Source organism: Pelophylax lessonae (assembly GCF_965119305.1).
Source record: "Pelophylax lessonae genome assembly, chromosome: 4".
NCBI lineage: Eukaryota > Metazoa > Chordata > Amphibia > Anura > Ranidae > Pelophylax > Pelophylax lessonae.
The window spans coordinates 668,322,212-668,466,390 of NC_138771.1; the positions used below are offsets into that span (position 1 = coordinate 668,322,212).

General features: G+C 45.4%; 2 protein-coding genes across 2 annotated transcripts in view; both read left to right on the forward strand.

The window, feature by feature from the left end:
* LOC309554234 (phospholipid scramblase 1-like) overlaps positions 1–8,784 on the forward strand; it is a 241,264-nt gene extending 232,480 nt beyond the window's left edge. Inside the window, exon 7 of the mRNA XM_082255871.1 lies at positions 8,673–8,784. Within this exon, the coding sequence (XP_082111997.1) occupies positions 8,673–8,729 (57 nt within the window). The 3' untranslated portion in view covers positions 8,730–8,784. The remainder of the gene's footprint in view (positions 1–8,672) is intronic.
* A 46,263-nt stretch (positions 8,785–55,047) lies between these two features.
* On the forward strand, positions 55,048–110,022 carry LOC309554235 (phospholipid scramblase 1-like). The gene is made up of 6 exons (XM_082255872.1): positions 55,048–55,199; positions 59,005–59,032; positions 93,121–93,302; positions 97,363–97,524; positions 99,454–99,582; positions 109,815–110,022. Exons 1-6 carry the CDS (start codon positions 55,053–55,055, stop codon positions 109,869–109,871), a joined length of 705 nt encoding a protein of 234 aa, XP_082111998.1. The 5' UTR covers positions 55,048–55,052; the 3' UTR covers positions 109,872–110,022.
* Positions 110,023–144,179: the final 34,157 nt, after the last annotated feature.

Below are 144,179 nucleotides of genomic sequence, written 5' to 3' on the forward strand. Positions count from 1 at the left end.
CTCTCACACACTCCAGTCCAAGATGGAACCAAAGCCTCCTACAGTCTTCCTTCTGGAAAAAAGGTCCCGTTCTCTCTATCTTTTACTTACAGAACACAGGCCTCCTACCCATATTTACTCCCTTCCAGATAATGGGTTTCCCTACTACTGATGGACGAACATCGGCCGGGGCGGTTCGCGAACATCAGCCGCAAATTTTCTCAAATGTACGCGAACCACAAGTTCGCAGCGGGCTCCATTGACTTTAATGGGAGGCGAACTTTAAAAACCTTTAGCTCATATTTGCAGCCACAAAAGACTTACTAGCTGTACACAAATAGTCCCAGCACATGGACAATGTCATAACAGAAGAATTGCAATTGGAAAAGTTGTCCTAAAATGTTTTTTTTTTTTTTTTTACAGCAAAAAAAATTATTTTTTCTTCCCTAAATCAGCCAGAACTGTCAGCAGCCGGTAAATACATGTCAAATATATATAGGGTTCATTCACACATCTGTAAAATAGGTCCGCATCCATTCCACAATTTGGCGGAATGTTTATAGACCCATTGATTTTCAATTCCAGTCTGAAAAATTAGGCATTCACAGGACAAAGAAGTAAGTGTCGGCCATTCCAGGCCCCAAAATGCCTTTACCTGACAGCTAAGAACGTTGTATTCTGTGGCTGAAGGTACATTAGGCATTCACAGGATACAGAAGTAAGTGTCGGCCAGTATTGGCCCCAAAAATTAGCCCACATGGGTTTACCTGACAGCTAAGAATGTTGTATTCTGTGGCTGAAGGTACATTAGGCATTCACAGGATACAGAAGTAAGTGTCGGCCAGTATTGGCCGCAAAAATGAGCCCACATGGGTTTACCTGACAGCTAAGAATGTTGTATTCTGTGGCTGAAGGTACATTAGGCATTCACAGGATACAGAAGTAAGTGTCGGCCAGTATTGGCCCCAAAAATTAGCCCACATGGGTTTACCTGACAGCTAAGGACGTTGTATTCTGTGACTGAAGGTACATTAGGCATTCACAGGATAAATAAGTAAGTGTCGGCCATTAAGGGCCCCAAACATTAGCCCACATGGGTTTACCTGACAGCTAAGAACGTTGTATTCTGTGGCTGAAGGTACATTAGGCATTCACAGGATAAATAAGTAAGTGTCGGCCATGAAAGGCCCCAAAAAATAGCCCACATGGGTTTACATGACAGCTAAGAATGTTGTATTTTGTGGCTGAAGGTACATTAGGCATTCACAGGATACAGAAGTAAGTGTCGGCCAGTATTGGCCCCAAAAATTAGCCCACATGGGTTTACCTGACAGCTAAGAATGTTGTATTCTGTGGCTGAAGGTACATTAGGCATTCACAGGATAAATAAGTAAGTGTCTGCCATTAAGGGCCCCAAACATTAGCCCACATGGGTTTACCTGACAGCTAAGAATGTTGTATTCTGTGGCTGAAGGTACATTAGGCATTCACAGGATACAGAAGTAAGTGTCGGCCATGAAAGGCCCCAAAAATTAGCCCACATGGGTTTACCTGTTGGCTAAGAACGTTGTATTCTGTGGCTGAAGGTACATTAGGCATTCACAGGATAAATAAGTAAGTGTCGGCCATGAAAGGCCCCAAAAAATTAGCCCACATGGGTTTACCTGACAGCTAAGAACATTGTATTGTGTGGCTGAAGGTACATTAGGCATTCACAGGATAAATAAGTAAGTGTCGGCCATGAAAGGCCCCAAAAATTAGCCCACATGGGTTTACCTGACAGCTAAGAACGTTGTATTCTGTGGCTGAAGGTACATTAGGCATTCACAGGATACAGAAGTAAGTGCCGGCCAAAGTATTGGCCCCAAAAATTAGCCCACATGGGTTTGTTTACCTGACAATTCAGAACGTTGTATTCTGTGGCTGAAGGTACATTGGGCATTCACAGGATAAAATAGTGTCGGCCATGAAAGGCCCCAAAAATTAGCCCACATGGGTTTACCTGACAGCTAAGAATGTTGTATTCTGTGGCTGGAGTTACATTAGGCATTGACAGAAAAAATAATTGTCGGCCATGAAAGGCCCAAAAAATTAGGCATTCAATGGACATGAAATGCCTTTTATGCTGCTGTATAATTGTTGTGGGTGGATGGTGGTCTGGCGAATATTTGTGGCCTGTCATGAATAATTGTAATCAAACATGGTCTACTGGTCACATGTGTTGAATTCCTCAGAGATCCATGCCGCCATTCATTTTTATATATGTGAGGTAGTCAACACTGTCATGAGCTAGGCAAGTGCGCTTATCAGTCACGATCTCCCCTGCTGCACTGAACGTCCTTTCGGACAGGACACTGGATGGGGGGCAAGCCAACAGTTCCATTGCAAACTGTGCAAGCTCTGGTCAGTGGTCAAGCCTGCCCACCCTGTAGTCCAGGGGTTCATCACTCCTCAGAGCGTCCACATCGGTCCTTAACCCGATGTAGTCGGACACCTGTCGGTCTAGGCGTTCCCTGATGCTGGATCCGGAGTACAGCTGTCGATGGGTCGGCTGAAAGAAGGATCTCATATCTGAAGTGACCAACACATCTTCAAACCGCCCTTTTCTTGCAGGCGCTGTTGGATTGCTACCTGCAACTGTTGCAACTGTTTCTCTGTGACTGAGCATTCCTCTGCCAGGGCATTCAAAAGCAGAATTCAGTATTTCTCGCAGCAAGGCCTAGAAGTGCTGCATTCTGGCCGCCCTCTGTGATGGTGGTAACATTTTCGCCATTTTTTGTTTGTAACGAGGGTCTAAGTACGTTGCCACCCAGTACTGGTCCTTGCCCTTTATGCTTTTTATACGGGGGTCCCCCTTAAAACACTGGAGCATGAAGGCCCCCATTTGCACTAAACTGGACACGGTGTAGTGGCCTAGCTCCAGCTCATCATCCAGGATAATGTTGTCCTCGTTCTCTTCCCCCCATCCACGGACAACACCAGGGATTTCAGACAGGTTTAAAGTATGCTCTTCTTGCTCCTCCTCATCCGCCCTGGCACCATCTCCTCTTCAGACTCCTGTTGTTGACTTGTCTCAGATGGAGTAGCCCCCCTTGGGAATTCATCCAGCATTGCAACTTCCTCATCTTCCTGCTCCTGCTCCTCGATGGCTTTATCAATGACACGATACAATGGACGCTCCAGAAAGAAGGCATAAGGTACGATGTCACTGATGGCGCCCTGGCCGTTTGGTGATCTCATCAAATGGCCGCGCATGAGCAGCCACTGGCGAGGTGAAAAAAACTCAAGCTCCCCAGAACCTGTCCTGCCACAGAGTTCGTACAGGTAGTCGTTAACTGCATGTTTCTGCTGGAGCAGCCTATCAAGCATATGCAACATTGAGTTCCATCGCGTCGGGCAGCCACAAATAAGACGCCTGATGGGCAGCTTGTGTCGCCGCTGAATGTCAGCAAGGCGAGCCATGGCTGTGTAAGATCTTCTGAAATGGCCCGAGATTTTACTGGCCTGCCGCAAGACGTCCTGGACCCCAGGGTATTTGACAACGAATCGCTGCACGACCAAGTTCAGGACGTGTGCCATGCATGGCACGTGTGTAATTTTGCCCTGTTTCAGCGCGCTCAGCAGATTGGCACCGTTGTCGCACACCACTTTACTAACTGTCAAATTGAGCGGTGTCAGCCACTGATCTCCCTGTGAACGCAAAGCTGAAAGGAGTGAAGGACCAGTGTGGCTCTTGGCTTCCAGGCACAACAGACGCAGCACAGCATGGCAACGTCTCACCTGGCATGTGGAATAGGTTCTGGGGATCTTGGGCGGCGCAGCGGAAGAGATGGTAGCAGCGGAAAAGGAGGATTCAGCCAAGGAGGAGAGGGAGGATGGAGTAGGAGGAGGAGAAGAAGAGGCAGGCCTGCATGCAATGAAGTGCAAGCGTAAACAATAATATGAAGTATATCTCCTGTGCGTTTTTAAAGTGCTAAATATAAAAGAGGGGTCACCCTCTTATACAAATCATATACTATACTCAAACTCAGATATAATACTGTGCAATCCTATAATACTTATAATATCTTAGTGACATAATAAATCCATACAAATATATATAAATAATTAGTTATATGTGCAATATATATATAAATCAATAAGGTGCAATAATTATAAATCAATAAAGTGCAGCTGTGTTCTGTGCAAGTATCCACTCAGGTTATCCGCTCAAAGTCCAACCATAGTGAATGTGCAGCCTAAAATGTCCCAGTGAAATAATCACAACCATGCAGGGGAGCAGTGATGGTGGATATCTCCTAGGCACTCATGCAGGGATGGCAGGAGTCAAGGCTTACCAGATGCAGTTGATCCCTGTTACTGTATGGCAACCTGGATCATATAACGCTTGTTTCAGTGCTCCAGTTCTAGGGTACATTCTTGACCACTCTCCTCGGTATCAGGTATCAGGGTATCAGGGTATCCTGTATATCTCAGGGTGGGTGTTAAAACAGAAACAAGGGACTCCTCATGGTGCAGTATTTTCATAAATCAAATCCATTTATTAAAATTACGATTAAAACATATATCCAACAATATATCGGTGCCCTATCAGCATCATGAAGCTAAACAGCCGAATGCACTAATTACCGGATGGATGATGTGTGCCGAGCACTTCAGGGTGAAAAAAATGTGTTTTCTTCCTGGAGGACGGTCCGGCATCTGGCGTGCGTTCCACGGCTACAATTCACAGTGAGGCAGCGTGCGTGTCAGCTTGACATGTTTCGTCATTACGTTGATGTCTTCGGAAGATCTCGGAGTAGGCAGCAACAGTGGGGACCAACCTCCTTGGCTAATCTGGGTGCTGTCGTCAGACTGCTGAGTGGTGGCTGTTTTGCTACCTCCTCTTCCTGATCCAATGGCAACAATGGCTGCGCATCGCAAATGTCTTGTGATGGATGGGAAAATAATTCCAGTGACTCAAGCGGAGGGTAAATAGTGGTGGTGTCTTTGGGGGTGCACACAGCAGAGAGCTAAGAGGGTGCAGATAGAGAGGATGAGGAGGGTGCAGAAGAGAAAGGCTGAGTGAGCCACTCAACCAAGTCCGGTGCGTCCTTTGACGTAATAGAACGCACCTTCTGAAACTTCACACTTTGGCTCCGGCCTACTGCTCCTGCCCTACCCCTACCACCCCTGCGTAAGTGCCTGCCTTTTCCTCTGTCTGTCATTTTTTTAAATTACCCTGTGACAAAAGTCTCTAGAGAAGCGCAGTATATGTGGAACAAGGTATATAACACCCCGCTTCAATCTGTGGTACTGGGGGGCCACTGGTTTATCACACCAGTTCTACAAAAAATTGGCCAGTAACTGTTGTCACTGTGAGTAGCACAATTAACGCAGCAAAAGAGGCCAAATTTTTGCAGGACTAAAATACACTGTTATAAATGTATACTGTTTAATAACACCCCACTTCAATATGTGGTATTGGGGGGGCCACTGGTCTATCACACCAGTTGTACAAAAAATTGGCCAGTGAGTTTGGCACTGTGTGTAGCAGAGTTAACACAGCAAAAGAGGCAATATTGTTGCAGGACACAAATACACTTATAAAAGTATACTCAGATAAAACCCCACTTCAATATGTGGTATTGGAGGGCCACTGATTTATCACACCAGTTGTACAAAAAATTGACAAGGGAGTTTGACACTGTGTGTAGCAGAGTTAACGCAGCAAAAGAGGCAATATTGTTGCAGGACACAAATACACTTCTAAAAGTATACTCAGATAACACCCCACTTCAATATGTGGTATTGGTGGGCCACTGGTCTTATCACACCAGTTGTACAAAAAGTTGGCCAGTGAGTTTGGCACTGTGTGTAGCAGAGTTAACGCAGCAAAAGAGGCAATATTGTTGCAGGACACAAATACACTTATAAAAGTATACTCAGATAACACCCCATTTCAATCTGTGGTATTTGGGCGCCACTGGTTTATCACACCAGTTATAATACTTTTTTTTAAAAGTGCTTTTGTCACTGTTTGTAGTATTGCTGGAGAAACGTTTAGTCACCACACCAGTCACAATGTTGCACAGTGCACAATACAAATCCACTATAATATGCTTTCCATATTTGAAAGTATATTATAAGTGTATTACACCCCTATATAGTGCACTGCACACCAAAGAATAGTACACTTATACCAAATACCAGCCCTTAAAATGACTTTTGTGGACCTTAACAGAGCGATTTGTATCACAGACGATCTGTCCCTGGTGCACACAGCAAACCTCTCCCTACACTGACAAAAGAGACAGTACACCTATACCAAATACCAGCCCTTAAAAGGACTTTTGTGGACCTTAACAGAGCCCACCTCACAGCCAACCTCTCCCTACACTGACAAAAAGCAGAATGTGAAATGGCCACCAGGTCAGGTCTATTTATAAGGTAGGGGGAATGTCCATGTGCTGAAATGTCTTAATTGGCTGTCCCATTCCACCTGATGGCTGTGTCATGGGTCAAAGTTCTCCCCAATGTAAACTAATATGGCCGCCGCGAACAACGCCATATGTTTGCAAAATCGGCAGGCTGAGAACAAGCAAAGTTTGCCGTGAACCGACCTCCGAGCGAACCACAAGGCCATTTCTATTCCCTACTGACCCTTATTGACTGGAGGTCACAAAGTGAATGGCCAACAGACAGTTGCCAAATCTAAAACTGATGTGTGTTTTTGCCATTAAAATATCTTACATTTATAATATGTCACACGCTCTAAGTCTATTATTATATAATAGACAAGTGCCTACTAGCCCAGGCTGGATCGGAACTCCATGAGTAGGGACCTACATTTTAAAATAAAGTATCACGTACCTGGTAGAGGTACCTGATGTGAGGAGGAAGGTCTTTCTTACACCTCTGGCTCAGGGCCCCGATGGACAGGCGCAAGTGGACAGGTGGCATAAGAGTGCAGAGGGCCATGAGTGCTTGTTGATCTTACTAGCAGCAATGCTGAGCAGAGTAGTCAAGCTGGGACAGAAGGAAGCTAACAGTATACCACAGCAGAATGGCTTGTAGTAGGCAGGTGATGAGCTCGTACTGGCTGGCCAGAAAACAGACCTGCCTGGTAGCATTTAGGTGCTTAAAGCTGATTGCTAGGCAGCGGGTAGAGGCACAGCGAAGTTGGTCAAGCCAGGTCCGAGACTGGTAATCTGATTAGATACAAGTACATAGACAGCAGTGTGGTCAGGATGCAGGCCGAGGTCGTATCAGATCAGCAGTACAGTGGCAACAGGAGCAGAGGTCAGAAAGCAAGCCAAAGTCAGTGCTGCCAAAGTTCAAAGGATGGTCTGGACAAGCCGAGTTAGGAACTGGTATCAGATGCAAGTAATGGGTCACAGATCACTCAGGAAAAACTGTAGAAGAGACACCACTGAACCTGAGCACTGGCTCCATTTAAATAGTCTACCTGGCTCCAACATTAGTGACAAATGTGCGTGTAGAAGCTCGTGATTGCACACGCGGATAAGCGCGAGTGGTGATGTGTAAGCGCCACCTCCTGTGTCTACGCCTACTCTTGTCTCCAACACTAGGTGGAGCATGCGGGCGCGAAGCGCCCGCCAGCACCACCAGCTGTGTCCAACACTAGGCAGAGCTGTGACCTTTGACCTCTGAGACCACACCTCCTGACCTTTGACCTTTTGGGTGGGTCCATGACCCTTTTCCTGGGTCCAAACCCTCATCTGTGTCTGTACTGGCAATAAGGCAACCCTAACCCCTAACCCCAATCCTAACCCTAGCTCTAACTATAACCCTAAACTCTAACCACAACCCTAGCTCTAACCCTAGCTCTAACACTAACCCTAAGCTCTAACCATAACCCTAGCTCTAACACTAACCCTAAGCTCTAACCATAACCCTAGCTCTAACACTAACCCTAGTGACAGATGTGTATGTACAACCAGGTGATCGCGCATGCGGGTGAGCGTGAGTGGATGTGTAAGACTGCTAGTCTGCGACTGAGCACACAAATCCATCTTGTGTGCCGGCATGCCCTTCCGGGCATAAAGACAAGATATTCAAGTGGATTATTAGAAGTTCCCCTTAGCTGGCAATCTGTGGCAGAATCTCCACCCTTTAAATGAGACCCCAGGACTAAATTTGCCAGACGGTAGCAGATTAAATCATCAAATCTTCTTGAATTCAGTCAATTCTAGTTCTAGCCAGAATATATTACCAATTGGTTACAGCACGCCAGAAAAATCAGTAAATGGGGCAATTTTGGCATCTTCTGCAAATCTGCATCCAATGCAGCCCGGGAACCTTCTTGACCCCCAGTGAAATCAGCGACTTTGTGAAGGTCAGAGTCTAGCCATAGCTTCTCCATAGTTCCCACAATGGGGTGCTGAGCTGGGACCCCTATTATCTAGTTGAGAGTGTCAGGAAGTGGTGCAAGATCTTGGATCTTGCACGGGGGGGGGGGGGGGGCTATGCTCCATCTTTGAAAAAGTCATAATTTTTTTCTGTACTTCCTAAGTGTACTGCCTTCAACATTAGCACGCATCTGCTGTAAAGTTTAGTAAGGGAATTCATCACACACACAGATACTAACACAGTGTTCATAGCTAGTTCATTCTCTATTATTATATTTGATGAGCCTCTAATGATACAAATATACAATATAATGAATGGAATTGTGCTTCTCTCTGCTGCAGGATTCAATGATTTATTCCAAAAGGAGAGCTGTGGCAACTCGACCAAGAAATAAATAAGCAGATGTTGAAGTCTCATAATGGGAATTTGTCATGACTACAGATGCATATACTGATTATCTGGAAAATAAGAAACCCTAATCAATATCATGTTGGAAAATCTTTATCTCCGGTAACAGCTTCAATCTTTTAAAATACTCTATGATGGTCCTATAGCGCACTCTATCTTCAAATACTATAATGTTTGGGTCAAAATATACATTTGCTAACCATGTGATAACCACAGATGTAAGACACTAAGACTCCCATTTTGATTCTGTCTGTTGAGGATTCTTTATCACAAACAGAATCTCATTTCTGATAGAGATACCGGCCCATCAGAGCCAAATTTGGAGGACTTCTCGTCACAAGCGGATTTTTTACTCTTAAGAGAAATACCAGCCTAAAAGATGGAATCCTCATCACCAGTGAACAATCCATTCCTAATAATATCAGCCCACCAAAGCCAGTTTTGAAAGAATCCTCATCACAAGTGGACATCTCATACGTATTTTTCAGCTTCAGCAGCTTAAGGCCAGGGCGCCAAGATGGGCACGCTAAGTCATTTTCAGTTGCACCCAGAAGATCAATATACACATCATTTGTTATTTCTCATTACAACCCAATTGTAATAAAGTTTGTTAAATATTATTTAGCCTGTAGTATAATTCTTATGTTTGAAAAAGGTGGTCTTTGCAATAATTTCTGCTTTTGGGCCCACACATTTGTTCAAACTGATTTTTCCACACCTGAAGACAGTGGTAAGTCCATCATGAAGCCGACCTATAACAGAAAATTAAGAAAAGTGTGTGCTGCGGAAATTAACATTCCACAGGCCAGGGGCATTGCTAGGATTGCAAAATACTTGGGGAACCTTTGAGCATTCCAAGGACAGTAATACTGTGGTGCTCACTAGGAATGATCGAACTTTTGAAAAGTTCGGTTCGACCAGAACACCCGAACTTCCCAAAAGTTTGCCCCGGATTTCAGAACCCCATTGAAATCAATGGGACCCGAACTTCAGTAATCAAAAAACACCATTTTGAAGCCCTAAAACCAAACAAATGCCCCTAAAAAGTGCCTAGGGTTCTGGGTCATGCCCCATGGACTATTAATCACACAAAAAAAGTTCTTAAAAATTGTCATTTTTGATAGAGAGCCAATTATTGAAAAAAAAATGAGATTTTTTGATTTTGACTTTGGATTCTAAAAAGTGTACCTGTGAAGTTTCAGCTCTGTAGCATGTCCAGAACCAGAAAAAAAAGGTCGTTTGTATTAAAATTAATATAGAACAGGGATATGGCTCCGCTATTTTCACACCTTGCCGGTTTTGTAGCAAGCGTTTTTTTGGGCATTTTTTGGGGGTTATTGGAGGCAGGCATAACATCATAACTTCTGTGTAGGGGTATATATACACACACACATATATGTATATATACACATATATAGGTGTGAAAGTATGTAACAGCAAAAAATTCCCCTAGGGGTGGGACTTTATAGGCACAAGTTTAGAAAAAACAATCATGAGTATGCAAAAGAGTTTTTTAAGTACAAAAAATAAAATAAAGTACAACAATGGTTGTTAATGCATTAAAAACAAACAATGCAAGCAATATTGTGTGTGTAATGGAAAAACCTCAGCCAACAGGACCAGGTTATCCGACACGTTTCAAGGTTTTTATGACCTCTTCGTCAGGGATGATACTGGCATCCTATCTGTAAGTGTTGAGAGAAGCATATATAATATATACCATTTTGAAAAACAACATTTACATACGAAATGGCATTATAAGGAATACAAGAATGGTTTTTCACTTACATGGTTGGTTTCCACATGTACAAACATAAAGCTTGCTGGTTATTAAAAACAGGAAAGAGACTACGACCCAGACACTGCTGTGTGTTCACAAGGTAAGATTTTTCTCCTTTTATTGCACATATCATACACAAGATGTGGATAGGACTGCCTGCCTCCAAAAAAATGCCCAAAAAAACGCCTGCGCCAAAAAAAAACGCCCAGGTGTGTTTTTGCAGCAGACGTTTTTTTGGGCATTTTTTTGGGGTCTTTGGAGGCAGGCATGATATCTGAACTTCTGTATAGGGGTATATATACACACACACTTATATGTATTTATACACCTACACATATATAGGTGTGAAAGTAGCAGAACACTATACTTGCGCTAATGAAATAATTAACACCCATATGTCTCCGCTCCTATCACACCTATATATGTGTATGTGTACAAATACATATAAGTGTGTGTGTATATATACCCCTATACAGAAGTTCAGATGTTTTGCATGCCTCCAAAGACCCCAAAAAAATGCCCAAAAAAGACCCTGCAATAACACACCTGGGCGTTTTTTTTGGCGTGGGTGTTTTTTTTTTCCTCACACTAATAAATGCTAAATGACACTTTGAAGCAAAAGTAACAGAACTGCTTCCACTCTCTTCCATGTCCCTGTATTACAATGCTAGGAATTTGGCGGGGCTATCTTATATACTGGGGGGCGTATTCACTAATGATTGGCCTATGGACCCCCTAGTCACTCCAATCACATTCCTAGCATTCTCCTGCCCCCTCAATTGGCTTTTACTAATGGTTCTGGTCCAATCACGGGCTTTTAAAGCCCATTTCCTGAACCATTGCATTTTGGTCGGTTCTGGTTGCCGAATTCCGAACTTTTTCAGCAAAAAGTTCGGAATTCGGCCGAACCTCGAACAGTCAATTCGGCCGAACCGTTCGATCATCCCTAGTGCTCACCACTGCAATCAGTATGACCAAATTGTGTTAACAGCAGGAGGGACATGATTAAATAAAACCCAAGCTTCCTCTTGGACATAAAATATATTTTAACTGCTCTGCCACCAGTGAAAATCTCACAGACACACAAAAACCTCAATACAATCATTAAACAAAAAAAAAAAAAATGCTTCTGTTACATAGGATTTTGTGCACACTGAAAATTGTCTTAGAGCTAACACTTTGTCTGAGCCTACCTTAAAGCGGAATTTTACTCAGAAGGGCCAGTTCTGCTTTCCCTCCTCCTACACCCCCCTCTCATCAAATTTGAATGTTTATTTTTGGGCAGGGGAGTGGGTACCAACTTGAGACACTTAACAGTTCCTAGGGGGCTGGGGGACCATTCAGATAGTGAAGCACAGCTCGCGCATGCTCAGTAGGGAGCCAAGTGTGAAGCTGAAAGAAATCACAGCTGGTTATCCCACAGTAAACATGCTGCCCCTGGGCATCCGAAGACTGGCGATGAGCTGACCTACGTGAGGATGGCACTCGATTCCTGGACAGGTAAGTGTCCTTTTATTAAACATTAGCAACTACAGTGGTTTGTGCCAGGTAGAGATGACCTTGCATATTCTCCCTCCTGGTTCTTAACCCCGGATGGACCAAGCATGTCTAGAGTAGGTTTGGCCTTGCGGTTCGCGGCAAAATTTGCTCGTTCGCGATTCGCCGAACTTGTGAACATATGGCGTTGTTTGCGGCCGCCATATTAGTTCACATTGTGGAGAACTTTGACCCATGACACATCCATCAGGTGGTACAGGAGAGCCAATTGAGACATTTCACCACATGGACATACCCCCTACCTTATAAATAGACCTGAGCTGGCTGCCATTTTACACTCTGTATTTTGTCAGTGTAGGGAGAGGTTGCTGGGAGGAGCAGGGACAGATTTTTAGTGACAGAAATTGCTAGGTAATAGGTCCACAAAAGTCCTTTTAAGGACTGGTATTGGTGTACTATTATTTGGTGTGCACTATATATGGGTGTAATACACTTATACTTTACTTTCTAATATAGAAAGCATATTATAGTGGATTTGTATTGTGCAGCATTGTGACTGGTGTGCTGAGTGCTTCTGCAGCGATACTACAACTACAAAGAGTGACAAACTCAATTTTAAAAGAGTATTATAATTGGTGTGATATACCAGTCGCCCCCCAAAAACAACAGATTGAAGTGGGGTGTTATATATACTTTCATAATAGTGTATTTGGGTACTGCAGATTTTTTTATTTTTTTTCTGTTTTGCTGCGATCCCTCTGCTACACACAGTGACAAACGTTACTGGCCATTTTATTTTATCACTGGTGTATTAGACCAGTGGCCCCCCAAAACCACAGATGGAAGCGGGGTATTATATACCTTCTTCCACATATACTGCGCTTCTCTAGAGACTTTTGTCACAGGGTAATTTAAAAAAATGACAGGCGGAGGAAGAGGCAGGCCCTTACACAGGGGTGGTAGGGGTAGGGCAGGAGCAGTAGGCCGGAGCCAAAGTGGGAAGTTTCAGAAGGTGCGTTCGATTATGTCAAAGGACGCACCAGACTTGGTTGAGTGGCTCACTCAGCCTTCCTCTTCTGCACCCTCCTCATCCTCTCTATCTGCACCCTCTTCACTCTCTGCTGTGTGCACCCCCAAAGACACCACCACCAACACCAACACCACCACCACCACCATATACCCTCCGCTTGAATCACTGGAATAATTTTCCGATGCATCACAAGACATTTGCGATGCGCAGCCATTCTTGGCATCGGATCAGGCAGAGGAGGTAGCAACAGCTGCCACTCAGCAGTCTGACGACAGCACCCAGATCAGCTCAAGGAGGTTGGACCCCGCTGTTGCTGCCTACTCCGAGATCTTTTTTTTTTTTTTTTGAAAATCTTTTTATTGTTTCAACAGAAAAACATAACAACACAAAAACAATAGGTGCAAAAAGGTTCACATAACAGTCTTGCAGCGCATTGTCAACGTCAAGGCAATCAAACATGAAAAAAATAATAAAAAGAAAGGGGGAAAAGTGGGCCCACGCAGGGGCATAATTACACTGGCAGCAAGAATACAACGTTAATCAGTGTACAGCATAGGATAAGTAGTATAGTCCGGGCCGCCTCTCGGCCGGCCCCGGATAGCGGTCTACGGAGCCCCCAAGCCGCCCCCGCCCAGACAGGCGGCAAGCAGCGGCACGGAGGAGTCCGCCAGCCACTTGGCCCAAACCCTGTCATGCTTTTTGGGGCATCCCCTGTGAGAATACGTGTCCTTGTACAACGGTATCACCGAATCCACCAGCGCCCTCCACCGCCGGAGCGGGGGAGGGGACCGCTGCCTCCAATGAAGTACTATGTTCTTCCTGGCGAAAAACAGGAGGAGACCCATGAGGGTGCGATCCGCCACCCTAGGGAACAGATCGTCTAGTAGGCCCAACAGGGCCGTCTTGGGCGAGGGGTCTATCGAAACCTGCAACACTCCGTTTGCAGCCGCGTAGACCCGAGACCAGTAATCAGACAGATCTGGGCAGGTCCAGAAAATGTGGATAAAGTCCCCGGGCGCGTGGCCGCACCGCCAGCACTCCGGGGAGTGGGACTCATGCATTTTATGTAGGCGATGGGGAGTGAAGTACGCCCGGTGGGCGATCTTATACTGCACCATGCGGTCCCTCAGGGAGACCAGGATCTTAAAGGGGGAGTCCCACACCTGTTGCCAGTCCTCGGCGTCCATGTCCGGGACATCCCGAGTCCACCGATCTCGGAGACCCGAGAGCTCCGGAGAGAACACCCGAAGGAGATGGGCGTGCAGGACCGAGGCGGCGCGGGCGGAGCAGTCAAACCGAAGAACCCGCTCCAGATCCGACTGCACCACCCCCGCCCCCCCCCCGCGGGAACTGAGCCCCGAAGGCATGGGACAACTGGAGATAACGGAAGAGGTGAGACGGGGGCACCCCGTGAGACTCACAAAGTTGGTCAAATGAAGGGAGGGAGAAGTCCGAGGACAGATCTGAAATCACCTTAATGCCCTATCTGGTCCAGGCCGCCGGGTCGGGGAGGGAGTACAAGTGGGGCAGAGTAGGGTTGATCCACAGCGGCGCCCTAGGGGAGACCGCGGTGCTCGGGTAAGCCTCCAGCGCCAGGCCCTGACGCCAGGCTCTGAGCGTCGTTAGCATGGATGAGGTCAAAGGATACGGAGCCTTGGGGCCCCGGAACAACAGATGCGACAGCGCCTCCATTGACCCCAGCACCGCCGCCTCCAGCACCACCGCGGAGTTGGAGGCATCAGGAGACAGCCACCACACCGCGGAAACCAACTGGGAGGCCAAAAAATATTTATGACAGTCTGGGAAGGCTAGACCCCCCTGTGACTGGGGTCTCATCAGCGTTGAAAACTTGTAGCGGGGGGGGCGAGGGCCCCACAAAAAGGAGGAGAAGAGCCTATTCAAATTGGTGAAGAAGGTTTTGGGGATCCATTGGGGTGAGTGGCGAAAGAGGTAGGTCAATTTAGGGAGGATCTTCATTTTTATCAGATTCACCCTGCCCAACAGGGAGAGGGGAAGGTTCTCCCATGCCTTCAGCCTGGCCCGAACATCCCGCACCACCGGGTCTAGATTAAGGGAAATAAATTTCGAGGGGTCCTTAGACACCCTCACCCCCAGATACATGAAACTGTCGACCCACTGTAGCGAGAGATCCGGCGGGGCAGCACTCCTGGCCGCCTCGTCGATCGCAAGCAGCTGGGACTTTGACCAATTCACCTTTAGGCCCGTCACCCTGGAGAAGCCGTCCAGGATGTCCAGAGCCCCCCGAAGGGAGGGACCCGCATCCTGCAAAAACAACAGGAGGTCGTCCGCATACAGCGCCACCCTCTCCTCCAGCCACGCCACCCGAAGCCCCCGAACCTCCGGCGAGGTTCGGAGCGCCTCAGCCAAGGGTTCCATGGCGATGGCGAAAAGGGCCGGAGAAAGAGGACAGCCCTGCCGCGTACCTCTGGACAACAGGAACGAAGGGGACAGCCTTCCTCCCAACCGAATGGCCGCCCTTGGAGATCTATAGATTGTCTGCAACCATCGTATAAACAACAGGGGGAACCCCATTCTCCTGAGGACCTCCCACAGGAACAGCCACTCCACTGAATCAAAAGCCTTCTCTATATCCAAGGAGGCGACCACCCTTGCACCGGAGTTCAAATGTTGAGTTTGCAAATTAGTATAAAGCCTACGCAGATTGACATCTGTAGATCTGTTGGCCATAAACCCCGTTTGATCCTGGTCAATCACGGAGGGGAGGATGGGGCGAAGTCTGGAGGCAAGAATTTTAGTGAGAACCTTGAGGTCATTATTAAGTAGGGCAATTGGGCGGTAGGAAGCGCACAGCTTTGGGTCCTTCGGGGGCTTAGGGATCAGGATAATGTGTGCCTCTGCCATAGAGGGCGGCAAGGAGCCCATCTCCAGGCAGTCGTTGTACAATGCCGCCAGCAGGGGGGCCAGCACTCCTGCATGAGTTTTGTAGAATTCAATGGGCAGCCCATCGGGGCCAGGGGCCTTGCCTCCAGGGATAGAACGTATCACTATCTCCACCTCCTCTGCCGTGACCGGCCGAACCAAATCGGAGCGCTCAGCGTCCGACAACCAACCCAGGGCAACCGGATCCAGGAGCTGTTGCAGATCCTCCGGCCGGAGGTCCGCGGGCAAGGTAGTAGCATATAATCGGGAGTAGAAGTCCCCAAAAAGCCCCAAAATTCCCTCCGGTGAGGTGACCGCCTCCCCAGAAGGAGAAGTGAGCTCCGGAACCAGGGTGAGGGGGGCATCATGATGAGACATAACAGCCAGCAGTTTCCCGTTCCGATCCCCGTATTCAAAAAACCTCTGTTTAGAGTGGTACATAGACAACCGGGTGACCTCAGTCAGGTGTAGATGCAAGTCTCTCTTACTCGCCTGCAGCTCCTCAAAGTTGGCGGCCGAGGGGTCCCGGACATAGCGGCCAGAAGCCGCCTCGGCCGCCGCCTCCAAGTCGGACACCGCAGCCAGCTGCTGAACTCGAACGGCTTTGATTGCTGAAATATAGTGGCCCCTAGTAACCGCCTTAAAGGCGTCCCATACCAGTCCGGGAGAGGACGTACCTGCATTAGTCTGCCAATAGTCGTTTATCATAGACGGGGTCTGGGCTACAATCTCGGGCTGGTCCACCCACTGGGCACCGAGGCGCCACAGAGCACTACTGCGGTCACAGCCCGAGCGAATAACAACCTGCAAGGGACTATGGTCCGACAAGCCGCTGGGGAGATAAGAGACCTCCTCCACATCAGACAACATGTGCGGGTTGGCGAAGCCATAGTCTATCCTGGAGGATGTTTTGTGGGTAGCAGAGAAGCAGGAGTAAACCTTCTCCTGGGGGTGTTTCCAGCGCCAAACCTCCTGTAACCCGGCGGCCGAAGACCAATGGAGAAGGTCCCCGGAAAAGGCCTTGGGAGGCAAGGGCCTGTCAAGGTCCGGGGAGAGGATGGCGTTGAAGTCCCCCAGGAGAAGCAGTTTGGCTGGACAGTAGCCGGAGACCCTCTCCAGGACGGCATATAGGACCTCAGCTTTGAACGGTGGGGGCACATAAATGCCCGCCACCACATACCTCTGCTGCCACATAGTGAGCACCAGCACCACATATCGTCCGGAGGGGTCGGTGTGCACCGCCTCCACCACACAGGGCAAAGATTTATGAATCAGCACAGAAACACCCCTTGCATAAGTAGAGTAGGAGGCATGGAACGACCTCTGTACCCACGGTTTTTTAAGAGACAGGAGCTTGCTGCCCACCAGGTGGGTTTCTTGCAAAACCAGTATGGAGGGGTTGTAACGCTGCACATACTGAAAGAGCAATGCCCGCTTAAACTTGGAATTGAGACCCCGTACGTTCCAGGATAGCACAGAGAAGGTAGATGGTTTACGTGATGCCATCCTGGAAGGTTACATAAATGAACACCCCAGAAGTATCACCCATAGGTACTTCCTCCTGGGGAGCAGCAAGATCGAGTAAACCCATGCACCAAACAAAAACACGAACAAACAAAGTAAGCCCCCCTGGAGGGAGAGCACAACACCCCAAACACATAACGTTTACCCTACTGTACCCCGTTACCCCAAAAACCAAGGGGGAGAGCCCAGGGACAGTTTGAACCCAAAACTGAGAAAAAAAAAACGGTTAGGCACCGGCCAACAGACCGCCTGGGCCTACCGCCACAGTCTGTCCAAAAATAGTCCGCCCACCGCCAACAGGGCCAGCGGAAAGCACAGTTCAGGGAGCATCCCGGCCACGCCCCCCCTACTCCGAGATCTTTAATGTTAGTGATGGGGAAGGTGACGTCGATGATGACATGTCAATGGACGTCACGTGTGCGCCCACAAGAGAGGAAGAGGAGGGGAATTCAGAGGGAGAGATGGACCAGAAGATAGGGAGGAGAAGCAGGCGGAAGTTACATTGCACAGGAAGGACAAAGCAAACTGCTAATTTATCAGGAGCGAGCCATCAACTATGTACGGTCATATCTTGCGTTCCCAGGACGCCGGCACATGGCTCCGCAGTGTGGGCTTTTTTTAACGTGTCCGCTGCTGACAATAGTGTTGCCATCTGCAGCCTTTGCAGTCAACGCATAAGTCGTGGTAAGCCCAACACCTAGGGATGACCGCCTTAAGAAGGCCCCTGGACTCCCATCACTGAGCCCAGTGGGAGCAACACCATCAGAATCCACAAAGCCACCCAGCCTCTTATCCTTCTACTCTCTCCTCACAATTGTCCTCCACTCCACCTTCAATCATGCTGTCTTCACGTTTTTCGGGAAAAAGGCAGGCTTCCGTGGCCCAAATGTTTGAGCGTAAAAAAATGATGTCGCCGGATAACCCTCTTGCCCAACGGTTGACCGCTGGCTTGTCGGAACTGATGGCCCGCCAACTACTGCCATATCAACTGGTGGACTCAGAGGCCTTTCGGAAATTTGTGGCCATTGGAACACCACAATGGAAGGTCCCAGGAAGGAAATATTTCTTGCAGAATGGAATCCCAGAGCTATATGGCCATGTTCAGTGGCAAGTAAATGTATCTCTGGCACACAGTGTCGGTGCCAAGATACATTTGACCACAGACACGTGGTCTAGCAAACACGGGCAGGGAAGGTATATAACTTTTACTGCCCACTGTTCTGACGGCCGTCAAGCATGTAACCCGTGGCACCCATGTAGATTTGGTTTTACCACCACTGATTGCATGCAGGCCTGCCTCTTCTCCTCCTCCTCGGCTGACTCCTCCTTTTTCACTGCTACCGTCTCTTCCGCTGCGCCGCACAAGATCCCCAGAACCTATTCCACATGCCAGGTGAGACGTTGCCATGTTGTGCTGCGTCTATTGTGCCTTGAAGCCAAGAGCTACACTGGTCCTGCACTCCTTTCAGCTTTGCGTTCATGGGCAGATCAGTGGCTGACACCGCTCAATTTGACAGTTGGTAAAGTGGTGTGCGACAACGGTGCCAATCTGCTGAGCGCGCTGAAACAGGGAAAAATTACACACATGCCATGCATGGCACATGTCCTGAACTTGGTCGTGAAGCGATTTGTTGTCAAATACCCTGGGGTCCAGGACGTCTTGCGGCAGGCCAGGAAAATCTTGGGCCATTTCAGTAGATCTTACACAGCCATTGCTCGCCTTGCTGACATTCAGCGGCGACACAACCTGCCTGTCAGGTGTCTTATTTGTGACTGCTGTGACAGGAAGTCAGGTAAATCTGTGGATGTAGTCACAGACAGGAGATACATTTCCACCTGGTTTAGAAAATTCACCAATTACTATAGGGTGTCGGCTGCAAAGGTAGCCAGAACTGTCTAAGGACGGTGAACAGACTTCAGCTGTTCAGAATGAGGAACTTAAGGCCTCTATAATTTGTCCAAAGGAAGTCTGGGAGAAGGATTGCTGCCTCCTGACGCTGTGTGAGCTGGGGAGAGGAGGACAGTCAGATGTGTGCCTCCCGACGCTGTGTGAAGTCTGGGAGAAGGATTGCTGCCTCCTGACGCTGTGTGAGCTGGGGAGAGGAGGACAGTCAGATGTGTGCCTCCCGATGCTGTGTGAAGTCTGTGAGAAGGATTGCTGCCTCCTGACGCTGTGTGAAGCTGAGGAGAGGAGGACAGTCAGATGTGTGCCTCCCGACACTGTGTGAGCATGGGAGAAGACCTCCTGGAGCGATGTGCGCTGAGGAGGGTAAAAAGTGTGAAGACTACTCAAGGTAGTCTGGACTATTTCTATGTGAAAATAAATAAATGAACTGTTTTCTATGTGAAGAGACAAGCAAAGGAATGGTTGCTATGTGAAGAGACAAACAGGAATGTGTTCTATGTGAAGAGTAAAGGGACATGTTCAATGGACATTTGTTGTGTGAAGAAAAACATGGACTATTGAGTGTTTGCTGTAGGATCAGCAAAGTTTGCCCAACAGTAGGTTGGAGACAGACTCCGTAGGTAGGTTCCTGTATGTGAGAAGGTAGCCGCCCACAGTGGCAAGGATTTATTTTGTGTTTTATTTTATTTTGGATGTTTTTGAGGCTTGCACTTGTGTGAAGTAAATTGCAAGAATAAACCAAATTGTTGTTTGCAACCACTTCTCGGCTATCTCCCTGTGTAAACGCACCCCCCCAAGGGGTCATCCATACCCGCCACAGAGCTAATTTCCCACATTGCCCGACACAATGGAACTCAACCTTGTAGCAGCAGGACAGGTTCTGGGGAGCCTTGTTTTTTTCACCGCGCCAGTGGCTGCTCATGTGCGACGCATGCAGGCTTCTGCGGCCATTTGATGAGATACCAAACTGGTCAGTCACGGCCAGGGCGCCATCAGTGACATCGCATCTTACGCCTTCTTTCTGGAGCGTGCATTGCGTCATGTCATTGATCAAGCCATCGAGGAGCAGGAGCAGGAAGATGAGGAAGTCGCTATACTGGATGAATTCCCAGGGGGGGCTTCTCCACCTGAGACAAGTTAACAACAGGAGTCTGAAGAGGAGTCAGAGGAGGATGGTGCTGGGGCGGATGAGGAGGAGCAAGAAGAGCATGCTTGAAACCTTTCTGGGATCCCTGGTGTTGTCCGTGGATGGGGGAGGAGAACGAGGACAACATTATCCTGGATGATGAGCAGGAGCCAGACCACTTCCAGTTTAGTGCAAATGGGGGCCTTCATGCTCCAGTGTTTTAAGAGGGACCCCTGTATAAAAAGCATAAAGGGCAAGCACCAGTACTGGGTGGCAATGTACTTAGACCCCCAGTACAAACAAAAAATAGCAGAAATGTTACCACAATCACAGAGGGCGGTCAGAATGCAGCACTTCCAGGCCTTGCTTCGGGAAATGCTGCATTCTGCTTTTGCGTGCGCTGGCAGAGGAATTTCCACTCACAGAGAAACAGTTGTGGGTACCAATCCAACAGCGCCTGCAAGAAGAGGGCGTTTTGAAGATGTGTTGGTCACTTCTAATATGAGATCATTCTTTCAGCCGACCCATCAACAGCTGTCCTCCGGATCCAGCATCAGGGAACGCCTAGACCGACAGGTGTCCGACTACATCGGGTTAACGGCTGATGTGGACGTTCTGAGACTTGATGAACCCCTGGACTACTGGGTGGGCAGGCTTGACCTCTGGCCAGAGCTTGCACAATTTGCAATGGAACTGTTGGCTTGCCCCTTGTCCAGTGTCCTGCCTGAAAGGACTTTGAGCACAGCAGGGGGGATCGTGACCGATAAGCACACTCGCCTAGCTCACGACATTGTTGAATACCTCACATTTCTAAAAATGAATGAGGCATGGATCTCGGAGGAATTCAACACATATGACCAGTAGACCATGTTTGATTAAAATTCCTCATGACAGGCCACAAATACCCGCCCCCACCCAGAACAATTCATGGTCCCTGTCTTCGGTAAACAGAGTGGCATAAAAGGCCTTTTATGTCCGTTGAATGCCTAATTTTTGGGGCCTTTAATGGCCGACACTTATTTATCCTGTGAATGCCTAATGCACCTCCAGTCACAGAATGCAGCGTTCATTGCTGTCAGGTGAACGCATGTGGGCTAATTTTTGGGGCCTGTAATGGGCGACACTTACTTCTGTATCCTGTGAATACCTAATGTACCTCCAGCCACAGAATACAACATTCTTTGCTGTCAGGTGGACGCATGTGGACTAATTTTTGGGGCCTGTAATGGCCGGGCGACACTTACTTCTGTATCCTGTGAATACCTAATGTACCTCCAGTCACAGAATACAACGTTCTTTGCTGTCAGGTGGACGCATGTGGGCTAATTTTTGGGGCCTGTAATGGGTGACACTTAATTCTGTATCCTGTGAATACCTAATGTACCTCCAGCCACAGAATACAATGTTCTTTGCTGTCAGGTGGACGCATGTGGGCTAATTTTTGGGGCCTGTAATGGGCGACACTTACTTCTGTATCCTGTGAATACCTAATGTACCTCCAGCCACAGAATACAACGTTCTTTGCTGTCAGTTGAACGCATGTGGGCTAATTTTTGGGGCCTGTAATCGCCGACACTTACTTATTTATCCTGTGAATGCCTAATTTTTCATACTGGAATTGAAAATCAATGGGTCTGTAAAGTTCCACTAAATTGATGAATGGATGCGGACCCATTTTACAGATGTGTGAATGGACCCTATATGTATTTGACATGTATTTACCGGCTGCTGTCAGTTCTGGCTGATTGCTAGGCAGAGCTATTACATTATTAGTGGGTCGCAGACTCGCTAAATAAATACTTCTGTTATGACATTGTCCATGTTGTGGGACTATTTGTGCATTTGTGTAAGTATTTTGTGGCTGCAAATATGACCTGAAGGTTTTTAATGTTCGCCTGCCATTAAAGTCAATGGGGCCCGCTGTGAACTTGTGGTTCACGAACATTTGAGCAAGCTTGCGGATAACGTTCGCGAATCGCCCCGGCCGATGTTCGTCCAAAACTAGTGCCAGGTATAGGAGTGCATAATGCACATAGTGCAGGTGTCACGAATATGTAACACACAGTGTGCAGGAGTCAGGACTATATAACAGAGGGGTTGGGCATGCACAGAGGACTTTGGTCAGTAGTACTTAAGGGACAGAGGACTGGGGTCAAGAGTGCTTAAGGCACAGAGGACTGGGGTCAGGAGTACTTAAGGCACAGAGGAAAGGGGTCAGGAGTACCTAATGCTTAGAGGACTGGGGTCAGGAGTACTTAAGGCACAGAAGACAGTTGTCAGGAGTACCTAAGGCACAGATGACAGGGGTCAGAAGTACTTAAGGTACAGAGGACTGGGGCCAGGAGTACTTAAGGCACAATGGACTGGGATCAGGAGTACTTATGGCACAAAGGAAAGGGGTCAGGAGTACCTAAGGCACAGAGGACAGGGATCAGGAGTTCTCAAGGCACAGAGGACTGAGGTTACGAGTACTTAAGGCACAGAGAACTAGGGTCAGGAGTACTTAAGGCACAGAGGACAGGGGTCAGGAGTATCTAAGGCACAGAGCACTGGGGTCAGGAGTACTTAAGGAACAGAGGACAGGGGTCAGGAGTACCTAAAGCAGAGGACAGGGGTCAAAAGTGTGTAACACACAGGTCAATGTACAGAGTAAAACCAAAAATGACACCATACTCCCAGTACAATCTTCATTTCAAAAATCACCCCAACCCTGCAGTGGGAGTGGGAGTCCTGCAGTGAGGAGCTTTTAGACAGGACCCCATTTGTGTAATGGATACTCAAAGTTCTTTTGTTGCCTTACCCACTCAATCAGGAAGCTGGAGGACAGATATCCCTAGAAATAGGGTAGAGGGTTGATACTAGGAACAGAACTCAGTGCAAGGAGAGGTTCTCTTTGATGGGATTTATTGCCGTGCTGACTTAATAACACCTGTGAGTAGTAAAAGTTGGTGTGCAAGGCTTGAAAGTAATTTCTATTGCTCTGTAGGAATTGAAGAACTCTTTACAGAACATGTTGGACTGCTACTGTTCAGGCCACCTTACTGCCCCCAAAGACTGTATAACTCTATTTCATAGCGACTCTCCACCTGTTCTTCACGGGACACCCCTTTTCTGCAGTTAGCACCCATCACAATGGTGCCTGAGGAAAAAAAAATAATTTTTTTACTTTACTAATCAGCAATGTTTAGTCCTGAACCTTCACCCCCATTGATCACATGATTCTACTAGGTATTCTGGTAGGACGAGAAGGTGAAAAGCCCATCAGTGAAATTATAAGGAGAGGAACCCAGTGTAGTGTGTCTAAGGCTAGGACGGAGTTATCATGTTGGATGAACCTCAGAGAGCTTTATTTTACCAAAACACGCTTTCTGTGGCTTTAACTCACCACCTTCGCAGTTTATGGTGACACACAAATGTTTGACATTTCTTGGTTTTCTCTTCTATCCAAGTGTGTCACAGGTGGAAGAGTGGAAGAGAAATGACAAACATTTGTATATCATTGTTAACTGAGCAAGTGGCGAGTTATAGCCATGGAAAGCATGTTTTGGTAAAATAAAGCTCTCTGAGGTTCATATAACTTGATGACTCCAATCCATCCTTAGGCACACCACACTGGGTGCCTCTGCCCTTTGTTTCACCAACAGGTTTTTTTACCTCCTCTTATCCTACTAGTTCAATACCCATCTGAGAACCCATAGAGTATTCAGTATTGGAATCTCCATAGCACCAAGAGTGACCAGTGCATGGAGACAGGGAATTTTCTCCACTTGCGTTCATGGAATGTTCCATGGTTCTACCCGCCTGGTCATCACAACCTCCCCAGATGTAAGTTTTTTTCTTCTCTTCTTTTTGTTTCTCTTAATTGATGAGATAACTACATTTAGATACTTGTACATACATAGGGCTCTCCTGCCTCTCCCCTCTCCTTTTCCAATATATACTTTGATGCTTTTTATGGGTCTCCAATATGATTTTCAAGTTTGAACACTTGGACCTTTGAGGACCACCACCACCTGAATTTCATCCTCACAACCTGTTCAGTCCCGAACCTTGGCACCATGATCACATGATTTTATTCACAGCCTGTTTTGTACCAAACCTTGGCACCATCGATCACATGATCTTCACATCCTGTTCTGTGTTGAACCATGGCATCATCAAGTATTTGGTCTTTATTATCTGCCCTCATTACAGTCTCTGAGTTGTCATTAGCTATGTAAAGTAAGGGGCTGGGATGATGGTGACATCATTGACCAAATATGGTCATTGGTTATATTTGGGCAGTGACGTCACTGCTATCCCCTCTCCATTGCTTAAGTGGCTGGGATTCCCCCTGACGTCAGTGGTTCCTAGAGAATCAGTAGGTGCATGCACCATGCAGCTTCCTTAGGAGCCAGTAAGAAGGGAAGAGGGAAGCTATCATATATAGAAGTCATAGAAATATACCTTCATTATAGCCTGCTCATCCCTAAAACTTCTCACCATGATCATATGATCTTCATTACAGCCCTGAACCTTGGCATCATCAATCACATGATCTTTATTACAGTCCCTGAGCTGTCATCAGCTATGTAATGTAAGGGGCTGGGTCAGTGGTGACATCATTGACCAAATATCCCTATTGCCATATGTCATTGCTCACATTTTGCCAGTGGCTATATTTGGGCAGCAATGTCACTTACTTAGGACGCCAATGGTTCCTAGGGCCTCAGAACCCATGACATTCACCCTAATGCCTAAACAGTAATAGTTCAGTTCAAACCTAGTTTCAGACTAAGTCATCATCTCATCCATATTTGGCATCTTCAGTCATATCTTCTACTTAGCAGCCTGCACAGTCCTGAATCTTGGCACCATTAATCGCATGATCTTCATTGCAGCCTGTTTAGTCCTGAATCCACTCACTATTGATCACGTGATCTTCTTCACACTCTGTTTTGTCCCAAACCTTCTTACCAATGGTCACATGATCTTATTCACCGCCTATTGAGTCCCAAACCTTCTCCCCATTGGGCACATAATCTTCTTCACAGCCTGTTCAGTCCTGAAACCTTTGCACTATCAATTACATGATCTTCTTCACAGCCTGTTAACTCCCAAACCTTGGCATCGTCGATCACAGGGCCGGCCCTACAATGGGTCCCAGTGGGTCCATTGGACCCAAGCGGCAGATGAGCAGGGGCGGCCGTATCGCGCCCGCCACATGACCACATCCCACTGTCACAGCCAGAGCCAGTGTAAGAAAAAAAAAATTCATTGCCACTAACCATTAAAGTAAGTGTTGCGGCCGGCGGCCTTGGCTGGGACTCGAGTATTCAAATTACACTGGCCGCCGTCTCTGTCTCGGCTCCAGAGTGTGACAGTGTCATAGTGTCACCTCCCTATGCTGCTGACTGGCCAAGACGAGCAGGCGGCAATGCCGGTTGGCTTAAAGCAGTGTGGGTGGGCGAGCTGTGGGCGGGCTTGTGGGGCGGAGGCGGAGCCAGAGAAAGAGAGCGGAGCAGCATAGAAACATAGAAACATAGAATGTGTCGGCAGATAAGAACCATTTGACCCATCTAGTCTGCCCAATATATCTGAATCCTATGAATAGTCCCTGGACCTATCTTATATGAAGGATAGCCTTATGCCTATCCCATGCATGCTTAAACTCCTTCACTGTATTTCCAGCTACCACTTCTGCAGGAAGGTTATTCCATGCATCCACTACTCTCTCAGTAAAGTAATACTTCCTCATATTACTTTTAAACCTTTGACCCTCTAATTTAAAACTGTGTCCTCTTGTGGTAGTTTTTCTTCTTTTAAATATGCTCTCCTCCTTTACCGAGTTGATTCCCTTTATGTATTTAAAAGTTTCTATCATATCCCCTCTGTCTCTTCTTTCTTCCAAGCTATACATGTTAAGGTCCTTTAACCTTTCCTGGTAAGTTTTTTCCTGCAATCCATGTACTAGTTTAGTAGCTCTTCTCTGAACTCTCTCTAGAGTATCTATATCCTTCTGGAGATATGGCCTCCAGTACTGCGCACAATACTCCAAGTGAGGTCTCACCAGTGTTCTGTACAGCGGCATAAGCACTTCTCTCTTTCTACTGCTTATACCTCTCCCTATACATCCAAGCATTCTGCTGGCAGGCACGCAGGAGGCAGGCAGCAGCACAGCAGCACAAGAACCCGCTTACCAGAAGGATAGACAGTGGTGAGTTCTTATTGTAAAATAGTAGAGATAATTGGTAGAAAGGAGTTACTTTCTATACACAGTAATCTTCTGCATTAATCTGTGGTAACTCATCAGAAATACACTTTCACCAACCGAGAAGATGGAAACAGCTGATTGGTGAAATCCTGTTTCTGATTGGTTGATGTGGAGTGCCGCACATGAAGACTCTCAAGTTTGTTTTATTATTTAAAGCGGAACTAAAGCCATCAATTTAATGGTTTCAAAAAACAGTTATAATGCCGGCATGCTGGGAACAGGGCCGCCATTGGGGGGGGGGGGGGCAGCCCATACACATGTAAGGGGCCCAGGCATACCGAGGAGCAGGGCTATGGTGTTCCACCACTGTGGGGGGTGCCACCCGCTGCCCGACTGTAGTATGGTAAGCAACGGGTTAAGTTGCTGTCTGCAAAATGTTACAATTATGTATATGTCTGGGAGCTGGGTGTGGCTGAGGTTAGTTGCATGCTGATGTGCAGTGAATAAAGAAGCAACCTGTACAGCCTGTCTGTGTTAATACATTACATTTTGGCGACGAGGATGGCTAGCTTTCTGGATTTACCGGCTATCGGACCGTTTGATGTGTCTGGAGACCACACTAGTCTCTCACAGCGCTGGGACAAGTGGAAGAAGGGATTTCAGCTCTATGTTATAGCCACAGGAGTGACTGCACCTGCTCAGAAGAGAGCCATGCTGCTGCATCTAGCTGGACCTCAAGTTCAGGACATTTTTGAAACCCTGGGAGCAACAGGGGAAGATTCAGACTATGAGACAGCCATGAATAGACTGAGTGAGTACTTTGAGCCAAAGAAAAATATTCCCTATGAAAGATATAAGTTTAGACAGGCTGTGCAAGAACTGGGAGAAACCACAGACAGTTATGTGACTAGGCTGAAATATCTGGCAAAGTCTTGTGATTTTGGGACTGTAACTGAGGAGATAATCAGAGATCATGTCATAGAGAAATGCACATCTGTGCACCTCAGGAGGAGATTATTGAGAGAACCTAGTCTCACACTTACTAGTCTGCAGGAGATTGCAAGAGCCATTGAACTGTCTGAGCTCCAGGCTCTGCATATTGAAACTAAGAACACTGCATCTGTCAATACAGTCTCCAAACCTACCTATAATAATAGGAATATCTGGAGTAGGAAAGAGAGTTTTCCAAAGAGGACTTTACATATCACCTGCAATAAATGTGGCAGGGCGGGACACACAAGTCAGGACTGCACTGTGGTACAGAATAAAATGTGCTTTGCTTGTGGAAAGACAGGTCATTTTGCAGCTGTGTGTAGAAGTACAACCAGAGATAACAAAACCAAAGGACAATCTGCACAAGTAAATGTTATAGCTGAGGATAAAGAGAGTGCTCCTGACTGTGAATTTATATTCTCCCTGTGTTCTCTGCAAGCCGGGACATTAACCATTAAGATTGGAAATACAGATGTGTCAGTGTTGATTGACTCTGGAGCTACATGCAATGTTATGGACTTGGCTTCTTGGCACAGTCTTAATGGAAGAGAAAATCACCTTAAATTGTGTAACACCACTAAACAGATTTATACTTATGGCTCCAGTACACCACTGCAACTTAAAGGCAAATTTTATACCTCTGTTCAAACACATGAGACTGGTCCTCCATTGCAGACCGAATTCTATGTTGTAGATGGCACAGGGTCGCCTCTGCTTGGTCGTCAAACCGCAATGGCACTAGGGGTGTTACAGATTGGCCGTGATGTAGGCAGCGCAAGAGTGAATATGGTGTCTCCTGCTATTTCTGCATTGAAAGAGGAATTTAAAGATTGCTTCTCTGGGTTTGGAAAATTAAAGGATTTTCAGTTGGAGCTTCACATTGATCCACATGTAAAGCCTATTGCACAGCCAGTACGCAGACTTCCTTATAGCCTGAGATCACCCGTTGAGCACAAACTGGCAGAGCTGCTAGACCTTGACATTATTGAACCTGTGGAAGGGCCCACTCCGTGGGTATCGCCGTTAGTTGTTGTACCAAAGGGCACAGATATTCGGTTTTGTGTGGACATGAGATGTGCTAACCAAGCTGTGCAGAGAGAGAGACATCCAATTCCCACTATTGAAGATGTTCTACATGCAATGAATGGGGCAAGTGTCTTCAGTAAACTGGATTTGAAATGGGGTTATCATCAGATTGAATTGACCCCAGCATCTAGAGTCATCACTACATTTGCAAGCCATAAAGATCTTTTTAGATACAAGAGGTTGATGTTTGGCGTATCGTCCGCACCGGAGGCCTATCAACATGTGATTCAGCAAGTGCTACATGGTTGTGAAGGCACGCATAACATTTCTGATGATATAATTGTGTGGGGAACAAACACACAGGAGCACGATGAACGTCTCCGTGCAGTGCTAAATCGCTTGAAGGAGAAAGGGTTAACATTAAATGAGAAGAAGTGCACATTTCAAATGAATAAAATGACTTATATGGGCCATGTGCTGTCTGACAGGGGCATTGGTCTGGAGGACTGTAAAATTAAAGCTGTGTCTGATGCCAGAAATCCTGAAAACCCTGCAGAAGTACGCAGTTTTCTTGGGCTAGTGAATTACTGTGCCAAGTTTATTCCAGATATGGCGACTGTCAGTGAACCTTTGAGAGTATTGACTCGCAAAGCAGTCCCTTGGAAGTGGGGCTTTTTGGAACAAGGTGCATTTGATGAACTTAAGAGATGGCTGACTTGCGCCACAACTTTGGCTTATTTCAATCCTACTGCACACACCCAAGTTATTGTCGATGCTAGCCCTGTGGGGTTAGGCGCCATCTTGGTTCAGAGACAATGCACAGGCGATTACAGGCCTATTCAGTATGCAAGCAGATCCCTCACTGATGTAGAGAGACGTTATTCTCAGACCGAGAAAGAAGCTTTGGCTGTTGTTTGGGGATGTGAAAGGTTTCACACCTATCTCTACGGCCTTGATTTTGAAATCATCACAGACCACAAGCCTCTGGAAGTGATATATTCGCCACGCTCAAAACCATCCGCCAGAATTGAGAGATGGGTTCTCAGATTGTTACCATATCGCTTTACAGTGCGGTACAGACCTGGACCGACTAATGCGGCAGATGCACTTTCCAGATTGCCTCAGTCTTCTGCACCTGTTCATAACCTGGCAGAAGAGTACATTCGTTTTGTGGCTACTAACGCCATGCCTCAGGCATTGACACCGCGGGAGGTTGAAGAATTGTCATCTGTGGATCCGGAAATTGCTCGGTTGAGAAAATGTGTAAGACAAGGGGTTTGGGTGGATTGTGACCCAAGCTATCACAGAATCAAACAAGAGCTGAGTATTGCAGGACAACTAGTTCTACGTGGCAATCGTATTGTGATGCCTAAAGATTTACGGAAACGTACATTACATTTAGCCCATGAGGGCCATCAAGGCATTGTACGCACCAAACAAAGATTACGTGAGAAAGTCTGGTGGCCAGGAATTGACAAGGATGTGGAACATTTGGTTTCTTCGTGTCGAGCATGTCAGTTGGTGGGCAGCAAACCTAAACCAGAACCAGTAACTCACACTGTTCTACCTGAGGGACCATGGGAAGATTTAGCCATTGATCTGTGCGACATTCCATCTGGACACCATCTTTTAGTTGTTGTGGACTATTATTCAAGGTGGCAAGAGGTGGTAGTTCTCACTAAAGCTACATCATCAACTGTAATTGAGGGGTTGGAGAGCATTTTTGCATCTCATGGGTTGCCTAAACGGATTGTGAGTGATAATGGTGCCCAATTTACTTCTCAGGAATTTCAGGATTATCTGAAATCAAATGCTATTGATCATCATCGTACAACTCCATACTGGCCACAGGCTAACGGGGAAGTGGAACGCCAGAATCGAACCTTGCTGAAAGCTTTGCGGATTGCTCATTTAGAGAGAAGAGACTGGAAAAAGGAACTGTGGCGTTTTCTTTTGGCTTATCGCACAACTCTGCATACTGTCACTGGCGTTAGTCCTGCGGAACTTCTTTGTGGTCGCAAATTCAGGACAAAATTGCCAGACATTGGGGGTCCTCCTACAAGTCAGAAACCTTTTCGGCACATTGATGAGGAAAGGAAGATCCGGGCTGAACAGTATGCAAACCACCGCCGCCATTGTCAACCTAGTGGCCTTCAACAGGGTGATAAGGTGTTGCTTCAAAGTGATCGGTTTAACAAACTGGCTCCGTCCTTTGAACCTGAGCCTTATGTTGTAAAGGAGAAAAGAGGTACTCAAGTGGTTTTAGAGGATTTAGATGGTCACACAAAAGTGCGTAATTCCTCATTTGTGAAGAAATTTATTGAGTCAGAAGGTCAAGTATCGGAAGATGGCGAACAGGCAAAGAGTAGTGATGATACTGCCAGTGATACAGACTTCAATCCACAACCATCCACATCGGAATGGCCAAGAGAAAAACGAGCAACAAATCCACCGGCCTACCTTAAGGACTATGTGTATAGTCAGGAGTTTATAGTTTAAATTTTTAGTTGTTCATCCATGCATTTTGTTAATCTTATTAATACGTTGTGCATGTTATGTTTTATTCAAAGAGAGGAGGGAATGTAGTATGGTAAGCAACGGGTTAAGTTGCTGTCTGCAAAATGTTACAATTATGTATATGTCTGGGAGCTGGGTGTGGCTGAAGTTAGTTGCATGCTGATGTGCAGTGAATAAAGAAGCAACCTGTAAAGCCTGTCTGTGTTAATACACTACACCAACGCTTCTTTTAGTTTTGATGTATGGCCACTCCGTTTGGGTTCTTCCCATATCAGTGGCAGCTTCTTGTTTAGGCAATGTCCTTGCATGCACAGTTGAGAGTGGGGCCTGGTGCCATCACTGGCCGTCATCATCCCCACCACCACCACCGCTGCCACTGATCCCATCCAGGCCCAAAGCTGTGTAAGGGGCCCCAACCTTTCTGATGGCTGCCCTGGCTGGGAATAATAACTGTCACGTTAGCTTGTGCTCTCAAACCAATAAATGGCTGGAGTCATAACTGATCACATGTGCAGCACCATTGTAGTGGGACCATGGGACCCAGGTGGCACTTAGAGAGGGGCCGCCCCCGGCTGCCTCTTCTCTTCTTCGGCTATTGCTCGGGAAAGCCCGTTAACGTTCGGCTATTTCCGGGAATAGCCGAACATGTACGGGCTTTCCCGAGGGCAGGCGGAAGCACATGCGCGGTGACGTGTTGGCGCCAGGCGGCGCCATTTTTAAATCCCAAGGCTCCTTTAGAAACAGGTAAGTGAGACTGCTCCACAGCCATACTACCTGCCATTATGCGGGGCTGCAGGCATACTACAGAAGATGCAGTGCTGCGGGCATACCATCTACCATGCCCGCAGCCCTGCATTCTCCTGTACCATGCCCGCAGCCCTGAATTCTCCTGTACCATGCCTACAGCCCCACATTCTTCTGTACCATGCCTGCAGCCCCGCATTCTCCTGTACCATGCCTACAGCCCCGCATTCTCCTGTACCATGCCTACAGCCCCACATTCTTCTGTACCATGCCTACAGCCAGTGCTGTATCCTGGCCTAGGCCAACAAGGCCCGGGCCTAGGGCGGCACTTTGCAGGGGGGGGCAGCAAAAAAAAATATTTCATTATTTGTAAAATGACAATGGACTTCCTATTTATTATACAAGTAAGTGAAATAATCCCATAATTACAATCAGTGGCAGCAAACACAAGTCCAAATATCTTAAAAGAGTAATCTTACTAATCCCGTGACATAAGGCTGTACTAATGGGGACTGATAAGGCTGCACTGGTGGCCACTGATGGGGCTGCACTGGTGACCACTGATGAGGCCACACTGATATGCTGCACTGATGGGTGGTAAAGAGGCGGCACTGATGAGGCTGAACTTATGGGAACTGATGAAGCTATGCTGAAGGGCACTGATAGACTGTGGTTATGGTTTGTGGTTTACAGATGACAGAGTGGGTCATAAACCGGAAGGGGTGTGGCCTTTACAGGAAGGGGTGGGTCATATTTAAATTAGGGGGTGCACAAATTTAGTCAGGCCTAGGGCAGCACAAAACCTAAATACACCACTGCCTACAGCCCCACATTCTTCTGTACCATGCCTACAGCCCCACATTCTTCTGTACCATGCCTGCAGCCCTGCATTCTCCTGTACCATGCCTACAGCCCCGCATTCTCCTGTACAATGCCCACAGCCCTGCATTCTCCTGTACCATGCCCACAGCCCTGCATTCTCCTGTACCATGCCCACAGCCCCGCATTCTTCTGTACCATGCCTGCAGCCCTGCATTCTCCTGTACAATGCCCACAGCCCTGCATTCTCCTGTACCATGCCCGCACCCCTGAATTCTCCTGTACCATGGCCAGAGCCCTGCATTCTCCTGTACCTTGCCTACAGCCCTGCATTCTTCTGTATTATGCCCGCAGCACTGCATTCTCCTGTACCATGCCCGCAGCCTTGCAGGGCACTGTGGCACTATAGACAGTAGAAAACCTGGTGCGCTCATCTGCCCAGTGTCTACTGCTCCGTCCTGCTCCTGCTGTCACTCCATACACACTCACACCTTTCTGACTGCTTTCATAGTCCTATAGAATGTGGGGGCCTCTTGAAAGGCGTAATTTTTTTTTTTTTGGGGGGGGGGGGGGCAGCATTTCATTCTCAGACCCAGGCAGCACCATGTCTTCATGTCTTGGGCCTGATCGATCACATGATCTTCTTCACATCCTGTTCAGATCTGAAGCTTGGCACCATCAATCGAAATGATCTTCTTATATCCTGTTAAGTTCTGAACCTTGGCATCATTGATCACATGAGCTTCGTCACATCCTGTTCACTCCCAAACCTTAGCACCATCCATCACGTGATGTTAGGAAGGCAATTACATCACACCGATAGTCTGTAGAACTACAGGGGTTGCTTCAGCTCAACAGACGAACGAACAGGAAAAGGCCGTGTGATGCAGGACGTCACTTGGCTGGAAGTTTACATAAGTCCATAGAAAGAAGAAATGTTTTGCTGCATGCAGGAAAAGGAACGGTCCTGGATATAGAGCACAGGACTGCATTTATGTTGTATTGTGCTAAAGTAGATCAGTATTTTTTATTGGAAATTGTAGTTCCACTTTAAAACCACCAAAAACACCTTAAAGTCAAAGTAAACCTGATTTTTATACTTTTTCAGATGTGGATGGCAGGACTTACATTGTCCAATGCTGCTTCATATGTTTCTCCTTGTCTATATTCCCTTGTCACCCAGTGCCCAGATTGCTGGTCCCCGCTTTCTTGTTTAAAAATGGCCCTTAGGCTTGCAGGGTCCTCTAGAGCTGTGCCATAGCCACCCATTTGTGTGTGCTTCCATGGGCGACTGCTTAGAAAAGTATACAATCTCTTTAATGCAAACAAATGTCACTGGAAATAGAAAATAATGTAATGTGTCTAATCCTACAGTATAAATACAGGATCTCACAAAAGTAAGTACACCCCATCACATTTTTGTAAATATTTTATTCTATCTTTTCATGTGACAACACTGAAGAAATGACACTTTGCTACAATGTAAAGTAGTGAGTGTACAGCTTGTATAACAGTGTAAATTTGCTGTTCCCTCAAAATAACTCAACACACAGCCGTTACTGTCTAAACCACTGGCAACAAAAGTGAGTACACCCTAAGTTAAAATGTGCAAATTGGGCCCAAAGTGTCAATATTTTGTGTGACCATCGTTATTTTCCAGCACTGCCTTAACCCTCTTGGGCATGGAGTTCACCAGAGCTTCACAGGTTGCCACTGGATTCCTCTTCCACTCCTCCATGGTGACCTCACGGAGCTGGTGGATGTTAGAGACCTTGCGCTCCTCCACCTTTTGTTTGAGGATGCCCCACAGATGCTCAATAGGGTTTAGGTCTGGAGACATGCTTGGCCAGTCCATCACATTTACCCTCAGCATCTTAAGCAAGGCAGTGGTCATCTTGGAGCTGTGTTTGGGGTCGTTATCATGTTGGAATACTGCCCTGCGGCCCAGACTCCGAAGGGAGGGGATCATGCTCTGCTTCAGTATGTCACAGTACATGTTGGCATTCATGGTTCCCTCAATGAACTGTAGCTCTCCAGTGTCGGCAGCTCTCATGCAGCCCCAGACCATGACACTCCCACCCACCAGGCTTGACTGTAGGCAAGACACACTTGTCTTTGTACTCCTCACCTAGTTGCCACCACACACGCTTGACACCATCTGACCAAAATAGGTTTATCTTGGTCTCATCAGACCACAGGACATGGTTCCAGTAATCCATGTCCTTCGTCTGCTTGTCTTCAGCAAACTGTTTGCAGGCTTTCTTGTGCACCATCTTTAGATGAGGCTTTCTTCTGGGATGACAGCCATACAGACCAATTCAATGCAATGTGCGGCGTATGGTCTGAGCACTGACAGGCTGACCCCCCACCCCTTCAACCTCTGCAGCAATGCTGGCAGCACTCACTCATCTATTTCCCAAAGACAACCTCTGGATATGACGCTGAGCACGTGCACTAAACTTCTTTGGTCAACCATGGTGAGGCCTGTTCTGAGTGGAACCTGTCTTGTTAAACCACTGTATGGTCTTGGCCACCGTGCTGCAGCTCAGTTTCAGGATCTTGGCAATCTTCTTATAGCCTAGGCCATCTTTATGTAGAGCAACAATTCTTTTTTTCAGATCCCCAGAGAGTTCTTTGCCATGAGGTGCCATGTTAAACTTCCAGTGACCACTATGAGAGAGTGAGAGCGATAACACCAAATTTAACACACCTGATCCCCATTCACACCTTGTATGGGAGGCCTTGTAACACTAACAAGTCACATGACACCGGGGAGGGAAAATGGCTAATTCGGCCCAATTTGTACATATTTCCCTTAGGGGTGTACTCACTTTTGTTTCCAGCGGTTTAGACATTAATGGCTGTGTGTTGAGTTATTTTGAGTGGACAGCAAATTTACACTGTTATACAAGCTGTACACTCACTACCAGGGCCGGACTGACCATCGGGCGGACCGGGCATAATCCCGGTGGGCCGCGGCGCCCGCTCTCACTTAGTCCGACTCCTCACAGACAGTAGAATGTAAAGAAGCCAGACTGTCATTTTCCCTCACTGCGGCGGCCGCGGCCGGTGTTCTTGCCAGCTACACCGGCTCCGCGGCCAATCAGCCTTCTGCTGTGAGTCACACCCCCCTGAGCAGGAGGCTGATTGGCTAGGGAGCCGGAAGTGAAGAGAAGTTCGTATGTGTGTTCCTTCCCGCCGCAGCCGGTGTCCTGCCCGGCGCGGCCAGCAGCACAGCCCGCACTCGCAGGATCGGCCATGGAAGCAATCAGCTGCAGATGGCAGCTCCTTCACTCTGACTCCGGGCTGCTTGCGGGGGCGGCGACAGGCCGGAGAGAGAAGGTAAGCGCGGCTCCTCGCGACGCCAGTGTCTTCAGTGCTGTGCAGCCCTGGTGTCACCGGCCGTGTGTACTGTCTGCTACTGAATAGGAGGGGGATGGGGCGGCTTCATATAGAGGATTTGATGTTTCCCTCTTCCTCCTCCTGCTGCCGCTGGATGGATGCCTGACTCTCCTCCTCCCTTCTGCAGGCATTCTGCGGCTGCAGGAGAAATATCAATTTCTCTATATGCAGCTGAGCTGTCCCATCCCCCTCCTATTCAACTTATTTTACTGCCCCCCCCAGTGATCTTAACCCTCCCCCCCTGCTCTTAGCCCCCCCTTGTGCTCTTCAGCCCCCCCCTGCTCTTCAGACCCCCCCCCTGCTCTTCAGACCCCCCCCCTGCTCTTCAGACCCCCCCCCCTGCTCTTCAGACCCCCCCCTGCTTTTCAGACCCCCCCCTGCTCTTCAGCCCCCCCTGCTCTTCAGCCCCCCCCCTGCTCTTCAAGTCCCCCCCCCTGCTCTTCAAGTCCCCCCCCTGCTCTTCAAGTCCCCACAGTGCTTTTGATCTCCCCCTATGCTTTCTGGCTCCCCTAATGCTCTCCACCCCCCTGTGCTCCCTGGCCAAGTGATTTCCAGTTCCCCCCCCAGTGCTCTCCAGTCCCCCTACCCTGTGCTCCCTAACCCCCTGGTTTTCCCTGCCCCCCCCCCCCAGTGCTATCCACACCCTGCGCCTTCCTTACTTCTCTCCAGTCCCCCCCCCCCCCCTTGCCCTTCAGCTCCTCCAGTGCTATCTGCTTTCCCTGTGCTCTCCGGCCCCCCTAGTGTCCTATCTTCTGTCATGTCTGCAGTTTCTGACCTTCTCTTGTATCACATCTGCAGTCTCTCAGGTATCATGTCCGCAGTCTCTGACCATCTCCTCTATCATGTCCACAGTCTCTGACCATCTCCTGTATCATGTCCTCAGTCTCTGGCCATCTCCTGTATCACGTCCGCAGTCTCTGACCATCTCCTGTATCATGTCGGCAGTCTCTGGCCATCTCCTGTATCATGTCAGCAGTCTCTGGCCATCTCCTGTATCATGTCCTCAGTCTCTGGCCATCTCCTGTATCATGTCCTCAGTCTCTGGCCATCTCCTGTATCACGTCCTCAGTCTCTGGCCATCTCCTGTATCATGTCGGCAGTCTCTGGCCATCTCCTGTATCGTGTCGGCAGTCTCTGACCATCTCCTGTATCGTGTCGGCAGTCTCTGACCATCTCCTGTATCATGTCGGCAGTCTCTGACCATCTCCTGTATCGTGTCGGCAGTCTCTGACCATCTCCTGTATCGTGTCGGCAGTCTCTGACCATCTCCTGTATCGTGTCGGCAGTCTCTGACCATCTCCTGTATCGTGTCGGCAGTCTCTGACCATCTCCTGTATCGTGTCGGCAGTCTCTGACCATCTCCTGTATCGTGTCGGCAGTCTCTGACCATCTCCTGTATCGTGTCGGCAGTCTCTGGCCATCTCCTGTATCGTGTCGGCAGTCTCTGGCCATCTCCTGTATCATGTCGGCAGTCTCTGGCCATCTCCTGTATCATGTCGGCAGTCTCTGACCATCTCCTGTATCATGTCGGCAGTCTCTGGCCATCTCCTGTATCATGTCGGCAGTCTCTGACCATTTCCTCTATCATGTCCTCAGTCTCTGACCATCTCCTCTATCATGTCCTCAGTCTCTGACCATCTCATGTATCATGTCCTCAGTCTCTGACCATCTCATGTATCATGTCCTCAGTCTCTGACCATCTCATGTATCATGTCCTCAGTCTCTGACCATCTCATGTATCATGTCCTCAGTCTCTGACCATCTCATGTATCATGTCCTCAGTCTCTGACCATCTCATGTATCATGTCCTCAGTCTCTGACCATCTCATGTATCATGTCCTCAGTCTCTGACCATCTCATGTATCATGTCCTCAGTCTCTGACCATCTCATGTATCATGTCCTCAGTCTCTGACCATCTCATGTATCATGTCCTCAGTCTCTGACCATCTCATGTATCATGTCCTCAGTCTCTGACCATCTCATGTATCATGTCCTCAGTCTCTGACCATCTCATGTATCATGTCCTCAGTCTCTGACCATCTCATGTATCATGTCCTCAGTCTCTGACCATCTCATGTATCATGTCCTCAGTCTCTGACCATCTCATGTATCATGTCCTCAGTCTCTGACCATCTCCTGTATCATGTCCTCAGTCTCTGACCATCTCTTGTATCATGTTTGCAGTCTCTGACCATCTCCTGTACTATGTCCAGCGGGAACACTCTGCAGCCACACCGCACAGCACACCTAAGGTAAGTGGAGGACTGGAGAGAGGAGTGACTTCTACTTAGGGATTTCTTTTGCAGATAGGCTGGACTGGCACTGGCAGCAACAATTTTATTCAAATAAATCAGGATTTCTTCTGCAATTGTCTGGCACTGGCAGCCAGGCATAGTACTATGCCTGCCAGTGCCAGGTCAGCCTATTTGCAGAATAAATCCAGATTTGAATAAAATTGTTGCTGCCAGTGCCAGCCTACCAGGGGCTGATCTGAGGTGTGAAGGTGCAGGAATTGGGGTGATCTAAGGTATGATAGTGCAGGAATTGGGGTGATTTGATGTGTGAAGGTGCAGGAATTGGGACTGATCTGCTTCATACTATTTTTAGGACTCAACCATCAAAAGAGGATTTAAAGTAAGACAAAATAAACAGCATCATATGGCAGCTCTGATCTAAATTGAAGATTAAACTAAAAAAGGTACCGTAATCAAATCCACACATCCTGGAACATTAAATCCTGTCATCAACCATCCCGACGAACGCCACGCCACGCCCCGCCACGCCCCCCCCCCCCCCCCCCTCGCGGGCTGCTCAGTCCAAAATGCCCGGGCCTATTTTTTGTCCCAGTCCGGGCCTGCTCACTACTTTACATTGTAGCAAAGTGTCATTTCTTCAGTGTTGTCACATGAAAAGATAGAATAAAATAATAACAAAAATGTGAGGGGTGTACTTACTTTTGTGAGATACTGTGCATGGGATTTTTTTTGTTTTTTATTTTGAATACATTTGCAAAGATTTCAAATAAACGTCTTTCATGTTGCCGTTGTGGGGGGATTGTTTTTAGATTTTTGAGGCAAAATATTGAATTCAAGCTATTTTTAAATAAGACTGTAACATAAGAAAATGTGTAAAAAAAGAAAGCGATGTGAAAACTTTCCGGATGAACTGCTTAAAGAGAGGTGTCCCAATACTTTTGGTTATATAGTGTATGGCGCAGTTTTCATACATTGGAGGAATGCAGACCCCTCCATCCAACCACATGAGGGAGCCACGAGCCTAGATCTGATGGCCATACCAACTGCTACCACAAAAAATATATAATAATGATGATTATCTATATTAATAAAAGCCCTGTGTCTCTGCGTCTGCTTTCCCTGTGTCCGTGGAAATGCGCTACTGCGCATGTGCCACAGGATAGCCGTTGGGACGCAGAGAGACTTCAGGAGAGGCCTTTAGGAGAGGCCGGGGATCGGGCCTGCACGAGGCGCCCAGGATGACGGACACCCTACGGAGTTCCACCCTCTGCGGTGGAGGCGCCGGGAGGACTGAGGAGACGCCGGAAGCCGGGGACAGAACTGAAGAGAAGCTGCCGTGACCGTGAGGTAAGTGCACGGGGGGGGGGACGCTGGCATCTCTGCATTGATTGGGGGCATTGCTGTGGGCCCTTTGCAATTGGGGGCATTGCTGTGGGCCCTCTGCAATTGGGGGCATCGCTGTGGGCACTCTGCGATTGAGGGCATCACTGTGGTCACTCTGCGATTGGGGGCATCGTTGTGGGCACTCTGCGATTGGAGGCATCGCTGTGGGCACTCTGCGTTTGGGGGCATCGCTGTGGGCACTCTGCGATTGGGGGCATCGTTGTGTGCACTCTGCGATTGGGGGCATCGCTGTGGGCACTCTGCGATTGGGGGCATCGCTGTGCGCACTCTGCGATTGGAGGCATTGCTGTGGGCACTCTGCGATTGGGGGCATCGTTGTGTGCACTCTGCGATTGGGGGCATCGCTGTGTGCACTCTGCGATTGGGGGCATCGCTGTGGGCACTCTGCGATTGGGGGCATCGCTGTGGGCACTCTGCGATTGGGGGCATCGCTGTGGGCACTCTGCAATTGGGGGCATCGCTGTGGGCACTCTGCATTGATGTCCCCCCCAATTGCTCAGTCTATTGGCAGAATAGGTAGGGAATTTTGATAACATCGTAAGGGCTGAGGCACAAGTCCTACTGCGCATGAGCGGGTGCATGCGCACCAACGGATCGGGCAGCACCATCTCTTATAACAAACAAACATCCCATCTCCATGGCACACACTGCGCCGATCGGACAATCCTATTCCCTACCCACACGCTCATGCCCACCGTCTCATTGTCGGGTCGGCGCAGTGTGGGGCATGGGGATCGGATTGTCGGGTCGGTGCAGTGTCGGGTCAGCGCAGTGTGTGCCATGGAGATTGGATGGATGTTTGTTATAAGAGATCCCGCTGCCCGACCCGTTGGAGCGCATGCACACTAGGACTTTTGTCTGACCCCTTACCATGCTATCATAATTCCCTACCTATTCTGCGCATGCCCAATAGGACGTGTGACGCAGGTACAAGCTGCTGTATGACGAATCCACAACTGATCTCAATCAGAAATGACGTAGATAGGGAAATCTGATGGGGTAGGGAAATCTGATAGAACACCGGGCGAAACTGTTGAAGCGGCGGGTGTGGGGTAGGGAAATCTGATAGAACACCGGGCGAAACTGTTGAAGCGCGTGGGTGTGGGGTAGGGAAATCTGATAGAACACCGGGCGAAACTGTTGAAGCGGCAGGTGTGCGTGGGCACGCGGCGGATGTGCGCTCGCGCGGACTTACTGCTAAGCGCCAGCGGGTGTTACAAGTGGCGGCGGGCGAGCAATGTCACGCGAGCACCGCTCGGTCAGCTCTGCGCGTGTCCCCGATGTTGCTAGGGGACGCTATGCGAGGAGCTGGCTATGTCATGCGGCTCTCGCGTTGTTAGAAAAAAAAAAAAACAAGATAAGCGAAAGCCGCTCAGTCAGCTCTGAGCATGTCCTCGACGTTGCTAGGGCAACAGGGACGCGGAGCTAACAGAGGCTCTCGCTTAACTGGAACAAGTCTGTTTTTACAAATGTTTGACCACATATGTTCTAGCGCCCGTTACTTTAACGGGCTTAATGTCTAGTAAATAATAATAATGATAATATGTACTATTACTCTGTTTTACTATTTGAAAGTAAAAAAATATATATATATAACAGCTCACTCTTGGGCCTCAATTTCTTTCATCTGCTTCTCTCTACCTTCCTTTCAACTCCCTCTTCTCCCTCTTTTACTGTCTTCTCCTCTTCTCTCTCCTCTCCTCCATCCTTCTCTTTCTCCTTTCTCTCCTCTCCCCTTTCCCTTCTCTTTTTCTTTTTTTTTTTTACCTGCACCCTGTACATGATACTCTGCTCAGCCCTGTGCCCTGTGCATGATACCCTCCTGAACCCTGCACCCTGTGCATGCTACACTCCTGAGCCCTGTGCATGCTACACTTCTGACCCCTGCACCCTGTGTATGCTACACTCCTGAGCCCTGTGCATGCTACACTTCTGAGCCCTGTGCATTATGCACTTCTGACCCCTGCACCCTGTGTATGATGCACTCCTGAGCCCTGTGCATGCTACACTCCTGAGCCCTGTGCATTTTGCACTCTTGAGCCCTGCACCCTGTTCATTATTCACTCCTGAGCCCTGCATACTGTGCATTATGCAGTCCTGAACCCTGTAATTTATACACTCCTAAACCCTGCACCCTCTATATTATACGCTCCTAAACCCTGTACCCTCTGCATTACACACTCTTGAGCCCTGTGCATTATGCACTCCTGAGCCCTGCATAATGTGCATTGTGCCGTTCTAAGACCTGTGTATTATACACTCTGAGCCCTGTGCCCTGTGCCCTGTGCCCTGTGCATTTTGCACTCCTGAGCCCTGAGCCGTGTACCCTGTGCATTATGCACTCCTAAACTCTGCGTCCTGCACATTATGCACTCATAAGCCCTGTGCCCTGTGCATTATGCACTCCTAAACCCTGCGTCCTGTGCATTATGCACTCCTAAACCCTGCGTCCTGTGCATTATGCACTCCTGAGCCCTGCACCTTGTGTAATATGCACTCCAGAGCTCTGCATCCTGTACATTATGCACTCCTAAACCCTGTGCATTATGCACTCCAGAGCCCTGCGTCATGTACATTATGCACTCTTGAGCCCTGCACCCTGTGCATTATTCACTCCTGAGCCCTGCATACTGTGCATTATTCAGTCCTGAGCCCTGTGATTTATACACTCCTAAACCCTGCACCCTCTACATTTTACACTCCTAAACCCTGCACCCTCTGCATTACACACTCCTGAGCCCTGCGCCCTGTGCATTTTGCACTCCTGAGCCCTGTGTCATATGCATTATACACTCTTGAGCCCTGCACCCTGTGCATTATTCACTCCTGAGCTCTGCATACTGTGCATTATGCAGTCCTGAGCCCTGTGGTTTATACCCTCCTACACCCTGCGCCCTCTACATTATACACTCCTAAACCCTGCATCTGCTGCATTACACACTCCTGAGCCCTGCGCCCTGTGCATTTTGCACTCCTGAGCCCTGCGTCATGTGCATTAAATACTCTTGAGCCCAGCACCCTGTGCATTATTCACTCCTGAGCTCTGCATACTGTGCATTATGCAGTCCTGAGCCCTGTGGTTTATACACTCCTACACCCTGAGCCCTCTCCATTATACACTCCTAAACCCTGTACCCTCTGCATTACACACTCCTGATCCCTGAGCGTTTTGCACTCCTGAGCTCTGCATAATGTGCATTATATACATTTCTAAGCCCTGTGTATTATACACTCCTGAGCCCTGTGCCCTGTGCATCATACACTCCTGAGCCCTGCGCCCTGTGCATTATGCACTCCTAAACCCTGCGTCCTGTACATTATGCACTCCTAAGCCCTGTGCCCTGTGCATTATGCGCTCCTAAACCCTGCATCCTGTGCATTATGCACTCCAGAGCCCTGCACCTTGTGCATTATGCACTCCAGAGCCCTGCACCCTATGCAATATGCCCTCCTGAGCCCTGCGCAATAATCACTCCGGAGCCCTGCGCCCTGTGCAATATGCCCTCCTGAGCCCTGTGCAATAATCACTCCGGATTCCTGCGCCCTGTGCATTATGCACTCCTGAGCCCTGCGCGATAATCACTCCTGAGCCCTGCGCAATAATCACTCCGGAGCCCTGTGCATTATGCACTCCTGAGCCCGGCGCAATAATCACTCCGGAGCCCTGCACCCTGTGCATTATGCACTCCTGAACCCTGCACTGTGTGTTCTGCACTGCTAGGCTTTGTTGTACATTTCATACTTCTCACCACAGTGCTATTAATACTCTATAATATATGACACACTTCTACCAAAGCTTTATGGTATAGACATTTGCAGGTTGATAAGAAGTCACTGACTATATGCTGGAATTCTTCTTTGAGGTGTGCAGTATGTAATGGGAGAGTTTTATTGTATTATGAGTGTTGTGTGTGAGTCAGAGTCTCCCATGTGACTCATTAAATCTCATTGTTTGAGTAAGAGGTTTGCAGCACATGTGCTGTGTATCCAGTCCGAGGAGTCCCACCTATTGTAAGATTCTCACCTTTACCTGTGACTCCTCCCCCTCTGAACTCCTCCTCCTCTGATCTCCTCCTCCCCATCCTCTGTTCTCCTTCTCCTCTGATCTCTTCCGTGTTGGAATCAACTTCCACCTTCTCCAGGCATTGATCAATTCATCCAAGACTTATACTCAGTTCCTCTACTGTGTAAGTCCCTTTATTCTTATTACTTATTGGTTATTGTATTGATCAGAACATTGATGACCTCTCCATCCATATTCACTGAGAATTTATTCTATTCTTATTATGTTCTTAATTAATTCATTTTCATATTATTTATTAATAATTGTATTGATCAGGATACTGATCACTTCTTCGTCCACAGTTACTGAGAGCTTATTTTATTCCTAATACTTATTGATTGCTGTATTGATCAGGACATTGATCCCAACACCATCCCCATTCACAAGTAGTTTATTTTTTTTATTGATTATTAGAGAACGTTTATTTTATTTTATTCTTATTGCCTAATATTTTATTGATCAGGCTACTGATCACATCTCCATCCACATTCACTAAGAGCTTATATTATTCTTAATACTTATTGATTGCTGTATTGATCAGGACATTGATCACATCACCATCCCCAATCACAAATAGTTTATTTAATTTATTATTATTTATTGATTATTAGTGAACATTTATTTTATTCTTATTGCCTAATATTGTATTGATCAGGATACTGATCACTTCTTCGTCCACAGTCACTGAGAGCTTATTTTATTCCTAATACTTATTGATTGCTGTATTGATCAGGACATTGATCACAACACCATCCCCATTCACAAGTAGTTTATTTATTTTTTATTTATTGATTATTAGTGAAAGTTTATTTTTTTCTTATTACCTAATATTTTATTGATCAGGATACTGATCACATCTTCATTCACATTCGCTGAGAGCTTATTTTATTCCTAATACTTATTGATTGCTGCATTGATCAGGACATTGATCACAAAACTATCCCTATTCACAAATAGTTTATTTTATTTTTATTTACTTGTTGGATATTGTATCACTCAGGACATTGATCACATCACCATCCCCATTCAAAAATAGTTTATTTATTTGTATTTATTTATTGATTATTAGTGAAAGTTTATTTTATTCTTATATTCTAATATTTTATTGATCAGGATACTGATCACATCTTCATTCACAGTCACTGAGAGCTTATTTTAATTACTAATACTTATTGATTGTTGCATTGATCAGTACATTGATCACAACACCATCCCCATTCACAAATAGTTTATTTTTTTATTTTATTTATTTATTATTAGTGAAAGTTTATTTTATTCATATTGCCTAATATTTTATTGATCAGGATACTGATCACATCTTCATTCACATTCACTGAGAGCTTATTTATTCTTAATACTTATTGATTGCTGTATTGATCACGACATTGATCACATCACCACCCTCATTCACAAATAGTTTATTTTTTTATTATTATTTATTGATTATTAGTGAAAGTTTATTTTATTCTTATTGCCTAATATTTTATTGATCAGGATACAGATCACATCTTCATCAACATTCACTGAGAGCTTATTTTATTCCTAATACTTAATGATTGCTGCATTGATCAGGACATTGATCACATCACCGTCTTCATCACTAAAAGTTTATTTTTCCTATTATTTATTGATTATTAGTGAAAGTTTATTTTATTCTTATTGCTTAATATTTTATTAATCAGGAAATTTATCGCATCACCATCTCCGATCACTGACAGGTTATTTTATTTTATTTACTTGTTGGATATTGTATCAATCAGGACATTGATCACATCTCCGTCCACATTTACTGATAGTTTTTTTTGTATTACTTATTTATTATTACTGAGATTTTTTTTTCTCATTACTTATTAAATATTGTATTGATCAGGACAATGATCACATCTCCATCCACATTCACCGAGAACTTATTTTATTCTTATTACTTATTGATTATTGTACCAGTCAGGACATTGATTACACAACAATCCATATTCACTGAGAGTTTATTTTATTCCTATTATGTATTTATTGATGTATTGATCAAGACATTGATCACATCACCATCCAAATTCAATGATAATTTATTTTATTTTTATTACTTATTAATTGTATTGATCAGGACATTGATCACATCTCTATCTACATGCTTTAGGAGTTTATTTTATTATTATTATTATTATTATTATTATTATTATTATTATTATTATTATTACTTATTAATTATTGCATCAGTCAGGAAACTGATCACATCACCATTACTGAGAGTTTATTTTTTTCTTATCACTTTTTGATAATTGTATTGATCAGGACACTGATGACATCTCCATCCACATTCACTGAGAGCTTTTTTTTTTTTATTTCCTATTGATTATTGTATCTGTCAGGACATTGATTACATCACCATCCATATTCACTGAGAGTTTTGATTTATTCCTATTACGTATTTATTGCTGTATTGATCAAGACATTGATCACACCACAATCCAAATTTAATGATAATTTAATTTATCCTTATTACATAATAATTGAGAGTTTATTTTATTATTATTACTTATTGATTATTGTATCAGTCAGGAAACTGATCACATCTCCATCCACATTTACTGAGAGTTTCTTTTTTTTCTTAATACTTATTGATACTTGTATTGATCAGGACACTGATGACATCTCTATCCACATTCACAGACAGTTTATTTATTCCTATTATTTATTGATAATTAAATCAGATTAGGACTCCAATCACACTTATTTTATTATTAATATTATTATTTATTAATTATTGTATCAATCAGGGCACTGATCACATCTCCATCTACATTCACTGAGAGTTTATTTATTCCTATTACTTATTGATAATTAAATCAGATTAGGACACTGATCACACCTATTTTATTATTATTATTTATTGATTAGTGTATCAATCAGGGCACTAATCACATCTTCATCCACATTCAGTGAGAGCTTCAACCCCCGTCTTTGTTGGTCGGCAGACCTTTTATACAACAATACGATCCATAAAGATCCTTGATGGAGTGGGAAGGGGTGAGAACCTCTGTCAGGGTATTATAGCTCTTTTTTGGGAGATGTCCCCTTCTTCCTTTATACATAAAAGGTTGCAACTCAGGAAGTGAGGGAGATTCTTTCTACATCTCGCCTATTCAGTGGGTGTCAAGGAAAACAGAAAGGGAGAGAAATATCTTTATTGGGGACACAAAGAATGGTTTTGACCAGGGGCGGACTAGGAATAAAATTCAGCCCTGGAAATAATTTCATACCAGCCCCATAGCATTATTATACCGACCCAACAGCATAACGTCATTATTTTCTTGTTCATAAAAGGGAAAACCATGCATTTTAAAGCACATTTGAAGAGTGTATTATAGATAAGACAGATATGAAAGCATATAGGGACTTTATATATATATATAAGAGCAAATTCCATTTAAAAGTGGTTAAAGTGCGGACATGGTACAGGAGGTGTTCATAGGCTGTGTGGGCATGGTACAGGAGATGCAGGGGCTGCGGGCATGGTATAGGAGATGTCAGAGGCTGCGGGCATGGTGCAGAAGATGCAGGGGCTGCGGGCATGGTACAGGAGATGTAGCAGCTGCGGGCATGGTACAAGAGAGGAAGAGGCTGCGGGCATATTAAAAGAGATGCAGAGGCTACGGGCATGGTGCAGGAGATGCAGGGGCTGCAGGCATGGTGCAGGAGATGCAGGGGCTGCAGGCATGGTGCAGGAGTTGCAGAGGCTGCGGGCATGGTGCAGGAGATGCAGGGGTTGCGGGCATGGTACAGGAGATGCAGGGGCTGCGGGCATGGTGCAGGAGATGCAGGGGTTGTGAAAATGGTACAGGAGAGGCAGTGCTGTGGACATGGTACAGGAGATGCAGGGCTGCAGGCATGGTGCAAGAGTTGCAGAGGCTGCAGGCATGGTGCATGGGGATGCAGGGGCTGCAGACATGGTGCAGGAGATGCAGGGGCTGCGGGCATGGTACAGGAGATGCAGCAGCTGTGGTCATGGTACAAGAGAGGGAGAGGCTGCAGGCATAGTACAAGAGATGCAGAGGCTGCGGGCATGGTGCTGGAGATGCAGGGGCTGCGGGCATGTTGAAGGAGATGCAGGCATGGGGCAGGAGATGCAGGGACTGCGGGCATGGTGCAGGAGTTGCAGAGGCTGTGGGCATGATGCAGGAGATGCAAAGGCTTCAGGCATGGTGCAGGGACTGCAGGCATGGTGCAGGAGATGCAGGGGCTGTGGGCACGTTGCAGGAGATGCAGGGTCTGCGGTCATGGTGCAGGAGATGCAGAGGCTGCAGGCATGATGCAGGGGCTGCGGGCATGGTGCTGGAGCTGCAGGGTCTGATGGCATGGTGCAGGAGATGCAGAAACTGTGGGCATGATTCAGGGGCTGCGAGCATGGTGCAGGAGATGCAGGGGTTGCGGGCATGGTACAGGATAGGCAGGGGCTGCGGGCATGGTACAGGAGATGCAGGGGCTGCGGGCATAGTGCAGGAGATGCAGGGGTTGCGGGCATGGTACAGGAGAGGCAGTCCTGTGGGCATGGTACAGGAGATGCAGGGCTGCAGGCATGGTGCAGTAGTTGCAGAGGCTGCGGGCATGGTGCAGGAGATGCAGGGGCTGCGGACATGGTGCAGGAAATGCAGGGGCTGCGGGCATGGTGGTGCAGGGGCAGCGGGCATGGTGCAGGGGATGCAGGGGCTGCGGGCATGCTGCAGGAGATGCAGTAGATGCAGGGGCTGCAGGCATGGTGCAGGAGATGCAGGGACTGTGGGCATTGTGCAGGAGTTGCAGAGGCTGTGGGCTTGATGCAGGGGCTGCGGGCATGGTGCAGGAGATGCAGGGTCTGTGGACATGGTGCCGGAGATGCAGGGGCTGTGGAGGGGTCTCACTTACCCTTTGGTGAGGCGCCTTACATTTAAAAATGGTGCCGCCCGGCGTCATCACATCACCGCACATGCGCCGTTTGCCCGAGAATAGCCGAGCATATACGGGCTTTCCCCGAGCGGAAGCGCATGCGAAGTGCACATGTCGGACCTGCTACAGCCATTTTTTTTTTTACAGGTCCCATTGACTTTCAGCCAGCTCCAGGGCAGGGGGACTTGCCGGCCTACCTGGAAATTTCCTGATATCCTGGTAGGTCAGTCCAGCCCTGGTTTTGACCCTTTCCTACTACATCCCAAACTGTCCAAAAATAGCTCTCTTAGGTAGGTGCTAAAAGAGAGAATATAGATTTTGTATCTTTTCTGCTTACCAGAGAGATTGCCAAGTAAATCTATATTGCTCTCTGCCAACCAGAGCAGAAGGATTTGCTAGTGAGGTCTGCTCATTGTGATCAGGTGCAGCTCAGTTTGTCTGAAGTGGTCCAATAGGGAGTCACATTGGACAGTGGGAGGAAACCTGACAAATGAGTGCCAAGGCAATTGGTACAGCCCTAGTGATTGGCAGAGGAAAGTTCATTGGTGCATGCTGGGATACTGTATAAATGCAAATGGCACATGTGCTTGGGGTCTTTCAGCTGGAGAGCAGGGTCCTGGGGGGAGGGGCGGCTGCCCCTCCTTTGTAGAAATTGCCATGCGGCCTCAGGTGGTTGACCTGAGGGCCAGAGAGTCAGAGAGGAGCTGAACCCGGAGGTCATGCAGAGCTGACTGGAAGAGAGACACTGGAAAGGATTCTGCCTACAGTGAGTACAGATCTGTGTCATGGGGCCTGTCCTGAGAGGACCATCCCTTCAGCCAGAAGAGTCAGTGGATGGGTGTCAGTCAAGGGGATGCTAGAGAGTGTCCTGAAGATAATGTAGTTGCATCAATTCTGCTGCTAGAGAGAATAAGAAGACTTAATTCTTCCATATAAGTGGCAGTATGGTTAAAGCATTGTGACTGCTTCCACAAAAAACCTGGTGAGGCCAAGCGAGAGTTGTCCTTATCTACTGTAAATAGTTTTAAGTTGGAGTATCCCACTATTCCCTTCTCCAATCCAAGTTTCACTATAAATATGAAACCAAATCCCCTGCACATTGCACATGTGCTTTGGGTCATTCAGCTGGATAGCAAAGTCCCAGAGGGAGGGGGTGGCTGCCTCCTCCTCTTTAGAGGTGCCATAGTAGTAGTCAACCTGAGGGCCTAAAGAGAGCTTGAGGGGAACTGAACCCAGAGGTCCTGTAAAAGCTGACTGAAAGAGGAGACACTGGAGGATCTGATTCTGCATACAGTGAGTACAGTGTTGTGTCAAGGGGCCTGACCTGAGGGGGGCCACCCCTGCACCTAGAAGAGTCAGTGGATGAGTGTCAGTAAAGGGGATGCTAGTGAGTGTCCCGAAGATAATGTAGATTCACCAAGTCTATCGCTGGAGAGAAAAGAGCAAGGAGAATTAACCTTTTCCATACATGTGGCAGTATGGATTAAGCAGGGCAGCTGCTTCCACAGGCAACCTGGTGAGATCAAGTGACATCTGTCCTTATCCATTGTGAATAGTTACAGTTGGTGTTCTGTTCTCGCTACACTTTTGCCCCTGGCATGTATGTAGCTCATCATACAGTTTAAACCCTGAATCCTAAAATAACCAGACGGTCTGTAACTTCGGGTCTTTATTACAATGAACAGATGGTGGTCATATAAGAATAGGATGTACACAGCGATATCGATATGCGATATAAAATGGTGAAACTAGAAATAAACAGATAAATGAACATATAATAAGAACATGAACATAAACAAATGTCCACTGGATATACAGTTAGCAGTCTTTAGGCATTCCAGCGACGCTGCCTCAGAAGGATAAGGATTTCCTTGGGAACATGTGGTGCAGGTTTAGCGGACTCCCATGCGGTGTGTTCTAATAGAGAATGAAAAAGAACTTGAAGTAGGAGGTGGAGCTAGTTACCAGTAATATAACAGGAAATGTGTAATAAAATAGATTACTGTCCATCAGTAGTCTTTGTTAGAGTGGCATCTTGTGGACAATGTTGGTATTGCAAGTCCAAAGGATATTAATTTTTTCCTTATAGGCTGAAGGCACGACAGTTGGAGTGTTCCACTATTCCCTTCTCCCATCCAAGTACCAAAATAAATACTAAAAACCAACACCCCTGGTTTGATTATTGTGTGATGAGCCATGGGGAGTAAGGATGGATGAGTGAACTGTTCCCTAAGTGACTGTGTGCTGGTAATCAGAGGCGGCTCAAGAAGTCATAACACAGCAAGCCCTACAGGGACTGTGCTACATATGTAAAGGGTTTACTCACACTCACTGCACCCCCAATCCCTAAAGTAAAAAAATAAATTTAGGCCTATTCTCCCTAATGTTAAAGAGAAGAGACAACGACCTCTTCCCCTCAACTTTGGCCCTGTGGTTGTGGGGGGTCTGCAGGCAGGGGAGGTTTATCGGAATCTTGAAGCTTCTTTTAACCACTTACCGACCGTTCGCTGTCGATTTACGTCGGTACTTTGACGCTAAATACCGGGGTTATGGCAGCAGATAGCTGCCATATCCCCGATATTTTTCGAAACGGCGGGCGGTCCGCTTTCACATAAGGGTGGTCCCAGTGGCGGATTTGCCGCAAGATCCCCCTTTCGGTGCGGCGGAAGAGGTGCCCCCTCCGGCCGGGTCCCACTCGTTTTCTCCGCTTACCAGACCCGTCGGCATCGGCTGAAAACGATCCGGTCCATGCTCCTCACAGACAGGAAGCCGAATGAGGGCAAGATGACCCCCCCACTCGACTCTAAGGTCTTGGAAGACCGGAGCAACGTCAAACGTTGTCTCCTAGCAATGGCTTTAAAGCGGAGTTCCGGCCACAAAATCGTCATAATCGATTGTGGGGCCATCCGCTTGCTTTTCGTCACCTGAAAAGGAAATGGATAGTTACAATATTTTTTTTTTTACCTTGTTATTGTAGAAAAATATACTCACCTTTCTTCCACTTCCTCCCTCGGCGGTCGCGGCCCGCGCCATCACTTCCGGTTTGCAATGATTCCTGGGAACTGAACGTCATCGCTCCCAGGAATTAATGCGATGGCACCGACCCCGCTCGTCACTTCCGGTGCGATGCCGCATTCCCTGCTAAACAGCTTCTGGGCGCCGCACCGGAAGTGACGAGCGGGGTCGGTGCAGGCGCATTCTGGGAGAAGAGGACATGAAAGAGGACGCAGAAGAGGATCGCGCTGGCTTCAGCTGCCCACATCCCAGATGGCAATGGTAAGTATTTCTTCTTGCAGGTAAGTGCGACCCGGGACAGTATCCATTGACCATCTTTTTGACCCCAGATCTCACAATAAAGAGATTCTGTCATGCCTATTTCTATTACAAGGGATGTTTACATTTCTTGTATTAGGAATAAAAATGATCATAATTTTTTTAAAAAAAAAACTGTGAAAAAATAGAAAATTATAAATAAAATAAATAGGAAAAAAAAAATTAAAGCGCCCCATCCCCGTTAGCTCGCGTGCAGAAGCAAATGCATTTCCCAAGCCCCGCCCACATATGTAAATGATGTTCCAACCCCACATGTGAGGTATCACCGCAATCGTTAGAGAGAGAGCAATAATTCTGTCCCCAGACCTCCTCTGTAACTCTAAGCTGGTAACCTGTAGAATTTTTTAAAGTATTACCTATGGGAATTTTTAAGTACCAATGTTTGTCGCCATTCCATGAGTGTGCGCAATTTTAAAGCATGTTGGATATCTATTTACTCAGCGTAACATCATCTTTCACATTGGGCTAACTTTATGGTTTTCTTATTTTTTGATTAAAAAAAGTGAATTATTTCCAAAAAAATTGCGTTTGGGAGACCGCTGCGCAAATATGGTGTGATAAAAAAATATTGCAATGATCTCCATTTTATTCTCTAGGGTCTCTGCTAAAAAAAAATGTATAATGTTTGGGGTTTCTAAGTAGTTTTCTAGCAAAAAAAACCTGATTTTAGTTTGTAAACTAGTGTCAGAAATAGGCGGGGTCCTTAAGTGGTTAATATAGGAGGGGGGGGTCTCAGATATTACCCCCTACCATTGTGTGAATAAGTAAGAGTAAGAAGTCCTTTAAAAAAAAAAAAAAATCTCACAATATGAGTCAATTGTTGATGCAGATCTCTGTCAACCATGATGAACAAGGTCCACTGACTCACCAAAAGAAAAACATAGTTGTAGAACTATCCCTGCAAAGGCCTCCGGACGTTGCTTGTCTTCCCGGTGGCTGCCCTCACCTTGCAAACCCATACCCCGCCCCCCCCCCCCCCCCCGAGACACCTCTGACATACTTGAGGACTGAATGATTACTGTTTACATCAAGTTATTTCTGGTTTATAATTAATTTTTGCGACCCCCATTTAGATTGTCTGTTATCGAACAGGGGAAATGAGTGTAAACTCAACCCTCTCTACTCCTTTATTTTTATTGAACCAGCTGATGTCATCCAACATTCGGCCAATGTGGACTAGACTTTAATGTTAAGCCCCGTACGAAGGGGCAGAATGTCCGGAGACATTTGCTGGTTCAAAAAAAAAAAAAACGTCCGACGCTCTGCCCGTGTGTATGACGGTCTGTCCGAAGAAAACCAGCAGCGGATCAACTCCCGATCAGTGCTCTCAGTCAATGGCAGAGAACACTGATCAGAGGGTTCTGGGGAGGGGGGCGTCCCCCTGTCAGAACACAACAGATCAGTGGGGGGAGATCACTGTACTAACCTCGCATGGTTAGTACAGTGTCTCCAACCAGAGCTGACAGGTTGAACAGAAAAAAAATATTAGTGTGTACCCATCTCTAGGCTGCAATTCAACTGTTCTTATCTCAATGTTTATAAACAATGTTACTTTGTATCTCTCCATCTCCCGTCTGATCAATGTTTATAAACAATGTTACTTTGTATCTCTCTATCTCCTATCTGATCATTGTTTATAAACAATGTTACTTTGTATCTCTCCATCTCCCGTCTGATCAATGTTTATAAACAATGTTACTTTGTATCTCTCTATCTCCTATCTGATCAATGTTTATAAACAATGTTACTTTGTATCTCTCTATCTTCTGTCTGATCAATGTTTATAAACAATGTTACTTTGTATCTCTCTATCTCCTGCCTGATCAATGTTTATAAACAATGTTACTTTGTATCTCTCTATCTCTCGTCTGATCAATGTTTTTTAAACAATGTTACTTTGTATCTCTCTCTCTCCAGTCTGATCAATGTTTATAAACAATGTTACTTTGTATCTCTCTATCTCCCGTCTGATCAATGTTTATAAACAATGTTACTTTGTATCTCTCTATCTCCCGTCTGATCAATGTTTATAAACAATGTTACTTTGTATCTCTCTATCTCCCGTCTGATCAATGTTTATAAACAATGTTACTTTGTATCCCTCTATCTCCCGTCTGATCAATGTTTATAAACAATGGGGTAAATTCTCTAAGACCCCGTTCACACTGGGGTGACCTGTCAGGTGACCTGGTCGCCTGACAGGTCGCTGTAGGTCGCCTGCCATAGAGAAGCTGTGGACCCGTTTTAATAGGAGCGACACAAGTCGCTCCGACTTAGAAAAAGGGTCCGGAGCTTCTTTGGGGCGACCTGGAGCGACCTGCATTGACTTCAATGATATGAAGTCCGTGCCGGCCGCTCCGAGGTCACGGTGCGAGCTGCGCACCGCGACCTGTGAGGTCGCCCCGGCAAGTAGCGTCGCCCCAGTGTGAACGGGGTCTAAGAGTTAAATAATGGCAAATAAAATGCAGTTAAATAGCGCATGCGCTAACAATTGTGCAAGTGTTCAATTCATTTGGAATTTTGCTTTAAATACTGAATTCTGTATTTGTTTGATTTAGCGGTAATTATTCTATTTTAATTATTTAATGCGGTAATTGACCGCATTAAGCTGGTTAATAACAAAGTGCCCAGTCAATGAGCCTCCATTATCAATGTTGGCCAGTTCTTCCTGCTTTAACATTTGTGTGTTGCCCAGTCTCTGGGTGGTAAGGGTCATAGACATTGCCAAATCTCCGGTGTCCAAAGACATGTGTATTGGTCAGTCCCTTTTTCCACCACTTCTGTGGGCTGTGAGGGAGATAGTCTGCTTGGTTTTTTCATCATTTATGGTTACAATGTCACTATAATGTTTTTTCTTTTTTTCCTCAGAAACGATTACAATGCAGAAACAAGGATATCAAGACCCTCCCCCTAATTATGCAGCCATCACAACCACCGCCCCTCCCGAGAGTTACCCGATGTCCTCATACACCGGAGAAAGTGCACTGGTAAAAGGGGTCCCTCCAGGGCTCCAAAGGCTGTTACAGGTGAGATCATTCCTTGTAATGTGTATGATCATCCATTATTCGGTGTCTGCTCCTTCCATGCTACCTGCTCATTCTCTAACTCCCCTCCCCCCCCCCGCGCGCGCTATAGCCGAAAGATGGCTACAGTGTGGACCTTAATTGCTGGAAGGGGGGTCCATGTACGTCCTCCCATGCATGAGCTGCCTTCGTGCTTCCTGCGGAGCGTGCGCGGCTTGCTCTGTGATCAGCAAGTCCATGAGACTTGGCTGATCACAGATCAGAGTAAGGGGCCGGCCCTGGCCCCTACCATGTGATCAGCTGTCAGCCAATGACAGCTGATCATGTGATGTATACAGCAGCTGGCGATCAACTTTTTTTTTCTCCCCACACTGAGAAAAAAAAAAAAGCCGATCGGACATCGGTCCCGAAGAGGAAGAGCAACTGTGCCACCTACTATTGCCCACCTGGGCCACCTACTAGTGCCGGTCAGTGCCACCTACCAGTGCCACCTATCAGTCATTGCCCACCAGTGCCACCTATCAATGCCCACTAGTGTCATCTATCAGTGTCAATCAGTGCCCTATCATCAGTGCTGCCTATCAGTGTCACTTACCAGTGCCTATCATTGCCCAGCAGTGCCACCTATCAATGCCCACTAGTGCCACCTAGTGCCACCTATCAGTGCTAATCAGTGCCCTATCATCAGTGCTGCCTATCAGTTTCACTTACCAGTGCCTATCATTGTCCACTAGTGCCACCCATCAGTGCCACCTATCAGTGCCCACCAGTGCCACCTATCAATGCCCACAAGTGCCACCTATCAGTGTCAATCAGTGCCCTATCATCAGTGCTGCCTATCAGTGTCACTTACTAGTGCCTATCATTGCCCAGCAGTGCCACCTATCAATGCCCACTAGTGCCACCTAGTGCCACCTATCAGTGCTAATCAGTGCCCTATCATCAGTGCTGCCTATCAGTTTCACTTACCAGTGCCTATCATTGTCCACTAGTGCCACCCATCAGTGCCACCTATCAGTGCCCACCAGTGCCACCTATCAATGCCCACTAGTGCCACCTATCAGTGTCAATCAGTGCCCTATCATCAGTGCTGCCTATCAGTGTCACTTACCAGTGCCTATCATTGCCTACCAGTGCCACCTATCAATGCCCACTAGTGCCACCTATCAGTGCTAATCAGTGTCCTATCATCATTGCTGCCTATCAGTTTCACTTACCAGTGCCTATCATTGTCCACCAGTGCCACCCATCAGTGCCCCCTATCAGTACCCATCAGTGCCACCTATTAGTGCCCATCAGTGCCCATGAGTGCCACATATCAGTGCCACCAATTACTGCCCTTCAGTGCCGCCTACCAGTGCCCTTAAGTGCCACCCATCAATGCCACCAATCAGTGCCACCTATCAGTGCCCACCAGTGCCGCCTTATCAGTGCCCATCAGTGCAGCCTGTCAGTGCCTATCAGGGCCCATCAGTGCCGCCTCATCAGCGCACATTAATAAAGGAGAAAACTCACTTCTGTTCTTCATTTTCTGAATCACTATGACCCCGATCATTTCAGCCTGAGATTCACAATTCTCTTATTTTATTTCCAGACCGGTGGATGGAGGGGGTTGAATTTCAGTGATGCAAAAGACACTTAGGCGCTGCCACTCAAATCCCATATATGACAAACTCACCCTTGTCTTTAATCTTGTGTAAATGTGTCATTTATATTATCATATGCTCCTTGAGATATAAACTTTTGTAATCCAATAAAGTTTACAATATATATATTATACTATATATATGGCCTTATCTTGGAGTTAGCTGATGTTGGTGGGAGTGGTAGCTGTTCATTCCTATGTGCTGCCGAGGAAGAGAACAAGGAGCGAGCAGATCAGTACCTTTCAGTATGCCCAGCACTGAATTAATACAGAAGAAGGGGACAGGCTGGAGAGACACGGGCAGGGTAAGGATTCTGGTCTACACAGGGGAAGGTGCGTTTTGCCGCCACCCCCCCCCCCTTATCCTGGCTCCCTATGGTGGTCACCTAAGTGGCCTTATGCTGGTGCCGGCCTTTGGTGCATAGCTCCCAAGTACCCATCTTTGGAACCAAACTCATCACTCCTCTGTCCCTATTTGTTCCTCAGTTGTCCCTCTTTATTTCTCAGTTGTTTCTCCATGTTCCTCAGTTGTCCGTCTTTGTTCTTCAGTAGTACCTCTTTATTCTTTAGTTTTGCTTCTTTGTTCTTCCATTTTCCCTTTTTGTTCCTCAGTTGTCCCTCTTTGTTAAGTTTTCCCTCGGTTGTACTTCGTTCCTCTTTTTTGTTCCTCAGGTTTTCATCTTTGTTTCTCTGTTTCCCTTCTATGTTCCTCAGTTGTCGCTCTTTGTTTTCCAGTTTTTCCTTTTTTCTCCTCAGTTTTCCCTCTTTGGTCCTTATTTGTTCCTTAGCTGCCCTTCTTTGTTCCTCAGTTGTCATAACTTGTTCCTTACTTGTCCCTCAGTTGACTTTCTTTGTTCCTTAATTATCCCTCTTTGTTCCTTTTTGTCCCTCTTTATTCCTCGGCTGTCCCTCTTTGTTCCTCAGTTGTCCTTCTTTGTTCCTCAGTTGTCCCTCTTTGTTCTTTAGTTGTCCCTCTTTGTTCTTTAGTTGTCTCTCTTTGTTCTTTAGTTGTCTCTCTTTGTTCTTTAGTTGTCTCTCTTTGTTCCTCAGTTGTTCCTCTTTGTTCTTTAGTTGTCTCTCTTTGTTCCTCAGTTGTCCCTCTTTGTTCCTCAGTTGTCCTTCTTTGTTCCTTAGTTGTCCCTGTTTGTATCTCAGTTGTCCCTCTTTGTTCCTTCGTTGCCCATCTTTGTCACTTAGCTGTCCTTCTTTGTTCCTTAGTTGTCCCTCTTTGTTCTTTAGCTGTCCTTCTTTGTTCCTCAGTTGTCCTTCTCTGTTCCTTAGTTGTCTCTTTTTGTTCCTTAGTTGTCCCTCTTTGTACCTCAGTTGTCCTTCTTCATTCCTTAGTTGTCCCTTTTAGTTCCTTAGTTGTTCATCTTTGTCACTTAGCTGTCCCTCTTTGTTCTTCTGTTGTCTCTCTTTGTTAGTTGTCCCTCTTTGTTCCTTAGCTGTCCCTCTTTGTTCCTTAGCTGTCCCTCTTTGTTCCTTAGCTGTCCCTCTTTGTTCCTTAGCTGTCCCTCTTTGTTCCTTAGCTGTCCCTCTTTGTTCCTTAGCTGTCCCTCTTTGTTCCTTAGTTGTCCTTCTTTGTTCTTCAGTTTTCCCCTTCTGTTCCTCACTTCTGTCTTTTCATTGCACAGTTGTCTCTCTTTGTTCCTCAGTTGCCCCTCCTTTGTTGTCTAGTATTTCTAGTATAAATAGGCCCACCTCTGTCTAGAAAGAAAGGCTTGATAAAGAGCTGCCATGGGTGTTCCTGCACACCTTGATGAGACCACCTGGGATGGAACCAACTAGCGAGAGGAACATTCTACACCCAGACTACAGACTCCAATCCTAGGTGATGCTAGTCTGCCTGGAATAAACTTTTCTTTGTGTGGAATGTCATGATGTGTATGACAGCATTCTTGTATAAAATACCTTCCCTCATCCTCCAGTCTTGTCACCATCTTCCAGGAGACACTTCCACGTCATCCAGGGCTTGATCTGTTTTCTCCAGTATGTTCTATTCACACATCTTCTATTTATCATTCCCCAGTTACTATCTTTCCATCCAATGTAATCTCTACGTTCTCTCAGTACTTTCTTCCTTTCATCATGCTCCGTTCCTGTGTCCTGTCATTGGTTGTCCTCTAGAAGAATGGAATGGTAACTCTTCTCTTGTCTTTTCAGATGAACCAGATCTCCATGCAAGAGAAATGTAAGAATCCCACCAATTTCTATTTTCCATGAGCAATTACAGTAAAACCTTGGATTGCGAGCATAATTTGTTCTGGAAACATGCTTGTAATCCAAAGCACTCTTATATCAAAGCGAATTTCCCCATAAGAAATAATGGAAACTCAGATGATTCGTTCCACAAATCCTTCAGTTTATAGTCTATATACAAAGATTATAGCAATGTGATAGGTTGTGTAACCATAAAATGTCCATCCACAATATGCAGCCTTCCCAAGGGGATTAGAAGCAAAATCTAGCAGAGCTACAGAATATAAAAGAGATGAGAGAAGCCTCTAAGTGTAGCAATATGGTTACATTTAATGAAGGTTCAACATTTAGCAACTCACGTGGTTAATGATTAAAATAGGCACATCTAAGTATGCAGGCATCCGGGGTAAAGCTGTCCACATAGACCATCTTCTGAACCACTGGCTCTCACCACTGTCAGTCTGCAATCGTGACCGGGAAGAATAGCCTGCAGTAGAGTGATCTGAAAGTGAGGCTTTGAATCACTCGTGGAGTGCAGCGGGGAAGGGATGATGAAGATACCCCGGATGCCGGCATACTTAGATCTGCCTCTTTTAATCATCAACCATGTGAGTTGCTAAATATTGAACCTTAAATGTAACCATATTGCTACACTTAAGAGGCTCCTCTCTTCATTTTTATACATGACACTACTTGTATATCAAGACATCGCTTGTATATCAAGTCAAAATTTATTTAAAAAATTTGCTTGTCTTGCAAAGCGCTCTCAAACCAAGTTACTCTCAAACCAAGGTTTTACTGTATAATGGACAAAAAGCAAAGATAATAATGTAGAACGGCCGTTAAATTTTTCCAAACTTTCCTACTTTTCTGAAAACCAACTTCCTCCTCTTTCCATGAGGACCATTGTGGAGATTATCTTCAGGCAAAAATTGTTTTTTTTATCAGGAGAGTATGTGTAGTAAAGATCTGCTTTTAAAAATCTTCTTCTTATCTTCTTCACCTTATAGAAAGTCTGTCTTCAGACACTCTCAGCCGCGCATTTCCCAACCAGGGGACTGGAGACTTGCACTTGCTTTTTCTGTAGCAGGGCAGTGCTGTATTTAGGCCTAGGCCAACAAGGGCTGCACTTTGCAAGGGGGGCCGCAAAAATGCCGCCCCTCCTCCACCTGAGACTCTATTGGCCACTGGTTTCTAGAGCCGCCTCTCTCACTCCCCTCTTTCTCTCACCCCTTCTCTCTCTCTCACCCCCATTTCTCTCACCCCCTTCTCTCTCTCTCTCTCTCACCCCCTTCTCTCTCTCTCACCCCCATTTCTCTCACCCCCTTCTCTCTCTCTCTCTCTCACCCCCTTCTCTCTCTCTCTCACCCCCTTCTCTCTCTCTCTCACCCCCCCCTGTCTCTCTCACCCCCGTTTCTCTCACCCTCTCTCTCTGTCTCTGTCTCATCTCTCTCTCTCATCCTCCTCTCTCTCTCTCATCCCCCCCTCTCTCTCTCTCTCTCATCCCCCTCCCTCTCTCGCTCTCTCTCTCATCCCCCTTTCTCTCTCACCCCCCGTCTCTCTAACCCCTCTCTCTCTCTCTCTCTGTCTCTCTTTCTCTCTCTCTCTCTCTCTCTGTCTCTTTCTCTGTCTCTGTCTCTCTTTCTGTCTCTCTGTCTCTCTTTCTCTCTCTCTCATCCCCCTCTCTCTCTCTCTCATCCACTCTCTCTCTCTCATCCGCTCTCTCTCTCTCTCTCTCATCTCCTCTCTCTCTCTCTCTCTCATCCCCCTCCCTCTCTCGCTCTCTCTCTCATCCCCCTTTCTCTCTCACCCCCCCGTCTCTCTCACCCCTCTCTCTCTCTCTGTCTCTCTTTCTCTCTCTCTCTCTGTCTCTCTTTCTCTGTCTCTGTCTCTCTTTCTCTCTCTCTCATCCCCCCCCTCTCTCTCATCCGCTCTCTCTCTCTCATCCCCCCTCTCTCTCTCTCATCCCCTCTCTCTCTCTCTCTCTCTCATCTCCCCTCTCTCCCTCACGCTCTCTCTCATCCCCCTCTCTTTCTCATGCTCTCTCTCATCCCCCCTCTCATCCCCCTCTCTCTCATCCCCCTTATTTCTCATCCCCCTCTTTCTCTCTCTATCTCGCTCTGTCTCATCCCCCCCCTCTCTCTCTCCCTCTCTCTCTCATCTTCCCTCTCTCTCTCAACCCCCCCTCTCTCCCTCCCTCCCTCACCCACCCCCTCTCTCTCCCCCACCCCCTTTCATGAGATTTTAGGGGTTCATGCTGGGACTTGTAGTGCTTTAATTTTGGAGGGAGTCACATCCGTTTAAAAAGAGGTGTGGAGCAAATTTCCATAGGAGGGGGGGGCGCCCAATTTTAGTTTTGCCTAGGGCAGCACAAAACCAAAATACACCACTGCAGCAGAGTGACTAGTCGTATAAACACCCCCCCTGTAGGTTTAGCCCTATTATCTATGTTGTAATCAGTCAGAGCTTCCCCAATAAGTAGAAGGACTTATTAAAGTTAAGTGATCTTTTGCCTTCCAGTCACGGTTCCACCCACCGCTTGTCTTCCATGCCTTCCTTCTTAGCGCAGCATCCAGTCACAGTGGAACCATAGAAAGCTTGGAGGTCACGACTCTGGGCACCACCCACCAACCCAACATGTCTGCCCATAGCCTACCCACACATGCCATGTGTGGCCTAAGAGGTCTTGAGAAATGTATTTCTGCAGAACACCCTAAGTACACAATCAGTTATTGTAGAGAGAGTGACAGAACCATCCTCTAGGTGGCTCGATCGTAGAGAGTTTTTGGCCAGTGACTGATGATGTTACTGGCCATAATAAACAATGATCACTCTGCTTGGGAGCAAGGTAGGTAGGAATTAAATATGGGCAGGGCCAGGACAAGGGGTGGGCAGAAGGAATGGCTGCCCTGAGTGCGGTAGAGATTTTGGGGGGTTGTGCTAGAATGTTTTCTGTTAGGAAGAGGGATTTGGCTGGGGGGGGGGGGGGGTAGCTAGTGTTAGTAGGGATGATTGAAGAGATTTGTGCTAGGAGGGGAATTTGGTGGAGAAGGATTAGTGGTAGGAGAAGGAGAAGGCGGGGGGATTTGTGCTGATAGAGGTAGATTTGGAGGGGGGAGAGGATTTATGCTCAGAGGGGAAATGTTAGGGGTTGAGGAATTGTGCTAGGAGGGGGGAGTTGGGGAAGGAGAGGATTTGAGCTGGGAGGGGGGATTTGTGCTTGAACAGGGGGAAAATAATTTTGGGGGAGAATTTTGGCTTGCAAAGGGAATTTATGCTGAGGGGATTTTTGTGGAGATTAGTGCTTGAATTTTTTTGGAGAAGAGGGAGATAATTTTTCTCATACACTGGGGGGCGTTTGGCTTCTTTGCCCTGGGTGCTAGAGGACCTTGTCCTGGCACGGAATATGGGCATTACAGTAAAAAGAAGGAGACAGGGTGGGCATCTAGGAGACATAGAGCCTGGAGATGAGGTTGTGTGAGATATATTCCACCAGGACTGAGACCTTCCAGGAGACTTGAAGAATAATAGGGCTGGGATAGAGAGAATGTATAGGAACTCATATCTGACCAGGACAGTGACTTACCAGGAGACTTGCAGAATAATGAGGTTTGGATACTGAGGTTGTATATACACTATATAGCGGAATTGAGTAGAATGTGGTTCACATATGAGGACCATGAAGCATAATAAGCATAAAGGTGGAGTTTAATAGAATACGGTTCACAGCTGAGGACCATGAAGCAGAATAAGCATGAAGGTGGTCTTGAGTAGAATACAGTTCACGGCTGAGGACCATGAAGCATAATAAGCATAAAGGTGGAGTTTAGTATAATACAGTTCACAGCTGAGGACCATGAAGCAGAATAAGCATGAAAGTGGACTTCAGTAGAATACAGTTCATGGCTAGGGACCATAAAGCAGAATAAGCATGAAGGTGGACTTGCGTAGAATACAGTTCATGGCTGAGGAGCATGAAGCAGAATAAGCATGAAAGCAGACTTGAGTAGAATACGGTTCACGGCTGAGGACCATGAAGCAAAATAAGCATGAAGGCAGACTTAAGTAGAATACGGTTCATGGCTGAGGACCGAGAAGCAGAGTAAGCATGAAGGCAGACTTTGTGTAGAATACAGTTCACAGCTGAGGGCCATGAATCAGAAAAAGCATGAAGGCAGACCTGAGTAGAATACGGTTCACAGCTAAAGGAACCATGAAGCAGAATAAGCATGTATGCAGACCGGAGTAGAATACGATTTACTCCTGGGAACCATGAATCAGAATAAGCATGAAGGCAGACTTGAGTAGAATACGGTTCACGGCTGAGGACCATGAAGCAAAATAAGCATGAAGGCTGACTTGAGTAGAATACGGTTCATGGCTTGGGACCATGAAGTAGAATAAGCATGAAGGTGGACTTGCGTAAAATACAGTTCATGGCTAGGGACCATAAAGCAGAATAAGCATGAAGGTGGACTTGCGTAGAATAAAGTTCATGGCTTGGGACCATGAAGCAGAATAAGCATGAAGGCAGACCGGAGTAGAATACAGTTTACAGTTCAGGACCATGAAGCAGAATAAGCATGAAGGTGGACTTGCGTAGAATAAAGTTCATGGCTTGGGACCATGAAGCAGAATAAGCGTGAAGGCGGTCTTGAGTAGATTGTGGTTCACGGCTGAGGACCATAAAGCAGAATAAGCATGAAGGCAGACTTGAGTAGAATACAGTTCACGCTGAGGACCATGAAGCAAAATAAGCATGAAGGCAGACTTGAGTAGAATATGGTTCACAGCTAAGGACCATAAAGCAGAAAAAGCATGAAGGCAGACTTGAGTAGAATAAGATTCACAGCTGAGGACCATGAAGCAGAAAAAGCATGAAGGCGGACTTTACGTAGAATACGGTTCACAGCTGAGGACCATGACACAGAATAAGCATGAAGGCAGACTTGAGTAGAATACAGTTCATGGCTAAGGACCATGAAGCAGAATAAGCATGTATGCAGACTTGTGTAGAATACGGTTTTCGGCTGAGGACCATGAAGCAGAATAAGCATGTATGCAGACCGGAGTAGAATACGGTTTACTCCTGGGAACTATGAATCAGAATAAGCATCAAGGCAGACTTGAGTAGAATATGGTTTACTCCTGGGGACCATGAATCAGCCTTAGCGCAAATAAAGAGATCTACTCACACGTTCCTGGCAGCACCCAGTCCAGAGGTAAAGCCTCCAGCAAAGGTAGTCCTGTCTCTGATCCAGAAAGGGGGGGATCCAGGGATACATAGTTCACCCTCCTCTCGGCATGGCGATCCATTCCCATGGGGGGGGATACTATCCTCTCAGAGCTCCAGACTATTTACCAGTAACCCAGCCACCATCTGGGCACACCTCCCGAGGGCTTGGCTAGCCCTTACCAAATATTTAGACAGGAGATTTGAATTCTCCCTCCCTAAGCTCCAGAAGCTTCCTCTAGTGGCAGAGGGAAGTAATCAAACTCCCTGCATGTGAATCCCCGAACAGACCAAACTAAACAATCCCTGCTCTTCTCATTACAGCAGAAGCCCAACTAAATCTTCAAAACTGAGACTGACGGGTCTTTTGTAAGGGTGCCAGTCCTTATGTAACTAAGCTCACTCACTGTACTGCATCTATGGGGGAGCAGCGTTACCACCCTAGCACAGGACTACAGAGCAACTCCATCTCTTCCGTTTACTCAATGTCCGCCGACACCTGCCGATCGTCAGGCAGAGACACAGAAATGTGATCTGCATATGTAAATGAGGCAGATCGTCGTACTGTCAGTAGGGAAGGCATGGATCCTGTGTTCCTGCAAAGCAGGGACTATAATTCATGCCTTCCCCTAGTAAAAGCACCTCCCCCACAGTACACATAAACACTGGCTAGGCACACAGTTAACCCTCTGATCCCCCTAGATGTTAATCCCTTCCCAGCCAGTGTCATTAGTACAGTGACAGTGCATATTTTTAGCACTGGACACTGTATTAGCCCCTTTTCACATCGGGTGATTTGACATGTCAAATCGCCGCCCTATTGCCAGCAATGTCACCGCCCCAATCTGTGTGACTTTGCAGCACTACACCGATTCCCAAAAGTAGTTCCTGCACTAATTTTGCCAACTTCGGGGGCAATTTCAATAGACATCTGTGCAAGAACCCGCACAAACAGTGCCGGGACAAGGTCATCCAGCACCCAGGGCAAAGATGCCCAACTGCGCCGCCCCCCCCCCCCTTTCCCTTAGAGTTTGGGCCAGGGCACCCCCGTCCCTGCAATAAACCATTGCACCCAGGGCAGTCGCTCCTCCTGCCTACCCCTTGTCCTGGCCCTGCGCACCAATGTCTCCCACATTGCCCCCCCCCCCCCCCCAACTTGCACTGAAATGCTGGTTTGAAATCGTGCGAGTGTCCTCCTTAATATCGCAGTTCCACTATAAGTCGCTGATCCCCGCCATTACTACCAAAAGATAAAAATATTCCCTAATTTGTAGACGCAATAACTTTTCTGCAAACCAATCAATATACACTTATTGGGATTTTTTTTTTTTTTTATACCAAAAATATGTAGCAGAATACAAATTGGCCTAAATTTATAAAAAAAAAAATATTTTTTACATTTTTTTTTTATTGGATGTGTTTTAGAAAGTCAAAAATATACAGTATCTCACAAAAGTAAGTACACCCCTCACATTTATTTGCAGAGCATGATTCCCTCCCTTCGGAGACTGGGCCGCAGGGCAGTATTCCAACATGATAACGACCCCAAACACACCTCCAAGATGACCACTGCCTTGCTAATGAAGCTGAGGGTAAAGGTGATGGACTGGCCAAGCATGTCTCCAGACCTAAACCCTATTGAACATCAGACGGAAGGTGGAGGAGCTCAAGGTCTCTAACATCCACCAGCTCCGTGATGTCATCATGGAGGAGTGGAAGAGGACTCCAGTGGCAACCTGTGAAGCTCTGGTGAACTCCATGCCCAAGAGGGTTAAGGCAGTGCTGGAAAATAATGGTGGCCATACAAAATATTGACACTTTGGGCCCAATTTGGACATTATCACTTAGGGGGTGTACTCACTTTTGTTGCCAGTGGTTTAGACATTAATGGCTGTGTGTTGAGTTATTTTGAGGGGACAGCAAATTTACACTGTTATACAAGCTGTACACTCACTACTTTACATTGTAGCAAAGTGTCATTTCTTCAGTGTTGTCACATGAAAAGATAGAATAAAATATTTACAAAAATGTGAGGGGTGTACTTACTTCTGTGAGATACTGTCTGTAGTAGAATACAAATTGGCCTAAACTGATAAAGAAATTGGATTTTTTAAAAATTTTTACATTTTTATTTTACAAAATATATATTTTTTTTTTTCAAAATTGTTGGTCTTTTTTTTTTTTATTTATAGCGCAAAAAAAAAAAAAAAAAAACACGCACAAGTGATCAAATACCACCAAAAGAAAGCACTACTTTTGGAAAAAGAAGAACATCAACTTTTTTTGGGTACAGCGTCCCAAGACCGCGCAATTGTCATTTAAAAAAATGCAGTGCCGTACCAAAAAAAAAATGGCCTGGTCATGAAGGGGGTAAATCTTCCTGGAGTAAATCGTGCGAGTGTCCTCCACAATATTGCAGTTCAGCTATAAGTCACGGATCGCCGCCATTACTAGTAAAAAATAAATAAAAATATCCCCTAGTTTGAAGACGCGATAACTGTTGCGCTAATTTTTTTTTTTTTTTTTTACCAAAAATATGTGGCAGAATACAAATTGGACTAAACTGATGAAAACGTTAGATTTTTATTTATTTATTTTTTTTTATTGGGAATGTTATTTAGCAGAAAGTAAAAAGTATTGTTTTTTTTTTTTTCAGAATTATCGCTCTTTTTTTGTTTATAGCGCAAAAAACAACAAAAAAAAAAAAGCACGCAGAGGGGATCAAATACCACCAAAAGAAAGCTCTATTTGTGGGAAAAAAAAGGACATAGGTTTTTTTTTGGGTACAACGTCGCACGATCCATGTGATTGTCAGTTAAAGAAATGCAGTGCCGGATCGCATATAAAATTATCTGGTCATTAGTCATTAAGGGGGGGGGGGATTTTCTGGAGGACGAGTGATTTGGTCTTCCAGGAGTTCGGTCACAGCTTTATGTTGTCATTTTATTCCTTTTACATCCTTCCTGGCTGTGTATTTATTCAAACTGCGCCCATAATTTGTCCTCTTTGGTTTGGTCATGTGTTTACAATAAGGTGCGTTCTTTTCTTTCTTTTTTTCTTTTCTTTCTTTTTTTTTTTCTTTGTTTATACAAAATCCTATTCAAATCCCCCGGCCACGCCCGGCCATTCCTTAACCACCTCCACACCGGATGATTTCTGGCACTCCATGTAAAAATATATATATATTTTTTTTTTTGCTAGAAAATTACTCAGAACCCCCAAACATTATATATATATATATATATATATATATATATATATATATATTTATTTTGTAGCAGAGAACCTAGGGTATAAAATGGCGGTCATTGCAACTTTTTATGTCACACGGTATTTGCGCAGAAATTTTTCAAATGTGTTTTTTTTTTTTGGGGAAAAATATATATATATTTTTTTTAGCAGAGAACCTAGGGAATAAAATGGCGGTCATTGCAACTATTTATGTCACACCGTATTTGCGCAGAAATTTTTCAATTTTTTTTGGGGGGAAAAAAAACAGTTTTACGAATTAAAAAAAAATTACTCAGAACCCCCAAACATTATATATATATATTTTTTTTAGCAGAGAACCTAGGGAATAAAATGGCGGTCATTGCAACTTTTTATGTCACACGGTATTTGCGCAGAAATTTTCAAATGTGTTTTTTTTTGGGGGGAAAAAAAACAGTTTTACGAATTAAAAAAAAATTACTCACAACCCCCAAACATTATATATATATATATTTTTTTTAGCAGAGAACCTAGGGAATAAAATGGCGGTCATTGCAACTTTTTATGTCACACAGTATTTGCGCAGAAATTTTCAAATGTGTTTTTTTTTTGGGGGAAAAAAAACTGTTTTACGAATTAAAAAATAAATAAATTACTCAGAACCCCCAAACATTATATATATATATATATATATATATATATATATATATATATATATATATATATATATTTTAGCAGAGAACCTAGGGAATAAAATGGCGGTCATTGCAACTATTTATGTCACACCGTATTTGCGCAGAAATTTTTCAAATGTGTTTTTTTTGGGGGGGAAAAAAACAGTTTTACGAATTAAAAAAAATTACTCAGAACCCCCAAACATTATATATATATATATATATTTTTTAGCAGAGAACCTAGGGAATAAAATGGCGGTCATTGCAACTTTTTATGTCACACGGTATTTGCGCAGAAATTTTCAAATGTGTTTTTTTTTTTGGGGGAAAAAAAACAGTTTTACGAATAAAAAAAAAAATACTCAGAACCCCCAAACATTATATATATATATTTTTTTTAGCAGAGAACCTAGGGAATAAAATGGCGGTCATTGCAACTTTTTATGTCACACGGTATTTGCGCAGAAATTTTCAAATGTGTTTTTTTTTTGGGGGAAAAAAAACTGTTTTACGAATTAAAAAATAAATAAATTACTCAGAACCCCCAAACATTATATATATATATATATTTTAGCGGAGAACCTAGGGAATAAAATGGCGGTCATTGCAACTATTTATGTCACACCGTATTTGCGCAGAAATTTTTCAAATGTGTTTTTTTTGGGGGGAAAAAAAACAGTTTTACGAATTAAAAAAAAATTACTCAGAACCCCCAAACATTATATATATATATATATTTTAGCAGAGAACCTAGGGAATAAAATGGCGGTCATTGCAACTTTTTATGTCACACGGTATTTGCGCAGAAATTTTCAAATGTGTTTTTTTTTTTGGGGAAAAATATATATATATTTTTTTTAGCAGAGAACCTAGGGAATAAAATGGCGGTCATTGCAACTATTTATGTCACACCGTATTTGCGCAGAAATTTTTCAAATGTGTTTTTTTTTGGGGGGAAAAAAACAGTTTTACGAATTAAAAAAAAATTACTCAGAACCCCCAAACATTATATATATATATATTTTTTTTAGCAGAGAACCTAGGGAATAAAATGGCGGTCATTGCAACTATTTATGTCACACCGTATTTGCGCAGAAATTTTTCAAATGTGTTTTTTTTGGGGGGAAAAAAAAACAGTTTTACGAATTAAAAAAAAATTACTCAGAACCCCCAAACATTATATATATATATATTTTTTAGCAGAGAACCTAGGGAATAAAATGGCGGTCATTGCAACTTTTTATGTCACACGGTATTTGCGCAGAAATTTTCAAATGTGTTTTTTTTTTGGGGGAAAAAAAACTGTTTTACGAATTAAAAAATAAATAAATTACTCAGAACCCCCAAACATTATATATATATATATATATATATATATATATATATATATATATATATATTTTAGCGGAGAACCTAGGGAATAAAATGGCGGTCATTGCAACTTTTTATGTCACACGGTATTTGCGCAGAAATTTTTCAAATGTGTTTTTTTTGGGGGGAAAAAAACTGTTTTACGAATTAAAAAAAAAAAAAATTACTCAGAGCCCCCAAACATTATATATATATATATTTTTTTTTTTTTTTAGCAGAGAACCTAGGGAATAAAATGGCGGTCATTGCAACTTTTTATGTCACACGGTATTTGCGCAGAAATTTTTAAAATGTGTTTTTTTTGGGGGGGAAAAAAATAGTTTTACGAATTTAAAAAAAAAGAAAAATTACTCAGAACCCCCAAACATTATATATATATATATATTTTTTTTTAGCAGAGAACCTAGGGAATAAAATGGTGGTCATTGCAACTTTTTATGTCACACGGTATTTGTGCAGAAATTTTTCAAATGTGTTTTTTTTTGGGGGGAAAAAAACTGTTTTACGAATTAAAAAAAAAAAAAAATTACTCAGAACCCCCAAACATTATATATATATATATATATATATATATATATATATATATATATATATATATATATTTTTTTTTTTTAGCAGAGAACCTAGGGAATAAAATGGCAGTCATTGCAACTTTTTATGTCACATGGTATTTGTGCAGAAATTTTTCAAATGTGGTTTTTTTTGGGGGAAAAAAACTGAATTTTTGTAAAATCTTACCTGTAAAATTCCTTTCTCTTACGTCCTCCGACAGTCGCCGCCTCCTCTAAGTCATCACTATTGGGTATTGACTTCCTATCCGTAGGAATAGCTAGGCATATAGACTTAGTCAAAAGACAAAAGGCATTAGCATGTACACACCCATGGGGGCTGTCCCACTGGTCAATACCCCCCTGCATCATCACTCCCAACTCAGTTTGGCAGCATAGCAGTATGTAATAAGAACCCCAAAAGAGGGGCGGGGGCGGCGACTGTCGGAGGACTCAGAGAAAGGAATTTTACAGGTAAGATTTTACAAAAATTCAGTTTTCTCTTACATCCTCCGACAGTCGCCGCCTCCTCTAAATCATCACTATTGGGATGTCCCAAAGCAGTATAGACATGAGGGGTGGGAGACGCAACCGTAGAAAAGGCAACGCAGTACCCAAATCAGAGAAAGGAATCTTACATGCACCATAAGAACCAACTGGGCAACAGAAAAAAACAATGCTCAACAGGAGCAACAGCACAGGAAAGCAAATGCCAAGAGCCAGGGACCCAGAGAAAATTCAAGGGTCCATCATGGCACCGCCGCACTGAGAACTTTGTGGCCAAAAGAAGCATCAGCTGATGCCAGAACGTCTACTTTGTAGAATTTTGAAAAAAGTGTGCACCGACGACCAATTCGCAGCCTTGCACACCTGGGCCACCGAGGACCGATGCCAATAGGCCCAGGACGCACTCAAAGATCTGGTAGAGTGCGCCTTAACAGGGAAGGGCGGAACCCGTTCCTTCAAGGCGTAAGCCTGCACAATGGTCTGTCTGATCCATTTGGCAATAGTTGCTGCAGACGCAGCCATGCCCTTCCGAGGTCCCTCAGGAAGGACAAATAGGGAATCCGTCTTCCGAAAGGATTCCGTCGACTTCAGGTAAACCCTGATCGCCCGACAACATCCAAGGAATGCAAAGCAATCTCCTTTGGATGTTTAGGCTTCGTACAAAGCGAAGGCAGGACAATGTCCTCATTAAGGTGATATTCAGAGATCACCTTGGGAAGGAAGGATGGGGGTGGTCGCAAAACCACCTTATCCTTGTGAATGATCAAGGAAGGGGAGCGGCAAGACAATGCCGCCAGCTCTGACACCCTGCGAGCCGAAGTGATCACCACCAGAAAGGCAACCTTCTGTGTGAGCAGAGGCAAAGACATCTCCCTGATATATTCAAAGGGAGCACGCTGCAACGCGGACAGAACCAAGTTCAAGTCCCACGGAGGTAAGGGCTCCTTCCTGGGAGGAGCCAAATGTCGCACACCTTAAAGGAAGGTGCGCACCAAGGAATGAGACGCCACAGGGCGTTGGAAAAAGGACAGCCAGTGCGGACACCTGGCCCTTTATCGTGGCCAGCGCCAGGCGCTGATCCACTCCAGACTGGAGGAAAGCCAAAACTCTCGACACCGAGTAGGAACGAGGGGAGAACCCCCTGGACTCACACCAGGTGAAATAGGCTTTCCAGGTACGGTAATAGATCTTACCAGAGGAGGATTTCCTAGCCTTGATCAGGGTAGGGATAACCTCAGGGGATAGACCCTTGTCCTTCAAGACCTGGGTCTCAACAGCCAGGCCGTTAAAGCCAGCGACTAAAGCAGGATGGAAGATCGGACCTTGAGATAGGAGATCTTCCCGCAGAGGCAGGCGCCACGAAGGTGCCACTGCCAGGTGAACAACGTCGGCGTAACAGGACCGGCGTGGCCAGTCCGGTGCCACCAGAATCACCATGTGCGGCTCCGAGGCCAATCTGCGCAGGAACCGGGATAACAACTGAATCGCAGGAAAGGCGTACATCAGACGATACCGATGCCACGGGGCCACCAACGCATCCGAGGCGTCCGCCAACGGATCACACGTTCTTGCCACGAACCTTTCCACCTCTCGATTTAGCCGAGATGGGAACAGATCCACATCTGGGGATCCCCACCTCGCACACAGCATCTTAAAGACCTCCGGGTGTAGGGACCATTCCCCCTGGTCCAGGGTCTGGCGGCTCAGATAGTCTGCCTGCCAATTTTCCACACCCGGAATGTGAACTGCCGAGATCGCCGGGACATGAGTCTCGGCCCAAGACAGAATGTCGGACACCTCCCGGGCCGCACGAGCACTCCTGGTGCCCCCCTGGTGGTTGATGTAAGCCACCGCGGTAGTATTGTCCATCTGTACGCGAACAGGCAAGCCCTGGAGACGTTCCGACCACTGGAAGAGACAGAGTTTTATCGCTCGTAGCTCCAGTACACTTATCGGGAGGGAGGACTCCTCCTCTGCCCAAGTTCCCTGGGCAGACAGGTTGCCCAGGACCCCACCCCAGCCCGACAGGCTGGCATCCGTGGTAACCACTGTCCACACCAACGGACGGAATGACTTGCCTTCCGCCACCGACGGGGACTGGATCCACCATAGAAGAGCCATTCTGGTCCGGCGACTCAGGGAGACATCCAGATCCAAGGACTGAGGAAGTCTGTCCCACCTGGCCAGGATCTCCGTCTGGAGAGCCCGCGTGTGGAACTGAGCAAAGGGGATCTCCTCGAAGGCCGACACCATCAACCCCAGGCCCCGCATGCAGGTCCTGAGTGACGAGGACGGATTGTCCCTGAGGGACCTGAGTTCGTCCCGCAAAGTCCGGAGCTTGTCCTCCGGCAAGAACACCTTTGCCTGAGCAGAGTCCAAAATCATTCCCAGATAGGGAAGGCAAAGCGACGAAGACAACGCTGAGTTCTGAACGTTGATGGTCCAACTGAACTCCTGGAGCGTCTGTACCGTGATGGACAGATCGCAGTAGGCCCAGGACCAGTGCCAACACCCTGGTAAACACCCTGGGTGCCCAAGTGAGACCGAAAAGTAACGCCACAAACTGGTAGTGGTCCCCTGTGATAGCAAACCGAAGGTACCGCTGATGACCCTCGAAAATAGGGATGTGCAGGTATGCATCTTTCAGATCTACCGAAGCCAGGAATTTTTTCCCGGACTCAAGGAGGTCACAACCGAACGGAGAGACTCCATTCGAAACTTCCGAACACGCCCGAAGCGGTTCAGCGCTTGCACGTCCAGAATAGGACGCACTTTGCCCTCCTTCCTGGGCACAGTGAACAGATTCGAACATGAAAACCCCCGAAACCTGTCCCGATGAGTTACCGGGACAAACACTCCCTGAGCAAGCAGGTCCTGCACCACGTGATGCAAGTCCTGCAGACGCCCCAGAAGCAGATGAAGACTGGAGGGAAAGAATCTGTCCGCCGACCGGGAAAGGAATTCGATCTGGAAGCCCGATCGAACGATTTCCTGGACCCACCTGTCCAATAGCCGGAGCAGCCAAGGTCTTAGGAAACCGTGCAAACGTCCCCCCACCCCTGAAATGGGTGAGGGCGCCCCTTCAGGTAGAGGCGGATTGACCCGCCGAGCCGGCATTGCCGGACTCCTGCTCACCTGCCCAGGGCTTCTTCTGGGTGCCCTGGGCCTGGAAGGTCTTGCCCTTGGGATGGGCCCGAAAGGCACGAAAGGACCCCCGATTAGAACCAGACGCAGAACCCCGCCTGCCTCGAAAAGACTTGGTCTTCGGGTTCTGGGGCATCATAGAGCACATGCCCCCCGTGACGCCTGTTACCAGGGTGTCCAATGCCTCGCCAAAAAGGCGAGAGCCATCATAGGGAGAATCAGCAACCGTCTCCCTTGAGGACTAGTCGGCCGACCAGCTCTTCAGCCAATCAGTCGCCGTTGAAGCACCGCGACACTAGAGAGGCGAGCCACTAAGGGAGCCTCGGCCAAGGCTGCATCACACAAGTACATGACTCCTTGGTGGATTTGATCCACCAATTTCAGCCGGGCAGGTGTAACACCAGCAGACACAAGATTGCGCTTAAGCATCCTAGTCCAAGCAGCAGCCGCCTGAGCCACCAGAACGGACGCGAAAACGGGTTTGAGCAATGAACCCGCCACCGCATAGGAATGGCGAGATAGGGACTCCAACCGCCGGTCCGTGTGACCCCGGAAAACTGGGGCATCCTCAGTAGGAACCAAGGTAGCCTTGTTCAGCACGGCCACAGTGTGATCTACCTGTGGAGGCACACACCATCGTGATTCCGTAGCCGGAACAAAAGGATAAAGCAACCCAAACCGACTAGGTACCTGGAATGGACGTTTTAACGTGCGCCACTTTTCATTAACAGTGACATGGAATTCTTCTGGGCAGGGAAAAACCTGCGCAGACTTGCGGGTCCTGTGTGTCCCAAACGGGGACACAACGCCCGGAGGACAGGGCTCATCCTCTAAATATAAGGTGTCCTTAACAGACACAATCAAATCATCCATGGTCGCCCGTACTGCAGGCGACCCTGGGGAGGGGGCATCAACCCCTTCCATCTCAGCCTCCCCCTCAGACCCCAAGGGGTCCAAGGATGAGCGGGACCCTGAAAAGGGCACGCTCGCAGCAGCAGCAGCCAAATCCCCATCTGAATCAGAAGTGAGAGACAATCTGGGACTCCTACTCGCAGCCCGTGCAGACATCAGCAGTTCCTTATTCGCCACCGCAATTAGAGCGGGGCGCAGCGGGGCCACAGGAGAACTGGGACCCCCCACTAGAGCTGGAGGAAACTTGCTTTCCTGAGAATCCATGGCTCAAGTTATCAGAAAACAAACTACAGTGCAAAAAAGATGTACTGTCCCCTTTAACAGCGCTGCGGTGTGCGCAGCCCACCGCTACTGCAACAGTGATGAAAGAACCCCAAAGGAGAAAAGAAACTGAGCCAGAAGCGATATACAGAGGGAAAAACTGAGAGTGATAACCTGCAGAGCCCGCAGAGCGTTGCTACCAGTGTCCTTGCTGCTGATGGAATGCTGCTGGAGAGGGCTGGACTAAGCCAGGCTCCGGGAAAATGGCTGCCCCATAGGAATGCATTGGATGCTACGACAAAATGGCCGCTGACATGCGGTCGGACCGATCGTTCCACCGCCCACAAAATGGCGGCGGATGGCGCCAAAATGACATGTATAATCGCCCCAGAGGAGCTATACACGTGTGCCCACAGTAAATATGGCGGACCGCGCGAAATTGCCACGCTGCGGTCGCCGCACAAGCACAGACGTCTGCACCCCCAAACATGCACCTAAGGTGACACAGGGACAGGGACCCGCGGCAAACATACAAATCTGCACAAGCGAACCCCGCAGGGATTTCACAGGGAGTCACACAGGCACAGACACGGGGAACACACAGCAACACAGACTGCCACCCCAGACAGAGGCCCCACACAGAAAAGTACTTACCTGTACCAGATGGCGTGGGAGAGCCTCCATGCACGGATAAACCTCTGTCCTCATCTGACAGGGAGTGCCGTGAGCCAGGGACATGACGCTGCAGCACCGCAGACGAGTCCTGTGAGGTAGCCACCTCACGGCTGCATCCCTGCAGTGAACAGGGATGGGTCATTCGTAATGCCAGGGCGAGCCATAGCTAAACACTCGATGGCGGGCTGGGGGTCCATCTGACCCTCTGTGCCCTGGGAAGCCAGGGCGGTCAGTCCGAATCCCAGCACCGCATGATCCATCTTCATCCGAAGAGAAGACTAACACTAGAGCTGACAAAATAAACAGCTAGTAAAGTAAGAGAAAAACTGACATTTTCAAAGAAAATCAAATAAAAGATTTAGGAAGGCTGAGACTGAAGCCCCAGCACAAGGTAGCCTGACTATTCCTGACGCTAGGCAGATTAAAACTGAGTTGGGAGTGGTGATGCAGGGGCGGTATTGACCAGATGGGACAGCCCCCATGGGTGTGTACATGCTAATGCCTTTTGTCTTTTGACTAAGTCTATATGCCTAGCTATTCCTACGGATAGGAAGTCAATACCCAATAGTGATGACTTAGAGGAGGCGGCGACTGTCGGAGGACGTAAGAGAAAACTGTTTTATAAATTAAAAAAAACAAAAAACCACTAAAGTTAAGGTACAGTGCTAATAAATGTCAAACATCAATATTACTGTGCAAATAAGCAAAATAAAGTGCATACAAATAATCCAACTTACAATGTGCAAATTAATCACAAAATATACTGGAAAAAAAATTGCACAGGGAGGAGGAGGCTAAAATATTCTCATAAAGTGCAATAAAATGTCCAAGTTGTATCAGATATACAAAAAAATTGGGCTAACTTTAGTGTTTTGTATAAATTATATATAAAAATTATATGAATCAGCACAACTAATAAAATATCATTCAAATACTTATATTATATTTATATTAATTTTATTATAAACGGGCAGCTGCTATACCACCAAAGCTTATCACTGCAAAGTCAAAAGATCGAGGTATATGATCACCAACAGTGTTAACCCCTTCCCTGCCAGTGTCATTATTACAGTAACAGTGCATATGTATAGCACTAATTATTGTAGTAATGTCACTGTTACCCCCAAAAGTGTCAAAAATGTCAGTTAAGGGTCCAATCTGTCCGTCGCAATGTCACAGTCCCGCAAAAAAAAAACGCAGATCGCCGCCATTACTAGTAAAAAAACCCCCCAAAAAACAATAAAAATGACAAATCTTTCTACTTGATTTTGATGTACCATTACTGTTTTGTATTTACAGTTGTTATACTTTAATAAAAATATTGAGACAAAAATGACAAATCTTTCCCGTAGTTAGTAACTTTTGCGCAAACCAATCAAAAACGCTTATTGCGATTTTTTTTTTACCAAAAATATGTAGCAGAAAACAAATTGGCCTAAAATGTTAAAAAAATTTTGATTTGTAAATTTTTTTGGGAATGTTATATAGCAGAATGTGAAAAATATTGTGTTTTTTTTTTCAAAAAATAAAAATCGCACAGGTGATCGAATACCACCAAAAGAAAGCTCTGTTTGTGGGGAAAAAAGGACGTAAATTTAGTTTGGGTACGGCGTTGCATGACCGCGCAATTGTCAGTTAAAGTCGTGCAGTGCCGAATCGCAAAAAGTGGCCTGGACGTTAAGCCGGTCTTAAAGAAATTTGATTTTTTTTAAATTTTTTAATTGGATTGTTTTTTTTTTTTTAATTATTGGTTTTTTTTTTTGCTTATAGCACGAAAAATAAAAAGCGCAGAGGTGATCAATTTTCCGCCAAATTTTCGCTCATTTTTTTATTAATATTGCAAAAAATAAAAAGCGCAGAGGTGATCAATTTTCCGCAAAATTTTCGCTCATTTTTTTATTAATACCGCAAAAAATAAAAAAGCGCAGAGGTGATAAATTTTCCGCAAAATTTTCGCTCATTTTTTAATTAATACCGCAAAAAATAAAAAGCGCAGAGGTGACCAATTTTCCGCCAAATTTTCGCTCATTTTTTTATTAATACCGCAAAAAATAAAAAGCGCATTGTTGATCAATTTTCCGCCAAATTTTCGCTCATTTTTTTATTAATACGGCAAAAAATAAAAAGCGCAGAGGTGATCAAATACCACCAAATTTTTTAAAATTTTTTAATTGGATTGTTTTTTTTTTTTAATTATTGTTTTTTTTTGTTTATAGCACGAAAAATAAAAAGTACAGAGGTGATCAATTTTCCGCCAAATTTTCGCTCATTTTTTTAATAATATCGCAAAAAATAAAAAGCGCAGAGGTGATCAAATACCACCAAAAGAAAGCTCTGTCTGTGGGGAAAAAAAAGGACATAATTTTTTTTTGGCTGCGGCGTTGCATGACCGCGCAATTGTCAGTTAAAGTCGCGCAGTGCCGAGTTGAAAAAAGTGGCCTGGACGTTAAGCAGGAAAATCCTCCGGTCTTAAAGAAATGTGATTTTTTTAAATTTTTTAATGTGATTTTTTTTTTTTTTTTTTTGCTGATAGAACGAAAAATAAAAAGCGCAGAGGTGATCAATTTTCCGCCAAATTTTCGCTCATTTTTTTATTAATATTGCAAAGAATAAAAAGCGCAGAGGTGATCAAATACCGCCAAAAGGAAGCTCTGTTTGTGGGGAAAAAAGGACATCAATTTCGTTTGGGTACGGCGTCGCATGACCGCGCAATTGTCAGTTAAAGTCGCGCATTGCCAAGTGGAAAAAAGTGGCCCAGACGTAAAGCAGGAAAATCCTCCGGTCTTAAAGAAATTCGATTTTTTTACATTTTTTAATTGGATTGTTTTTTTTTTTTAATTATTGTTTTTTTTTTTTGCTTATAGCACGAAAAATAAAAAGCGCAGAGGTGATCAATTTTCCGCAAAATTTTCGCTCATTTTTTTATTAATACCGCAAAAAATAAAAAGCGCAGAGGTGATCAATTTTCCGCCAAATTTTCCCTCATTTTTTTATTAATACCGCAAAAAATAAAAAGCGCAGAGGTGATCAATTTTCCGCCAAATTTTCGCTCATTTTTTTATTAATACCTCAAAAAATAAAAAGCGCAGAGGTGATCAATTTTCCGCAAAATTTTCGCTCATTTTTTTATTAATGCCGCAAAAAATAAAAAGCGCAGAGGTGATCAATTTTCCGCCAAATTTTCGCTCATTTTTTTTTTAATACCTCAAAAAATAAAAAGCGCAGAGGTGATCAATTTTCCGCCAAATTTTCGCTCATTTTTTTATTAATACTGCAAAAAATAAAAAGCGCAGAGGTGATCAATTTTCCGCCAAATTTTCGCTCATTTTTTTATTAATACCGCAAAAAATAAAAAGCGCAGAGGTGATCAATTTTCCGCAAAACTTTTGCAATTTTTTTTATTAATATCGCAAAAAATAAAAAGCGCAGAGGTGATCAATTTTCCGCAAAATTTTCGCTCATTTTTTTATTAATACCGCAAAAAATAAAAAGCGCAGAGGTGATCAATTTTCCGCCAAATTTTCGCTCATTTTTTAATTAATAACGCAAAAAATAAAAAGCGCAGAGGTGATCAAATATCGCCAAAAGAAAGCTCTGTTTGTGGGGTAAAAAGGATGTAAATTTTGTTTGGGTACGGCATTGCATGACCGCACAATTGTCAGTTAAATTCGCACAGTGCCAAGTGGATAAAAGTGGCCTGGACGTAAGACCGCAAAATCCTCCGGTCTTAAAGAAATTTGATTTTTTTTAATTTTTTAATTGAATTGTTTTTTTTTTTTTTTTAATTATTGTTTTTTTTTTTGCTTATAGCACGAAAAATAAAAAGCGCAGAGGTGATCAATTTTCCGCAAAATTTTCGCTCATTTTTCTAATAATACCCTAAAAAATAAAAATTGCAGAGGTGATCAATTTTCCGCAAAATTTTCGCTCATTTTTTTATTAATACCGCAAAAAATAAAAAGCGCAGAGGTGATCAATTTTCCGCCAAATTTTTGCTCATTTTTTTTATTAATACCTCAAAAAATAAAAAGCGCAGAGGTGATCAATTTTCCGCCAAATTTTCGCTCATTTTTTTATTAATATTGCAAAGAATAAAAAGCGCAGAGGTGATCAAATACCGCCAAAAGGAAGCTCTGTTTGTGGGGAAAAAAGGACATCAATTTCGTTTGGGTACGGCGTCGCATGACCGCGCAATTGTCAGTTAAAGTCGCGCATTGCCAAGTGGAAAAAAGTGGCCCAGACGTAAAGCAGGAAAATCCTCCGGTCTTAAAGAAATTCGATTTTTTTACATTTTTTAATTGGATTGTTTTTTTTTTTAATTATTGTTTTTTTTTTTGCTTATAGCACGAAAAATAAAAATTGCAGAGGTGATCAATTTTCCGCAAAATTTTCGCTCATTTTTTTATTAATACCGCAAAAAATAAAAAGCGCAGAGGTGATCAATTTTCCGCAAAATTTTCGCTCATTTTTTTATTAATACCGCAAAAAATAAAAATCTCACAGGTAATCAAATACCACCAAAAGAAAGCTCTGTTTGTGGGGAAAAAAGGACGTAAATTTCGTTTGGGTACGGCGTTGCACGACCGCGCAATTGTCAGTTAAAGTCGCGCAGTGCCAATTGGATAAAAGTGGCCTGGACGTAAGACAGCAAAATCCTCCGGTCTTAAAGTGGTTAACAAAGGACAAAAGGGGTGCTGTCCTGGGCCCAGTCATTATTGTGGGGCCCAAAGCAGCTGCCCTTTGAGCCCCGCACAGCCTGCAAATAGTTGATAAGTGGATTTGGGAGGGCCCAAGAAAATGTTTGCCCAGGGTCCAATCAGAGACGGCCCTGCCTGTATCAATAATACAAATGTGAGTGTTTTTATCTCAATAGATTGCCCTGTTATCTAAATGCTGCACTTGGATCGGCGCCACTCTCCATGTCTACTTATTGCCGAGCCGCTTCATACTCTGCAAGCTGGCCGCAGACCTTCAAAGCGCATCCAGTGCGATTTGCACCAGCATCATGGGCTCTAGATTTGGAATGATCCTTTGATCCACACACTATCACTTCTTGTCAATTGATATCACATCTAGGGATGATCCAACTTTTCAAAAGTTTGGTTCGGCCAGAACATCCGAACTTCCCGAAAGTTCGGCCCGGATTTCAGAACCCCATTGAAATCAATGGGACCCGAACTTCTGTAATCAAAAAACACCATTATTAAGCCCTAAAACCCAATAAATGCCCCTAAAAAGTGCCTAAGGTTCTGGGTCATGCCCCAGGGACTATTAATCACACAAAAAAAGTTCTTAAAAATTGTCATTTTTGATGGAGAGCCAATTATTGAAATTTTTTTTAGCGTTTTTTAGCGTTTTTAGCTAAAAATCACCCCTCTGCTATTTTAGTAACTCCCACTTTCCCACAATGCAATGCTTGCCAGAATTGCATCCCATGGGTGTTCATACTCATGCGATAAGATTTAGGTGCGGGGGGGGGGGGGAGGGTCCTACAACATTTTGGTGCAAATTTGAAACCCTTTTTCCTCCCCCCGCATCAAAATCGCATCGAATGGGTGTGAATAGCTATGCAATTCTGACAAGTTCACTGCATTTTGCAATCTGTTTCGGGGTATTGTTCATGGAACATTACGCGCCCCCCCCCCCCCCCCCCCCGTTCACATCGGGCAGATTTGACAAATCTAAATTTTGGCCAAGTCAAAAGCCAAATCAGAGCCTATTGCCGGCAGCGTCACTGTTCGAATTGGTGCGATCCTGACTTTGCGGCGCCGCACCGATTCCCCCCCAAAAAAAGTTTCTGCGCGACTTTTGGCGACTTCAATAGATATCTGTGCATGAACCCGTACAGATGTCTTTCAAATCGCGCCCTCCCCCCCGAAGTCGCACTGACATGCGAGTTTGAAATTGTGCGCGTTCAGCTGAATGATTTCACCCCCGCCCTCAGCGTGAACCGGTGGCGTTGCCGGCAATAGCCTCCGATTTGACTTGCGATTCGACATGACAAATCGCATGCCAAATCGGCACAACGTCAACAGGGGCTTCATGTTCCATGAACGATACCCCGAAACAGACCGCAAAATGCAGCGCGCTTGCCAGAATCGCACCCCATGGGTGTTCACAATCATGCGATAAGATTTAGGTGCGGGAAAAAATAAGAGTCTTACAAAATTTTGGTGCAAATTTGGACCCCTTTCTCCCCACATCAAAATCGCATTTCATGGGTGTGTGAACACCCATGCAAAGCGATTCTGGCAAGGGCATTGCATTTTGCGGTCTGTTTCGGGGGTGTCGTTCATGGAACATGAAGCCCCTGTTGACGTTGTGCCAATTCGGCATGCGATTTGACATGTCAAATCTGCCCGATGTGAACGGGGGACCTAGCTCCGCGCTGGGTCGGCCGCGACATAGTCCCACTAGACGGGGACTGACCACGCGAGTTAAACGTCTCGTCGGGACGCCTATGACCAGTCGGTAACTGAGTCGCGGCGTCCGTATTGGTTCGACAGCCCCCCACCTCGGTGGAGAAGGGTTCTGTGAGGAGTGGGTGCCCGTCTGTTCCGGTATGGTGAGTCGAATGTTCCCCCTCTCCCCTGTCGGGTATGGGCCCCGCTGTGGATGGTCGGACCCTCTTGACCTGGGTTCCCTTTCTATCCTATGACATGTTTCACAGATCTCCGTCTTGAGTGTGATTTAGTGAATAAGAGATACCACTCCAAGAGCTTGGTTTGGGAGCTGACTATCTAATAGTCACTGTAAAGAGCTGGCTGTAAAAAGAAAGCCATGACTAAGGTCAGGGATGGAGAAGAGGGGCTGGTGTTACTATTTGAAAATAGTCATGTAAGAAGGTGATCAAACACCTACCTAATGCATAAGTGATGCAGCTACATGTTCTACCGAGGCCGTCAGCAGGCCGCCGCCATCCTCCGCAGGCCGCCGCCATCCCTCCACAGGCCGCACGATCCTTCCACAGGAATCTGCAGGCCGCCGGAATCCGCAGGCCGCGCGGGGCCACCATTTTGACGTAGCCTGGTGTCTCCTGCATGGGGGTGGCCATTTTGGATTCACCCAGCTACCTCAAGGAGTAGCAGTGGGAGTGCCGGAAGGTGTGTAAAGGGGCGGAGCCGCCTCCTTTACACTTGAAAACGATCCACAGACTTCCTGTTCTGTAAAGGACAGCGCTGAGAGCAGTTTGGTAGAAACTTCTGTGCATCAGGTGGTGAGCCCTTGGGGTCTCTCTCTCTGTCTCTGTGGGGGTCCGAAGCAGGTAACACTGAGGGGCGCTGTTGCGCTGGGGGATTATAAAAAAAAAAAAAGTTTTTTTCTTTTGAAATTTTTTGTTTGCTGGCAAGTGTTCTTGGATTAGTCATGGACCCTGCCACACATGTATCCCCACCTGATCCCCTCGAGGTGGCCGCAGGACCCTCCAGTGCCCCACTTATGAATGATGCATTGTCAGCGGTTTTGGAGTCTTTTGTATCCCGGGTGGAGGTGGCCTGTCAGGGACGGGGCGCAAAGAAGCGACCCCCGCCTACCCCTATTTCGTCTGACACTTCAGATACGGATTCTGAGCTGGTCACTGCAGCTGCAGGTCCCTCTTCTGGGGCTTGTGTCTCGGGTACGGTCTCCTCAGACAGTGAGGAGGACGTTTCTGCCTCCGCCATAGCGCAAGAAGAAGCGTTGGTGGACGCACTAGTTGTGTCTGTCCGGGAAACCTTAAGTTTTGAGGTTACACCGGCAGAGGTAGCTGACACTGAAATTCCCTTTGGTACCAGCAAGCCTACCAAGATGGCGAAGGTTTTTCCCTTGCCCAAATGTTTTGGTAACATAATTAAAGAGGAATGGGGTCGTCCAAAACGAACCCCTGCTATTTCCAAACGCATTGCTAGGCGCTATCCGTTTGAGGAATCTCTCCTTAAAAAATGGACAGTACCACCATTGGTGGATTCACCGATTTCCAGACTAAATATATCTACTGTTATCCCGGTGGAGGACGCTCCGTCCTTTAGGGATCCGGTGGATCGTAAGGTGGAAGCGGTATCCCGCTCCATCTTTACCCTGATAGGGTCAGCATTTAGGCCAGTGATTGCCATTGGTTTAGTTTCACAAACTTTGAAAGAATGGACCAAGTTGTTACGCCGTGACCTAGAGGGGAGAAGTATCCCCCCGGCAGTATCAGATTTGCTGGAGCAGATGATACAAGCGTTACAGTTCATCTGTGACGCCGCTCTGGACGCCACTCCATTGTTGGGGCGTGCATCAGTTTCAGCAGTGGTCCTCAGACGTGTGTTGTGGTTAAAGTGCTGGTCGGCGGATCAAGGTTCCAAAAAAGCTTTGGCTAATCTCCCCTTTCAAGGGAATCGCCTGTTTGGGGCCACCCTGGATGAGATTATCAAGGATCTCACTGGGGGCAAGAGCACTTTTTTACCACAGACTGCTAAGGGTAAAGGACCTCGTAACAGACGAGGACCTTTCTTTTCCGCTCATAAAAAGTTTTTCGTTCCACTGGGGCGGGCGATAAGGCGAAGCCCTCCAAAGCCCCCTCAGGGGGTTTCAAAGGGCGCTGGTCGGGTAAACAAAAGTCTGGCTCAGCCAAACCTGAAGATAAGACCAATACAGCCTGAAGGTGCGCCCCCACCCATCTCTGGGGTGGGGGGACGTCTTCACCGGTTTCCGGATCCATGGCTGTCCAGAATCCAGGACAAATGGGTTCGCGAGGTCATACGGTCGGGATACAAGATCGAGTTCCGATCACTTCCACCGGTGCGATTTTTCCCTTCCAATATTCGACTATCCCCGGATCGCTTAAAAGCTTTGCGGGGGGCAGTAATAGACTTGATGCAACAAGGAGTGGTAGTTCCCGTTCCTTGGACAGAACGTTTTCAGGGGTTCTATTCGAACCTGTTCACAATACCCAGAAAAGAGGGCAAGGTGCGTCCAATTCTGAACTTAAGGGCACTCAATCATTTTGTCCAGGTAAAAAAATTCAAAATGGAGTCCATGCGCACAGTAGTGGCCTCCCTGCGTCAGGGGGATTTTCTGGCGTCCATAGACATCAAGGATGCCTATCTTCATATTCCCATCTTTGCAGGACATCAGCGTTTTCTTCGCTTCTCCGTAGGAGAGAACCATTATCAGTTTGCGGCGTTACCCTTTGGTCTCGCCACTGCTCCGCGGGTCTTCACAAAGGTGTTGGCCCCAGTTCTGGCGCTGTTGCGACAGCGGGGCATATCGATTCTAGGTTACCTAGACAATCTTCTTCTCCGTGCGGAGTCTCCGCGGGCTCTGTTGCTAAACTTGGAGATCACTATGATCTCCCTGCAAGAGTTCGGGTGGCTGGTGAACCTGCAGAAGTCATCTCTGGTTCCCACCAGGAAGCTGGACTATCTGGGCCTAACTTTAGACACATCTTTGGCAAAGGTGTTTCTCCCGGCGGAGAAACTCCAGAAGATTCAGTCAACGATTCAGTTGTTACTGTCCGTCAACTGGCCTTCCCTTCGGACTTGCATGAGGGTCCTGGGACTAATGGTGGCCTCCTTGGAGGCAGTACCATTTGCCCAGTCCCATACCCGAATCCTTCAAAAGGAGATTCTTCTCAAATGGAACCGGAATCCCGATTCCCTGGACAATCGGATCCGACTGAGCGAACGGACCAGGGAATCTCTGGTCTGGTGGCTTCGGTCTCCGATGCTCAGCCAGGGGAAGTCATTTCTCCCGATCTACTGTCGATTGTCACCACGGATGCTAGTCTATCCGGATGGGGAGGAATTCTCGGCAGATTATCTGCTCAGGGGCTTTGGTCCCTGGAAGAATCCAGGTTACCGATAAATGTGTTGGAACTGAGAGCGATCAGACTCTGTCTGATTCACTGGACCGAGCAGCTCCAGGGCAGCCCGGTTCGAATCCAGTCGGACAATGACACGGCCGTGGCTTATGTCAATCACCAAGGGGGCACCAAGAGTGTCCTGGAGGCCATAGAAGTGGCCAGCATTCTTCGTTGGGCGGAACGATTTGTTCCAGCTCTCTCCGCGGTATTCATTCCGGGGGTAGAAAATTGGCAGGCAGATTATCTCAGCCGTCAGATTCTGGATCAGGGGGAATGGTCCCTTCATTCAGAAGTATTCCACCAATTGTGCCTTCGTTGGGGCACCCCGGATGTGGACCTGTTGGCATCTCGGCTCAACAGGAAGGTGCGGAGGTTTGTAGCTCGCTCCCGAGATCCCCTAGCGGACGCAGCAGACGCGCTGGTCGCCCCGTGGGGGCAGTATCAGCTACTATATGCCTTCCCTCCTCTCAAGTTGCTGCCGAAACTTCTTCGCAGGATAGAGGTGGAGGGAATTCCAGTTATCCTGGTAGCTCCGGACTGGCCTCGTCGAGCCTGGTACGCCGACTTGGTCAGGCTGGTCGCAGACGCTCCTTGGAGACTTCCTCTCAGGGAGGATCTGCTGTCTCAGGGACCGATCGTCCATCCTGCTTTACAATCGCTGGCTTTAACGGCCTGGCTATTGAGACCCAGGTGCTGAAGGACAAGGGGTTGTCAGCTTCAGTTATTCCTACTCTAATTAAAGCGAGGAAAGCGACTTCCAGAAAGGTCTATCATCGCACATGGAAGTCTTATATCGCGTGGTGTGAATCCCTCGGGTTTCCTCCACGTTCTTATTCGGTGACCCGAATCTTGGCTTTTCTGCAACAGGGGGTTGAGCAAAAACTGGCCTTGAGCACTATCAAGGGTCAGGTTTCAGCGTTAGCAATCTTCTTTCAGAAGCCTTTGGCTACTCATTCCTTGGTACGGAATTTCATCGCCAGTGCGCGCGCCCTTACCGCCCTGGGATCTTAATTTGGTGTTGTCGGTTCTTCAGAAACCTCCCTTTGAAGATATTAGGGAGATTCCCTTGCTTACTTTATCCCAGAAGGTGGCCTTCTTGGTGGCCATCACTTCTGCACGCAGGGTGTCAGAACTGGCTGCATTATCCTGTCGTTCCCCATATCTGGTGGTTCATAGGGATAAGGTGGTTCTTCGTCCGAATCCATCCTTTCTTCCGAAAGTGGTTTCAGAGTTTCATCTGAATGAGGACATTGTATTACCTTCCTTGTGTCCTAAGCCCGGCCATCCTCGGGAGTTTGCGTTACATTCCTTGGATGTGGTTCGGGCAATCAGGGTATACCTGAAGACTACGGACTCGTTTCGTAAAACTGATTCACTTTTTGTGATCACGGATGGCCCCAAAAAGGGGTTGCCTGCATCTGCCGCGACTATCTCCAGATGGATCAGACAGACGGTGGTACAGGTTTATTCTATTAAGGGTTGGAATCCTCCGTTCTCTGTTAAGGCGCACTCCACTCGGGCGCTTAGTGCTTCCTGGGCCTTCCGCCATCAGGCATCAGTGGTTCAGGTTTGCAAGGCGGCTACCCGGTCGTCGGTTCATACCTTTACAAAATTTTATAAAGTTGATGTGATGGCATCGGCGGATGCCTCTTTTGGCCGCAAGGTTCTGCAGGCCGCAATCTGAGGAGACCGTTGGTCTACCTCGAGGGTTTTTTTCTTTCTGTTGGGTTTTCAGTTGAGTCTCATCCTTTTGTCAGATGAGCCTTTAAGACTTCTAGTCGGCACCGGTTGGGCCTTCTGGATTTAAATTTTGATTTCTGTTATCCCCCCCCCTCATTTGTGGCACTGCTTTGGGACGTCCCAATTTTATATTAATCAAAGAGGACTGCGCCTGTCAATGAGCGACAGAGAAAAATGGATTTTTGTAAGATCTTGCCGTAAAATCCTTTTCTCTTAAGCTCATTGACAGACGCAGTACCCGCCCCTCTACTTTTGAGTTGGGTTGGGTTAAATTCTCTGACACTGCTTTGTGACATAACTGACATCCTGTAGCAGAGAGAGAGAGGATATACCCTCTGGGACTGCCCCTAAGGTGTGGCCAGAACGTTTTCTTCTGCCTAGTGTCCTACTCCTGTAGAGGGCAGTATAACCCAATTTGATATTAATCAAAGAGGACTGCGTCTGTCAATGAGCTTAAGAGAAAAGGATTTTACGGTAAGATCTTACAAAAATCCATTTTTTCCCCACAAATAGAGATTTCTTTTGGTGGTATTTGATCACCTGTGCGATTTTTAATTTTTGAAAAAAAGAGCGACAATTTTGAAAAAAAAAAAAAAAATTTTTTACATTCTGATATATAACATTCCCCCCCCCCCCCCCCAAAAAAAAAAAAATTTACAAATCAAAATTTTTTAACAATTTAGGTCAATTTGTTTTCTGCTACATATTTTTGGTAAAAAACAAATCACAATAAGCGTATTTTGCGCAAAAGTTATCGCGTTTACTAACTACGGGAAAGATTTGTCATTTTTAATGTTTATTTTTTTTTTTTACTAGTAATGTCGGCGATCTGCAATTTTTTTTTTTTTTTTTTTTTGCATGACTGCGACATTGTGGCGGACAGATCGGACCCCTAACTGACATTTTTGACACTTTTGGGGGTACCAGTGACATTACTGCAGTAATCAGTGCTATAAATATGCACTGTTACTGTAAAATTACACTGACAGTGAAGGGGTTAACATTGTGGGTGATCAAGGGGTTAAATGTGAGCCTAGGGGAGTGATTCTAACTGTGAGGGGGAGGGACTTGTGAAATAATCACAGAGACCTGTGAGCCTAGGGGAGTGTTTTCTAACTGTAAGGGGGAGGGACTTGTGAAATTATCATAGAAACCTGTGAGCCTAGGGGGTGTTTTCTAAATGTGAGGGGGAGGGACTTGTGAAATGATCAGAGACCTGTGATCCTAGGGGGTGTTTTCCTACTGTAAGGGGGAGGGACTTGTGAAATGATCATAGAGACCTGTGATCCTAGGGGGTGTTTTCTAACTGTGAGGGAGGGACTTGTGAAATGACCACAGAGACCTGTGATCCTAGGGGGTGTTTTCCTACTGTAAGGGGGAGGGACTTGTGAAATGATCATAGAGACCTGTGATCCTAGGGGAGTGTGTTCTAACTGTGAGAGGGAGGGACTTGTGAAATGACCATAGAGACTTGTGAGCCTAGGGGGTGTTTTCTAAATGTGAGGGGGAGGGACTTGTGAAATGACCACAGAGACATGTGAGCCTAGGGGAGTGTTTTCTAACTGTAAGGGAGAGGGACTTGTGGAATGACCACAGAGACCTGTGAGCCTAGGGGAGTGTTTTCTAACTGTAAGGGGGAGGGACTTGTGAAATGACCACAGAGACATGTAAGCCTAGGGGGTGTTTTCTAACTGTGAGGGGGAGGGACTTGTGAAATGACCATAGAGACCCGTGATCCTATATAGAAGGATCACAGGCGCTCTGTGATTTTTCAGAGAGAATAATGGTCTGCTGTGTTCACAACAGCTGACCGTCGTTCTCTCTCAGCGGGGAGCGATTGCGGGGTGCCCAGCGGCAATCGCGGTCGCCAGCCCAGTCCCAGCTGCCTAGTGGGGGTAAGCGCACCATCAGTGGCACTCACTCGCCCCCAGGACCGCTCTTGTGAACCGGCGTACCCAAATGTCGGTTCGCGCAGCCGAGCCAGCCTGCCACAGTCTATCTGCGGCGGGCGGTTGGCAAGCGGTTAAAGCAAGACTAAAGTCTCAATACTTATCTGTGAATTGGTCCCGCACCGGCGCCGGCATCTTCTACTGGTGCCGGTCTTTGGACCTCTGCATGGTGCAGGAGGTGGCTCATACCTCCCAACGTTTTGAGATGGGAACATCTACTGTATGAGCAAAAGTATGTAGACATAGGACACACCCCCTGCCACACCCCCGTAACCACTTCTAGATTGCCCACAGTATATATACGTCATTAGTTTGATACTGTGGGTGATTTTCTTTCCCATAAAAGTGATCCTGGATCGCTTTTAGAGGTGGCGGGAGAGGTCCCCCCCCCCCTTTCCCACTGCTTACCAGTCATCCCCGGTAGCCCGAAGCCGATCTGATCTGACTTGTGGCTGGGCAGGAAGCCGAGGAGCCCCCACCGGACTCTATGCCCATGGAGGACCGGAGCGACCTCAGACGTCACTTTCTGCCTTAAAGGGATGATTTTTTTTAATCTCTTAATGGCAAAATGACTTTATTTATTTTTGCTTTTAACTTTAAGCCCCCGTTCACACTGGGGCGACCTGTGAGGCGACCTGGTCGCCTCACAGGTCGCCGTAGGTCGCCTTCCATAGAGAAGCTGCGGACCCGTTCTAATAGGAGCGACACAAGTCGCTCCGACTTAGAAAAAGGGTCCGGAGCTTCTTTGGGGCCTCCTCATTAGTGCCACCTAATTAGTGCCCTTTAGTTCCGCCTCATCAGTGCCCATAAATGCCACCTATCAATACTCTTCTGTGCCACATATCAATGCTACCTATCAATGCTCTTTCTGTGCCACATATCAGTGCCTATCAGTGCCTCATATAAGTGCCTCCTCATCAGTGCCACCTAATCAGTGACCTTTAGTGCCGCCTCATCAGTGCCCATAAATGCCACCTATCAATACTCTTCTGTGCCACATATCAATGCCACCTATCAATGCTCTTCTGTGCAACATATCAGTGCCACCTATCAGTGCCTATCAGTGCTGCATATTAGTGCCTCCTCATCAGTGCCACCTAATCAGTGTCCTTTAGTGCCACCTCATCAGTGCCCATAAATGCCACCTATCAATACTCTTCTGTGCCACATATCAATGCCACCTATCAATGCTCTTTTGTGCCACATATCAGCGCCTATCAGTGCCTCATATTTGTGCCTCCTCATCAGTGCCACCTATTCAGTGACCTTTAGTGCCGCTTTATCAGTGCTCATAAATGACACCTATCAATACTCTTCTGTGCCACATATCAATGCCACCTATCAATGCTCTTCTGTGCCACATATCAGTGCCACCTATCAGTGCCTATCAGTGCTGCATATTAGTGCCTCCTCATCAGTGCCACCTAATCAGTGTCCTTTAGTGCCACCTCATCAGTGTCCATAAACGCCACCTATCAATACTCTTCTGTGCCACCTATCAATGCTCTTTTGTGCTACATATCAGTGCCTATCAGTGCCTCATATAAGTGCCTCCTCATCAGTGCCACCTAATCAGTGACCTTTAGTGCCACCTCATCAGTGCCCATAAATGCCACCTATCAATACTCTTCTGTGCCACATATCAATGCCACCTATCAATGCTCTTCTGTGCCACATATCAGTGCCACCTATCAGTGCCTATCAGTGCTGCATATTAGTGCCTCCTCATCAGTGCCACCTAATCAGTGCCATTTAGTGCCACCTCATCAGTGCCCATAAATGCCACCTATCAATACTCTTCTGTGCCACATATCAATGCCACCTATCAATGCTCTTTTGTGCCACATATCAGTGCCTATCAGTGCCTCATATAAGTGCCTCCTCATCAGTGCCACCTCATTAGTGCCGCCTCATTAGTGCCCATCAGTGCCACCTATCAGTGCTCTTCTGTGCCACATATAAGTGCCACCTATCAGTGCTGCATATTAGTGCCCCCTCATCAGTGCCACCTAATCAGTGACCTTCAGTGCCGCCTCAGCAGTGCCCATCAGTGCCCATCAGTGCCGCCTCATCAGTGTACATCAGTGAGGAAGAAAAATTACTTATTTACAAAATTTACTGACAGAAACTAAGACATTATTTTTTTTCTACATTTTCAGTCTTTTTAATATTTTTTTTTAGTAAAAAATAAAAAACCCAGATTAAAACACCACCAAGAGAAAGCTCTATTTGTGTGAAAACAATGATAAAAATGTAATTTGGGTACAGTGTAGCATGACCGTGCAATTGTCATTCAAAGTGTGAGAGCACTGAAAGCTAAAAATTGGTCTGGGCAGGAAGGCGGTGAAAGTGCTCAGTAGGAAAGTGGTTAAAGGGGAATTAGACAGAAACAATGATTGCTTAAACCCACAAGTGCTTTTTTTTACCACTATTGTTCCTTTATATTGGCTTTTGGAATTTACAAATGCAGTAAATTACAAATTGGATGAAAGGTTTAGCACTGGGAAACACATTCTGAAAGATAAAAAGTGCATATTTACAACTATATAGATCAGACCGAAATGAGGGACAAGTGAGGAGGAAAGAATAACAGAGGGACTTTGTTCCAAATCCAGGACAGTCCTTCCATATCTGGGACAGTCCTTCCAAATCCGGGACAGTCCTTCCAAATCCGGGACAGTCCTTCCAAATCCGGGACAGTCCCTCCAAATCCGGGACAGTCCTTCTGAATCTGGGACAGTCCCTCCAAATCCGGGACAATCCTTCCTAATTCGTGACAGTCCCTCCAAATCCGGGACAGTACCTCCAAATCCGGGACAGTCCTTCCAAATCCGGAACAGTCCCTCTAAATCCATGACAGTTGGGAGCTATGATGGTCATCCCGGCCAAACACTGTAAGCTGAGCTGCGCATACACATCTTACAGTGCCGGAGGAGATGGGAAGCAGGCAGGTAGGGGCATTTTATTGCAGAAGAGGCAAAATTAAGTTTTAACCTCTTGAATGGAAGGACGTTTATAAATGTACTTTAGTAGACATAGGGTTAAGGAGAAACTATACCCAGGATAGTTGTATTTAATTCCTTAACTCCGGTGGTTTGTGTATTTGGGGCAGCACAGTGGTGGTTTTTATCCACTTTCGGACCGCCCACCGTGTATTTACGTTGGTACTTTGGCGTTAAATACCGGGGTTATGGCAGCAGATAGCAGATAGCTGCCATGACCCTGGTATTTTTTTAAATGGCGTGTGGTCCACTTTAACATAAAGGTGGTCCCAGCGGTGGATTCACTGTGGGATCAACCTTATGGGCGGCAGGAGAGGTGCCCCTCCTCCTGCCACTTCCTGGTTGTTTCCCCCGCTTACCGGAGCCATTGGTAGCAGGGAAAAATATCCGGTCCTTTCCCCTCCTAGGCAGGAAGTCGAGTGAGGGCAAGGTGGCCCCCACTCCACTCTATGGCCTTGGAGGACCAAAGCGATGTCATACATCACTTCCTCCCAATGGCCTTAAAGGGCCCATTTTTCATCATGAAAAAAAATGACTTTTTTATTTTGCTTTTTAATGTAGATGAGAGATGTGAGTTTTTTTTACCCCAGATCTCACATTAAAGAGGACCTGTCCTGCTTATTTCTATTACAAGGGATGTTTACATGATCAAAAGCCTATAGGACAGTGATGGCGAACCTTGGCACCCCAGATGTTTTGTAACTATATTTCCCATGATGCTCAACTACACTGCGGAGTTCATGAGCATTATGGGTAATGTAGTTACAAAACATCTGGGGTGCCAAGGTTCGCCATCACTGCTATAGGACATGCTTCCGATCACATGATCCCTGTGACAGCCAAGCACGAGGATCACATGATCAGGAAGCCCATGTACCGGTATTATGATCCCTTAAAGGGCTGATGGCTTCTAAGGGCATGTGGTCCTGAAAACAGGACTTGATATATACATTTTTTTAAAATTATGTTTAATAAAGTCCCATAATCTTCTTTGTATTTCCTCACAATGATCTTTTACTTTTTTCCTGCAGTTACGGCGTCACAAGGCTGGGGGCGGAGCTTTGAAGTTCTGGAACAGATGGGCCAGCGGATGTATCAGGCCACTCAGACAGTGGAGTGCTGCGGGCCCATCTACAATCTGAAGGTCCAAGACAACGCGGGTCAGGAGGTCATGGAGGTGGTGGAGAACCGCGCGTGCCGCTGTTCTCACCTGGTTGGTGGATTTTATATTATTTTTTTGTACTCCAATAGCTACATTGCCAATGTTCTAAGTCAATGAATTTGGTCCCGGGAAACATCCCAGAGAGTGATTCTTGTCTTCAGAATGATGGGCGCTGGTCACTTCAACAGAAAGTAAAGCTGCCTCTGTTACTTGTACCTATAGAAGATCCTATGATAAGGCTTACCTATAGATGATTCTATGATAAGGCTTACCTATAGATGATCCTATGATAAGGCTTACCTATAGATGATCCTATGATAAGGCTTACTTATAGATGATCCCATGATAAGGCTTACCTATAGATGATCCTATGATAAGGCTTACCTATAGATGATCCTATGATAAGGCTTCCTATAGATGATCCTATGATAAGGCTTCCTATAGATGATCCTATGATAAGGCTTACCTATACAAGATCCTGTGATAAGGCTTACCTATAGATGATCCTATGATAAGGCTTACCTATAGATGATCCTATGATAAGGCTTCCTATAGAAGATCCTATGATAAGGCTTACCTATAGATGATCCTATGATAAGGCTTACCTATAGATGATCCTATGATAAGGCTTACCTATAGGTGATCCTATGATAAGGCTTACCTATAGGTGATCCTATGATAAGGCTTACCTATAGGTGATCCTATGATAAGGCTTACCTATAGGTGATCCTATGGTAAGGCTTACCTATAGGTGATCCTATGATAAGGCTTGCCTATAGGTGATCCTATGATAAGGCTTACCTATAGATGATCCTATGATAAGGCTTACCTATAGGTGATCCTATGATAAGGCTTACCTATAGATGATCCTATGATAAGGCTTCCTATAGATGATCCTATGATAAGGCTTCCTATAGATGATCCTATGATAAGGCTTACCTATAGATGATCCTATGATAAGGCTTACCTATAGGTACTGTAAAGATCTCTGAAACTTGCACCGTTTTCGGAGATATTTATTTTGTATGCAGCCAGTGACATCACTGGCGCATGCGCTCTGAAGGAACGGCCACCCGTGCCATTCCTTCAGAGCCCTGTGCCGTGAACGGCGGCTCCCACGTACATGCGCGGGAGTGACGTCATCGTGGCTCTGGCCAATCAGAGGGCCAGAGGATGCAAACCCAGACGGAAGACGGGTGAACATGTCGGCAGTATCACCGGTAAGCAGGCAGCCCTGCGGGGGCTTCATTGTAAAGAAAGTATTTCATAATGAACTAGTATGTGATGCACCCCACACATTATACCTTTGTCTTTCAGGTTTTTGTTTTTTAATTTTGTTTTTTTTTGGAGGTTTACAACCTCTTTCAGTTGGAATTGCACATTATTAATATTATTATTATACAGGATTTATATAGCGCCAACAGTTTGCACAGCGCTTTACAACATGAGGGCAGACAGTACAGTTAGGATACAATTCAATACAGGAGGAATAAGAAGGCCCTGCTCCTTAGAGCTTACAATCTAAGAGGGAGGGTCAAATGATACGAAATATGATATGAAAAGGTCATAACTGTGGGGGATGGAGAAAATAAAAGTACAGTTGTTAGGTTGAGGCCGGAAGAGTTTTCAGGAATCGCCTAAAGGTGGACAGAGTAGGAGATCATCAGACTGATTGGGGTAGGGAGTTCCAGAGGATGGGAGAGGCTCGGGGGAAGTCCTGGAGGCGAGCATGGGAGGTGATGACAAGGGAGCTAGAGAGAGCAGGAGGTCTTGGAAAGAATGAAGAGAATGATTAGGTTGGTATTTTGGGACTGGACTAAGTGATGTAGCTGGGGGGGGCAGAGTTTTGGATGGCTTTGTAAGTTGTTGTTAGTATTTTGAATTGAATTTGTTGGGTGAGTGGCAGCCAGTGGAGGGATTGGCAGAGAGGAGTAGCAGACACAGAGAGGTTGGTTAGGTTGATAAGTCTTTCGGCAGCATTTATGATGGACTGAAGGGGGGATAGCCTATGTAAAGGTAAGCCAAAGAGAAACGGAGTTGCAGTAGTCAAGGCGAGAGATGACCAGGGGGTGGATTAGAAGCTTTGTGGTGGTGTTGGTTATGAAGGGATGTATCTTGGAGATGTTGTGGAGGTTGAGGCAACAAGCTTTGGAAAGTGATTGGATGTGGAACTAAAAGGAGAGTTTAGAGTCCAGGACTACAGCCGGCACTTTGGCATGCAGGATCGGATTGATAGTTGTGATATCGATCTTGGGAGAGAAGTCAGAGGAAGAGGCACGTGGGTGAGGAAATTTTACATGTGCATGGAGTACAGGAAGAGGGGAGCACAGGATACCCTAAGGTTTCTACATAGATCACAATAGGGAAGGGAGTCTCTGGTCATATAGGGTGGGACAGTACATTGCACGGCGCACGCGCAGTGCTCCAAATTGGAAGTAAGAAGACCGACCAACCATCTTTTTCCATCTCCCGGTTACTAAAATATATTCCATACACCGGCCCCTGATAGGGGACGTAACAGGGATTAAACTGATAAGAATAGTACTACTTAACACACCACTCATATAGGTTGGCACAGTACATTGCACGGCGCACGCGTAGTGCCCCAAATTGGAAGTAAGAGGACCGACCAAACATTTTTTTCCATCTCCCGGTTCCTAAAATCTATTCCATACACCGGCCCCTGATAGGGGACGTAACAGGGATTAAACTGATAAGAACAGATTTTTTTAATTTAAAAAAAAGAGGACAGCCTCTGCGGAGCTGGGTATTTTTTGGCCGCGTAAAAACATGAGTGTTTTTACTGAACACTCATGCACAATGGCTGTAGGCTCATGCGTCCTTTTGCGGAGGTGACAAACCTGGTCAGTCAAACCCAAGGCAACATCATCTACCTCATCCCATATGCGTTTTTTCTGGAGCGTGCCCTACCAAGAGTACTGGATCAGGCCGTAGATGAGCATGAAGAGGAAGAGTTGTGGTCCCCATCACCACCAGAAGCAGCCTTGTCATCGTCGATTGCTGGACCTGCGGCAACGCAGAGAGAGGAGTCTGAAGAAGAGGAGTCAGAGGAGGAAGGTGGCTTTGAAGAGGTGGAAGACAAAGCACAGAAGGCGTCCCAGGGGGCTTTTTGTCACCTTTCAGGGACCCTTGGTGTTGTACGTGGCTGGGTGGAGGAAGAGACCTTCAATGATGTCAGTGAGGACAAGGAATGGGACATGGCTAGCTTGGTATCCAACCTTGTGCAAATGGACTGTTTGCCGTTGTTTGCGGTGCGTTAAACGGGGAGTTTGGTCTGTCAGAGTTTGGTCTGTCACTGTGAAGCGGGCGTAACCCTTACACTACCTGATTGATACAACATCATACCTGATCGTATACACACACTGGATGTTTTAAAGCACGTTATTCCAAACAATTTAGGAATGTTAGGTGATTTATGCCCTTTATGGATTAAAACCCGACTCTGCGTCAACTACGTAATTTTTCATGGGAGTTTTGCCATGGATCCCCCTCCGGCATGCCACAGTCCAGGCGTTAGTCCCCTTGAAACAACTTTTCCATCACTATTGTGGCCAGGAAGAGTCCCTGTGGGTTTTAAAATTCGCCTGCCTGTTGAAGTCTATGGCGTTTTCGCCCATTTGCGAACATTTGCGGAAATTCGCGTTCGCCGTGGAATCCTACTCGAAAATCAAGGAGAAAACAATCTTGAGGTCCCTCCCAAAAATTCATACCAGACCCTTCTTATCTGTGCATGCAGCTTGACAGCCGTGAAAAAGAAGGATCAGCATTTTTCCTGTCCTCCTGAACCAGAACAGGCTACGTGCCCTCAACATGGAGCAGGGGGGTTTCAAGGATTTCTTCCCCACAACCCTTGCCTGGTGGTTGTGAGGATCTGCAGGTGGAGGGCTTATCAGAATCTAGAAGCCCCTAACACAGGGGCACCCAGACACTGCCACCCATGATACTCACAATATAAACAAAGCACCCCAGCAAAGGATTTAAACATGTCACTAACTTCTAGATTGTAAAAGGTATAATCAAGACAAAGACCATTCTTTTCCAGAGAAAGCAGTCAGTTGCAGTTGCTCACGTTCTAATACTTGTGTTCTAGATGGAGGTGATTGTCCCATCATATGGGCTCGTTGGATTGGTCACTTTGCACTTGAGCGCCTTTGTCACCCACATGTCTATCATGAACCCATCAAATGAGGTTGTTTTGCTTATCCTGGGCCCCAGCTTCCAGACCAGCATCTTCGGGAACGTAACTTTTGAGGTATTTAATAAAGAAAACTCTAACAAGCATATAATATGAGACCAATGATAATGAGGGTAAGCTTGGTGCCTCCAGTCTTTTTTAAATTGTTAGGGTTAGGGTGTTGGTCTTTTGTGTTCATGGCTGGAGGAAACTGTTACCTCACCTATAACCGAAACAAAAATAAGAGACTTCCATTTTTAAATCACCCCCGGAAATCTCTTTAACTGTTAATTGTTAAATCATTCCATCAATCGTTAATTGTTCAATCATTCTATCATTCTATCAACCCCTTACTAGGAGTTATCCTTGACTAGGCTAATCATTTCCAACATTTAGAACTTTGAAATCTAGTATACCCAACTGTCATCACCTCCATCCACTGCCATCTGCTTCCTATCATATCTAGTGTACCCAAATGTCATCACCTCCATTCACTGCCATCTCCTTCCCTATTGTATCTAGTGTACCAGACTGTCATCTCCCTCATCCACTCCCATCTCCTTCCCTATTGTATCTAGTGTACCCAACTGTCATCACCTCCATCCACTGCCATCTCCTTCCCTATTGTATCTAGTGTACCAGACTGTCATCACCTCCATTCACTGCCATCTCCCTTTCCTATTGTATCTAGTTTACCCAACTGTCATCACCTCCATCCACTGCCACTTCCCTTCCCTATTGTAACTGGTGTACCCAACTTTCATCACCTCCATCCACTGCCATCTCCCTAGCCTACTGTATCTCGTATACCCAACTGTCATCACTTTCATCCACTGCCATCTTCCTTCCCTATTGTATCTATTGTACCCAACTGTCATCAACTCCGTTCACTGCCATCTCCTTCCCAAATGTATCTAGTGTACCCAACTGTCATCAACTCCGTTCACTGCCATCTTCTTCCCTATTGTATCTAGTGTACCCAACTGTCATCAACTCCGTTCACTGCCATCTCCTTCCCAAATGTATCTAGTGTACCCAACTGTCATCAACTCCGTTCACTGCCATCTTCTTCCCTATTGTATCTAGTGTACCCAACTGTCATCACCTCCATCCACTGTCATCTCCTTCCTTTCTGTATCTAGGGTACCAAACTGTCATCACTTCTATTCACTGCCATCTCCTTCCTTATTGTATCTGTTGTACCCAACTGTCATCACCTCCATCCATTGCCATCTCCCTTTCCTATTGTATCTAGTGTACCCAACTTTCACCACCTCCATCCACTGCTATCTCCTTCCCTATTGTATCTACAGTAGTTTACCCAACTGTCATCATCTCTGTCCACTGCCACCTTTTGCTACTGTATCTGGTGTACCCTACTGTCATCACTTTCATCCACTGCTATCTCCCTTCCCTATTGTATCTAGTTTACCCAACTGTCATCACCTCCATCCACTGCCACCTCCCTTCGCTTTTGTATCTGGTGTACCCAACTGTCATCACCTCCATTCACTGCCATCTCCTTTACAAATGTACTATCTAGTGTACCCAACTGTCATCAGCTTTATCCACTGCCATCTCCATCCTTATTGTATCTATTGTACCCAACCCAAATGTCATCACCTCCATCCACTGCCATCTCCTTCCCTATTGTATCTAGTGTACCCTACTGTCATCACATTTATCCACTGTCATCTTCCTTCCCTATTGTATCTAGTTTAACCAACTGTCATCACCTCCATCCACTGCTATTTCCTTCCCTATTGTATCTAGTTTGCCCAAGTGTCATCACCTACATCCACTGCCATCTCCTTCCTTATTGTATTTAGTCAACTCTAGGCATTGCAAAAACATTGGAGTTTATAGATAAAGAGTAACAGCTATTGTTTCCTACAATTTGTCCACTATTTAGATGGTGGTTGTTCTCATGGGTTATATTATCTGTATTTTTTCTTTATCTCCTGGGGCTTCTGTCTTTGACACCTCTGTGACTCTTATCTCTGTAAGGTGAAATCTCGGGATGAGCAGCATGTGGTGGGGATGATAAAAGGTGAGGGGAACCAGTATACAATCACATTTCCGATGGACATGGAGGTGACGATGAAGGCTGTGATACTGGCCTCCTGCTTCTTTCTGGTAAGGACAACTCTATTCTTCTCCTTACTAGGGATGATCGAACACTGACTTTCGAAATTCGGCCGAATTTCGAACTTTTTGCTGAAAAAGTTCGGAATTCGGCAACCAGAACCGACCAAAATGCAATGGGACAGGAACTGGGCTTTAAAAACCCATGATTGGACCAGAACCATCAGTAAAAGCCAATTGAGGGGGCAGGAGGATGCTAGGAATGTGATTGGAGTGACTAGGGGGTCCAGAAGCCAATCAGTAGTGAATACGCCCCCCAGTATATAAGATAGCCCCGCCAAATTTCTAGCACTGTATTACAGGGACGTGGAAGAGAGTGGAAGCAGTTCTGTTACTCCTGCTTCAAAGTGTCATTTAGCAATTATTAGTGTGAGGAAAGGGATATCTAGTGTAGTTAGGGTACTATTTTCCACTATAGTTAGATTCAATAATCTAGTTTCTGTAGGGAAAGTGTTAAGTGTCAGGGTGACTGTAGTGTAGTTTAGGGTGAACTGACTCTGACTGCTATGGCAGGGTGACCAAACCCTTCCATGTCAGGGTGACCGCCATAGAAAAAAGATTGTTTCTATTAGAATTGCAATAGAGCAGGATAGTGGCTTCGCTACTTTCACACCTGGCCGTTTTTGTAGCAGGCGTTTATTGGGCTTTTTTGTGGGCGTCTTTGGAGGCAGGCATGACATCTGAACTTCTGTGTAGGGTTATATACACACACACACACATGTATGTATATATACACATACACATATATAGGTGTGAAAGTAGCAGAACCCTATGCCAGCACTAATGAAATAATTAGCTGGCATAGGACTTCGCTCCTATCACACCTATATTTGTGTATGTGTATAAATACATATAAGTGTGTGTGTGTATATATACCCCTATACAGAAGTTCTGATGTTATGCCTGCCTCCAAAGACGCCCAAAAAATGCCCAAAAAAAACGCCTGCTACAAAAACGCCCAGGTGTGTTGTTGCAAGGTTTTTTTGGGCATTTTTTGGGCGTCTTTGGAGGCAGGCATAACATCAGAACTTCTGTATAGGGGTATATATACACACACACTTATATGTATATATACACATACACACATATAGGTGTGATAGGAGCGAAGTCCTATGCCTGTTAATTATTTCATTAGCGCTGGCATAGGGTTCTGCTACTTTCACACCTATATATGTGTATGTGTATATATACATGTGTGTGTGTATATATACCCCTACACAGAAGTTCTGATGTTATGCCTGCATCCAAACACGTCCACAAAAAAGCCCTATAAACGCCTGCAACAAAAAGCCGGGTGTGAAAATAGCGAAGCCACCATCCTGCTCCACTGCAATTCTAATACAAACAACCTTTTTTTTCTGGTTCTGGACATGCTACAGAGCTGAAACTTCACAGGTACACTTTTTAGAACCCTAGACACTAAATCCAAAGAAATCTCATTTTTTTTTTCAATAATTTTTTCAATAACTGGCTCTCTATCAAAAATGACAATTTTTAAGAACTTTTTTGTGTGTGATTAATAGTCCCTGGGGCATGACCCAGAACCCTAGGCACTTTTTAGGGGCATTTATTGGGTTTTAGGGCTTCAAAATTGTGTTTTTTTTTATTACCGAAGTTCGGGTCCCATTGATTTTAATGGGGTTCTGAAATCCCCGCCGAACTTTTGGGAAGTTCAGGTGTTCTGGTCGAACCAAACCTTTCAAAAGTTCCATCATCCCTACTCCTTACATCACTGTTCCATTTGCTGCATTAGGTGCATGGGGCAAATACCAGTATATGTGTATGAGCATTTATTCCTCTGTCCTTCTTTGTATTGCATACAATGTATGTTAAAATGATCATGGATGCAGTGAAGCTCCTTTCGGGAACATACTTATACATCATTGTACAATAAGTCAGGTAAATGTAGCTGACGTGACATATTTGTTTAATAAATTTGGGAAATGGTGTTGAAAAAGGCGATCATAGGCTGCTGGATTGATTATTTGCTCCTTGATATACCTTAAGGAGAACTAAAACTTTGGTTAAGTAATGTTTAATAGACAATTACTTTTTTTTTTTTCTCTATTCATGCTGGATATTTGAAGGTAAATTTACTTTACTATATCTCACACACTAATATAGCCAAAAGGTTCAGCTGGGTTGTTGTGGACACTAAGGCAGTGCTGTACTTTTACAGTCACAAAATTAACAACAAATATAACCAATGACCTGTAGAGAGTTCATTCACATTCCCTTTCTTAACACAGGTCCCTTTTTAAACATTGTTCCCCTGCTCTTCCACTGAACCTTGGTGAACACCGTTTCCTGCTCTCCAAACATCACTTCCTGAACATGGGTCTCTGGCCCTCTCACTGTCCCCTCCTACGCATGGTCCACTTGTCCTCCCACTGTTCCTTCCAGATCTGGATCTCCTTCCCATTTTCCCTACCTTCCCGAACAAGGATCTACTTTGCTCCCATTGTCCTTCCAGGATATGGGTCCCCTGCCCATCTACCCTACATTCAATAACATGGTTCTTTAGCGCATTCACTTCACCCTCCAGAACACTGGACCCTTGTCCTCACGATGTGCCATTGAGAAAATAGATCTTCTGCCCTCTCACTCTCCCTTCTGAATGATGGTTCCCTTGCCCTCCCATTGTTTATTTTATAAGACGGATCTCCTGCCCATCCAACTGTGTTCCAGGGCATGGTTCTCCAACCCATTCACCCTATCTTCCAGGACAGAGTTCTTCTGCACATTCAACCTACCCTCCATAACATGGGTCTTCTGCCATCCTACACCTTCATCCATAAAATGGTTCTGCTACCCTCCCACTGTCTCTTCCAGAACATTGGTTACCTGCTAATCTTCCCTACCATGTAAAAATACATGTCTTATGCTCTCTCGTGCTCCCATCCAGAAAATGAGGCCCTTCCACTCTCCCGTCCAGACACGGGTTTACTGCCATCTGCCCTAACTTCCAGAACATACATCTCCTTCTCTCACACAGCCCAGTCCATGGTGGGTTCCATGCCCTTTTACAGTCTCCCTTCTAAAAAAGAAGGTCCCATTCCCTCCATCTTCCTCTTACAGAACACAGGTCTCTTGCCCGTCTGAACTCCCTTACAGAACATGAGTCTCTAGCTCTCACACACTCCAGTCCAAGATGGGTCCAATGCCTCCTACATTCTCCCTTCTGGAAAAAGGTCCCATTCCCTCCATCTTTCTGTAGCACCCTACAAGGTAGGTGCTAGGCAAAGTATAGTGGGCCTTGACTGCCTAACAGAAGGGCCATGATTTTCAGCTGGGCTGTCATGTCTCCCAGGTGTGGCCATTGAGACTTGGGAGTCTCCCCACTGGCTCCATGAGAAGGGCTCTCATTGGGCAGGGGAGGAAACCCAATCAATGGCATATTCAGGCCTGTATCTACCCCAGAAAGGCAGATTCTGCCGCACAGGATTCTGGGAGTGGGTATAAGTTTGAGCGGAGCGCATGATGCAGCGTCTTTGGTGAGAAGCAGAGTCCCAGGAGGGAGAGTGTGGCTGTCTCTCCTACTGACAGAGGAATCGGGTGTCCCAGGTGGCTTGCCTGAGGGGACGGAGAGCTAAGCTGAGCTGCAGAGAGGATCCGGTGTGCCGAGGACCAGCGAGTTTCAGGAAAGCATTCCCAGTACGTGAGTACTGTAACTACCCTTGGGGGTCTGCCTAGCTGAGAGGGGACCACTCCGGTGAAGGTCCAAGAGATCCAGGAGCTAGCAAGCTGTAAAGGGGGTTCCAGTGTTGACCCTGAAGTGTCAGAGGGGGTGCCTAGTGAGAGGACCTTGAAGTGTCAGAGGGGGTGCCTAGTGAGAGGACCCTGAAGTGTAAAGGGGGCGCCAGCAGTTGGGCCCTGAAGAGTTAAAGTGTACAGCATGCAGTGTACAGTGTTGAGAGTTGCAGCAGCACAAGCAGTTACAAGGAGCTACCTCGGTCAGTGAAGGGCAGGAGGGAGCTGTTCACAGGACTTTTGAGCTAATCAGAGTGTCAAGAGTCAAGTCTCACTACAGTCCAGGATCTTTTGAGTTAACCAGAGTGTTAAAAGTCAAGTTCTAGCACAGTTCAGCAAGACAGTATTTTTCAAGCGCCATCTAGCTGGCGTCAAGACAGCGCTAACAGGCATTTTTCTGCAAAGTGTCCCAGTTATACCTAGTTGAGCCAGTGGAGTATCCCACTCATTCCCTTCTCCCATCCCCATTATCAAATAAACAAAACAAACCACAGATGCCGGAATGGTCATTGTCTCAAATCTCACACTTGGGTATTCAGCTTAAATGGGCTGAAAGTGTCACCAGTAACAATGGCAGACCCACATCAGGCACCAATGCCTGGAAATCCTGCTACATTTCTCTTACAGAACACAGGCCTCCTCCCCATTAGGGATGATCGAACGGTTCGGGTCGACCATCGGTTCGACCCGAACATTGACTGTTCAAGGTTCGGCCGAATTCCAAACTTTTTGCTGAAAAAGTTCAGAATTCGGCAACCAGAACCGACCAAAATGCCCTGGGACAGGAACTGGGCTTTAAAAGCCTGTGATTGGACCAGAACCATCAGTAAAAGCCAATTGAGGGGGCAGGAGAATGCTAGGAATGTGATTGGAGTGACTAGGGGGTACAGAGGCCAATCATTAGTGAATATGCCCCCCCAGTATATAAGATAGCCCCGCCAAATCTCTACCATTTTAATACAGGGCTGTGGAAGAGAGTGGAAGCAGTTCTGTTACTTCTGCTTCAAAGTGTCATTTAGAAATTATTAGTGTGAGGAAAGGGATATCTAGTGTAGTTAGGGTACTATTTTCCACTATAGTTAGATTTAATAATCTAGTTTCTGTAGGGAAAGTGTTAAGTGTAAGGGGACCATAGTGTAGTGTAGGGTTAACTGATTCTGACTGCTATGGCAGGGTGACAAAACCCTTCCATGTCAGGGTGACCGCTATAGAGAAAAGATTGTTTCTCTTAGAACACTTATAGAACCGGATAGTGGCTTTGCCCCTGTCACCCTGCTTTTTGCTGCAGGCATTTATAGGGCTTTTTTGAGGACATGTTTGGAGTCAGGCATGACATCTGAACTTCTGTGTAGGGATATATATACACACACACACACATGTATGTATATATACACATACACATATATAGGTGTGAAAATAGCAGAAACCTATGGCTTCTCTGCGATAACACCTATATGTGTGTATGTGTATACATACATACAGGGCCGGCCTTAGGTGTTCAGGCGCCCTGTGCGAGCTAATCCTGTGGCGCCCCCCCCTATCCTCACCTCTCGCCCCCCCTAAACATGGCTGTATCTATTGAAAAACAATTTAAGAGTGTAATTGCTGCTAATTGACTCCTTACATCAGAGACCCCCCCACAGACTCTCCTTACATCAGAGACCCTCAGAGCCCCACTTACATCAGAGACCCCCCCACAGATCCCCCTTACATCAAAAACCCCCCGCCCCACAGACCTACCTTACATCAGAGACCCCCCCCACAGATCCCCCTTACATCAAAAACCCCCCCGCCCCACAGACCTACCTTACATCAGAGACCCCCCCACAGATCCCCCTTACATCAAAAACCCCCCGCCCCACAGACCTACCTTACATCAGAGACCCCCCAGACCCCCCTTAAATCAGAGCCCCCCAGACACCCCCCTTACATCAGAGACCCCCCACACCCCCCTTACATCAGAGACCCCCACAGACCCCCCTTACATCAGAGCCCCCCAGACCCCCCTTACATCAGAGACCCCCACAGACCCCCCTTACATCAGAGCCCCCCAGACCCCCCTTACATCAGAGACCCCCCTTACATCAGAGACCCCCACAGACCCCCCTTACATCAGAGCCTCCCCAGACCCCCCTTACATCAGAGCCCCCCTTACATCAGAGTCCCCCAGACTCCCCTTACATCAGAGCCCCCCAGACTCCTCTTACATCAGAGCCCCCCTCACAGACTCCCCTTACATCAGAGCCCCCCAGACTCCCCTTACATCAGAGCCCCCCAGACTCCCCTTACATCAAAGACCCCCTTACAGACTCCCCTTACATCAAAGACCCCCTTACAGACTCCCCTTACATCAGAGCCCCCCACAGACCCCCCTTCAGAGCCCCCCAGACTCCCCTTACATCAGAGCCCCCCAGACTCCCCTTACATCAAAGACCCCCTTACAGACTCCCCTTACATCAGAGCCCCCCACAGACCCCCTTACTTCAGAGCCCCCCAGACTCCCCTTACATCAGAGCCCCCCAGACTCCCCTTACATCAAAGACCCCCTTACAGACTCCCCTTACATCAGAGCCCCCCACAGACCCCCCTTACTTCAGAGCCCCCCAGACTCCCCTTACATCAGAGCCCCCCACAGACCCCCTTACTTCAGAGCCCCCCTTACAGTTATTACATACTTGGGCAGGAGAGAGGGTAAGCTTACTTACCCTGGGATGAAGGCTCATGCCTTCTGCACTCTGCAGCTTTTCTTCTGTGTTAAAATTCCCACCCACACATCCCCGGATTGTGTGTGGGCGGGGCAGACCCAGGAGGAGAGGGGAGGTGGGAGGAGGACGATCTCCCTCTCTCTCTCTCTCTCCTATCGCGTTTCTGAAGCTGAGCTGTGTGTGAGATACACAGCTCAGCCCTGCGCAGACAGTCCGGACTCGGAGACACAGGTCAGGCACAGCGGGAGGTAAGTGGCGACCGCGGCTTGTGTTAACCCTCTCCAGGCCGCGGTCGCCGCTTACCTCCCGCTGTGCGGCCTCATCATTTGCGAGCTGTGATGGCCACACGGCGCCCCTGTTGCCCACGGCGCCCTGTGCGGCCGCACAGCTCGCACACCCCAAAGGCCGGCCCTGCATACATATAAGTGTGTGTGTATATATACCCCTATACAGAAGTTCAGATGTTTTGCCTGACTCCAAAGACCCCCAGAAAATGCCCAAAAAAAAACGCCTGCTGCAAAAACACACCTGGGCATTTTTGTAGCTGGCGTTTTTTTGGGCATTTTTTTGGGTGTCTTTGGACACACACACACATGTATGTATATATACACATACACGTATATAGGTGTGAAAGTAGCAGAAACCTATGCTTGCGCTAATGAAATAATTAACACCCATATGGCTTCTCTGCTATAACACTTATATATGTGTATGTGTATAAATACATATAAGTGTGTGTGTATATATATATATATATACCCCTATACAGAAGTTCAGATGTTATGCCTGCCTCCAAAGACCCCCAAAAAACGCCCAAAAAAACGCCTGCAACAACACACCTGGGCGTTTTTTTTTTTGGCGCAGGCGTTTTTTTGGACATTTTTTGGGGGTCTTTGGAGGCAGGCAAAACATCTGAAATTCTGTATAGGGGTATATATACACACACTCTTATATGTATTTATACACATACACACATATAGGTGTTATAGCAGAGAAGCCATATGCCTGTTAATTATTTAATTAGCGCAAGCATAGGTTTCTGCTACTTTCACACCTATATATGTGTATGTGTATATATACATACATGTGTGTGTGTGTATATACCCCTACACAGAAGTTCTGATGTCATGCCTGACTCCAAACATGTCCTCAAAAAAGTCCAATTAAACGCCTGCAACAAAAAGCCGGGTGTAAAAGTAGCGAAACTACTAACCTGTTCTGTATTAATTCTAATACAAACAAACTTTTTTTTTTCTGGTTCTGGACATGCTACAGAGCTGAAACTTCACAGGTACACTTTTTAAACCCCCCAGACACTAAATTTTTTTTTTTCAATAATTTTTTCAATAATTGGCTCTCTATCAAAAATGACAATTTTTAAGAACTTTTTTTGTGTGATTAATAGTCCCTGGGGCATGACCCAGAACCCTAGGCACTTTTTAGGGGCATTTATTGGGTTTTAGGGCTTCAAAATTGTGTTTTTTGATTACCGAAGTTCGGGTCCCATTGATTTCAATGGGGTTCTGAAATCCGGGCCGAACTTTCGGGAAGTTCGGGTGTTCTGGTCGAACCGAACTTTTGAAAAGTTTGATCATCCCTACTCCCCATCTTTACTCCCTTCCAGAACATGGGTCTCCCTGCTGACCCTTACTGAATGGAGGTCACAAAGTGAATGGCCAACAGACAGTTGCAGAATCTAAAATTAATGTGTGTTCTTGCCATTAAAATAGCTTACATTTATAATATGTCACACATTCTAAGTCTATTATTATATGGTAGACAAGTGCCTACTAACCAAGGCTGGATCGGAGCTCCATGAGTAGGGATCTACACTTCAAAATAAAGTGTCATGTACATGGTAGAGGAACCTGATGTGATGAGGAAGGTCTTTCTTACACCTCTGGTTCAGGGCCCTGATAGAGTGGGCAGGTGGCACAAGAGTGCAGAGGTACATGTGTGCCTGTTGATCTTACTAACAGCAATGCTGAGCAGAGTAGTCAAGCCGGGTCAGAAGGAAGCTAATAGTATACCACAGCAGAATGGCTTGTAGTAGGCAGGTGATGAGCTTGTGCTGGCTGGCCAGCAAACAGGTGATGAGTAGGTACTGCCTGATAGCAAGTAGGTGCTTAAAACTGATTGCTATGCAGTGGGTAGAGGCACAGCAAAGTCGGACAAGCCAGGTCAGAGACTGGTAATCTGATTAGATACAAGTACATAGACAACAGTGTGGTCAGGATGCAGGCCGAGGTTGTATCAGATCAGCAGTACAGTGGCAACAGGAGCAGAGGTCAAGAAGCCAGCCAAAGTCAGTGCTGCCAAAGTTCAAAGGATTGTCAGGACAAGTCGAGTCAGGAACTGGTCTCCGATGTAGGTAATGGGTCACAGATCACTCAGGAAACACTGTAGATGAGACAGCACTGAACCTGAGCACTGGCTCCATTTAAATAGCCTAACTGGCTCCAACATTAGTGACAGATGTGCGTATACAAGCATGTGATTGCACACGCGGATGGGCGTAAGTGGATGTGTAAGCGCCACCTATGGTGTCCACGCCTACTCCTGTTTCCAAAACTAGGTAGAGCACGCGGGCGCGAAGCGGCCACCAGCCCTGCCAGCTGTGTCCAACACTAGGTGGAGCTGTGACCTTTGACCTCTGAGACCACACCTCCTGACCTTTGGGGTGGGTCCATGACCCTTTTCCTGAGTCCAAGCCCTCACCTGTGTCTGTACCGGCAATAAGGCAACCCTAGCCCTAACCCCAACCCTAGCCCTAGCTCTAACCCTAGCCCTAAGCTCTAACCCTAGCTCTAACCCTAACCCTAGCTCTATTCCTAGTGACAGATGTGCCTCTGATACCACACCTCCTGACCTTTGGGGTGGGTCAATGACCCTTTTCCTGAGTCCAAACCCTCACCTGTGTCTGTACCGGCAATAAGGCAACCCTAAACCTAGCCCTAAGCTCTAACCCTAGCTCTAACACTAACCCTAGTGACAGATGTGCATGTACAACCAGGTGATTGCACACGCGGATGAGCACAAGTGGATGTGTAAGACTGCTAGTCTGCGACTGCGCACATAAATCCATCTTGCCTGCTGGCATGCCCTTCCTGACATAAAGACAAGATATTCAAGTGGATTATTAGGAGTTCCTCATAGCTGGCAATCTGTGGCAGAATCTCTACCCTTTAAATGAGACCCCAGGACTAAATTTTCCAGACGGTAGAAGATTAAATTATCAAATCTTCTTGAATTCAGTCAATTCTAGTTCTAGCCAGAATATATTACCAATTGGTTACAGCGTGCCAGAAAAAATCCGTATCTGGGGCAATTTTGTCATCTTCTGAAAATCTGCATCCAATGCAGCCCAGGAACCTTCTTAACCCCCAGTGAAACCAGCGACTTTGTGAGGGTCAGAGTCTAGACACAGCTTCTCCATAGATCCCACAATGGGGTGCTGAGCTGAGACCTCTATTATCTAGTTGAGAGTCTCAGGCAGTGGTGCAAGATCTTGGATCTTAAGGGGGGGGGTGCCTATGCTCCATCTTTAAAAAGTCATTCTTTTTTCTGTACTTCCTAAGTGTACTGCCTTCAACATTAGCACGCATCAGCTGTAAAGTTTAGTAAGGGAATTCATCACACACAGAGATACTAACAAAGTGTTCATAGCTAGTTCATTCTCTATTATCATTATATTTGTCTCTCAGTGTTACACTCTAATGATACAAATATACAATATAATGAATGGAATTGTGCTTCTCTCTGCTGCAGGATTCAATGATTTATTCCAAAAGGAGAAATGTCGCAACTCGTCCAAGCCACGACTAAGCAGATGTTGAAGTCTCATAATGCGAACTGGTCATGACTACAGATGCATATACTGAATATCTAGAAAATAAGAAACCCTAATCAATATGATGTTGGAAAACCTTTATCTCCGGTATCAGCTGCCATCTTTTAAAACATTACATGATGGTCCTATAGCGAACTCTAGATACATACACCCCGATCTTCAAATACTATAATATTTGGGTCAAAATATAAGTTTGCTAACCATGTGATAACCACAGATGTAAGACACTAAAGCCTAGTACACACGCAACGATTATCGGCCCACCGATCGTCCGTCTTTTGTCCAGAGTGGTGTTTTGTTGGTTGGAATGTGCCTAGACTGCACACGAATTTTCCTGCACGACACAATTCTACTTCAGAAGTGATGTCATGTGTTGGATTGCTTTCTTTGTGTTCTTTCTTCTCTGAGCATGCCCAGACTTGCTCATTAGATTTTTCCCTGTCGAAATCTGTACTGACTGCACGAAAATCGGCCGTGTTTTGACGGCGGACGAATTTTATAGCCTGCACACCGGATTTTTTCGGCCGAAAAGTCAGAGTCGGTTGTTGGAAGCATCATACTAACAAGCCGAAAATTGGCAGATCGGTCGTCGGACGAAAATTCCCTGCCGAATTTCAATGCGTGTGTACGAGGCTTTAGACTCCCATTTTGATTCTGTCTATTGAGGATTCTTTATCAAAAACAGAATCTAATTTCTGATAGATATACCGGCCCATCAGAGCCAGATCTGGAGGACTTCTCGTCACAAGCGGACATTTCACTCTTAAGAGAATGACCAGCCCAACAAAGCAAGTTTAGATGGAATACTCCTCACCAGTGAACAATCCATTCCTAATAAAGATACCAGCCCACCAGAGCCAGTTTTGAAAGACTCTTCATCACAAGTGGACATCTCATACCTAGTAGAGATACTAGCTCGCCAGAGTCAGTTTGGAAGGAAGTTTCAACACAAGTAGAATCCCATTCAGAATAGAGATACCAGCCCACCAAAGCCAGTCTTGAGGGACTCCTCATTCATTTCCTTCCCATAGTTTATACCAGTCTACTGTAGCCAGTATTGGAGGCTTCCACCTCACAAGCAGACATCTCCTTCCTGAGAGAGATATACCAGCCAACTGGTTTGGGCATGGATCACTCTGCAAAACTTACCAAAGACAATGACTTCCTGGTGGAAAGGAACTTCTACCTGTTGACATTGATAGACAGGATGTGGCGTGTTGTTTATTCCCCCACCGTAAGACTGCTGAAATCATCCAGGCTTTGAATGGTGGAATCTTGATACTATTTCATGTGCCAATATAATATGTTCAGAATGCTGCAGCTTAAGGCCAGGGTGCCAAGATGGGCACGCTAAGTCATTTTCAGTTGCACCCAGAAGAATATATACACATAATTTGTTATTTCTAATTACAACCTAATTGTAATAAAGTTTGTTAAATATTATCTAGTCTGTAGTATAATTCTTGCGTTTTAAAAAGGTGGTCTTTGCAATAATCTCTGCTTTTGGGTCCACAAATTTGTCCAAACTGATTTTTCCACACCTGAAGACAGTGGTAAGTCCATCATGAAGCCGACCTAAAACAGAACATTAAGAAAAGTGTGTGCTGCTGAAATGAAGGATTGCAAAATACTTGAGGAACCTTTGGGCATTCCAAGGACAGTAATACTGTGGTGCTCACCACTGCAATCAGTGTGACCAAATTGTGTTAACAGCAGGAGGACATGATTATATGACTGCTCTGCCACCAGTGAAAATCTCACAGACACACAAAAACCTCAGTACAATCATTAAAAAAAAAAAAAAAGAAATGCCTATGTTACATAGGATTTTGTGCACACGGAAAATTGTTATAGAGCTAACACTTTGTCTGAGCCTACCTTAAAGCCGAATTTTACCCAGAAGGGTAAGTTCTGCTTTCCTTCCTTCTACACACCCCTCTCATCATATTTGAATGTCTATTTTTGGGCAGGGGAGCAGGTACCAACTTGAGACACATAACAGGTCCTAGGGGGCTGTGGGACCATTCAGATAGGGAAGCACACCTCGTGCATGCTCAGTAGGGAGCCAACTGTGAAGCTGAAAGAAATCACAGCTGTTTATCCCACAGTAAACATGCCGCCCCTGAGCATCCGAAGACTGGTGATGAGCTGGCCCGTGTGAGGACGGAACTGGATCCCTGGACAGGTAAGTGTCCTTTAATTAAAAGCAGCTACAGTGGTTTGTGCCAGGTGTAGGAGTACATAATGCATATAGTGCAGGTGTCAGGAATATGCAACACACAGTGCGCAGGAGTCAGGAGTAGATAATACAGGGGTTGGGCTGCATAAGGCACAGAGAACTGAGGTCAGGAGTACTTAAGGCACAGAGGACTGAGATCAAGAGTACTTAAGGAACATAGGACTGGGGTCAGGAATTCTTAAGGCACAGAGAACTAAGGTCAGGAGTACTTAAAGCACAGAGGACTGGGGTCAGGAGTACTTAAGGCATAGATGACTGAGGACAGGAGTACTTAAGGTACAAAGGACTGTGGTCAGGAGTACTTAAGGCACAGGTGTCTAAGGTCAGGAGTACTTAAGGCACCGAGGACTGGGGTCAGGAGTACTTAAGGCACAGAGGAAAGGGGTCAGGAGTACTTAAGGCACAGAGGACTGGGGTCAGGAGTACTTAAGGCACAGAGGACTGGGGTCAGGAGAACTTAAGGCACAGAGGACTGGGGTCAGGAGTACTTAAGGCACAGAGGACTGGGGTCAGGAGTACTTATGGCACAGAGGAAAGGGGTCAGGAGTACCTAAGACACATAGGACTGGGGTCAGGAGTTCTTAAGGCACAGTGGACTGCGGTCGGGAGTACTTAAGGCACAGAGGACTAGGGTCAGAAGTACTTAAGGTACAGAGGACTGGGGTCAGAAGTACTTAAGGCAAAGAGGACTAAGGTCAGGAGTACTTAAGGCAAAGAGGACTAAGGTCAGGAGTACTTAAGGCACAAAGGACTGGGGTCAGGAGTACTTAAGGCACAGATGACTGGGGTCAGAAGTACCTAAAGCACAGAGGACAGGGGTCAAAAATGTGTAACACACAGGCCAATGTACAGAATAAAACCAAAAATGACACCATACTCCCAGTACAATCTCCACTTCAAAAATCACCCCAACCCCCAGTACAGATCTTTCTCTGTCTGCAACCCCCCCACCCAGTATAGACACATCTTAACACCCCCCCCCCCCCATCCCCAGTACAGATCTTCCTCCCCAAATGCACTCAGCATTAGGTATCCTCTATCATGGGCTCCAGGCACCATCATAGGAGAGCTTGTATCCAGTTTGGACACAGAGTTTGTGACATTTTAGGAAGCAGAAAGGCTACAAATAGCTATTCTTGTATCATTGGGGGGTCCTGCAGTGAGGAACTTTTAGACAGTACCCCCTTTGTGTGATGGATAATTAAAGTTCTGATGTTGCCTCACCCACTCAATCAGGAAGCTTGAGGACAGATATCCCTAGAAATACGGTAGAGGGTTGATACGAAGAACAGAACTCAGTGCAAGGAGAGGTTCTCTTTGATGGGATTTGTTGCCATGCTGACTTAATAACACCTGTGAGTAGTAAAAGTTGGAGTGCAAGGCCTGAAAGTAATTTCTATTGCTCTGTAGGAATTGAAGAACTCTTTACAGAACCTGTTGGACTTGTACTGTTCAGGCCACCTTACTGCTCCCAAAGACTGTATAACTCTGATTTCTAGTCCATACAGATTCTCCACCTGTTCTTCATGGGACACCCCTTGTTCTGCAGTTAGCACCCATCACAATGGTGCCTGAGAAAAAAAAAAAAACATCTTTTTACTTTACTAATCAGCAATGTTTAGTCCTGAACCTTCACCCCCATTGATCACATGATCCTACTAGGCATCCTGGTAGGATGAGGAGGTGAAAAGTCCATCAGTGAAATTATAAGGAGAGGAACCCAGTGTTGTGTGTCTAAGGCTAGGACGGAGTTATCATGTCGGATGAACCTCAGAGAGCTTTATTTTACCAAAACACGCTTTCTGAGGCTATAACTCACCACCTTCGCAGTTTATGGTGACACACAAATGTTCGACATTTTTTGGTTTTCTCTTCCACCCAAGTGTGTCTCAGGTGGAAGAGAAAGCAGAGAAATGACAAACATTTGTATATCATTGTTAACTGAGCAAGTGGCGAGTTATAGCCATGGGAAGCGTGTTTTGGTGAAATAAAGCTCTCTGAGGTTCATCTAACTTGATGACTCCAGTCCATCCTTAGACACACCACACTGGGTGCCTCTGCCCTTTGTTTCACCAACAGGTTTTTTACCTCCTCTTATCCTACCAGTTCAATACCCATCTGAGAACCCATATGGCACTTTTCCACTGCAAGTACCGGCTCGGGTCTACTCGGCCCTGCTTGGCCCGGTTTGCTTTTCCACTGCTGGTACCGCATGGTACGGTGTTGGAATGGTTCGGTATGGTACGGTATGGTTTGCTTTTCCACTAAAGTAGTACTAAAGTTAAGTGGGTGGGATAACAACGGGGTGGGTGGGATTCTCTGACCAATCAGTGGCTAGTAGTGACTGCATGCAAAGGATTGTGGGATATGGTACCAGTTTGGTACCTGTTGGAACCACAATCGAGTAGGTACTGTTTTTTCAGAGCCGTACCGTTCCGTACCGTTCGGTTCCATGTAGTGGAAAAGCGCCGCGGTACCGTACTGTACCGAACTGTACCGAACCGTTCCTACACCGTACCATGCGGTACCAGCAGTGGAAAAGCACAAAAGCGTGCCGAACCGTTCGGTTCCATGCAGTGGAAAAGCGCCTATAGAGTATTCAGTATTGGAATCTCCATAGCACCAAGAGTGACCAGCGCATGGAGACAGGGAATTTTCTCTACTTGCGTTCATGGAATATTCCATGGTTCTACCCGCCTGGTCATCACAACCTCCCCAGATGTACATTTTTTGTTCTTCTCTTCTTTTTGTTTCTCTTAATTGATGAGATACTACATTTAGATACTTGTACATACATAGGGCTCTCCTGGCTCTCCCCTCTCTTTTTCCAATAGATACTTTGATGCTTTTTATGGGTCTCCAATATGATTTTCAAGTTTGAACACTTGGACCTTTTGAGGACCACCACCACCTGAATTTCATCCTCACAACCTGTTCAGTCCCGAACCTTGGCACCATGATCACATGATTTTATTCACAGCCTGTTTTGTACCAAACCTTGGCACCATCGATCACATGATCTTCACATCCTGTTCTGTGTTGAACCATGGCATTATCAAGTATTTGGTCTTTATTATCTGCCCTCGTTACAGTCTCTGAGTTGTCATTAGCTATGTAAAGTAAGGGGCTGGGATGGTGGTGACATCATTAATGAAATATGGCCATTGGCTATATTTGGGCAGTGATGTCACTGCTATCCCCTCCCCTTTGCTTAAGTAGCTGGGATTACCCCTGACGTCAGTGATTCCTAGGGAATCAGTGGGTGCAAGCACCTTGCAGCTTCCTTAGGAGTCAGTAAGAAGGGAAGCTATCATATATAGAAGTCATAGAAATATTCCTTCATTACAGCCTGTTCATCCCTAAAACTTCTCACCATGATCATGTGCAGTGGCGTAGCGTGGGTTGTCAGCACTCGGGGCAAGGCAAGTAATTTGCGCCCCCTTACCCGTGGGATTTTAGCAGAGTCTCTTCCACTAGATTAGTTAAAGAAACCCTTACCCCCTAAGCACATGTATTGTTTGTTATGGAAATACTGATGAAATTAAAGTAAAATGCATCTAAATACAAGTTTGAATGACCAGCGTGCCCCCTTTCAAAGTAAAATGCATCTAAATACAAGTTTGAATGACCAGCACGCCCCCTTTCAATGCAGAGAGACCAGCATGTCCCCTTTCAATGCAGAGAGACCAGCGTGCCCCCTTTCAATGCAGAGAGACCAGCACGCCCCCTTTCAATGCAGAGAGACCAGCGTGTCCCCTTTCAATGCAGAGAGACCAGCGTGCCCCTTTTCAATGCAGAGAGACCAGCGTGTCCCTTTTCAATGCAGAGAGACCAGCGTGCCCCCTTTCAATGCAGAGAGACCAGCGTGCCCCCTTTCAATGCAGAATGACCAGCGTGCCCCCTTTCAATGCAGAATGACCAGTGCGCCCCCTTTCAATGCAGAGAGACCAGCGTGCCCCTTTTCAATGCAGAGAGACCAGCGTGTCCCTTTTCAATGCAGAGAGACCAGCGTGCCCCCTTTCAATGCAGAGAGACCAGCGTGCCCCCTTTCAATGCAGAATGACCAGCGTGCCCCCTTTCAATGCAGAGTGACCAGCGTGCCCCCTTTCAATGCAGACAGACCAGCGTGCCCCCTTCAATGCAAAGAGACTTACCTGCAGCGGCAGCTTCTCCTCAGTTCCCCACGCTTCCTCGAGTCCTCCCACCTCCTCCTTTCGGCCAATCGGGAACGGGTCTCGGACCCGCTTCCTGATTGGCCAGGAGGAGGATCCATGTGACAATAGCGAATTTTCATTCGCTATTGTCACACAATGGGTGGGCTCAGGGCGCACTGCTCTGCACCCCGGGTCCACCCTTTTTTGAAGCCTATTAGAGCCTCTGGCTCTAATCAGGTGATTAAAAAAAAAAAAACCCCACTCTGTGACAGCGCCAGGCTGCTGACTCACTCACTGCTAAACTGACTGAGCAGTGAGGAGAGGCGGCATAGGCAGGGATTGGTTTGCAACGCCACCCCACCCTACACCAATGGACAGGTGAGGCACAGTCCAGCCCCTCCCCCTCCCCGCCCCGACCTGCTATTTTCAGCCATAGGGCGGCCGCGCTGGACATCTCCCAGCCTGAAGATGGAGGCAGCCACAGACAGTGTGTGAACTGTGTATGTCATAGTCAGACAGACAGAGTGACACTGCGGATGCGCCCCCCCAGATGTTGCGCCCGGTGCGGCCCGCCCCCCCTGCACCCCCCACGCTACGCCACTGATCATGTGATCTTCATTACAGCCGATTTAGTCCTGAACCTTGGCATCATCAATCACATGATCTTCATTAATGTCATTACAGTCCCTGAACTGTCATCAGCTATGTAACGTAAGGGGCTGGGTCAGTGGTGACATCATTGACCAAATATGCCTATGGCCATATGTCATTGCTCACATATTGCCAGTGGCTATATTTGGGCAGCGATGTCACTTACTTAGGACGTTAATGGTTCTTAGGGCCTTAGAACCCATGACTTCTTTAGGAACCAGTGATAGAGGGAAACTGTCATATATAGAAGCTGTAGAAATATTGATTTAATAAATGATGCACGGCTCCCACCAAACATGGACCCAAATGGGCTAATGTTCAAACATTCCAATGCCTAAACAGCAATAGTTTTGGAACGAGCCATCATCTCGATCCCTATTTGGCATCACCGGTCATATCTTCTACTTAAGAGCCTGTACAGTCCTGTACCTTGGCACCATCAATGGCATGATCTTCATTGCTGCCTGTTTAGTCCTGAACCTACTCACTATTAATCACGTGATCTTCTTCACTCTCTGTTTTGCCCCAAACCTTCTTACCAATGGTAACATGATCTTATTCACAGCATATTGAGTCCCAAACCTTCTCCCCATTGGGCACATAATCTTCTTCACAGCCTGTTAACTTCCAAACCTTGGCACTATCCATCACATTATCTTTTTCACATCCTGTTCAGTTCTGAACCTTGGCATTATCGATCACATGAGCTTCGTCACATCCTGTTCAGTTCTGAACCTTGGCATCATCGATCACATGAGCTTCGTCACATCCTGTTCAGTTCTGAACCTTGGCATCATCGATCACATGAGCTTCGTCACATCCTGTTCACTCCCAAACCTTGGCACTATCCATCACATTATCTTTTTCACATCCTGTTCAGTTCTGAACCTTGGCATTATCGATCACATGAGCTTCGTCACATCCTGTTCAGTTCTGAACCTTGGCATCATCGATCACATGAGCTTCGTCACATCCTGTTCACTCCCAAACCTTGGCACCATCCATCACATGATCTTTTTCACACCCTGTTCAGTTCTGAACCTTGGCACCATTAATCACATGATCTTCTTTACACCCTGTTCAGTCCCGGACCCTGGCTAATGATCACATAATCTTTTTCACACCCTGTTCAGTTCTGATTCTTGACACCATCGATCACATAATCTTCATTATAGCCAGTTGTGTCTTGAACCTTGGCATCATCAACCTCATGATCTTTATTGTTCCCATTAGTGCCTCAGCTCACTATGCAATATAGTGAGTCTGAGATGGAAGGAAAACTCTCATTATCAGTGTTAGGGAGGCAATTACATCACACCGATAGTCTGTAGAACTACAGGGGTTGCTTCAGCTCAAAAGACGAACGAACAGGAAAAGGCCGTGTGATGCAGGGCGTCACTTGGCTGGAAGTTTACATAAGTCCATAGAAAGAAGAAATGTTTTGCTGCATGCAGGAAAAGGAACGGTCATGGATAGAGAGCACAGGACTGCACTTATGTTGTATTGTGCTAGAGCAGATCAGTATTTCTTTTTTGTAAATTGTAACCAAAAACACCTTAAAGTCAAGGTAAACCTGATTTTCAGATGTCGATGGCAGGACTTACATTGTCCAATGCTTCTTCATATGTTTCTCCTTGTCTATACTCCTTGCCACCCAGTGCCCAGATTGCTGGTCCCCGCTTTCTTGTTTAAACATGGCCTTTCGGCTTGCAGGGTCCTCTAGAGCTGTCATAGCCACCCATTTGTGTGCGCGTCCATGGGCGATTGCTTATAAAAGTATACAATTTCTTTAATGCAACCAAATGTCACTGGAAATAGAACATAATGTAATGTGTGTAATCCTACAGTATATACGTATATATACATACAAACACAGTATATATGCAAAAAATAAATATATATATTTATTTTTTGCAACAACAAATAAAAATTACAAGAGTTTTGAAGAAGAAAATATTTTTTTTTTGCGTGTGATCATGATAAACTAAAAAAAAAAAAAAAAAAAAAAAAAAAAAAGCTTAAATTAAATTAAAATAAATAACAAAAACAGATCATCACATGATCTTCTTCATGTTCACACCCCTTTCAGTTTTGGACCTTGGCACCATCGATCACATGATCTTTTTCACACCCTGTTCACTCTTGAACCTTGGCACCATCAAACACATGATCTTTTTTATACCCTGTTCACTTCAAACCTTGGCACCATCGATCACATGATCTTCCTCACATCCCGTTCAGTTCTGAACCTTGGCACCATTGATCACATGATCTTTTTCATACCCTGTTCACTCTCGAACCTTGGCACCATCAAACACGTGATCTTTTTCATACCCTGTTCACACTCGAACCTTGGCACCATTGATCACATGATCTTTTTCATACCCTGTTCACTCTCGAACCTTGGCGCCATCAAACACATGATCTTGTTCATACTCTGTTCGCTTCAAACCTTGGCACCATTGATCACATGATCTTCCTCACATCCCGTTCAGTTCTGAACCTTGGCACCATCGATCACATGATCACATTCTGTTCACTCTCGAACCTTGGCACCATCTATCACATGATCTTTTTCATACCCTGTTTACTCCTGAACCTTGGCACCATCGATCACATGATCTTCCTCACATCCCGTTCAGTTCTGAACCTTGGCACCATCGATCACATGATCTTTTTCATACCCTGTTCACTCTCGAACCTTGGAACCATCGAACACATGATCTTTTTCATACCCTGTCCACTTTCGAACCTTGGCACCATTGATCACATGATCTTTTTCACATCCTGTTTACGCCCAAACCTTGGCATCATTGATCACATGATCTTCTTCACATCCTGTTCCCTCCCAAACCTTGGCACTATTGATCACATGATCTTTTTCATACCCTATTCACTTGAATCCTTGGCACCATCGATCACATGATCTTCCTCACATCCCGTTCAGTTCTGAACCTTGGCACCATCGATCACATGATCTTTTTCATACCCTGTTCACTCTCGAACCTTGGAACCATCGAACACATGATCTTTTTCATACCCTGTCCACTTTCGAACCTTGGCACCATTGATCACATGATCTTTTTCACATCCTGTTTACGCTCCAAACCTTGGCATCATTGATCACATGATCTTCTTCACATCCTGTTCCCTCCCAAACCTTGGCACTATTGATCACATGATCTTTTTCATACCCTATTCACTTGAATCCTTGGCACCATCGATCACATGATCTTCCTCACATCCCGTTCAGTTCTGAACCTTGGCACCATCGATCACATGATCTTCTTCACATCCTGTTCACTCTCGAACCTTGGCACCATCGATCACATGATCTTTTTCACATCCTGTTTACTCCCAAACCTTGGCATCATTGATCACATGATCTTCTTCACATCCTGTTCACTCCTGAACCTTGGCACCATCAAGCACATGATCTTTTTTATACCCCCAATCAGTTCTGAACCTTGACACCATCAATCACATGACCTTTTTCCCACCCTGTTCCCCTCTCCAAAAATGAGAAGTCCAAAACAAATGCAAATTTTTCTTGTGAAATACTTTCTTCCTCCTTCTTTCAAAAAGTTATAAACTCTCAGCAGATGTTTGGACCCTTCTAAACCAATGGGTCATCCAAAGCTGGATGAAATGACATCCAGAATCTCCAAACATCATCCTTCTTTACCCCAGTCAGCGCTCCTCCATTGTTCCAATCCCATACTTCTTCCTAGGAATATTCCCAGAGAAAGAAGAAAATGATATAGTGTAGTATAACCAGGGCTTTTTTTCTTGGAGAATAGGTGCAGGAACCTCCCCCTTCTGAGTGACCCCCTTGTCTCCACCCACTACCCACCTCTGAGCACAATAAAATACCTCACCAAGCAACAAAATATCCACCCAAGCAACATTAGCCCCCCTCCAATAGCAATAACGGCCCTCCCAGCAACCAGTATCAATAGATCAGCTAACAATAGACCTCTATCTCAACAGGAGATCCCTACCAACAACCTAAGACCCCCCAGCGACAATAGATCCCCCAGCAGCAACAACAGACCCTCACACAATAACAGATCCCTACCAGTGACAATAGATCCCCAAGCAGCCAACATCAAGAGACCCTCCAACATTCCCGACTCCCCTTGCTATTACATACATACATTCAGTGCTGGAGGTTCCGGAACTGCGTTCCCCCACGTTCCTGCTGAAAAAAAGCCCTGAGTATAACCCAGAAAAAACACCCTCATCTATAAATAGAGTTGTGCTCACATGAAATAGTGGCCTTTCAATATTTTTTTTGAGCATATTCAGAAAGAAATCAGGTTACATTGTGACATAACCACAATCCAGTGTTAACAGAACATAGGAAAAAACAAACGTAGGAACAATAGCACTAACGATAATGAATCCCTAATTAGTAATTGAAAACAAAGTTATTGGAAAACTAGATGTTTGTAACCGCGCGCTTTAATGATTGGTTAAAAATTTGAACTATGCACCTTTTAAAATATTAGGGACGAGTGGGAAAGTGGGAAGAGTAAATGGGAGAAGTATTGGTAAAGATAGGAAAGAGAGGGAGGTTGGGAAGAAGGGGAGGATGAAATGCATGCCATTGGTGATCAGTCATTATTGTTTAGTGAATGTCTTGTACCAGGACGACCAAGGGTTCCATAATTGTCTCATTTTAAGGTATGTATGGACATCTGTGGCTAAGAGTAGTTCATATTCACTGTGAGTTTGTTAAGATAGTGGAATTAATATCTGGTGGTAAGGAGCTTTTCCATAATTTGGTTATGCTTTGTCGAGCTGCCAGCAATACATGGGTGCATATTTTCCTATTGAGCGTGGGTATATGTTCCATGTCTAAGTTCAGAATTGCCATCGCTGGCGATGACTGTAACTGTATGTCCAGCACAACGGAGAGTATGATAGAAAAATAGCCTAGGCTATATACAGCGCTTGCCGCAGAAAAACAATTAACTTAATGTATGTGACCTTTTGAAAACGTCACAGGAAGTGACGAAACGCGTCAAGGTTGTGGAACGCACGTCAGCACGCTACGCACCATGTGGAACGCAAGCCGGAACACTCGCCACTCTGCTAGGAGGTGTTTGTTAGCGGTTTCTTTGCCTGCAAACTTGGAGTTTTTTTTCGCTCCGATTTTTATGAATATTTGATGAATAAACTTTTAAAACGATAATACACTATCTGGAGCCTTTCTTTTAACCCCATATCCCCATATCCTGAAGATCGAGATTGGATAAGGAGGAACCTAACCTGTATCCCACCAGGATCATCCACAAAGGGGATCCCCAATCCGGCCTGAATGGCCTCCAAGCGCTGTAGGTCCTAGTGCTATACAGCACATACGACCCAACCATTCTGGTAAGTCATTTATTTCTACCGCAAGCCACAGGAAAAGAGGAATCCACATCACAAAAGTCACAAACTTTTATTTATTGAGCACGAAACACCTTGCCCCTGATCACCACTAAGGATGATCGAACTTTTGAAAAGTTCGGTTCGACCAGAACACCCGAACTTCCCGAAAGTTTGGGTCCGGATTCCAGAACCCCATTGAAATCAATGGGACCCGAACTTCGGTAATCAGAAAACACCATTTTGAAGCCCTAAAACCCAATAAATGCCCCTAAAAAGTGCCTAGAGTTCTGGGTCATGCCCCAGGGACTATTAATCACACAAAAAAAAGTTCTTAAAAATTGTCGTTTTTGATAGAGAGCCAACTATTGAAAAAAATTATTGAGAAAAAAAAAAGAGATTTCTTTGGATTTAGTGTCTGGGGGGGGGGGGGGTCTAAAAATTGTACCTGTGAAGTTTCAGCTCTGTAGCATGTCCAGAACCAGAAAAAAAAAGATAATTTTTCTTAGAATTTCATTAGCGCAGGGATGGGGTTCCGCTATTTTCACACCTATATGTGTGCATGTGTATAAATACATATATGTGTGTGTGTATATACCCCTATACAGAAGTTCAGATGTTATGCCTGCCTCCAAAGATGCCCAAAAAATGCCCAATAAACGCCTGAAACAACACACCTGGGCGTTTTTGTTGCAGGCGTTTATTGGGCATATTTTGGGCGTCTTTTGAGGCAGGCATGACATCTGAACTTCTGTATAGGGGTATATATACACACACACATATATGTATATATACACATACACACATATAGGTGTGAAAGTAGCGGAGCCACATCCCTGCGCTACTGCAATTCTAAGACAAATTATCTTTTTTCTCTGGCAGTCACCCTGACATGGATGAGTTCTGTCACCCTGGCATAGCAGTCAAAGTCAGTTAACCCTACACTACACTACGGTCCCCTGACACTTAACACTTTCCCTACAGAAACTAGATTATTGAATCTAACTATAGTGGAAAATAGTGCCCTAACTACACTGCATATCCCTTTCCTCACACTAATAATTGCTAAATGACACTTTGAAGCAGAAGCAACAGAACTGCTTCCACTCTCTTCCATGTCCCTGTATTACAGTGCTAGAGATTTGTCGGGGCTATCTTATATACTGGGGGGCGTATTCACTACTGATTGGCCTCTGGACCCCCTAGTCACTCCAATCACATTCCTAGCATTCTCCTGCCCCCTCAATTGGCTTTTACTGATGGTTCTGGTCCAATCACGGGCTTTTAAAGCCCAGTTCCTGTCCCATTGCATTTTGGGTGGTTCTGGTTGCCGAATTCCGAACTTTTTCAGCAAAAAGTTCGGAATTCGGCCGAATTTCGAACAGTCAATGTTCGGGTCGAACCGATGGTCGACCCGAACCGTTCGATCATCCCTAATCACCACTTGAAAAGACTATTTATTAAATTTTACATTTATTTTATTCACATATATTGATCACCACCGGAAAATACTTTTTTATCTATTTATCAATTCCTTGGAACTTTTTATTAATTTTCATATGTTTAATTGATTTGTATTTTCACTTATACTGTAAAGATAAGTTTTCAACATTGTTCACATACATTAAGTTGATTGTTTTTCTGCGGCAAGCGCTGTATATAGCCTAGGCTATTTTTCTATCATGCATTTTAAATCTACAGCTGCTGCCACACAATATATATTTTTATATTTATATCTCACTAATTACACACATTTTTATATTTTTATCTTATATTTAATCAAAACCTTTTCCGAGGCGCGGGGAGATACACTAGTATAGTGTTATCTTTTTTCTATCATCACAACAGAAAGTATGTTGAAAATATCTCTCCAGTACTGTGTGAGCACAGGGCAGTCCCATAGGACGTGGAGGAGGGAGCCTCGTGATCCGCAGTTGCTCCAACAAAGTGGAGTAGTGTTTTTATTGAATTTGGACATTTTGTCTGTGGTTAGGTTTCTTCTTTGAGTGATGTTTTGCATGAGTTCCCACAGTGCGGTGCATTTGGTAGCATTATAGACAGATTGGAGAGCCTTTCTCCGCTGTGATTCAGTGTAGTGAAACCTCTATCTTTGCCATGCAAATTCTCCCCGTGTGCTACACACCGCATGCAGATGTCTTTTTAACAAATTTACAGCCCTTCCATCCCGGGGCTAGATAGCAAACAAACCCAAATACTCCTCCACTGTCCTCAGAACTGGGTCAGCTCCCAGAAATCACCTGCAGTACTCTCACCCATAGAATGCAAGAAAATGAAACTCACCGTGCACTAAATCTTAAAAAAAAATGTGTTAACCCCTTCAATACCAGACTCTTTCACCCCCTTGCTGCCCAGGCCATTTTTCAGCTTTTAGCACTGTCGCACTTTAAATAATAATTGGGCGGTCATGCAACACTGTACCCACATGACATTTTTATCATTTCTTCCCACAAACTATGGTGCTAATCATTGAAAAATGATTACAACTGATGTACTGATGGCCTATCTCATTTCTTGAGGCCCGAAAATGCCAGGACAGTACAAATATCCCCCAAATCGGTGCTTTAAGTGGGCCGGTATGCACTGGTACTCAGTACCGCCACTTCCAAATATGGCTCTTGAGCATACCGCCACCTCTCTGTGCACCTTAGAGTACCAGTACGCTCATTTTGGACATCTGCGCCCTCAATTGCCCCCCCCCCCCAAGAATATTTCCCACTCCAGAGCCAGACCAGTCACCACCAGTGAGTCCCCCTGCTCTGGAGTCCCAGCCCAGGCCAGGGGGGGGGGGGGGTGCTCTGTGGGGACCCTGATGTGGGGTGGGGGGTGACAAAATTTATAGGCTATAATAGAGTACCGGCACCTCTTTTAGGCGACTTAAAGTACTGCCCCAAATCACCCCTTTTTGGAAAGTAGACAGTCCAAGGTATTTAGTAAGAGGCATGGTGAGTTTTTTGAAGCTGTAATTTGTTATCGTGATGTAGCACCCTCCTAGGTAGGTGCTAGGAAAAAGCATATATTGGCCCTGTCTTATCAGGGGGGCTGATCTGTTAGCTGTTCTGTCACATGCCTCTAGGTGTGGCCTGTTGAGTCTGGGGAGTCTCCCCACTGTATCCAATGAGGGATCTTGTTGAACAGTGGAGGAAACCTAGCCAATCGCACACCAGGGTTTATGAATGGCCAAGTGGGCGGGGTTTGCCGCAGTGCACCCTGGGATTGGAAATACATCTGTGGGAAGCATGTGACAGAATGTCTTTTGGCGGGAGCATCAGTCCCAGGAGGAGGTGAAGGCTGTCTCTCCTCCTGTAAAAGTGAGAAGGTGGTCCAGGCAGTAGGCCTAGGGACCGGAGGTTGAGCTGGGCTGCAAGCGATCCAGAGTTTCTGACTGAGTGGAGCTGCTGGGCAAAGATCTTCAGGAAAAACAGTGTCATGAGTACTCAAGATCTGCCCAGGGGTCTGCCTAGCAGAGGGGAGCACTCCAGAGAGGTCAAAGGGGATCCATGAGCCAGCTAATCAGGAGTGTACAGTAAAGGGGGTGCAAAGTAGTAAAGCCCTGAAGTTTGGGGAGTAAAAGGGGGCGCCAGAAAGGGCCCAAAGTGTTCAGCAATACAGTTTGCATTAAAGTCAGCTACCTCAGGAAGGAGTACTATGGGGAGCTCAAAGGGACTTTTCCTACAGTCAATGGTGAAGTTCTAGTAACTGGCCTAGCCGAGGCCAGCATCAGTCAGTGTTAAAAACAACAACAATGTAGGAGCGCTAACAAAACCTCCAGCACATGAAGAGTAAATGGGTTAGAACGGGTGGTGGAGGGGAAAGGAAGAGAACATGAGGAATAGAAACTGCAAAAAAAAAAAAAAAAAACACAGATGAAAAAACGCAGATGAAAAAACGGAGATGAAAAAAATACCATAAATTGATGAATGACAGAGTCCTGATGGAAAATGTCCGAGGCACCGAGCTGCTCTCCACAGACAAGAGGAGTTCTGAACTAAACAAAAGAAAAAGAGAGAGAGCGCTCTAAGTGCAGACAGTCTTTATTAATAACAAGGCATAGGTGATATAAACTCACTAGAAACCAAAGTCATCGAGCTGTGTCAAGTCATGGACATCAGGAATTCCTCTGGGAGGTGCCATCCACTCGTGTGCAGCAAATTCAGAAGCTTGATCGCTGATCAGAGGAGAAAAGGAAGCCGGCTACCTCCTCCAGCAGTCGGCGGTCAGCGTCTAAGGCAGCGGCTGCGATGTGCGGTGGAAGCTGGAACGCGGCCTCGTCACCAGGGAATGTATGGTGTGTGGAATATGCACGGTATGCACGACGCGTTTCTGAGCATGCGCTGGGTCACGTACGGCCCTGCGCGCTCTTTCTTCAGGTGCTGTGAAGCCGTGTTTATTCCAGGGAATATATATGGTGCACAATAAAGGATAATTGGACACAGCCCAGGAGAAAGGGAACCTGCTAGTGATTTAAAACGACATAGACAGGCAATACTATATAAAACTGCAATTAATCACTACATTAATATAAAACATTAGCGGCACATATGTGGAGTCTGTTCAATCGATGAAATATGTGAAAAATAAAAATAAAAAGACAATTGATCATCAATCTCATGCTTAGTAAAAAAAATAATTGAATAATAAAAATAGGATAAGATAAAACTAGGAGAACCCAGGCTAACCTAGGCTCACTGAGGACCCCTAGAGTTAAATGGAAACAACAATACGTGAAATAAAATACAAGTATACTTGTGGTCCCTATAATTTACTTATACATGGACCTAAGAGAAAAAAACAACAAGATATTTTAATATATCTATAAAAGCATCAGAATGTAAAAATATAAATATATAAAAAATTATAAAATATTAGGAAAATATTATAAAAAATATTAACATCAGTCAGTGTTAACCAGTGTCAGTGAATCGCTAATCAGCGCCAAGCAGCATTTTTCAGTGTCCCTGCATAATTGTGCATAGTTCAGTTGTTGGAGTCTTCTTCCATCATTCTTCTCTATCTTCTCCCTTCTCCCATCCAAGTTTTTAAATAAACCCTAAAAACCAAAGAAACTGGACTGGTTCTTGTCTGAGGTGCTCACATTTGATAAAACATGCCTAAAGGTACTGTTGTTGCTAGCGGTAACCCAGGGGGACCCCCACTCAGCAGCTCCCTTGGGAGTAGTGCTACAACAATTTTTTGGAAAATGAAGTATCTTCCATCTTGCTTGAGGTGATTGTAGCCGTATTAGTGCACTTGCAGCGGAATTAATTGAGTACTGTTCGTGATACTTTTTTTTAATTTTTTTTTTATTTCCACTAATATACAATTTTTCAGGACAAGTTTTCAGGGTATGTCCCCTTCGTCAAGTACTGCATACTACGTTGGGAAAACGAAACAAGAGACGGGAAAAAGAATTGGGAAACACGTGAACAGTATGGAATTATGCAACTTCCACTTGCCGCTGGGAAGACATGTAGCATATGAACATGGCTACAAAATGCCAAAAATAACCTTTATGGCTTTAGACAGGATACATATTCCACAAAGGGGGGGGGGGGGTTGGAATAAACGTCTCCTCCAGATAGAACTACGGTGGATACAACGTTTAACCACTTTACCACCGGAGGATTTTGCTGTCTTCCGTCCAGGCCACTTTTTGCTATTCGGCACTGTGCGACTTCAACTGACAATTGCGCGGTCGTGCGACGCTGTACCCAAACGAAATTTACGTCCTTTTTTTCCCACAAACAGAGCTTTCTTTTGGTGGTATTTGATCACCTGTGCGATTTTTACTTTTTGCGCTATAAACAAAAAAAGAGCGTTTATTTTGAAAAAATAACAATATTTTTAACATTTTTTTATATGAAATTCCCCCCAAAAAAGATGTAAAAATCAATTTTTTTAAAAAATTTTGGCCAATTTGTTTTCTGCTACCTATGTTTGGTAAAAAAAATCGCAATAAGCGTATTTTGATTGGTTTGCGCAAAAGTTATTGCGTTTACTAACAAAGGGAAAGATTTCTGTCATTTTTGGTGTTTTTTTTTTAACGCGTAATGGCGGCGATCTGCGATTTTTTTTGCGGGACTGCGACATTGCGGCGGACAGATCGGACCCTTGACTGACATTTTTGACACTTTTGGGGGTACCAGTGACATTACTGCAGTAATCAGTGCTATATATATGCACTGTTACTGTAAAAATGACACTGGCAGGGAAGGGGTTAATTTTATTGGAGAGGGAGGGGTTAATGTATGCCTGGTTCTTACTGACGTGTGGGGGGGGAGGTGACTGAGTGAGCCAGGGACAGATCGGATGTCCAGCTATGCTGAACACTCCGATCTGTCACTCCCTGTCACTATGGAGATCCGCCCGCTTGTGTTTACACAGGCGGGCGGATCTCCACACTAGATCCCCGGCGATCGGGGCAGAGCAGCGGCGATCGCCGCTGCTCCTCCCCTGGCCCGACTCCCGCTGTGAATGAAAACAGCGGGAGCGAGCCTCCGGCGACGCGCAAGCGCCGCCCAGAAGGGGGAGTGTCTGACGACGTAGTACTACGTCGTCAGACGATAACGAGCCACTCTGCCGCAGTAATATTACTGTGGGCGGTGGTAAAGCGGTTAAACCATACCCCCTGGCTTAAACGAAGTAGCAAGTTACCGCCCCTTCCTTGAGGGCTTCATATCAGGTAAAACGGACTAAACACACCCCCCATTTGAAGACAATCAAAGAAACCAATGGTTGTCTCTTTCCTTCTGATTTTTAGCAATTTTACATCCAATGGACCCTACAATACACAATCAATAGGATCCCAAACCCCCCCCCCCCCCCTTTTGCTCCCACCGGAAATTCAGATATGACTGTTCTCCAGGGTCCAATGAGCCTTTTTCCTCTGCTGTTAAAACTAACAATAAGAAGATCATATACCATGTATTTATTTATTGTAACCTTTTTAGCATATTAGTATTGTATTATATATACTTTCAAAGACCTCTTGTGAAGACTTTCATGTCACGAAGTACGCACCCGGCACGGAAAGCCCCTGGATAGCCAGGGGTTAAATTAGGCACCTCGGAACATACCATCTTCCAATAAGATCCCCTCTCAGGATCTTGGTTCCTTCCCTCCGTGTCGGCGGCCAATAAACGTGTGACTAGTCTCCCGATGCACACGCACCATAACAGGCGCACGCGCAGTAGCGAGGAGTGACGTCAGCCACACACAAAGCCCGATACGTGCGGCACTCAATGCGCACGCGCGCCGGGCTTTAAAAAGGCCGGGGAATCGGCGTCTCCTCACATCGCCCTCAGACTGAGGGACACGAGGAGACAGAGCGGACGCAACCTGCAGCAACCCAAAACAAACAGTAAGTTTTTTCCGTATTGACCAGTCACCCTTTATCAATAAAGCACAAAAAAATGATATGGCTCCACTGCCTATCTTTTGGACTACTAACAAACAGCAGGTTATATGTAATTCCAGCCTTGGACACTTGCATAGGACCTTGCACGCAAGCACTGGGCGGACAGTTGATGACGGCTGCGCTAGTGCAGTAAGTACCACATGTCAAACCATACACCTTAAATACTAGAAATACAAATATACTAAATACACATATACCTCTATATTCCCAATATCCAGCCCTGCAAAATAAACCAAGGCAAGAACACCTGAGCAATCCTGAGCTGCCTAAGAACCGTGACCTTGCAGTGTATACTGTAAGTATCCAATACAAAACCAACCGTCCCCCAAATACCCATAAAAATCATGACACCAACGTTATGTATATTATATATACCTACAGATCGTCAACCACATAAAAATATGCAGACAATTTCTTGTCGCCAAAGATTCATAAGCCACACTAAGGCATGAACAGATGATCGTACCATATACAGTGAGTTGACGCACCAATTAATCTTAATTCCCCATCAATCCAAAAATCCCTTCCCCCCCTCCCTTTTTTTCTTTTCTGCGATTATGACCACTCACATATACCTTCCAGGCTGCTCCCATTGGTTCTCGTTGCGGATCTTCTCAAGACATGAACAAAACTCACAAGAATAGGTCAAATGTATGTACTTCTTTCTTTTCATTCGTATTATGTAAAAAAGTATTATGACATATACGAACGATTATTAAAATTCGTCACTATTTCTACAGAATTGGTGACACAAAAATCCTTGACAAAGGCTACATTGTTAGCCGAAATGCGTCGGGTCAACATCAGATGATCTTTCTGTAAACATCCAAGCAAGCTAGCCTGGAGAAACAGAGTTTTTCATCAAAAATAAAAAAGTCACCCATTTTTCACCACTGTCACGGAAATTATTTTTTTCCAATACTTAGCATTCTTCTATGCACCTTGGGTCTGTAACCCAACACCCTTGCACCATTATAACTGTTAGTTATAATTTTTTGCTGGATATACCCTCTTATTCGCAATAAAACGGAAAATTGATATCAAATACTTACCGTAATTTTCCTTTCCTGATGGACTCCATGGCAGCATACGTTTGGGTAGGCCCCGCCTCCTCTCCTACCTCATAGGACCCCACTCCCATAAATCTTTGCTCCCTTTCAGCATCAGTGTTCTGTAACTAGCCTACTCAGGAATTGGGAGGGGACTCCTGCTGCCATGGAGTCCATCAGGAAAGGAAAATTACGGTAAGTATTTGATATCAATTTTCCGTTTTCCTGACAGACTCCATGGCAGCATACGTTTGGGAAATAACTCGCTATACGCTCCCGGGTGGGAAGATGCTGAACAAAGAAAACTTTAATTGGCACTGTCAACTGACAAGACTTGAACGCCAAAGTTAACGGAAGACAAAGCAGCAGGTTCAAAACACTAATGGGAAAGAAAAGTATTAACAGATGACCAAGATGCTGCCTTGCAGATCACGTCAGGTGCGACGTGCTTGGAAGCTGCCCAAGACGTAGCGACGCTTCTTGTAGAGTGAGTTGTAATCGCCTCTGGAGGAGCCAAGCCCTTTGCTCTATACGCCCATTGGATAGCCTGAACGATCCACGCAGCCACTGCTCTGGAAGATGCACGCATTCCTTTCTTTTTGCCATGTAGTAGAACAAAAAGGAAATCCGATTGGCGGAAGGAGGATGTGGCCTCCAAATATTGACTTAGAGTGTTGCCCACGTCTAGAGGATGGACTGAAGAATTCTCATCAGTTCTGAAGGTGGGAAGAACTATCTCAGCATTTTCGTGGAAGACAGAGGTCACTTTTGGATTTGACCCCAGCATAGGGATAAGGACCACCCTGTCTTGAAAAAAGGTCAAAAAAGGTTCTTTGTGACCCAAATTATGTATCTCGGAGACCCTCTTAGCAGAGGAAATGGCCACCAAAAATGCTGTCTTCAACGTAAGTTCCTTGATAGACATGGAAGCAACATCCTTTGAAGAAAAAAAGTCCAAAACTAATGGCAGATCCCATTTTGGGAATCTCGGCCTTCTCTGAGGCCTAAGCCTGACTGCTCCCTTAAAAAATTGCTGAATCAGATGATGACTTGCCCACTGAATTCCGGTAAAGGCTGAAATGGCGGATACTTGCACCCGGAGAGAACTAACCGAGAGGGACAGATCCAGACCAGATTGCAATAAAAATTAAAATCTGCTGAACAGTAGGTGTACCTACTGGACCTGACCTCTGGGCCTGATGACTCATGAACCTGGCCCATATCCTTTCATATACCCTGTTGGTGCTAGGCCTTCTTGAACTCATGAGAGTCGGAATCACCTCCTCTGGACATCCGAGAGCTTCCAACCTCCCCCTCTCAAGAACCAAGCCCTGAGGTGCAACCGTGCAGGGCATGGGTGCAGAGTAGGACCCTGAGATAGAAGGTCCGACCTGAGATCCACCTGTCCGTGAGCGCATCCACTCCGAAAGCTCGAGGATCTCTGAATCTCGTGTAGTACTTCCGAAGCTTCTTGTTGTGTGGACTCGCAAACAGATCCACTTCCGGCGAAATCCCCAGGGACAGCACCCAGTTGAACACCTCCTGATGGAGGGACCACTCGTTGTTGTCTAGTTGGAAACGGGATAGGAAGTCTGCCTCCACATTCAACACTCCCGGGACAAAGACAGCTGAAAGATTGGCCAGGTGATGCTGAGCCCATGTCATGATCGGCTCTGTTTCTTGAAGGAGAGACATACTGCGTGTTCCTCCCTGCCTCTTGACATAAGCCACTGCCGTGGTGTTGTCCATCCTTAGCAGCACTGAGGCCCCCTGTGTTAGATGGTGAAAAGCCTGGAGGGCTTTGAGGGCGGCTCGTAGCTCTAGAATGTTGGACATCACTCCGTGACCTGGGAAGTTCCATCTGCCTTGTGCCACTTCGGTCAGACAGTGGGCTCCCCAACCGGTACTGCTGGCATCGGAGGTTATCGTTATCCAAGAAATTGGAGCGATTGAGTGGCAGTTGGTCAGATTTGTACGGCGTAACCACCAGGGAAGGCATCCCTTCATGAATGGAGTCAGGTGAATGACTTGTGACAAATTCTCCGTCGTCCACTGTTGGAGAAACCCCTTCTGAAAGGGTCTCAGCTTCCACATAACCCACTTCACCATGGGCGAGGTGGCTACGAGCGTCCCTACTACCTTCAGACACTGACGGGCAGTGAGACGAGAGGCAGCGAGAGCGTGAGACACCCTGCTTTGGACAACAGGAATTTTCTCCTCTGACAGGGAAATGGTGCACTTCACCGTGTTGAACAGTGCCCCAAGAAACACCAGCGACTGTGTAGGCACCAGATGGCTCTTTTCTAGATTCAGAATCCAACCGAATTCCTGAAGCTTAGATGTCACTTGCTCCAGATGTAAGAGTAACTGACGCCTGTCTTGGGACAGAAGGAGGAGATCGTCCAGATAATGATGCAATCTGATGCCTCTGGTCCTGATGAGAGCCACAACTGCCAGCAAGGTCTTGGAGAATGTGCGAGGCGAAGTTGAGAGCCCGAAGGGAAGACACGTAAATTGCATGTGAGCATGACCCACAGCAAAGCGGAGGAACTGATGGTACTCTTTTGCCACAGGAACGTGGAAGTACGCGTCTTTTAGGTCGATCGATGCCAACCAATCTCCTGGGAGAATCGAATGTTGTATGGTGACTAGGGACTCCATTTTGAACTTTTCTTGATGGATAGACCTGTTGAGATATGTGAGGTCTATTACCGGACGCCAGGTGCCGTTCTTCTTCTGGACGAGAAACAGAGGTGAATAGACTCCCAGACCTCGTTCTGCCTCGGGAACCGGCTTGCTGAACCAGTAAGGAGTCCACGTAGGCGAGAAGAATCTTCTTTTTTTTCTGCCGAAGGAGGAAGTGAGGTTGCGACAAACCTGGATTTGGGAACGTTGTCGAACGCCCACGAATGTCCCTGAGACACGATGTTTAGCACCCAGGGATCCTGGATCGAGGCCGCCCAGACCTCCCGAAATTGGAGCAACCTGGCCCCTACCGGAAAGGCCTGGACGGGCCCAACCTCAAAAGGATTTGGTGGCCTCTCGGTCACCAGACGAAGAGCCTTTAGAGCCTTTCTGGAATGTGGATTGCCTTGACTTCCAACCTCTTCCATAGGACTTGCCTGGTCTGTAGCTGCGGGCTTCCCTGGCACGATTGGTAGTTTGTCTTCTCGGGAAAGAGCGCTTCTGAGCGCCTGGACGTTTATCCTGAGGGAGGAAACCAGATTTTCCACCCGTGGCCCGAGTTATGGCTGCATCCAATTTGTTCCCAAAGAGGGAAGAACCTTCAAAGGGAATTCGGGAACCATGCCTGTTTGGAAGCAGCATCAGCCACCCAAGGCCTAAGCCAAAGGGCGCGTTTAGCCGTAACGGAAGCCAGCATAACTCGAGCCAAAAGGCGGATGGAGTCCAGAGACGCCTCCCCCAGAAAACCCGCAGCCATCTTCAGCTCCCGGATTGGGGAGCTCTGGAGCACTTCTTCCGAAACTCCTCCAAGCGTGCCCTCGAGGGCATTAATCCAGACTTCCATGGCCTTTGAAATTGTAGCCAAAGCCAAAGCTGGTTTACAGGCCATGCCGGCCGAAAGATACGCTCGTTTAAGGTCAGCGTCGATCCTCCTGTCCAACGGATCCCTAAAAGAGGCTGTATCCTCCATTGGAAGGGTGACATGCTTGACCAAACGCATCACAGCTGCATCCACACTTGGGGAAGATTCCAGGAACTTCACCTTTTCTTGTTTGAATGGATATAACTTCGCCATTTTTGTGGTCAGAGAATTCTTCCTTTCCACTTTGCTCCACTCTTCTGTAATTATGTCTCCCAACTCCCCTAAAAATGGAAAATCCAAGCTCTCTTTACATAGCTGCTTGAAATATTTTCGTTGTTTTGGGGAGGAGACAGCCGGATCCTCCCATTCAAGGGCTTCTCTCACCGCCTTCACTAGAGGGGAGACAAGGCTAAACTCAAAACCTGAACCGGAGTCATCTGAATCAGATTCGGACTCTGACGGCAGGATAGAAGGATGGCTGAGTTGAGAGGACTCAAAAGGATCCTGAACCAGGAGATCTCTTTCCGGAGAGCGGGATGGTCCTGCAGAAGTACTTGGCTTTTGTAACTCAGCTAAAGAGTCTTTGAGGACTCTGCGCACCACCTCCTCAATATGATGGTCCGACTTCTCCCTTTCACCGTGGCTTGGGTATAACAGGGTTTACACAGAGAGGAGCCATCAGTTACTATGGTACCACAACCCCAGCATTTCTTCCCATGCGGGTGCTCTGAACAGCCATGATGTGTTGAACCAGAAGATTTGCCATCACGTCCCCTATTGTGGGGGGAACTGCGTCTGGACCTAGACGAGGAGTGCCGGTGATGCGACTTAGAATGTCTGTCTTTGCTGCGTGCGCTAGGCTGGTGATCAGACCTGGAAGAGCTGGAGACAGACACATGCAGCGATATGTAAGGGAAAGACACACATATCCTCCCCACCCCCCCTTCAATGCCCAGCACATACCTGGTATGAGCGGGCTGGCCACTAGGGGGTGGAGAAGCGTCCATATCGAGGCAACCGAGAGAGCGAAGAAACTCTTCACCACTATGCAAAAGGTAAATACATAGAGCTAAGCCTAAGCATCAAACAAAAGAAACTGCCAATAAACCTTTTAAGAGTACAAATCTTACCTTACAAAACGACAGTCAGAGTCTGGGGGAGGCTGTATGTGTGTGCCGACCTTCCCACCAGCTCTGACATACTGAGGGATTTAAATATGCCGCCTCGCGGCCGCCGATCGCTACCGCGCATGCGTGAGTGACGTCACGTGTCACTCCCGCGCATGCGCACCAAATCTAGTGCCCGGCGGCTACTGCGCATGCGCAGAAGCGCCGCGCAACCCGGAAGCGGCGGCCGCGATCGCGGCCGCGGCGGGACCGGGAGCCACCGGACAATGAAAAGAAGGTAACGCCGCAGAAGAAAACACCAGCAGTAATAAATATTGACATATGCCTAAAAATAGCTTTAAACTGGCACAATAACGATAAGGATAAACAAATGAAAAAAGAAAGGTCCCATAACAGGGCTTACCACCCTGCCCAAGCAGAGAAGGGTCCCAGAGGCACACCACTGGACTGTGTCTTCAGGCAAAGTTAGGCCACCCGCGGCAGCAGGGCTCTCTCGGCCAGACCACAGCGATCCTGCTGAGGGTCTCTTCCATTGCCCCCTCCATACCCTGCTAATAGCCAGGGCTTATCGGAGTCTCCACGACCCTATCTGCTTCAAGGTATAGGACTTGAAAATAGTAGGAACATAACATCGTATGTATGAGGAGGACGAAAAAAGAACACTGATGCTGAAAGGGAGCAAAAATTTATGGGAGTGGGGTCCTATGAGGTAGGAGAGGAGGCGGGGCCTACCCAAACGTATGCTGCCATGGAGTCTGTCAGGAAATTGTATTTATTTTATTTTATACAACCGTGTATTCATCACTTGCCCTTAAAGTCCCATACTTTGGTTTGAGACACCAACACACCCCCCATTCGTCAAGTACTGCTTGGACTGTGAAGTAGGAGACATACCCTGAAAGCTTTCAAAAATGATTCCTCTATTTTATGGGACTATAAAGGCAATTTGTAATTTTAGTAAAGAAAAAAAAAATACTATAAATTTAGAAAATGATTTACATTTTTTCAAATTTAATCATTTTTATTAATTTTTTCAATCAAAATATAACAAAAAACAAAATACAAAATATACATTTTCCATGGAACAGTTACCCTTTATACTTTATACAGAAAATTGTTTACATTTTATTTGGATTACATGTAAAAAAATCCCTGTTGGGGATCATCATAAAAGCCATACATTCACAACTTTCATATTGCTTAGGGTGGTCAGCCCAGTGTGGTCATTCCAACTATTGGAAGTAACCATTCATCCATGTTGCACTTTCTGGTACGATGGACGCCACAAATATCCTGGAAATTCCAATTTTGTCTTCTTCAAGGAATATTTGCCACTCTGTAAGTATAAATGGCCGTCATTAAGTATACATCAATTGTATGTTCAACGGTATAAATTCATCATGTGCATATAGACTTACTTCAAATAAAACACTGGAACATATCAGCAACCCCCCCCCCCCCCCCCCCAGCGATATCCGGGCAGGTACATCCAATGAAAGCTAAAAGCTTGTCCTTAAAAAATGTATTTTAATGTAAATATATATATATATATATATATATATATATATATATATATATATATATATATATATATATATAATAAATAAATAAATAAATAAAAGGTATCACTGACAGTACTTGTTGCTCCTGGAAAATAAAGAAAAAAAAACAAAAAAAAAATTAATTGTTTTTTTTCACAATTTTGTTTTTCCATCCTGTCACCAGTGCAGTACAGCATCATCATATAACTGGTGTGGAGGTGATCAGGGACACTGACTGGTGACAGTAAGTAAAAAAAAAGAAAGAATAACATTTATTTATTTATTTATTTTTTTTTTTAATGATTTTCTTTAACACACTGTGACCAGAGCAATAAAGTGTTACCATAGTAACACTGTACTACTCTGGGGAAGTGATCAGGGTTTTTTTTTTTTTTTATACATTATGATTGCTTATACCAGTGATTTTCACTGTTATAAGCAACCATTTTACTGAATGAAACTTATTCCTTCAGTGTGTATCGTTGTAATTAGCTGTGATTGGCCCTGTCTGCACCATGTGATCACTGTGACCAATCACAACTAGCAACACAATTGTACGCAATCCATGCCATGAAAGGAAGCCATCAATTAATTACAATTGTCATGTGATCTGCTGTGATTGGTTACAGCGATCACATGGTACCGGCAGTGAGCTAGTACACCAATCAGTCATTGGCTGGAACGCAAGGCGCATTCTGGGAGGACGTCATTTGATGTCCACCTTGAATAATGAATGGCCCACCCAGCTGTCAATTGTCAATAAGCTGGGCGGGGATTGGTTAAGTGTTAAAAAAAGCTCACATTAAATGAAGATGCTAAAACTATGTCATAGAGTATCAAAGATTACTACCATACTTACTCGATGCGTTTCGTCACTTGACTTTTTCAAGAGGATGTGGCGGCAGCCCAGGAGGCTATATATATATATATATATATATATATATATATATATATACACAGTATATATATAACAGACTTCCGCCCTTAGTGATATCCTTCTCAGTCTCATTATAACAACTGGGGTGGCAACATAGCTAAGCATTCTGAATATCAGATGTACAACCTCTCCACCAGCTTTTTCTCTAACATAATATACAAAAAAAAATCACATAACAAAAAAAAAAAGAAAAGACAGAAATTCCTAACCTGAATAAGAACTTAAACTGGTTGTAAGCCTTAGACGTGAAATATGAACAAACCATGCCCCTCTATAGTGTGTACTTGTCTCAATCCAGAGCACTAAAGCCGGCCACAGATGGCATGAATCTCCACCACTGGTTCAGCAGGGATCAGCTGAGATTTAAGCCATCTATGGGTAGGCTGAATATTCTCAAGTTTATCCATCGGTCGACTTAGGTACAATTATTATGTTAGATATTTACATGCAAATATTGCCATCGGCTATAGCCGCTAGCATTAACCGGGGGGTTGTGAGAACCAGCGCTATGGATAAGAACTGACAGGCAGTAAAATATAAGGTTGCAGCCACCAACCGAACCCCTAAGAAACTTAGGGGCAGGAATATAGTGTGGGGGTGAATAGTTGGAAAATGGCGCTACCTAACGCATGTGCAAAGATGCGGGTGAGGAGGAAAAAAGTGCTTAGTGCGTGCAAAGTGACATATAGATAGTTGTGTACATAGGTCGATATATATAAAACTTAGGCCAAGACAATAAATAAATAAATAAATAAAAGAGAAAATGTGAAGTGTGGTAAAAATGTATGTTAAAAGATGTATATTAAATCGATAATATGGTGATTTCCAATAGGTACTGCTGAATAAGTGATGATTAATACAATTATTAAATAGGTGAATAATGTAGAATAAATACTGTTTAATAAATAATGTTAGGTAAAAAAACGCTCAATGTATTGGTTATAAATCGATCTTAAATCAAAGGAGCAGTGAGGATACTAATTGTATACCTTTTGGGATGTAATTCTCCAGTTTAAACACTAGGTGTCACACTTACCCTAAGACCACAGATGTTAAGTATATGAGCCAAAAGACAGGATGTAGGTGAGATCCTCAAACCTGTCTACTGACGGTCCCCTCGGACCCAAAAAGATCCCATCTGGGTACAAAAGGGAGAAAAAAGAAAAGCTACTCAGTGTGATAAGTGTGGATCGGGTATACAATGTGATAGTAGCGACTCACGCTTGGGTAGATGCAGCAGATCCCTTCAGATATTGGCAGTCTGCGCCAAGGAAGCTCCTGCGTTCCAAGCCTAGGCGAGCTGCGGACCGGAAGTGACGTGGGTTTCCGCCCTACGTACGTTTCGTCATAGGACGTCTACGGGGAGCGGTACCCGTCAGTCGACCTCATCGTCCAGAAATAGCCAGAGTCATCCCATCAGCCAATCATTCGCCCTGATACACATCTGAGGATGATTGTACGATAATGGAAAAATGGTGGAGTGTACAGGCTTATTATGGGATGTCTCTCTAGGCCAGTGGTTCTCAACTCCGGTCCTCGGGACCCACCAACAGGCCAGGTTTGCAAGATAACTAAATTACATCACAGGTGATCTCATTTGCTGCTCAGTGATTGCAGTATTCTAGTCTGCATCCCCCAAGGTAATACTTAAAATCTGGCCTGTTAGTGGGTCCCGAGGACCGGAATTGAGAACCACTGCTCTAGGCTATAGTGATCATCATAATAGATCATGCTGCCATCTAGTGGATCAATTTTAAATTACAAGGATATAAGAACAAAATTTTATTAAGAACGAATATGTGTAAAAAAATTCCGTAAAAATAATGTGTGTAAGAAGAGGAAATAAAAAATAGAAAATAAAATTAAAAATGGGCATCAGACATTTATTTAAATGTTTTTAATAAGGAAAAAATATAGAAGTGATGGAAAAAGTGTTTTGTGAGACATAAGGGTCCCAAAGGAACATTAGTGATAATCTGACCACAAGAAATTATATTGAAGAAAAAAATAATAAAATAATAATATTTAGTGTTAACGTCGATATATATATGAGTGTGTGAGTATATCCAAATAAAACATTGGTGAAAAGAATAGAAGAATAGTATTAGTGGAGTGAAAAAAATGTGTATAGAATTACACCCGTGAAATATTTATGGCTATAATGAAGTGTGGGAAAAGAAGTTTAAAAAAATCCTCATGGACTGAGGTTAATAAAAACATCCAGCTGTTTGGAAATAACGTGTCCAATTACATTCTGAGGTGACAACAGAGGTCCACCCATGGGGGAAATATAATAGTTATTCCTTAGAAAGCTTAAAATGTGGAGTGATGTTGGATGAGAAGGTCAAAAAAATTCCATAAAAATAAAAATAAAAATAAAAATAGGAGTGGATATCATATGTAAGATAATAAGATAATAAATAAATTGATGCGTTGACTTCCATATCTCTTCAGAGATGGTAATCTTGATAGTAAGGAGAATTGATGTTTAAGCGAAAAAAATTCCAAAAAGGTTAAAAACATTTAGGAGGCGTTAGACAGTCATTTATCAGATAGGAGAAGATCCTCAACATAAATGATGGTATATTAATATTACCCAGATGTTAAATGAGGAGGCTGAAAAGAGGATGTTGGATGAGAAGGCTAGAAAAAATCCGCATCACAAATGACGTAAAATCCATAAGAAATATCTAAAAAAATCCAAAAAGTAGAGATGCGTATCGAAAAAGGAAGAAGGCGTGTGGGAACAGGCTTAAAAAATACATATATAAAACATATGTAAAAACATATGTAAAAAATATATATCAAGAAATATAAAAATATAAAAATCGCACATAAAGGATATCATAAAATGTCAGTAAAAAGGGGAAGTAAAACAAGATGTAAAAACAAAATGTAAGAAAACAAAACCAGAAGAGGTTAATTCTTGAGGTAAAATCCAAAAGGAATAAAAATGAGTTATGTGTCTGTGATAAAACAATTTAAATCAATGTCGGCATTTAATCCCTCAGGACGGAGAGAACGCATTAAGAAAATCCATTTAGTTTCATTCTTTGATACCATTCTTCTTTTGTTGCTGCCTCTCCAATCGTTTTTTATTTTATCGATTCCATAAAAAATCATTCCTGTTGGATTCTGTGCATGAACCTCTTTAAAGTGTCTTGATAGAGTGTGTTTTTCAAATCCCTTTTTGATGTTCTTTATGTGTTCTCTAATTCTCACGAAGAGGGGTCGTGTGGTTCTTCCGACATATTGTAATTTGCAAGGGCATTCCACCACATATGTGACATGTGTACTCGTACATGTGATGGTGTCTTTAATTTTATACTCTGTGCCCGTGACATTGGATTTAAAACTTTTTATTTTTTTCTGTTGTTTCCTGTTGTTTCTACAAGGGAGACATTTCTGACATCGGAAGAAACCATTGATGGCTGTGGGTAATAGGATCTTTTTGGGTGGATTAATTACATTATGCACAATTTTATCTCTTAGGGTAGGAGCTCGACGGTAGATAAATGATGGTCTTGTGGGCAAAAATTGCTTGAGAGTTTTATCTGCTCTGAGAATAGGCCAGTGTTTTCTGATAATTTTTTCCATATCTTTATGTTGCTTGTTGAAGCCTGTAATAAATGCATACTCAAAGCTGTTACCGTTGTTTTTCTTTCTATTGTTATTTTCTGTGATTAAGTCCTCTCTTTTTATTTTCCTGACCAACTGTTTGATATGTTCAAGTTCCTTCTTCTTGTAGCCCTTTTCTAAAAATCTGGTTATTAATATATCGGCCTGATTGTCGAAGTTTTCTTTGATGAGATTAGTGATAACGGATATGGAATTACGTTCACGGGAAACTGGGACCTCAATAAAATCGCTTATCTAGATTTGGAGCTCTTTAAAAAGGATGGTAAGTTACAAAGTAAAACCTTCTTCAAAAAAACAGATAAGAATGGGTACATACCTACACGAAGTTGCCACCACCAACGATGGCTAGGCAATATACCCAAAGGCCAATTACTACGAATTAGGAGGAATTGTAGTGACATACAAGACTTCGACAATCAGGCCGATATATTAATAACCAGATTTTTAGAAAAGGGCTACAAGAAGAAGGAACTTGAACATATCAAACAGTTGGTCAGGAAAATGAAAAGAGAGGACTTAATCACAGAAAATAACAATAGAAAGAAAAACAACGGTAACAGCTTTGAGTATGCATTTATTACAGGCTTCAACAAGCAACATAAAGATATGGAAAAAATTATCAGAAAACACTGGCCTATTCTCAGAGCAGATAAAACTCTCAAGCAATTTTTGCCCACAAGACCATCATTTATCTACCGTCGAGCTCCTACCCTAAGAGATAAAATTGTGCATAATGTAATTAATCCACCCAAAAAGATCCTATTACCCACAGCCATCAATGGTTTCTTCCGATGTCAGAAATGTCTCCCTTGTAGAAACAACAGGAAACAACAGAAAAAAATAAAAAGTTTTAAATCCAATGTCACGGGCACAGAGTATAAAATTAAAGACACCATCACATGTACGAGTACACATGTCACATATGTGGTGGAATGCCCTTGCAAATTACAATATGTCGAAAGAACCACACGACCCCTCTTCGTGAGAATTAGAGAACACATAAAGAACATCAAAAAGGGATTTGAAAAACACACTCTATCAAGACACTTTAAAGAGGTTCATGCACAGAATCCAACAGGAATGATTTTTTATGGAATCGATAAAATAAAAAACGATTGGAGAGGCAGCAACAAAAGAAGAATGGTATCAAAGAATGAAACTAAATGGATTTTCTTAATGCGTTCTCTCCGTCCTGAGGGATTAAATGCCGACATTGATTTAAATTGTTTTATCACAGACACATAACTCATTTTTATTCCTTTTGGATTTTACCTCAAGAATTAACCTCTTCTGGTTTTGTTTTCTTACATTTTGTTTTTACATCTTGTTTTACTTCCCCTTTTTACTGACATTTTATGATATCCTTTATGTGCGATTTTTATATTTTTATATTTCTTGATATATATTTTTTACATATGTTTTTACATATGTTTTATATATGTATTTTTTAAGCCTGTTCCCACACGCCTTCTTCCTTTTTCGATACGCATCTCTACTTTTTGGATTTTTTTAGATATTTCTTATGGATTTTACGTCATTTGTGATGCGGATTTTTTCTAGCCTTCTCATCCAACATCCTCTTTTCAGCCTCCTCATTTAACATCTGGGTAATATTAATATACCATCATTTATGTTGAGGATCTTCTCCTATCTGATAAATGACTGTCTAACGCCTCCTAAATGTTTTTAACCTTTTTGGAATTTTTTTCGCTTAAACATCAATTCTCCTTACTATCAAGATTACCATCTCTGAAGAGATATGGAAGTCAACGCATCAATTTATTTATTATCTTATTATCTTACATATGATATCCACTCCTATTTTTATTTTTATTTTTATTTTTATGGAATTTTTTTGACCTTCTCATCCAACATCACTCCACATTTTAAGCTTTCTAAGGAATAACTATTATATTTCCCCCATGGGTGGACCTCTGTTGTCACCTCAGAATGTAATTGGACACGTTATTTCCAAACAGCTGGATGTTTTTATTAACCTCAGTCCATGAGGATTTTTTTAAACTTCTTTTCCCACACTTCATTATAGCCATAAATATTTCACGGGTGTAATTCTATACACATTTTTTTCACTCCACTAATACTATTCTTCTATTCTTTTCACCAATGTTTTATTTGGATATACTCACACACTCATATATATATCGACGTTAACACTAAATATTATTATTTTATTATTTTTTTCTTCAATATAATTTCTTGTGGTCAGATTATCACTAATGTTCCTTTGGGACCCTTATGTCTCACAAAACACTTTTTCCATCACTTCTATATTTTTTCCTTATTAAAAACATTTAAATAAATGTCTGATGCCCATTTTTAATTTTATTTTCTATTTTTTATTTCCTCTTCTTACACACATTATTTTTACGGAATTTTTTTACACATATTCGTTCTTAATAAAATTTTGTTCTTATATCCTTGTAATTTAAAATTGATCCACTAGATGGCAGCATGATCTATTATGATGATCACTATAGCCTAGAGAGACATCCCATAATAAGCCTGTACACTCCACCATTTTTCCATTATCGTACAATCATCCTCAGATGTGTATCAGGGCGAATGAT

Excerpts from the sequence above, each read along its gene's own strand:
- LOC309554235 (XM_082255872.1), top strand. The coding sequence starts at position 55,053 with ATGCAGAAACAAGGATATCAAGACCCTCCCCCTAATTATGCAGCCATC. Across the intron at positions 59,033-93,120 it reads GATCTCCATGCAAGAGAAAT|TTACGGCGTCACAAGGCTGG; the intron begins GTAAGAATCCCA and ends TTTTTCCTGCAG. Across the intron at positions 97,525-99,453 it reads TCGGGAACGTAACTTTTGAG|GTGAAATCTCGGGATGAGCA; the intron begins GTATTTAATAAA and ends TATCTCTGTAAG.